Consider the following 144,179-nt stretch of genomic DNA (forward strand, 5'->3'; position numbering starts at 1 on the left):
GTATCGCGGATGCTCGAGTTCCTGCCCTACATGTTTCACGGTTATTAGACACCCCTAGAAAACCATGCGGAGATCGCTCGTGCATGGCAGGCAATCCCTGCGGGTTTTTTTTGTCTGTATAACAGCTGAAAAACATATGGGGTGGAGACTAGAGCATGTCACTCAAGCACCCGCGATACTTGGTGCATGCCCGAGCACCCAATGCAAACTTAAGTAGTGAGCACTTGCGTTCAACACTAGTCGCCATATCGTCGTCATTTTTTTTTCTTTAATTTTTAAAAAAATCCCAACCCTTAAGCCTAACCCTTACCCTAGCCCAACCCTAACCCTAGCACAACCCAAGCCCAACCCTAACCCTAGCTCAACCTTAGGTCAAGCCCAACCCTAACCCTAGCCCAACCCTAACTATAAAGTTTATTTTTTTACACCATTCCTCGTGCGGTATAAGTGATTAGACGACTTTATTCTTCAGGTCAGTGCGATTACAACGATACCAGATTGATATCGGTTTTTTATGATTGACAGCTGTCACACACTAAGACTCTTTTTTTTGCAAAGACTAGTTTTTGCGTTGCCATATTTTGAGAGCTATAATTTTTCCATATTTCAGCCGACAGAGTCTTGTTTTTTGTGGGACAAGTTAACATTTTTATTGGTACCATTTTCGGGCACGTGACATTTTTGATTGCTTTCTATTACAATTTTGGGAGGCAGAATAAACAAAAGCCAACAATTCCGGAATTGGTATTGTTTTTTTGTTTTTTTTTATGCCGCTCCGCGTGTGGTAAAATTGCTAAAGCAGCCTTGTTCTTTGGGTCAATACATTTACAGCGGTACCACATTTATATAGTTTTTATATGTTTTGGCGCTTTTACTAAATAAAAACTATTTTATAGAAAAAATATTTTTTTTTGTATCGCTTTATTCTGAGAGCTATAACTTTTTTATTTTTTGGCTGATGGAGTTGTATGGCAGCTTGTTTTTTGCTGGACAAGATGACATTTTCAGCGGTACCATTTTTATTTATCACAGCATTTCGGAGGTTAATGTGCAGGGAGCTGTGTGGGACCACTCCTTGCACATATCATCGGGTGTCAGCTGTGACAATCAGCTGACACCCAGCGGCGATCGCCCCTTGTGTGCAGGCGCGATCGCAATATGCGTAATAGTACGTCCCTTGCCCAATAGGCCCAGGGCACAAGGACGTACTATTACCACATATATTAGAAAGGGGTTAATGGATTTGGAGCATCTTCTGAATGGCCTCCGCGCGCCACGCCAGAGATGCTACTCCAGTCAGTGTAAAAGCTTTGATGACTCGCTCCATAGACTTCAATGTGTAATTATGATCCATGAATCCAATCAAAATCGGACATGTCTCCATCTTTTTTAATATTGTTGCCCGCAAAAATATGGATATTTTAACACCTCCATAGACTTTAATGGTTATGTATTCTATCCAAGAAAGACATGGAGAGAACATATACGTAAAACACAGATGTCTGAATGAGGCCTTAGATATTAAATGGACCTCCCATTGCAGTAGATGCTGTTAAATATCATAAAAGTATAATAGGAGGTGTGCTATAAGAAATATGGATGTCCGTCTTTCTATCAGTCATTTTATAAACCGCAGAGATATTTACTTATAGGGAACCTGTCACCATGAAAATGCCGTCCAACCTGCACCATTTATAGAGCTGGTGGAGCGGAATAAACTGATATATAGTTTTGTGGGAAAATATTTAGTATAACCTGTGATTTACTAATTTAAACCTCTGCTCTTTCTGGCATTTTGTGTCCTGTGGTCTTATCACTGACAGCCTTCCTTATAGAAGTGTGCATACAGACATAGCTGTCAGTCACTGATGGCCCCGCCCACTGGACCAAAAATCCCAAAAAGAGCAGAGGATTAAATAATTAAAACAAGGGTTATACTGAATCTGTTCTCACAAAACTATATATCAATCACTTTGCTCCCCCTGCTCTATAACATGATGCCTGCAGATTAGACTGCATTTTCATGGTGACAAGTTCCCTTTAAATCCATTTGTGTTTTAATTACAGCAGTCCGGACTGTAGATGAATCAAATGGGTTGAAGCCGCTTTGCCCCATATATCGCCCATTAAATGTGAATGTAATGTGCAGGTTTACTCCTGTAACCACTATATATTTTTCATCCCTCCGGCACCTGTTAATGTCACATCAACCGTTTCCTGAACATTTTAACAATCGCCCAATCTGGACGTCGTCATTTACAAGGTTCTACTTATCAGGTCATAAATCTTAGGCTCTGAATGAGACATTTGTTTGGAAGGAAAGTCTGGGAATGCAAACGTATGACTATGAAATGAAATAAAGCATTGGAACATGTGTTCATATGTGATTTATAATGAATTAAGTATTGTCTGCACATAAAATATGGTTGAGCAGGGAACAGCGGAGTTTTACACTTCATTTAATGCACTGTTGGCAGTGACATTTCCCTGCATGTGGATAGATACAAATCTGCCATGAAGCTGGAGATACCACAGATATTTCCTTATATGATTATGACAGAAATCAAACCAAAGCATAATATTTTTCTTGCTATTACTGTAGTTTCTTAGACCTTCTGCAAACACCTTTTTTCAGCTTTTTTAAATTATTGTTTTTTAATGAATTAAAAAAAAAAAGTGGTTGAAAAAAAACACCATACCCAGAGCATGCAAATAAATCAGAGGTCAAAAGACCATTCTTTTTTTAACAAAAAAAAAAATGTTGTAAAAACTGCTCAAAAATTGCTGACGTACATAACATTACTTTAGGGGGAAACTGAATTACATTAGGGAGAAATGTAACTTTTTAAAAAGTTGCAAATGATGAATCAGGTGAAAATATCTGGAAACCCCAAGCTATGGCCACAGTGGCAAATTTTTAAAAAAAAAAAAAACACAAACAAACAGGAAAACACATAAAATAGACTTAAACAAAGGCTCAAATGGAAAGACGACTTTGACGCAAACAAAAATGGTGCAAAACATCAAACACTCAACAAAAAAAAACAGGCACGACTGCAATAATGAATTGGGCCCATGATGTTTTTACAAGCATTAGAATTGCTGAAAATGTAGTGTGTGTGTGAAGGGGACCTAAAAGTGGTCAGATATTCTAATCCTGTTATTAGAGATTCAAAGTCGTGCATGCTGACTGTTTGCAGCATCCAGTAGAGGGCACTATATAAGATATATTCAGAAATTAATCAGCACCGAATTTTGAACTTATTGAAACAGAAATGATAATAGTAATAATAATAATAATAATAATTGAATGGTACCCATGAGTTCATATTCACTTAAAGTTAAATTCAGCCTTATATACAGTAGAAGCACATTTTTAATTTTTCAACTTTTTATGCCATCATTTTGCACATACACATATTTACTATTCATAGATTAAGTTGTTTTGTTTTTCTTTAGTAAAATGTGGGGCATACACATTAAAGAATTCCTTTGAATGTGTGCCCCAGATGTATGCAACTGTCTTCTATACAATTGTAGAAGTCTACAGGTCTGCAAGATTATCATGAAGGAGCGCTATTTTGACAATAATCTTGCAGTCGGCTCCCAATCACCCCATGAGCGAGCAAAGCTTGTTTGTGGGGTGAAATGATCTTTTTGCTGCATAAAACATTGTCATTCTCGGCAGCACATCATCCTGTGCAAACAGGACTCACACTGCTGAGAACAGTGGCTGCCTGTGTGCACTGAACGATTTATTACCCAACATTCAGTGCACATCTGAAGAGCGGCCTGCCTGTGTTTAAAGGGAACCTGTCACATCTGACAACAATATTAACCAGCGGATATTGGGTAATTATTGAAGGTTTAATATTGTTAGAAACGTTTCTGGCCACTGTACTGAAAGTGCGGCTTATGGGAGAAAATTAACTTTATTCCTCCTGGGTGTCGCTTGCTTTCAGTCATAGAGGCGCGGCCACAGTTATTACTAAGTAAAGAGTGAGCGGCGGTTGTAAGAACTCGGCGGCACTTGAAGTGATAGCTGGCTCTGCAGTGCATCAGTACAGAGCTGGCTGTCAATTGAAATGTTACTGACTTACTGCCGCCGCTCACAGTGCTACAAGCAGTGACTGTAACTGCGTCAGCATGCTTCTATGACTGAATGCTGGCAGCTCCTTAGAGAAATAAAGTTATTTTCTTCCGGGAGCCACACTTTTATCACAACGGCCGAGCACCTTTCTCACACTATTGACTTGCAGATCAACCCTATATCTGCAGGTTAATACCATTGTCAGACACGACAGGTTCCCTTTAATATAGTCGTTTAACGCTGTAAAATCGAGTGGTAATCCAGTCTGTATTGTGCCATAAAAAATCCTTGTGCTTTTGCAGGGTGCCTCCATATGCTCTGCTCCTTATTAATTTCCAGGCATATCCGAGATATATACAAAACAGATTCATGATACGGCCATATGCATGAGGCTTAAACAATTTGTGCCAAGTTTATTAGTCTGCCCTTATCCATATGATAGGAGGTGACTTACTTGTTGCTGAGGCCCCAACCAATCTGGAGAACCAGGCTCTGCAGTGGATGGAGCTGAGGTCTCAATATTCTCTATAGGACTGCTGGAGATAATCGAGCACTGCACTTTGCTATCTCTGACAATCACATAGAGAATAAATTGTAGGAGAAGTGCACATACTCGACGACCACTCCATTCGTGCGGGACTCTGCAAAACCCTGTTATTGAAATTGAAGGAGGTGCCAACAGTCGAACTTGCAGCAATCAATAAGCTATGCTCTATTTTATGGGCCGTTGGAGGGTCCTTATTGATTGTAATAAACTTGAACTTGAAAGAAAAGGTAGTGATCCTGCTCACTCATAATAAAATGGCCAGCAAACCTCAGCTCGGATAAAACCACTCCTGCAAGGTGATAGCAATCAAGTGAAGGATAGGAAGAATCCAGCCGTTTTGTTAGATAAAAAATATGCAAAAACTTTATTGTAGAATTAGAAAACACGACATTCCCAGTACTGTAAAAATAAGATATTATCCTATGCGTTTCAAATGAATACATAGTCCTTACCAAAGTTTTTTTCATTTTTTTATCTGGAAAATCAAGCTGGATTCTCCTTACCTTTCATATGAAAGGTACCTTGAAATATGTTGTCAAAGATATCTCAAGAGAAGTTGTATCAGGAGGGCTAGATTAACTGGATTCTGTCAGCACAGAGTGGCTGTTTAAACCAAGTACAGGCACCCAGTGCACCCTTGGTATGGCCAAATATTTAAGTAAACCTTCCCACCTGAAGCCGGAGCTGTCAATCAAAGAAGAGGGGATGGTGGTGATTAGAGGGAAAGCAAGTAGGTGGGAAGGTGCATGTAAATGTTTGGCCACGCTGCGTGGAAAACCTGTACTTGGTTTGAATAGTCAGTCTGTGCTGACAGAGTTCATTTAAAGTTGGTAGAGACCCCATACAACCTCTGAGACTCATACCCCCATCTCATCCTCTATATTGCAGAGACATCCAAACTAGAAGCTACCTTTGATATGTGTTCACCTCTGCAGCTCTTTTCAGTTGGATAGGATTGTCAACGGCCATCTGTTGACCTTTATTTTCCTCAAAGGTGGTGGTCTTAACTACAAGCAGAACTGGTTTGTAAAAAATAGTAAGTGTCAAGCATACAAGGTGAATGGCACAATAGGGATCTAAAGGTTCTCTTGTATCTGCTTGACACATGGTTTTCCTTAATTCCACAACTGGAACCAAAATATTACCAGGGGAGTTGGGTGTTAAAGGTCCCCTGTCCCCCCATAGTGGTGGAGACTCACGGGGCATTCCCCATGCGCCCTCCCAAAATTCTGTTTCTGTACATCAAGTACTCAACACTCCAGCTACCAATACATGGTAATCTTTTTTTCTTGTTTTATCACTATTAATTACAAGTATTTGGTATTTGGCTTTTCTGATTAATTATTAGACCACTATTGCCAGACTGTGGATGATTTACACTGCATACATCTTCTATATCAGACTCTCGTACACTAATAATCACATTTGTTTATTACACTTATATTAAAATGATATATTAAGGTGTTTTTTTTATCAAAACATGCACAATATTATACAAAATTAAATCATACTATGCAAATTAAGTAATTTGCATAGTTGAATACTTGCAACTTGGAGATTTCTGAAGTGTATTGCACTTGCGAAGTGATGGCGGGAGACTCCATCATAGTAATTAACAACCACTGTGTGAAAGCAGGACTCATTGTGATGGTTATTATATTATTCAATACCTGTCACAATAATACCTGCATCCCCACTAGGTGCTTTTAATGATTTTCATATTAGTCATTGTCTCCTGTGGTAGGTGTAATGCACTGCTGAAATTTGAAAGCTGCAACTTCAGGAAAAGAAATGCAAATGAAGAGCAAGGAAGCATATTTGCTGTGAAAACGCTTTCCCCTAACACCTGCTTTCTGCACATGGGGCATCATAGTCAGAATTTTTTTTGGCAGACAAAAAGATCATGTTTTATTGAACCACTTGGTGTGAACACAGGATGGGATGAGTATGCACATCACAGTGATTTGAAATCAGACTCCTGAAATTCAGATTATTACAGGAAACCCATTATTTCATTAGTGCTGCCAGCATTATGGGCATTATCATGTTCCTGGATTCAAACCCTTGCTTCTGTGTTCTGTGGTTGGCATCTCTCCTGCTCAGCCACAACATATACACATTTTCTTTGAGTGTTTTAGTTCTGCTATCTTTGTTTCTGTTGGTTTTGGGTAACAGTTTTTTTTTTATTTACTCTGTTTGTCTGTCCTATCACCTTTTGGGTGCAGCTTTAAATGCATTCCCCTACTGGTGTTTACTGATGGTGATAGACTTTTTTGGATTCATTCACTTCGCTGTAGTTTGTGTTAGTTGTAGTTGTTCGTTGTTTTGATTCCTTTACTCTTATGGAACTACTTCTCTACTGATCCTAGGAGCTGCTAAAGACATTCAGTGTTGGCCGCCGTCGAGTGGGGGCGCCATTGCATTATCTTGGGGTGCCAAACTTCGTGGTCAGGCAGGGACAGGGTCTGAGAAGGGCATTTCCTAGTCTCAACAGGGACCTGTTAGATTCAGGTGTTTGTCTCCCTGCTTTGTATGTTACCCGTATAAGGCTGCGTGCCCATGATGCATTTTTAAGCGTTTCCGCAGCGGCAAAACGCTGCAGAAATGCTTAAAAAACGCATGGTAGAAGGCCTGCCATGTTCCCCAATGATAATCTGCATGTGCTGTGCACATGCTGCGGAAATTTCCGCTGCGGATTATCATTGCGGAAAAAAACGCAGCACTACCAATTATTTTGCGGAAGTGCTGCGTTTTCGCTGCCATTGACTTGCATTAGACCGCATGGATTACGCATCACTACATATGAAGATGCGCATTCCACGCATTCTAATGTGCGGATGGTACCCAGGTCTAGAGAAGAGGAGACTCTCCTCCGGACCTGGGTACCATAGAAAACAGTAAAAAAAAGAATAAAATAAAAAATAAATATATACTTACCTTTTGGTGGCCCGCGGTGCGCTCCTCCTTGCTTGGCTGCAGTTTGCGATGGAATGAAGGACCTGTGCTGACGTCAGAGTCATGTGACGGGTCACGCGACGCTGACGTCGGCAGGTCCTTCAGTCTACCGCTGCTGGCAGCCGGGACGGTGAAGCAAGCCAGCGCGGGCCATCGGAGGGTAAGTATATATTTATTTTTTTATTTTTTACCATTCTCTCGGGTCACAGTATATAAATCCATGCCAGTTGCATGGATTTATATAGTGTGACCAAGTTGACAAGCACTTTCCAAGTGATGCTAAAATCGCTTGGAAAGCGCTTTTCAACCCCCATGCGGAAATGCATGTGAAGAACGCTTCACTTCCGCATGTCCCTGGCAGGAAAACGCATGTACAATCCGCATGCGTTTTTTTCTGCCAGGGAAATGCAGAAACGCTCAGGAAAAAATCCGGAGCATTTCTGCATCGTGGGCACATAGCCTCAATGTGCTTTGGCAGTCATAACACAACACAAACCAGACACTGGCTGCATTATTGCAGATGTGTATGTGTGACGCCTCTGTACATCCGTTGTAAGCCCTTTTAGTTCATTCACCCTGGCTGTTGGGGGACTCGGTGTCGGGCCCTGTGATGGAGAGATGGGATGCAGCCGTGGCCCGGACCCGACCCGTGCTCAGGGCCGTCACATTAAAAGGAGATGGTGTGGGCTTATCCGGGTTGAGTGGCTAATTAACGACTACGCCACCTGTGGTGCCTGGTGAAGAGTCACCAGCGCCGCTGCAGTCCTCTGAGGCACGGTGTTATGGCGGCCAAAGTTCTTACTACTCCCCACAGGCGGAGCAAGGCCTCAGGGCAGAGGGACAGGATGAAGGGGGTAGTAGTTAAGGAGAAGGGATCCCACGTCCCGTGGTGTGACGCAGAAATAACAATCCGGAGGCCATAGGGGTGAACTTCCAAGGCTTTACTCACTTAGATGGCAAAGGAAGGCGACTCCTTGCTCCCCGCGGAATCCGGCGCTCACCAGAGACGGGGGTCCGACAACCTCCGAGTAAGTCCAGCATTCAGTCGGGACCCTACAGCAGAGTGTTCCTAAACTACAGACCGCATCCTTTCCTGTCCGTGTGTGTGCAAATAGGCCGGGTCTCCCTCTGAACTCCTCTCAGAACAAGGGCACGGGGACAGCTCCGCTCCGTCCGATGCCCAGTGGGATCCTCTGGGCCTAACCGGGCTTTCCCGTCCAGGACGTAGAGTAGCAAGGTCAGGTGTCGGGGGCCGGTACCCCTTTTGCAGCTGGAGTCCCTCTGAATATATCAGGTTGGCGAGGACAGGTGGTGTACACCGCTCCGTCTGCATCCTGCCTGGGATCCATTTGCTATGGAGCCACACTCTTAGGCTCCGGGCCTTCTTGATCATGGTCCTTGGCCGGGTTGAGACATTCCTTGTCTACAACCTACCTCTCGTCCCAAGGCCAGGGTACGAGGGCTATGTCCCTTGCCGGTGCAGGCCCACACAGGATCTGCACTCCCGGAGGGAGGTCACATTACACACAGTAGTTGACAGCAACCAAGACAGCACAAGAACTTGACTAACCAAAGACCAAGATCAAAGATGGCTTTCGATTAAATATGAAATCTAAAGTGTAACTAACTTGTAAGTCCTCCACCCTCACCCACAAACTGGTTCCCCTCTCTCTTGGTTCCCAGTCTCCCTGTAACCAGGGCAGCACCTAGTGCAAAATAGCTCCCTCTGGTGGAGAAGTGTGGTGTTGGATGCAGGGGCTGGGTCACGACTATCACACTGGCCTTACCTCAGAGGAGGAACACTACACTCCATTAAAGAAGTGCAGCATCCCTGTGGCGGTCGAACCCTCAGGTGCGCCACATTTGCGATTCAGAAGAAACATACAGTACTTTAATAAGGTAGCAAGGAATTATGAGTCTCAGATGACTAATTTAATGTAGGTCCCGACTGCTTCTCCCTATCCCCTTCCATATGATTGACATGTCTCTAACTATGTGTGCAAAGGGAGAGACCTGTAAGTCATGGGGAGCTGGGCGGAGAGAAGCCACTGAGGACCTGCCTCAGACTAGTCATCCAAGACATATTGTCCACTGCTTGTTTTTCAAAGTATGATCTCTCTGAAACACCGCAGTGTTTCATTGTAAAACATACTATGCATGGCAGCAATAAGGCAGCCAATGTCTGGTACAAGCTGGCCATGGTTTAGGCAGCTTGAATCAGCTGACAAGTTCCCTTGAAACCACTTAAGAACATTGGGATTTTCTGTTTTTGCATTTTTGTTTTTTACTCCCCTTGTTCCCAGAGCCATAGCGTTTTTATTTTTTGGTCAATATGGCCATGTGAGGGCTTATTTTTTGCGGGACAAGTTTTGGGTGACAGTCATTACTGGTTGGTGACACTTCTAGACCCACGCTACAAGGAGAACTTTATATCTCTTATTCCTGAGGCGGACAGGTCTACAAAAATGGGGCTGTACCAGAAGGCCCTTGTTGCGGAACTATTAAAAAAATTCCCATCTGAAAACGCTGGCGGCAGAGGGCACACTTCGTTGGACAACCAAGGAGTACAAGCGAGAGAGACACAACTTCAAACCAGCAGAGGCAGGGGAACACTGTCAAAATTCTGGGAGCGTTTTCTCAGACCCTCCCATCGCACAGGCCTTGAGGCGCAGGGTACTCTCACTAGGAGTGCAAGGTTTAGGAAGATGCTGAGGGAGTACCTTGCCGAGCGTACCAACGTCCTCACTGATTCCTCTGTGCATTATAATTATTGGATATCCAAGCTGGATATGTGGAATGAACTGTCTCTCTATGCCTTGGAGGTCCTGGCCTGCCCTGCCGCCAGCGTTTTATCAGAGCGGGTTTTTAGTGCCGCTGGTGGAATTATAACTGATAAGTGCATCCGCCTGTCAACTGAAAATGCTGACAGGCTGACTCTTATAAAAATGAACAAGGGCTGGATTGGGCCAGACTTCTCAACACCACTGAATGATAGCAGCGTAACATAAACTCAAATCCAGTGTCTTTTCTTGGGAGGTGTATTCCCATGCGCCTTTTCACACCCATACATGGGTATACGCTTCCTGATTTTGGCTATTTGCTCTTGACATCCTCCTTCTCCTCATCCTCCACCACCATATCACCAGGGTGACCGTGGTCCGTGATGCAACACCCACATAATTTTTTTAAAGGGTGTTTATGATGCCCGTAAAAAAAATTTTTATACACTATGTTCATGTATACCCCCCAGGGGTAAATGTTTGTCAGCCCATACACTTAGTGCGTGGGCATTACAAGTATAGGAGGCCCGCTCCTTTCTAATGGGAACATTTTTTAGGAGGCCCTCCTCCACGTCTCTTCCAAGGGTCATTGAAGTGCCTCCAAATTTTCGGTAGCCCTTGCATTCACTGCATAGGCCAATACTATGGGAGACTCTCTCGTTTCTAATGGGAATTTGTCGTTACTGTGGCCCTGCTCTATGTGTCTTTAAATTCTTAGTGGGCTTTTTCCTAAAATTGGTCAGCCATTGAATTACTGGATACCCTATAACTGTATAGCAAACTCTCTCCTTTCTCCTGGGAACATGTCGTACCTTGTTACTGTGGCCCTGCTCCGTGTGTCTATAAATTCTTAGTGGGGTTTTTCCTTAAATTCGTCAGCCGTTGGACTCACTGCATACCCTATAACTGTATAGCAGACTTTCTCCTTTCTAGTGGGAATTTGTCGTTACTGTGGCCCTGCTCTATGTGTCTTTAATTTCTTAATGGGGTTTTTCCTAAATTTGGTCAGCCGTTGGACTCACTGCATACCCTATAACTGTATAGCAGACCCTCTCCTTTCTAATGGGAACATGTCGTACCTTGTTACTGTGGCTCTGCTCTGTGTGTCTTTAAATTCTTAGTGGGCTTTTTCCTAAAATTGGTCAGCCATTCGACTCACTGTATACCCTATAACTGTATAGCAGACCCTCTCCTATCTAATGGGAACATGTCGTACTCGTTACTGTGGCCCAGCTCTATGTGTCTTTAAATTGTTAGTAGGGTTTTTTCTAAATTTTGGCAGCCGTTGGACTCACTGCATACCCTATAACTGTATAGCAGACCCTCTCCTTTCTAATGGGAACATGTCGTACCTTGTTACTGTGGCCCTGCTCTGTGTGTCTTTAAATTCTTAGTGGGCTTTTTCTTAAAATTGGTCAGCCATTGGACTCACTGCATACATTATAACTGTATAGCAGAACCTCTCCTTTGTAATGGGAAAATGTCGTACTTGTTACTGTGGCCCTGCTCCGTGTGTCTTTAAATTCTTAGTGGGGTTTTTCCTAAAATTGGTCAGCCGTTGGACTCACTTCATACCCTATAACTGTATAGCAGACTCTCTCCTTTCTAAATGGAATTTGTCATTACTGTGGCCCTGCTCTATGTGTCTTTAAATTCTTAGTGGGGTTTTTCCCAAATTTTGGCAGCCCTTGCAGTCACAGCATGGGCATTACCACTATAGGAGACCCGCTCCCTTATAATGGGAACATTTTTTTTACTGAGACCCTCCTCTATGTCTCTTCTAAGGCGTATTGGGTTGCGTCCAAATTTTTGGCAGCCATTGCAGTCACTGGATACGCAATAACAGTATAGGAGACCCACTTGTTAATAATAAGAACCACAAAGCATAGCCGGCTGATGGCTCTCTAACAATAGCGAGGGCCGACTGCTGGCCTTTTAAGAATAGTAAGGGCTGTCTGATGGCCCTATAAAAAAAGGCTTTATGACTTTCAGAGTCCCTTCATCATAAATGAAACAGGATGTGTCTGATGATGTGTCACACACCACATTGCCAGAAAAGGTTGTAAAATGTTAAAATAACATTTCCCGATGAATGCATTTGTCTTAAAAAATAACGTAAAAAAAACAAAACAATAGGATCTTTCTTTAGTATAAAAAACAGCGTCACCAATTTAACCTCAATGTAATCACATTGTTCAGCTAATGCACCTCCTCCTCCATCTCCGAAATGACTACATCAGTCACAAGCTGACAGCACTGCAGCACTGCCTTGGCCAAGCGGCAACAGGCTGTGCTGAAGATAACATGCTTAATACTTAATTGAAAAACCGCCCAGCGCTGCAAAGTTGTTGAAAGCTGTAACACAGCAGCCTGATCTGTGGCATGGTCGTGTGTGACAATGGGCAGAACCTGGTGACGGAGAAATGACAGCTGGGGAAGATACGATTTCCCTCTATGCCAGTCCTTTCACCGAGCTAAAGAATATGGCTGTGGTGAAATACAACTTCCACTGAGAAGCTGTTTCAGATTGAAAAACATTGTGCCCACCAGAGGATTTGATTCTGAGGGATAACCTTTCTCACTCGCTCAAGAGCCCCATAGCAGCTGCAAAGTTAGCGCTATCATGAACTCTCCTGAGGTAGAAGCCAAGGCACACCAGAAGATTCTCTGGTGGGACCGTCCAACCCTGCCGAGAAGCAGTCCTTGCTAAGAAAAGTGTGTGGGAAGGTTCCCGGACACTATTTTTACAGAGGAGGAAACACACACAAACACGGGGAGAACATGCAAAGTTCTTGCAGATGTTGTCCTTGCTGGGATTTGAACCCAGGATTCTGGAGATGCAACGCTTCAGTGCTAACCACTAATCCAATGTGCTGCCGTTCACCCTCTAATATCTAACAGGCTGGAGAAACTTGCACCTACTGCCACTCTATCTTCAGCACCTTTGTGAGAATATGTATTTGGGCAGCCACTCAATCTACCAAATAAAATTCTTGTGAAGGAAATTGGGGATGGCTTCGCTACTGGTACTCGGGGCAGTGCTAATACCATGGCGTCGTACCATAGTTTGCTGGAAATATTCCAGGCTGGTAGGAGACAAGCAGATTCCCACAGAAAAGTGCCAGCAGTAATGTTCAGGCCACATTTCAAGTGCAAGCAGCTTTAGAGGACTTCCTGGGAGAAATGACACGCAGGGTAGATACGGTTTCCCTCTATGCCAGTCCTTTCACCGAGCTAAATACAACTCTCAGCGAAAAAAAGTTGTGGACTGGCTCCGTACCGTTCCTGGCCACATTCACCTGTCCTCGTGTTTGTGGTTAGGCGGTCCTTCCCAGTAAGTGCACTGGGGAGGGAACGGGTAATGTTGTGGGACCCGTGCTTGTGGAAGGCAGAGGCGATACCGGGAAATATAGTGGCGGCTGGGGACCGAGTATGGACACCCGGCCGCCGCCGGCATGAGGATGTGAAAAGCTTCCGCCTCCACAAGCTTAAAAGGCCATATTTTAGTGCAAAGAGCTGCCCAGAAATCTGGCAGTTTAGTGTTGCAGCCCGTGGGTGGGTGGGTGGCTGGGTGCATACTAGCACTTGCATTCCAAGTGACAGAAAACAAAGCAGATGGTAGCCTCTATCATCATCATGGCCTCACCTCGGCACTATGAACTCTCCTGAAGGAGAAGCCAGGGACCGCCGGAGGAGTCTCTGGTTCTCTGGTGAGCCCGTCCAACCCTGCCGAAAAGCAGCCCTGGCTTAGAAAAGTGTGGGGGAAGGTTCCCGGACACTCTTATGCATGTTATTTCTCAAAACACATTACAGATCAGGCCATTGTCCAACTCTGTATTCAAGAAATTAAATGCGCAAAGAAAGATGTGTGTGTGTCAAAGCACCACCAACAAGTGCGAGTTGATGTTGGACGGGCTGCCATTGCTTCTGCAACAAGCTCAATTACAGGACATCCTGGGAGAAATGACACGCAGGGTAGATACGGTTTCCCTCTATGCCAGTCCTTTCACCGAGCTAAATACAACTCTCAGCAAAAAAAGTTGTGCACTGGCTCCGTACCGTCCCTGGCCACATTCACCTGTCCTCGTGCTTGTGGTTAGGCGGTCCTTCCCAGTAAGTGCACTGGGGAGGGCACGGGTAATGTTGTGGGACCCGTGCTTGTGGAAGGTGGAGGTGATACCGGGAAATATAGTGGCGGCTGGGAACCGAGTATGCACACCCGGCCGCCGCCGGCATGAGGTTATGAAAAGCTTCCGCCTCCACGGGCCTAAAAGGCCACATTTCAAGAGCAAGCAGCTGTCAAAAATTTGGAGTATAGTATTGCAGCCTGTGGGTGGGTGGCTGCCTGAATACTTGCGCTTGCATTCCAAGGAATGGGGTAGGGACAACTGAACGCTGCAGTGGGACAAGGACGTGGACGGTGATTGTTGCAAGTCTGCAATGACAGGTGTATGGCGGGAGGCATCTTTGCATGTGCCAAGGATCACTTATGATGGGCACACTTTTAGGCAGTGACCTGGGAGTCAGCGATGCTTCTAGAGGTCTTCCCCATGCTGTTCACTTGTCTTTTCAGCACTGTATGCATGTGTCTGATAATTTGTCACACACTACATGGCCAGATAAGGTTGTAAAATGTTAATATGACATTTCCTGGTGAATGCATTTATCACGGTTGAAGGCAATGCAAAAGTGCAAAAACGCATCAAAAACGCTACGTGTGAACATAGCCCAAGTTGTGGAGGAGTATTTTTGTTTTTGCCTTATATACAAGTCATTACCCTGGAAAGGATGTTCCTTAACATATTTCCCAGGAAAATCCATTTTGGTTTTGTTTTTGTATGTTTTATTGTGAGTCCGTAAAAGTGGCGTAATACTCTGATCATGTTGTTGACAGCAGTGATCTGGGAGTCAGAGATGCTTCCAGGGGTCTTCCCCATGATGTTCCTATGTCATTTGAGCACTGTTCTCATCGATTTGGGCAATTTTTAGGCCCTCTGCAGACCGCCAGGGGGAGCCGCCTGAAAAATGCTCGAGTTTCCTATAGACTTACATTGGGCTCGTTGCTCGGGTTGAGCACCCGAGTATTCCAATTTGCTCAACCTGAGCAACGAGTACCCGAGCATTTTAGTTCTCGCTCATCACTAGTGCCAGGTTCAGTGATGAGCCCCAGGCCAGAAAGGAGTTAAGGTTTCATTTCAACAATACATTATCAAAACAATCTTGATTCCTTTTACATCTAGATTAGTTGACTGCATCTTTTTCCATTTTCCCAACTACACTATTTTGGTAAGAAATGTATGTCTTATTGCCAAGTGACATTACACATAATGTAGCTACATCTTTAAGTCAATGATGCGTTGTCCTGCAAGTAGCTTCTCTTTGCTTCTTCTGGTCAACCGGTCAGCTTGTGTACTCTTCAGGAATCTTTCCTTTAATATTTGTATTTCATGACATCAGTCCTTTAAAGGTTATCCATGACTTTTATTATATTGCATATGTGTCACCCTGGCCTGGATGCCACAAATATAATAAAGCTGTGTCTGAGAGCAAGGGGGAGGTCCTCTAGTCAAGGACCATTAGCATGCAATACCTCCTGTCCCAGACCAGTAGGGGGAGCAGGCTGCCCCTATAAAAGCTGGAGCTGGGGGCAGGGTTAGGCAGAACTGGACAACCTGTCTCTGAATTGAGAGGTGTCCCAGAGCAGGGACAGACAGTTGTGTTGCAGCCTTAGAGGACGTGTGGCAGTAAGAGAGCCACGAGCCAGGGACAAGAGGCGAAGTGAGCCTGTCCTGGCAGACAAAGAAACTAATCTACCAGACTTTAGTGTCTGAGGCTGGGAGGATTCCAAGTCCTATAGCAGATAACCAGTCCGCAGGGGACTGTATGTTCCTTGGCCTAAGAAGCCCAGAGGCTCCGCCACAGCAGAAGGGACCAGCAAAGCCGTACCAGGCCGGGAGTAGAAAGGGACCCAAGTTGCAAGCCATACGGGCGAGAGGACACGGTGAGCTCGGGAACGTGGGCTGTTACACTACAAGGAGGGAAATAGCCAGAAGGAGCACAGGGAGCACGGTAGGCCTACACCCTCACCCTGACCAGGGTCAGCTTCCCACTTGTTCTCAGACCTCCAGGCCCCCTCCTAGCCGGGCCTGTTTCTGGGTCATTTTACCTGTTCTAATAAAGACCCTGAACTGTTTAAGAGGCCTCCGTTTACTGGCTATCACGGTCGGAATCATCCCCTCCATCATCCATTATATATGCTGCCCTGGGGCCATACCCCTCCCATGGGGAGTTGAACTATTCAGTGCTGCACATTTATATCAGCCCCAGCGGTCTGCACCGCAGCGGCGGTTAGCCCTGACCGCAATCCACGGGTGGCGTAGTCAGACATTACCTACAGCACATCGTAGACTACCACTGGACTGACCACCCTGAGCCCCACGGCCCAGGGGGCGAGTCAGTTTTGGCGTAGTCGGCAGGATTGTGACCAACCCGCCACATACGGGTATTGCGCGCCTGAAAAAGACTGTACACGTACCTTAAAAAGGGGTTTCCCGCCATCCGGAGCCGTTTCCCGCCATTTTCAGCCGTCTCCCGCCATCTTCAGCAGCTTCCCGCCATCTTCAGCCGTTTTCCTGCCATCGGACGCCATCTGCAGGACGCCGCGTGGGAAGAAGAGGGGCGTGGACGTCCAAACCGCGCGAGACCTGAAGCTCCGCCCTACGCTACGCAAGGTCCTGGAAGGGAGAGAGAGCGACGCTGACGTCACCAAGACGCGACGCAAGGAAGAGGATCGTCGGATGGTAGGCCACGCCTAACTAGGGGGGAGAAAGATGTCGGACGCGGAGGCGCCCCCTTCCACCAGCGCAGCTGCAGCAGCGGTGATGCCATTCTCCCTGCCTTACATCCCTGGAGCGGCCTGGCAGCCCAAGTATTCAGGGGAGCCCCATGCACTAACTGACTTTAAGGAAAGGCTGTACAGTTTATTCCAAGTTTACCCCCTGACAGAGGAACAGAAGATCAGCATACTGACAGGGCAGTTAACTGGCGCAGCCCAGCGGGAGGTAAAGTCATGGCCCGCTGAGGAAAAAAGAACTGTAAAGGACATTCTGGCCCGGCTGCGGGGTACCTTTGATACACGTACCTCCGCTGAAATGAAAATGCGGTTCTACGGATGTAAGCAGCGGGCACAGGACAGCATCAGAGACTATGCCCTAAATTTGCAGGAAGCTTTGAGAGCCATCAAACAAGCTGACCCTGGCAGCGTGCAGGATACAGATAAGCTATTAACAGAACAGTTCATAGAAGGTCTGCTCTCTAGCGCCCACAGGACCCAGCTGCGCCTCATGTTCTTTCAGAACCCTGATCAGACCTTTGCGCAATTCAAGGACAGGCCCATAAGGGTGCTCCGTGAACCCGCAACCAGTGGCGCTATAAACCCCCGGCGCCCTGTTCTCACCTACCACCAGGAGGTGGCGCCCTCCTCTATGGACTTTGTGGGGGCCGATACACAGGCCCTGAACCAAGCCCCATCGAAAGATCTGCACCACCAAGTCCAGGAGCTGACCAGGAACGTTGCGGCGTTGACCAGGACCGTCCAGGCGTTACAAGTGGACCCATCAAGACCCATCGAGTTGGCTTCAAGTCCGGAGGATGTCCAATGGCGTCGACAGAGGAGGACCCCGTCGTTCCGAGGGAGGCCCACAGACCGCTATGCAGAGGATGGACAGCCCATTTTCCGTCGATGCAACCAGCCCGGACACATTTCCAGGTACTGTAATTTAAACGGGTCCAACCTGGGGCAGAGGGCCAACCCCCAGGCATAAGATCACCAGGCCCTTACAATTGGCGTAATAAGTACGTTGGGGGGCGCCCGGTTTTACCCGTGGTGCTGGACGGTATCCCCATGAGCGCCTTGCTGGATACCGGGTCGCAAGTAACTACTATCCCTTATGTACTTTTTAAGCAGTATTGGACTGATGCTGATATAGCACGGTATCCAGACAGTGACTTGAGCATCATCGCCAGTAATGGCTTGCCCGTGCCGCAGATGGGGTTCAAGGAGATGACCATTAAGATTGGTAAAGTTGAAATGCCGGCACAGGGAGTAATTATTGTGGACATTGACCGTCGTGACAGTCACCCTAAAATAACTGTGGGAACTATCGTGATTGAAAATTGTCTTTCAGAGGTAATTGTAATTCTACAACAGGTGGCGGTGAATGCTAGTTCCAGCCAACAGAGAGTCCTCAACAAAGAGATAAAAGCCCTGATGAGATGGCAGCAGGTAGAACTGTCTGGTGGTGAGATCGGTAGCGTAAGAATGAGTGACCCATTCCCCATTTCCATGCCTCCTAAAAGTGAAATGATGATCTGGTGTCGGACTGCAATCGGGTTGAGAGGTAGAGACTACCAAGCCATGGTAGAACCCGTGTACTCAGACAGCAGGCCCACCATTTTGACAGGCCAAGGGGTGGTTGATGTCCGTCATGGGAGGGTGCCCGTTCGCATTCTCAACATTGGGGAGAGGGAGGTACACTTACCCAGGTACGCTACACTTGCCAAACTGTTTGCTGTCGAACACAAAGCTATCAGGGCCGTGGAGCCTTTGCCTCCATCTCCACAGGCGGAGGGTAATGGCTCCCAGAAACAAAAGGAGGACTGGTGCCAGAAACTCCATGTGGGTGCTGACTCCACTCCCCTGCACCAAAAACAAGGAGTCTACCGGGTGGTTCAGGAGTACGAAAGAATCTTTAGTAAGCACCCGCTAGACTTCGGCCGTGTAAAGGGAGTGGAACATCACATCCCCACGGGGAGCCACCCACCAATAAAGGAGAGGAACAGACCTGCACATTATCAGAACGCAAAGGGCATGCTGAGGGAAATGAAAGAAGCCGGGGTCATTAGCGATAGCTGTAGCCCCTGGGCAGCCCCCTTGGTTCTGGTAAAAAAAAAAAGACGGCACCATGAGAATGTGCGTGGACTATAGACAAATCAACCGTATCACCCACAAAGACGCATATCCGCTGCCTAGAATAGAGAAGTCTTTAGCCTCACTAAAATCAGCTAACTTCTTTTCTACTTTGGACCTTACTAGCGGGTACTGGCAGGTTCCTGTGGCAGAGGCTGACAAGGAGAAGACCACCTTCACCACCCCGATGGGACTGAGCGAGTTCAACTGTATGCCCTTCGGGCTCTGCAACGCACCAGGGACCTTCCAGAGGCTGATGGAATGCTGTCTAGGGCACCAAAACTTCGAGACGGTCCTCCTTTACCTGGACGACGTGATCGTCTATTCGAATACCCACGAGGACCATCTAAAACACCTGGCAGAGGTGTTCGAAGCCCTGGCAGGCTATGGCCTGAAGATGAAACCATCAAAGTGTCATCTGTTGAAACCGAAGGTCCAGTACCTAGGACATGTGGTGAGTGCAGAAGGAGTAGCCCCCGACCCTGACAAGGTCACAGTAATCAAGAGCTGGCCAAGCCCCTCAAGCATCAATGAAGTGAGGCAATTTCTTGGGTTGGTAGGCTACTACCGAAGGTTCATCCCCGGGTTCACTAAGATGGCAGCCCCTATGCAGGACCTCCTGATAGGACAGTCTAAGTCCAGAAGCCAAAAGCCACCCTTCAAGTGGGACAAGCCAGAAGAGGAGACCTTCCGCCAGTTGAATATGGCCCTCACGGGGATGAGATCCTGGCCTACCCCGATTATGGCCAGCCTTTTATTCTCCACACAGACGCCAGTAATGTGGGGCTGGGAGCCGTACTGTTGCAAAATCAACAGGGCAGAGAAAGGGTGATCGCGTATGCCAGCCGGAAGCTGAGGCCCACTGAAAGGAACCCAGAGAATTACAGCTCCTTCAAGCTAGAATTCTTGGCAGTGGTGTGGGCCGTCACCGAACGGTTTAAGCATTACCTGGCCTCCGCAAAGTTCACCTTGTATACGGACAACAACCCGTTGACACACCTGGACAATGCAAGACTAGGTGCCCTAGAGCAGCGGTGGATGGCGAGGCTCTCGAATTATGACTTCGTGATCAAGTACCGGGCAGGCGAAACCAATGCCAACGCTGACGCCCTATCGAGAATGCCTCACTTACCTGAAGGTGACGAAGACCCAGAGGAGCTGGAGGAGGTAGAACTCCCCGCGTTTCACAGGTATGGAGCCGCTCAATACTCCCACCGCGTGAAGGAGGAAGATTTAACAACCGTTGTGATCAATCCCCTACCTCACCACAGCTGGGCCGAGACCCAAGATAGTGACCCTGCAATCCGCATGGTGAAAGACCTGCTGACCCAGGAAGACGCCCGCTTAGATCCGAATGCTCCAGAGGAAGCCAAGCAGCTATGAAAAGAGAAGAGCAAGCTGTTCCTCTATGAAGTTAAGCTGTGCAGAAGGCTCGTCAACCACCGGACACACAAGCTGACCTGGCAAGTCGTGGTCCCAAGGCGAGATGCTGCTATGGTCCTGGAGGCTTACCATGACAGACCGGGGCACTTCGGCTGGAAGAAACTGGAGTTCCTGATAAGAGGCTGGTTCTTTTGGGTCGGCATGAGAGGGGCTGTAGAGAAGTGGTGCAGGGACTGTGGCCCTTGTAACTTAAGGAGAAAAGACTGCACCAGCCAGAAGACACCCTTGAAGCCCATCGTCACCCAGCAGCCTCTTGAGCTGGTAGCTCTGGACCACGTCAAATTGGCTCCAAGCCAGTCAGGATACATCTATGCCCTGACAATCGTGGACCACTATTCCCGTTTTCTAGTGGTGGACCCGGTAAAAGACTTGACAGCCCAAACGGCGGGCAGAGCCTTCCAGCAATACTTCTGCCGTCCACACGGGTATCCGGAACAGGTCCTGACGGACCAGGGTCCAGCGTTCGAGGCTGAAATCTTCCAAGAGTTCTGCAACCTCTATGGCTGTAAGAAGATTCGGACAACGCCTTACCACCCACAAACCAACGGGATGTGTGAGAAAATGAACAATATAGTCATTGATCTCCTGAAGACGTTGCCCCTGGAGGAACGCAGCCTGTGGCCAGAAAAACTGCCGGACCTGATAGACTTATACAACCATATCCCTGTGAATGCTACAAACTGCACCCCGGCTTACCTGATGCGAGCCAGACCAGGTAAGCTGCCCATAGACCTGGAGATGGGAGTCCTAACGCCTGAGGACACCTCCCCGGATGCGGACTGGGATACGGAAAGGCGACTGCAGTACAAGAAGGTACAGGAGAGTGTGGAGAAGAGCCTGGCCCAGGTGAGAGAAAGGCAAGAAAGACTCTTCAACCCCTGCTGGTCCCCTAGAACCTGGTGAGCAGGTCCTGAAGCGAAAGAGAAGGCTACATAAGTTGGACGACCAGTGGGAAAGGGAACCCTACACCGTACTGCAGTCTGATCACGACAACCCGAAGGTGTGCGTGATCACCAAGGATGGAGGAGAAACCACTAGTACCGTCTCCAGAGACCACCTAAAACGGTGCCCCGAGCAACTCCGTGGTGCAGAAGAGGATCAAAGTGACCTTGAACCCGCAGAGGACAAGGAAGAAATGATCATCACCGTTCTCGGAGAGTTCCCTCAGTCCTGGACTCGAATAAACGATGCCATAGTGGTACCCGTCCTGCATTTCCTGCAACCGGCTCAGCAACAACCTACACCAGAGCCGGAAGGTGAAGAAGAGCAAGCAGTTCCAGAGGCAGAAGAGCCAGTACCAGCAGCCCAGGAGAGTCAACCTTCTGCTGACAGTGAGCCTGCCATGCCTGCGGTAAGCCAGAGGATCCGCAGACAGCTGCCTGCCCTGCCTGTAAGTCTAGCCAGTGACTGTACCCTAAATGGTAGTGAAGAAAACCGGGTCGGTCCACCACCAGACAGTGGGTTACGCAGGTCAACCAGGAGCACAAAGGGGCAGATACCCGCTCGCTGGAGAATATAGGGTGCACTAAAACTGTAAATAACCCTGTTGCCAAGTGTTGAAATGTTTGCAAAGTTACATGCATGATTAGTAATTGTGTATTTCAGTTTCTTACAGTTACTGTACGGACTCAAAGGTTATGGACTTTTAATAACCGGGACTTTGTATGGACTGCGTTCGGAGCCTAACCAAGGAATGAACTAAGACTGTAAAGGACTTTGGGCTAGTACAGACCCCCACCTGGTTAAGGCTCCCCGTTGTGTTGGTGAAATGGACACCCGGTCACAGACCACACTGTGACCTTAAGAACTCAACCTATGCGTCGTTTGTCTACTAATGTTTTATGGTCATGCATATTATCTTTGTTTATTGTTTAGTCCCGGAGTACTAAATTTTACTAGGGGGGAATGTGTCACCCTGGCCTGGATGCCACAAATATAATAAAGCTGTGTCTGAGAACAAGGGGGAGGTCCTCTAGTCAAGGACCATTAGCATGCAGCATCTCCTGTCCCAGACCAGTAGGGGGAGCAGGCTGCCCCTATAAAAGCTGGAGCTGGGCGCAGGGTTAGGGAGAACTGGACAACTTGTCTCTGGATTGAGAGGTGTCCCAGAGCAGGGACAGACAGTTGTGTTGCAGCCTAAGAGGACGTGTGGCAGTAGGAGAGCCACGAGCCAGGGACAAGAGGCGAAGTGAGCCTGTCCTGGCAGACAAAGAAACTAATCTACCAGACTTTGGTGTCTGAGGCTGGGAGGATTCCAAGTCCTACAGCAGATAACCAGTCCGCAGGGGACTGTATGTTCTTTGGCCTAAGAAGCCCGGAGGCTCCGCCACAGCAGAAGGGACCAGCAAAGCCGTACCAGGCCGGGAGTAGAAAGGGACCCAAGTTGCAAGCCATACGGGCGAGAGGACACGGTGAGCTCGGGAATGTGGGCTGTTACACTACAAGGAGGGAAATAGCCAGAAGGAGCACAGGGAGCACGGTAGGCCTACACCCTCACCCTGACCAGGGTCAGCTTCCCACTTGTTCTCAGACCTCCAGGCCCCCTCCTAGCCGGGCCTGTTTCTGGGTCATTTTACCTGTTCTAATAAAGACCCTGAACTGTTTAAGAGGCCTCCGTTTACTGGCTATCACGGTTGGAATCATCCCCTCCATCATCCATTATATATGCTGCCCTGGGGCCATACCCCTCCCGTGGGGAGTTGAACTATTCAGTGCTGCACATTTATATCAGCCCCAGCGGTCTGCACCGCAGCGGCGGTTAGCCCTGACCGCAATCCACGGGTGGTGTAGTCGGACATTACCTACAGCACATCGTAGACTACCACTGGACTGACCACCCTGAGCCACGGAACCGGGCCGCCACCACTACTCCCAGTATTGCCCTGAAGCCCGGTTCCGAGTGCCCCACGGCCCAGGGGGCGAGTCACATACGGTGCTAAGAACCAACAGGCTCAGCACGGAGATGATCTTTGCAGGCTCAGAGTGGTCACGGACCACTCCTGCCAGGAAATCTGTGGCTTCTGCTGACGACAAGTCGACAGAGCATCATCTTCCCTTCTGCTCTGCTTTGTTGACAGGGGTTCTCTGCCGAAGTCCTGCTTATTGACAGTCGGCTCACTGCTACTTAGGTGAGGGGAGCTGGCTGTCAGTCAGCATGACTCTGCAGTGAGCCTTGTCAACAGAATGGAGCAGAAGATAAGGTGCTGCTTTGTTGACAAGAGGTGAAATAAAGAAGGGGAATAGCTGGCAGAGCAGCAAAGATCGTCTCCATGCAGAACAGGTAGTTAGCAATTACTTGCGTGTTAGTTCTTAGTCCAATACACAAAAATAATAAAAGCTCTGGATAACCCCTTTAATATAATTGCTGAAAATACATGGGAGAATGGCTCAACGCCTCGATGAGCATGAGCACATAGATGTACAGGCACATTAGAAAGTCTATGGCCCTAATAATCATATTGCAGTTACTTTTCTTTTTTGTCTTAGGATGCTCATTGCCATTTTTTGTATGAAATGTTTTTTGAGCAAAGTAAAAAATGGTTTTCGTTTCTGTGTTTGATTTGTTTTGCAACTTATTAAACACAAAAAAATGCACATTTTCAACATGGCACAAAAATTGCAGAACATTTGTAGCAAATGTAACGACTTTTCCAAAAATTGCAAATGATGAATCAGGTGGAAAACATCTGGAAACCCCAAACTCCACCCCTAGTGATAAACACAAGAAAAGGCCAGAATAATAGATATAAAATAGACTTCAAAAAATGCGCAAAATCGGGCTCTATGAATCCGTGTGCCCACATTCATGCAGGAGCAGAGTGTTTTTTTCCTTTGGTTTCATCAATCGGTGGGGGATTCCAATTCGTCTGCAGTTTCTCTAAGTTACTTTACTTTTTTGTCTTGTGATGTTCCTTTTTTTTTTTTTTTCTTGTGATGTTCCTTGCAGTTTTTACGGCAAATTTGTCAAAATTGAGCATGCGGTTTATGAATTTTGCAAAGAGTAAGACACGGTCTTTATTTTTGTGTTTGACTTGATTTTCACCTTTTTATGCAAAAAGGTGAACAGTTTTCAAACTGGCACAAAAATTGGAGAAAATTTGCAGCGAATTTGCAACTTTTTGAAATGTTGCAAATGAGGAATCAGGCGGAAAACATCTAACCTTAGACCCCACCTACAGTAACAAACAAAATAACCTCATACGAACACATAAAAATAAACTTCAAAAGGCGCAAAACACTAAAAACTCATCAAAAAACAGGCAGAAACGTAATAATGAATCAGGCCCTATGAGTCCATGCCTCATTTTGCCCACATTCATGCAGCAGCTGAGAGTTTCTGCCCGGTGGTTTGAGCAATCGGTAAGGTTCTGCCAATTTATATCTTCAACAAAGAAGGAAGAAGGCCGACCATAAAGTCCCAAATATCAAATATAGTGAATAATTTCATGTTTATTAGCAACAGGTGACAACAATGAAGAACAGATCAGATACATGATTAAAATAGCTAAAAACATCTAAAAGCAGGGGCGAGTGTCCGGGTAGTATATAACAGTTCATGTGGGGAGAAAGGAAATGGAAAAAAAATATATATATATATATATATATATATATATATATATATATATATGTATGAAAAGTGATAATTATATATATTTGAAAGTGTTAGTGCTTTAAGTATTTTAATGTCTACCCCAGGATTGTATGTAAAATATATAGTATATATAGAGATATATAATAAATCAGTAGCAGCATCTATGCATAATCTATGCCTATCAATATATATACAGGGGAAACAGGGCAGAGAGAACCAATGCCATAATCAAAATGCAAAATACAAAAGAAATCATCAGTACAGATGCCTGAAGTAATTAGACCAATGTGCACCTGAAGTAAATATCTATCCTAACATAATAGACATGTAGCGAAGTTGAAAGTTACTTACAGGTATGTAGTGGAAAGCTCCCACAGACCAGACACGCGTCCACCCCGACGCGCGTTTCGGCAAGCGCCTTCGTCAGGGGGTGGAGATACCAAGCAGACAGGAAGTATAAGAGGAGATAGGGACCAATGAAAAGATACCAATCATGTAGGGGGCGTGTGGTAATGGACGAATCATCAGAGAGGAGGCGTGGTGCGACGCAATGTGAGCCCCAGCGTCCGCGCGTCTCCGCAGCAACCACGTCATGTGACCACACCATGGTATCCCTCACATAGGTCAAATCGCATGAGATATGAACTAAAGAAAAATTGAAATAAATATAAATATATGTTCATCAATTAAGGTCCAGAGAAAAATAGAATAATAAATATATATCACGGCCTCCAACAGTACTAAAAAAATCAGTTAAAAACACACTACTCATATCAACACTAAATATAATATAAAAAAAGAGAATAAATAGGTGATCAGAGAAATGGGACAAAACTGTTGTATTCATTGAGCCCAAAAGGATTTATTTTTTTCCATTTCCTTTCTTCCCACATGAACTGTTATATACTACCCGGACACTCGCCCCTGCTTTTAGATGTTTTTAGTTATTTTAATCATGTATCTGATCCGTTATTCATTGTTGTCACCTGTTGCTAATAAACATGAAATTATTCACTATATTTGATATTTGGGACTTTATGGTCGGCCTTCTTCCTTCTTTGTTGTTGTTGTTTTTCCCGATTGTTCCTTCTGCCTATATTGGTCCTTAACTCTGGTTGGTTTAATATTCATCAACTCTGTGTATATATATTTATATCTATCACCACCGGATGTATATCTTGGTTTGGTTTCCTTGTATTACTCTATCAATTTATAACTTGTCGTTTTTTTAAGTTATTTTCTTTTTTTTCAGGTGATGTTAGTTGCTGTTTCTTGCGCAAAACTTTTCTTAAAAAAATTTGCAAAAATTAGAAAGTAGTCCTAATTTTTGTCTTTGACCCGTTTTGGAACTTTTTAACACAAAAAGTTGCACATTTTGCAAAATGGCCCAAAAATTGGAGATTCCAAAATTTGCAAATGATGAATCAGGTGTAAATATCTGGAAATCATAAACTCCTCTCACAGTGACAAACAAAAAAACAAAACATACGAACACATAGAAAATAAGCTTCAAAAAAGGCGAAAACAATAAAGAGCACAAAACCCTAATAAGGCTGCGTGCCCACGATGTGTTTTTCAAGCGTTTTTGCTGCAGAATTTCTGCTGCGGAAATGCTTGAAAAACGCTTGGTAATACGTGCCCCATGGTCCCCATTGACAATCCGCATTGTTCTGTGCCCAAGCAGAACTTTCCGCAGCGGATTTTGGCTAAGTGCACACGATGCGTATTTGAAGCGGAAATTTCCGCTTCATTTCCGCATGTCCTTTTTCCTGGAAAACGCATGCAGAATTTGGCATGCGTTTTTCGCGCGTAATTCGCGCGTTTTGCACATGCGGAATTGCCTTGCGTTTTCTACTGCATTGTAGATGGCAATTCCGCATGCGTAAACGCACAAAGAATTGACATGCTGCGGATTTTTCTCCACAACAAAACGCTGCGGAAAATTCCGCAGCGTGGGCATTACAATTGCGGAATGCCATAGGGGACCATGGCAGAAGGCTAACATGCGTAATTCATGCGTTTACGCTGCGGAATTTTCCACACAAAATACGCATGAAATACGCATCGTGTGCACATAGTCTTTATGTGCGGAAAAATCCGCATCATGTCCATTATTTGTGCGTTTACGCATGCGGAATTGCCTACTCAATGCATTAGAAAAACGCATGGCAATTCCGCATGTACAAAACGCTTCAAAAACGCGTCAAAAACGCGTGTTATATTCCGCATGCGTTTTTACTGGCAAGGACATGCAGAAATGAAGCAGAAATTTTTACTCAACAAAGTACAGGCGCAAATGTAATAATGAACTGGGCTACATGCACTACTATGCCCAAATTCATGCGGGAGCTGAGAGTTTCTGCCTCGTGCTATGAGCAATCGTTGGGGGGTCTCAGGACTGGGAACCCTATGAATTTAGAGGCGGCAATATATTAATAAAATACAAAAGTTTAGTTACACTTTAGATACAACTCTGCTGCCGCTGTCACTTCTAAGGGGAGTTTAGGAGCTTCATGCGTCTCACTTATACATGGACTCAGTAAAGCTTCCTCAGCTGGCGTCTTCAGGCAGCTAGAGACATGAATGGAAGACTATTACGGCACAATATGAGTATCATCATTCTGCTGCAAGGGTGGAAGAAACACAAAAGGGTTTTCCACTTCAACCAGATTGTCATGCGCGTAGCCCAGAAAAGAACATTCATTTTCCAGCACCTGTCTTGCACTACACATCTGCCAGGAGATATAGAGGATTGCACCCACGCTCTTTCGTCAAACCACAGTGAAAAAGAGCTTTATATGATAACTGAGGAGGGTATTGTGCTGGCTTCACATGCACTGCCCGCCGGGCACCTGTTCACATATTAATCCTAAGAGAAGTAATTGTGCCTGAGCATGTCAGGTATGTGAGGACAACAGATGAAATGCCTTGTAAGGGTGCAGCCCGGAAACAGCGTGACATCATGAGCTATTCAGAGCCACGAGAAAACTTACTACATTGCAATGTTTATTCTACGCCAATATTTCTGTCTCAGTTCTTCAATTCTTTTTGGCGATAATACAGGAGATAGTCTATAAAGACAAATGATTTTTGTAAATATTTGGCCCAGTGTTTACCTCAAGTCATAATTTCTCACACTGCATTATTTCATATCTAGCAAGCCAATGGGGCTCTATTCTTAAAGGAAACCTGTCACCCCAAAAAAACGCGATTTACCTACAGGTACAGTAGTAATATGCTAAAAAATAGAATTTTAACCAAGTTCTTCTGTGTTAGGCTAGGGTCACACCAGCATATTTTCTCTCATCCGAGAGAATCTGGCTGATTATGCAAACCACACTCTGATTGTGTGATCCAATTTATTTGGATAAGGAGAAGATGGAATTTTTTTTTCCTATTTTATCCATTTTGTCAGTCAGTGAAAATCAGAATGCACCCAGTTGTCATCCGAGTGCAGTCCAATGTTTTCAAAGGACTCATTGACTTGCATGGGCGAGTGCGATCCAATAATTGGATCCAATTTGGGTATGCTGTGATTTTTTTCCTCGGGCCGACTCTATCCGAGGAAAAAATTGTAGATGTGCACGGCTCCATAGAATAACGTTGGTCCGAGTGTGATCTGATGTTTTGTCGGATCGCACTCGGACTGAGAATACTGTCATGTGTTACTGAAAGAGCGGCTTTTGGGAGAAAGTTATTATTCTCCCAACATCCACTCACTTTCCATCATAGAGATGGCACAGGGGTCTGTAACAGTCATCGCTCTTTGCAGTAAGTGCGCTGTAATCATTCCCCCCGCACCTTGACTGACAGCCTGATCTGCAATATGCATGTATGTTTTTGGGCAGAGCTGGTTGTCAATCAACGAGCCAGGGAGTGATTACAGAGCGATCACAGTATAGTGAGCGGTGACTGTGGCAATTTCCTGACTGGAAGCGAGCGGCTGGTGGGAGAATAAAACTTAATTTTCTCCCTGTAGCCGTTGCTCCAGCAAAACATCAAAACATGATTAAAACGCCATTTCCCTACAGATTTCCCCTATATTTGCAGGTAAATAAAGTTTTGTAGGTGACTGATTCCCCTTATATATTCCGATACACAAGAAACTCATATACAAAACAAATATAAGGTTGTCTAATGCTGGAGGACTCAGCGCCACCATGCAATACATACTGTAGTTACCCTTTTATTTGAATGGTTGTTGCATAATACCACAATCCACCTGGAGTGGCCCTCGCAGAAGAAATTTAGACAGGCCATAGCATCCCCTGATTAGAACAACTAATTTAAGGAAACCCAAGGAAACCATATGATGGGACAAACCCTTTAAATGCCTAGGTGAGAAAATGAGGCATAATGTTTGACATATTCCCTGTAGAATTTTTGGTTAATTCATAGGGATATATTAGTGTAATGATCAGTTACTGGTGCCCTAAAATGTATGAGGAGACCTGTATTATAAAAATGGTGTAATAGTTGAATATTCCAGATTTTATATTGAGGACGTGGAGGTTCAAATATGACACAAACTAACAACAAGTCCTCATAATAAACAAAAATACACAATCAAAAAATGCAAAGAACATGGAAAAAAACTACAAAATGTGCAATTTTTGTAGTTTTTAACGTCAAGTTGTGAATCTGGTAGAATTCCACATGTAATGTAAAGTCATTTCTTTAGGTTCCATCGCATGCATCATATTTTAAAGTATAGCATTTTGTGGATTACGAGGAGAGCTATCATACTGAGTCTTAATCCTTAATGTGATAGATTTCCATTCTTCTCTTCCAACTTCAGATATCTACAGGCTGTATTGTCTGTGAAGCATGAGGTTTATTCGAGGGTTGATAGAATTTCTCCTTTGTCCAGACAGGTCTTTGCCACTGTGATGAGTAAGTGTTGTTTTTATTGAGCGCTGTTGATTTGAGCCAAAATTTGAAGAGAAGGATTAGATTTATATAATACTGAAGAGTATTGATCTATTGTGTGGGTTTGTTGTTTTGTTGGCAGATTGGTCATTTACCACCGACAGCCACATTTTACTGATTCCCATATCTGCTGCTGAGAGATGGAAAGCCAGCAATTTCACAGTTACCCTTTGTTGTGGCTTGTATATTTTTAATTTCCATGAAATTGTTCTTATGTTGTCCCTGGGTAATGACATTTTCTACTTGTTGAAGTTGACGCGCCCCTGGGCCTGTGTCGCGCTGCGTTGCGCACGCGGGAGCTTACCCGGAGCCGGATCTGTTGAGGGTTGTAGTCTCGTGGCGGTGATCCGGTCCGTGCCCAGGGAGTCAGACTAAGTGGCGCTGTTTTAGCGGTAGATGTTGGACGACTACGCCACCCGTTGAGTGCAGCCAGGGAGCTGCTGCTGCAGGGCAGACCGCTGAGGCCGGTGGTAGGATTGTGCAGCGTGATAGTATAACCCCCAACGGGAGGGGTATGGCCTCAGGGCAGCCGACGTGGATGATGGGGGTAGCAGGAACCACTCGGAGACGGTACTGTGTAGTTCAGGGTCTTTACTGGTGACAAAGATAGACCCTCCCGGAGTACTGGCTAGCGATTGGGGCCTGGTCAGTCCTTGAGCAGATGGGATCTCCCCTGGCCAGGCGGAGTTGTAGGCCTCCCAAACTAACGATACTCTTCTGGCTACCTTGCTAGAGGCGGGTATAAGTAGCCCACGTCCCTGAGTGTACCGTGTGGTGCTCACCCGTATGGCCGGTGACTCGGGGCCTTCGGGTTTCTGGGCCAGAGGACCTGCAATCCCCTGCCGGTCGGTTTCTGCTGCTGGATAGGAGTTAGTCCCCACAGCCTCGGACTCCGGGTCCGGTGATAACTTCTCAGTCAGGGCGAGCTCTGCAGCTGCCAGCCCCTGACTCCTTGTAACACTGCTCCCACAGAGCTCCTGTTGTTTCTTCCTATGCTGCTTCTCTTCTCTACTTCTGGCATGGCCCAGGAGCTGGGCCCAGCCGGAGCCACAGCTCCCTGTCAGCCCTCCTGGCTGAACTCTCCCTCTCAACTCTCTAACCCTGCCTCAGCCCCAGGTTTATACAGGGGAAGTTCTTCCCCTCCCAGGACTGGGCAGGAGGTGTGGCATGCATAGGATTCCTGACCAAGAGACCTCCCACCTGCTCTCAGACATAACATTGCCGTTACTGTGGAAACCAGACCCCTGGGGTGCCACACATCTAACTAAACTATATGTCTATTTTGCTTTTTTTCTTACCAATTTTTATATTTTTATTTTTTGCTAATACTTTTATTTATTTATTTTACTCACTTCTAGAACGCCACTGTTTCCACAGCATTTTACAGATGTCATAATATTGCATAAACATTTTTAAAGAGGGTTTCATACCAGAAACATATATGACACATGGACTGGTTATGTTATGTGTTGGTTTTGGCTTACAAATACTGATGTAAAATACTGGCCAAATACTAAACGTGTGAACGTGGCCTGATTGAGAGGTCTGCAAGAATTAGATTTGACAAAATTCATTAGCAGGAGCACGTCACTTAATAAATTTGGCACATCAAACTTGTTAGGGACTGGAGTATCAATTCTGTGTTTCGCCACTTTCAATAAATTTGAAGGGCAAGCGTACCCACACCCTATCCTGCCCCGATTCCTCCCCAGCTCCTCTCATTTTGGAGGAGTTGCTTCAAACTGGCGTGAAAATGGCAAAAGTCACAACATTTTCTGGCCAAATCACTTTGATGAATCGTCCTCTTAGACTTTTACTTTCAGACAGCACCAGGTATTTGTTTTCAAGTACACATTTGTTTTTGTTTTTAAAAATGCTACCTTTAATACAATACAATGGAAATAGAAAGAAAAAGGTGCCGAATTTTTTTGGGCATGTGGCCATCATTTTGCTGTGCCTACCTTAATGAAAGTGTGCCAACTTGTAAAACAAATATGCTAACCAGTTATGAGGAAAGGAGATAGAAAAGAAAACAAGCACTCCATGATCATCAGGATCAAGCGTTCCTGGAACAAGGGCACATTCATTGGGTGAATTTATATTTAGGTTTGCCCAAAAGATCATCATTCTCAGCAGCACATTGACCTGTGCAAACAAGACCTGTGCTTCCCAGAACAATGTCAGTCTATACGGCACACTGAACTATCACTGATCATTCTGGGATCATATTATTATTATTATTATTATTATCTGCTCTGCCTGTCTAAAGAGGTTAGCAAACAACTGACGATTTGCAAATAGGAACCAATCCACGCTTGTTTAATGCTGCAGATTGCTTAATGTAGAAGGATCCAAGATATCAACGGGTTCGGCCAACATTCCAATGTGTATGAACGTGCCAGCCAACTGATTGCCATGTCCAGTTTTGGATTGCCATTCACTTTGTTCTTCCAGAGGCTCTCTCATAGAGAGCGAGAATACAGGAGTGATCGGCCGAATGAGAGCTCCTGTGTAAGGGAAAGACAAACAAGATTACTGTCTGCCGAATAATGCTTCTGACAGCCGTCTAATGTGAATAGGGGCCTTTAGTCCAACAGTCCTATGCTATTGAGGAAGGACCAATTGGACCAATTGAGTTTCAACATTCCAAATTGTTTGCTTTCTGGGATCTAATCTAACCAGAAGTGCCTCCTGGAAAAAAAACATACAAATTACATTTCCTCAGAAGGAAGAAACTTCAAATTCCTTCAGACAGAATGTTAAGACCTAACTAAGGTATCTAGAGAAATCAATCAATGAACTGGCCTATTTCATTATTTTTGGTCCATATTAGCATACAGCAGGGTTCTGGTGAGATGTTGTTTGAACAGTTTTACTGTTAGACTACAGTCAGACGGCTGTATATTCTCTCATGCAAGAGAATTAGCCCGATTATGCGAATGACACTAGTCTCAAACTCTATCAGAGTTTGCACCCAAGAGTCATCATACTCTTATCCGATTCTCTCGCATGCGTGAATTGGAGCATAGGTGTGGAGAAGACGGAGAATTTAATTTCTCCATCTTCTCCATTGTCTGTGTGCGCCTACATCGGACTGCACTTGGAATGCATTCTGATGCTTCACATGCACCCATAGACTTGTATGAGTGTGCGTGATCTATTATCGGATGCACTCGCAGCATGCTGCTATTGTTTTCTCATGCCAAATCAGCATGAGAAAAAAAGTGCTGGTCGGCACTGCCCCATAGTATAACATTGGGCTGAGTGCTCTCCCATAATACATGGCATAACACTCGGCCGAGTTATACGCTCGAGTGAGCGAGCCCTAATACTGACTTTCCGTTGGGAAAACCCCACGAAACGCCTAAAATCTCTCAATCTTTACAATAGTTTCCCTAAGGTTAGTCAATAATCAAGTTACGAACATGGGTACAGTCGTAATGTGAGAAGATAAAACCAGTCCTTCATACAGATCTCCTAAAGGAAAAAGCCTTAGAGGTAGATTTGTTTCCTGTAAAAGCAACCAGTATATATGCCACATAAGTCTGCTTTCTTTCTACCTTTCTTCTCAAGTTTTATGCAGATTACTAACAGCAACAAAATAATTCTGTGAATTGTGTAGGTCGAGATCTACCAGTACAGTCTGTTTTTCGGCTCTGTTCAGTCTCGCAGCTGAGACAATAACTGCAATACAGGTTCATAATTAATATATCTGTGCTCTTCCTAGGTATTGTGAAAAATGTACTGCTAATGACAATACAGGATCCTGTGAAAAAAGAGGCAAGATGGTCATTTTTAAGAATCCATACCCTCCCATATTATTATCCATTTTATCATGTGCATTGTGCAGAATGTAATTCTTATTACTTAACAGGAGTTTGCTCCTCCCACTCTCATGTGACTCTTACTGCTGCAGTCATTGGCTGACTGCCCAGGGTAGTTTGTTCCAGAAACTTTCCAGAAGCTACTCCATACCAAGCAGAGCTAGGTCACATATACAAGCCTCTGTGGGGAAGATTAACCCTTTTTGTGCTGCCTATCAGCAATTCCCACAATATGTTACAACATACAGTTTACACAGAAATCACAATATTTGTATGGAACACACTATACATCCGGTATTCCATGGAGATGGCCAATTTATGGGATACTACACATGGCCTGCAGCATCTCCAAACTTGCCTTCCATTGAGCACATCTGGAACGTTATTCGTCTGCAATTGCAACAAGAGAAGTAAATCTTGATGATTTTCCCAAGTGCATTAAGCGTGGCAGAAGATTCATCAGATGACCATTAATAATCTCATTAATAGCAGCTAAGGCCCGTAAGTGGGTGTATTTCTGCACATGTTGCTCATACTCAATATTGAATAAATCATGATGTTTTGAATATTTAGTTTTAATTTTTCATTTGCATATCATTAACATGTCCACAGATCCTATCATTTCTACTATTCTGTAACTTTTCCTTTTTGGTGTCGCAATGCTGAGGAGTCTTTATAAAATTAAACAAATTCCCCTCCCGGTCTTTGAATCCTGCAGCTGCACTTGAATACTGCAACTTTGGGCATGCACAGCATGACCATAAGCCTCTGACAAATAGGCAGTGATCCACTGAATATGCCTGAAGTCAGGGTATGCACAAGCAGCCACGGGATTCAAAGTTCCGGGAGGAGAATGTAAGAATGACTCGGGGATCTCAGTCACACCTCAGTAAGCGTGCTATCGGCAGGCGAGCAGGACTGGTCAATGTGTAATGCACGACTATGTCACTAGGCTGGCCATTTTTAATATGGGGCAAAAATGGTTTGATAAGTTGAGTATCACAATATACTGTAAACTTGCCCCACATAATGAGAATGTTGGAAAAGACAAATGCAGCCATTTAATTGGATTCCGAGTGTTGATTCTGCTGTCATGTTCTCTTTAGGGAATTAAGAATAGCACACTTTCTATGTTGTTAGACTCAGGTCCGAGCCACTGCTTGTTTCTGCTGCCTCATCCATGTAAACCTGGCTACATCCTAGGAAAGACAATAAGAGCTCCATCTTAACACATAAGAGGGAGCAGATTACTGCTTACTCCGACATAATCCTTTCTACAGTTTTCAGCATTGAAGTTGTTAATATAAATTTAAGCCGAGAGGTCCAATGTCAGATGCAAGAACATTGGAAAAGTTAATGGAAACAGAAGAAATGCTGAAAGACTTGGCTTCTGTGCAGATGGGACTCTGCCAAGACAGACGGAGAACAATGGGTGACTGTTTGATGGAACACATCATCTGGGCAGTTATAATGACATCAGCTCTAGGCAAAGGCCAGATATGTGAGACTCTGGCTCTGCTGCAATGCTGTGGTTTACATTCCTGAAAGACATTTGCCACCAAACCGCAAGAAGTCAACCTCTGCATTTGCATCCAATGTTGTAGAACAAGCTAGCCATTTACAGTGGTTTCAACAGACAATGACAATCAGTTGCCTTTGTACAGAGCATTGCAACTGGCTCCAGGTTCACAGCACAATATAGAATCCATTAGTATGTCTTATTGTCTTTACCAAGAGGCTATTGTGACACCCCAGGGGTCTGGTTGTCACAGTGATAGAGATATTACGTCTGAGAGCAGGTGGGAGGTCCTTTGGTCAGGGATCTGTGCATGCCACACCTCCTGCCCAGCCTTGGGAGGGGAAGAACTTCCCCTGTATAAACCCGGGGCTGAGGCAGGGTGAGTGAGTCCAGGAAGAGTAGAGACAAGAGCAGCATAGGAAGCAGCAGAGTCACAAGGAGTCAGGGGCTGGCAGCTAAAGAGCTCGCCCTGACTAAGAAGATTCTTTACCGGACCCGGAGTCCGAGGCTGTGGGGACTAACTTCTACCCAGCAGCAGAATCCGTCAGGCAGGGGATTTCAGGTCCCCTGGCCCAGAAGCCCGAAGGCCCGGTCACACGCGTGGGACCAGCACCGCCATCGTGGAGCGGAAGCCATTAGAAGGCCCCGAGTCACCGGCCATACGGGTGAGCACCACACGGTACACTCAGGGACGTGGGCTACTTACATCAGCTTCTAGCAAGGTAGCCAGAAGAGTACAGTCAGCTTGGGAGGCCTACAACTACGCCTGGCCAGGGGAGATCCCATCTGCTCAAGGACTGACCAGGCCCCGTTCGCTAGCAAGTACTCCGGGAGGGTCTATCGTTGTTACCAGTAAAGACCCTGAACGCTACCATACCGTCTCTGAGTGGTTCCTGCTACCCCCATCATCCACGTCGGCTGCCCTGAGGCCATACCCCTCCCGTTGGGGGTTATACTATCACGCTGCATCATCCTTCCACCGGCCTCAGCGGTCTGCCCTGCAGCAGCAGCCCCCTGGCTGCATTCAACGGGTGGCGTAGTCATCAACCATTTTCTACCGCTAACAGACTGCCGTCCAGTTTGACTCCCTGGGCACGGACCGGGTCACCGCCACGAGACTACAACCCTAAACAGATCCGGCTCCGGGTAAGCTCCCGCGTGCGCAACGCAGCGCGACACAGGCCCAGGGGCGCGTCAAATTTGGCGTAGTCGGCAGGATCACGTGCCCGCAACCCCCGGGTACTGCGTGCCTGAAAAGCAAAGACTGTTCAAACTTACCAGTGGTGAAGATTCCCGCCATCGGTGAAGATTCCCGCCATCCGGCGCCATCTTCAGCCTTCTTCCCGCCATCGGTGAAGTTTCCCGCCATCCGGCGCCATCTTCAGCCTTCTTCCCGCCAACCGTGGAGTTTTCCCGCCATTGGACGCCATCTTGAGGACGCCGCGCGGGAAGAAGAGGGGCGTGGACTCCGAAAGCGCGCGAGAACTGAAGCCCCGCCTCACGTCCGGACGTTGCGTAAGGTCCTGGAAGGAGCCCAGCAGACGCCGACGTCACAGGAGCGCGACGGAAGGTCCTCAACCCTGACGATCCACTGCGGAGCCGCGGCCTACGGAACAGGATCATCGCAAGGTAGGCCACGGTCCACTAGGGGGGAGGAAGATGTCGGATACGGAGGAGAGCTCCACTGCCTCAACCCCCGCCAGCGCTACCGCTGTTGCAGTTATGCCCTTCACCATGCCCTATATCCCGGGAGCAGCTTGGCTACCCCAGTACTCAGGGGAGTCACATACCCTGCATGACTTTAGAGAAAAGCTGGATAGCCTCTTCCAGGTGTACCCCCTCACAGAAGAGCAAAAAGTGAGCATCCTGGTGGCCCAACTAACTGGGGCAGCCAAAAGGGAAGTAAAATCCTGGCCACCTGGGAGGAAGACTGTCGCAGGGATACTAACCCGGCTGAAGGACACCTTTGATACCCGCACCTCAGCCGAGATTAAACTTAGATTCTACGGGTGCAAGCAGCGAGCGCATGAGAGTATAAGGGACTATGCACTCAACCTACAAGAGGCCCTGAGGGCCATTAAGCAGACCGACCCTAATGGAGTGGGAAACGAGGACAGGCTGTTGACCGAACAATTTATAGAGGGTTTATATTGCAATGCCCACCGCACCCAGTTGCGGGCAATGGCCTTACAGGACCCTCATCTAGAATTTGCACAGTTCAAGGACAGAGCCATCCGGGTGCTCCGAGAACCGGCACCAGGTGGCGTTGTGACCCACAGACGCCCCACTACCACTTACTACCAGGAGGCGGCGCCCTTGTCAGCAGGGCCTGTGGGAGCTGATGCGCAGGCTTTGGACAATGACCCGGCTCCAGACCTACACCATCAGGTCCAAGAGCTAGCTAAAAGCGTTGCTGCGCTAACCCGAACTGTGCAGTCTTTACAGGTTTCCACTCCAGGGAAGATCCAGCTGGCATCCGGACCGGAGGACATCCCGTGGCGTCGACCAAGGAGGACCCCACCGGCCAGAGGAAGACCCAGTGACCGATACAGCGAGGACGGACGACCCATCTGCCGCCGCTGCAATCAACCCGGACATATGGAAAGGTACTGTTCTTTAAACGGGCACAACCTGGGGTAGAGGGCCAACCCCCAGGAAAAAGATCACCAGGCCCATCGAACTGGCGCGACAGATATGTGGGAGGACGTCCAGTCTTGCCTGTGGTACTGGATGGCATTCCCATGAGTGCCCTACTGGACACCGGGTCACAGGTCACCACCATCCCGTACGTGCTCTTCAAGCAGTACTGGAATGACTCGGATATTACCCGCTACCCTGACGACGACTTGAGTATCATCGCCAGCAATGGTCAGCCCGTGCCACAGATCGGATTTAAAGAGGTGACCATCAAAATTGGTAGAGTCGAACTGGCCGCACAGGGACTGATCATTGTAGATATTGACAAACATGAGAGTCACCCAAAAATAACTCTAGGAACTAATGTAATTGAAAATTGTCTTGCAGAGGTGATTTTCCTTTTACAGCAGGTTGCCAAGAATGCCAGCTCCGGCGAGCAGCGGGTGCTCCAGAAAGAGATCCGGGCACTGATGCAACGGCAACAAGTGGAACTCTCCGGCGGTGAGATTGGTAGCGTAAGAATGTGTGACCCTTTTCCTATTGCCATGCCCCCAAAAAGTGAAATGATGATTTGGTGCCGGGCAGCTATTGGTCTGAGAGGTAGAGATTACCAGGCAATGGTAGAACCAGTTTACTCAGACAGTAGGCCCACCATTTTGACAGCACGGGGGGTGGTCAATGTACGCCATGGGAGGGTGCCCGTTCGCATAATAAATATCGGGGAGAGGGAAGTGTACCTGCCCCGGTATGCCACGCTAGCCAAATTATATACCACTAATCAAAATTCTATACAATCTGTGGAACCCTTGCCTCCATCTCACCCGGAGGAAGGTAACGGCTCTAAGAAAGACATGGAGGACTGGTGTCAGCAACTACATCTGGGTACTGACTCCACTCCCTCACACCAGAAACAAGGAGTCTATCGGGTGGTTCAAGAGTATGAGAGAGTGTTTAGTAAACACCCGTTAGACTTCGGGCGAGTCCAGGGGGTAGAACACCGCATCCCCACGGGAGATCATCCTCCCATAAAAGAGAGGTATCGACCCGTACCCCCTGCACATTACCAACACGCCAAGGGGATGCTTAGAGACATGAAGGAGGCTGGGGTAATCCGGGATAGCTGTAGCCCCTGGGCAGCCCCACTAGTTTTAGTCAAAAAGAAAGACAACACCATGAGGATGTGTGTAGATTACCGGAAAATCAACCGTATCACACACAAGGATGCGTACCCCTTACCAAGGATAGAGGAGTCATTGGCTGCTTTAAGATCTGCTAACTTCTTCTCTACCTTGGATCTCACTAGCGGGTACTGGCAGGTTCCTGTAGCAGAGGCGGACCGGGAGAAGACCGCATTCACCACCCCGATGGGACTTAGCGAGTTCACCTGCATGCCGTTCGGACTCTGCAACGCCCCAGGAACCTTCCAACGATTAATGGAGTGCTGTCTGGGCCACAGAAACTTCGAGACGGTCCTGTTGTACCTGGACGATGTCATCGTATACTCCAAAACTTATGAGGACCACCTGAAACACCTGGCGGAGGTGTTCGAAGCTCTGGCGAGTTACGGCCTAAAGGTGAAACCCTCCAAGTGTCACCTCCTGAAACCAAAGGTGCAATACCTGGGACACGTGGTGAGCGCTGACGGAGTGGCTCCCGACCCCGATAAGATCACCGCAATTAAGGGATGGCCAAGCCCCTCCAGCGTAAAAGAAGTGCGGCAGTTCCTAGGGTTGGTAGGCTACTACCGAAGGTTTATTCCCGGTTTCACCAAAAAGGCAGCACCTATGCAGGACCTCCTGATAGGCCAGTCCCGGAAGGCCAAGAACCAGAAGCCGCCCTTCAAATGGGAAAAGCTAGAAGAAGAGTCCTTCCGCCAGCTGAAGATGGCCCTCACGGGGGATGAAATCTTGGCGTACCCGGACTATAGCCAGCCCTTCATCCTCTACACCGACGCCAGTAACATCGGGCTAGGAGCCGTACTGTCCCAGATTCAGCAGGGGAGAGAACGAGTAATCTCCTATGCCAGCCGAAAACTGCGACCCACCGAAAGGAATCCCGAAAATTACAGCTCATTTAAGCTAGAGTTCCTGGCCGTGGTATGGGCAGTCACCGAGCGCTTTAGGCATTACCTCGCTTCTTCCCGGTTCACCGTATACACGGATAACAACCCGCTGACACACCTGGACACGGCAAGACTCGGTGCCCTGGAGCAGAGGTGGATGGCCCGTCTGTCCAACTACGAGTTCACAATTAAATACCGGGCAGGGCGCTCCAATACCAACGCGGACGCCCTGTCCAGGATGCCCAACCTGCCGGACGGAGGAGAAGATCCGGAGGGACTGGAAGAAGTTGAACTCCCTGCGTTCCACCGTCATGGGACTATCCAGTATTCCCACCGGGTAAGGAGTAAGCAGGCTGCTACGTTGAACCCCTTACCTCACTACAACTGGGCGGAAACGCAAGACAGCGACCCTGCCGTCCGACTGGTGAAGGAGATGCTGACTCGCCCGGAGGCTAGCCTGGAATCAGACGCTCCAGAGGAAGCCAAACAACTATGGGCAGAGAAGAGTCGACTGTTCCTTTACAAGGGGAAGTTGTGCCGCAGAATGGTTAACTCCAGGACGCATGAACTACTCTGGCAAGTAGTGGTGCCACGAAGAGACGCAGCCATGGTGATGGAGGCATACCACGACGGAGCTGGACACTTCGGGTGGAAAAAGCTGGAGTTCCTGCTGCGCGAGCGGTTCCACTGGGTAGGCATGAGGGGAACCATTGAGAAGTGGTGCAGAGACTGTGGCCCGTGCAATCTGAGAAGGAAGGACCGGGCCAGCCAGAAGACTCCCCTGCAGTCCATCGTCACCCGGCAACCGTTGGAACTGGTAGCCTTGGATCATGTAAAACTGACCCCCAGCAGAAGTGGCTACGTCTACGCGTTAACCATCGTGGATCATTACTCCCGGTTTCTGGTTGTCGTCCCCGTCAAGGACTTAACGGCTCGAACAGCAGCTAGAGCCTTCCAGCAGCACTTTTGCCGTCCACACGGGTACCCGGACCAAGTGCTGACGGACCAGGGACCTGCCTTTGAAGCGGAGGTCTTCCAGGAATTCTGCAATCTGTATGGCTGCCGGAAGATAAGGACGACACCCTACCATCCGCAAACTAATGGACTTTGTGAGAAAATGAACCAGGTGGTAATGGATCTTCTAAAAACGTTGCCCCTGGAAGAACGCAGTCTGTGGCCTGAGAAGTTGCCCGATCTGGTGGACCTATACAACCACATCCCGGTAGGTTCCACCAACTGTACCCCGGCTTACCTAATGAGGGCAAGACCTGGTAAGTTACCTGTTGACCTGGAAATGGGAGTCCTGACGCCCGAGGACACTTCACCAGAAACGGACTGGGACACAGAGAGGCAGCAGCAGTACCGGAAAGTACAGGAGAGCGTGGAGCGAAGTCTCTGTCAGGCTAGGGAAAGACAAGAGAAGACTTACAACCAGTATGCTCCCGCTGTTCCCCTGGTACCCGGAGAGCAGGTCTTGAAGAGGAAGAGACGGCTCCACAAGTTGGACGACCAGTGGGAGAAGGACCCGTACACCGTACTGCCCTCAAGCCACGAGAACCCGAAGGTCTGTACCATCAGTAAAGACGGAGGGGAAACCACAGCCATTGTATCCCGGGACCACCTGAAGAAGTGCCCCGAACAACTGAGGAACCCTGAGGAGGAACAGGAAGACCATCGACCCGTGGAAGAAAGGGAAGATATGGTTAGTACCGTGCTTGGGGACTTCCCTCGGTCTTGGACTCAAGTCAATGGTGCAGTTGTGGTACCCGTACTCACCTTCCTCCAACCATCATCCCAAGAACCTACGGAGCAACGGGTAGAGCTGGAAGAGCAGCCGGTCCAGGAGGCAGAAGACTCCACCCAAGCGGAACAGGAGAATCCACCCTCTGCTTATAGTGAGCCTGCCGTACCCCTAGTGAGACAAAGAGCCGGTAGACAGCTGCCCAGTTTACCCTTGACAGCTCCTACACCCTGTAGTTCAGGGCCAGACAGTCAGCTCCGTAGGTCCACTAGGGCCACTAGAGGCCAGTTACCCGCACGTTGGAGGATCTAAATGTTTAAGTTGTTTTACAATGTTTACCTGTTTATTGTTGCTTGTGTGTAATTTTGTGTTTCTAGTTGTTTTTAGGAGTCTTCGGTGGATTTACCGGGAATCCTTTGTATATAGTTGGAGCGTAACCCAGGATGGACTAGAGACTGTTAAGGACTCGGGGTAGGACAGACCCCTACCTGGTTACGTCTCCCTGTGTTGGTGAAATGGACACCTTTGCTTTTCTTCAAAGACTGCACCCGGTTGCGGACATCCGTGACCATCTTATTGTGTTTCCTTATTGTATTTTATTGTTCTTTGATATACCTTGTTATATTTTTCTAAAAAGTGTTTAGTCCCGGAGTACTAAATTTCACTAGGGGGGAGTGTGACACCCCAGGGGTCTGGTTGTCACAGTGATAGAGATATTACGTCTGAGAGCAGGTGGGAGGTCCTTTGGTCAGGGATCTGTGCATGCCACACCTCCTGCCCAGCCTTGGGAGGGGAAGAACTTCCCCTGTATAAACCCGGGGCTGAGGCAGGGTGAGTGAGTCCAGGAAGAGTAGAGACAAGAGCAGCATAGGAAGCAGCAGAGTCACAAGGAGTCAGGGGCTGGCAGCTAAAGAGCTCGCCCTGACTAAGAAGATTCTTTACCGGACCCGGAGTCCGAGGCTGTGGGGACTAACTTCTACCCAGCAGCAGAATCCGTCAGGCAGGGGATTTCAGGTCCCCTGGCCCAGAAGCCCGAAGGCCCGGTCACACGCGTGGGACCAGCACCGCCATCGTGGAGCGGAAGCCATTAGAAGGCCCCGAGTCACCGGCCATACGGGTGAGCACCACACGGTACACTCAGGGACGTGGGCTACTTACATCAGCTTCTAGCAAGGTAGCCAGAAGAGTACAGTCAGCTTGGGAGGCCTACAACTACGCCTGGCCAGGGGAGATCCCATCTGCTCAAGGACTGACCAGGCCCCGTTCACTAGCAAGTACTCCGGGAGGGTCTATCGTTGTTACCAGTAAAGACCCTGAACGCTACCATACCGTCTCTGAGTGGTTCCTGCTACCCCCATCATCCACGTCGGCTGCCCTGAGGCCATACCCCTCCCGTTGGGGGTTATACTATCACGCTGCATCATCCTTCCACCGGCCTCAGCGGTCTGCCCTGCAGCAGCAGCCCCCTGGCTGCATTCAACGGGTGGCGTAGTCATCAACCATTTTCTACCGCTAACAGACTGCCGTCCAGTTTGACTCCCTGGGCACGGACCGGGTCACCGCCACGAGACTACAACCCTAAGCGTCACTATCATGTTTCCCTCAACCCAACATTTCATTTCTGTTTGGTCAATTTGAATAAAGTGACCCAATCTTTCCAACTTTACTCACTGATTACCAAGTTACAATACATAGCTTATAAACCAAAGACAAAACCTAAGTAATGAGCAGGAATATGTATTGGTATAAGTGCAATGTGTAGGTGCACGTTCACACTGTGGCCATTGAACAGACAGAATGTAAGATAAAAATAGAACCTTTTTGGGCTTTCCACACTCAGATTTCTGAACAGTTGGGCCTGGATCCTGTCCCCCCCCCCATCTATATTGAGGTCGACTGACACATATTGAGGTGAACTACTAGAGTTAGGGACCGTCCTGATTGGGTACACCTTGTCGCTGTGGCATGGCTTTTATGCTTTTTTGATCAAAATAGTGTCAACTAAGTACCCTATGTTATTTACATGTACATTTATTAGTTATTTATTTACTGCAGGGTATTTGCTCTTATTGTTTTTATCCTAGGTTCTGTCTGTTAATGGCTACAGTATGAATGCGCGCCTACACATTGAACTTATACCAACTCATGTTCCAACTCATTTCTTTGATTTTGCTTTAGTTTTTTGTGTTTTGTACGTATAGAGGCATGGCTCCCCCTTTTTGGGTTGGGCGTTTTGTCTATATAGCTTTCCATAGGCACGGCAGGTGTCTGAACAGTCGGGTCTGGTTCCTCCTCTGTCCCCATCTATGTTTAGATATTCTGAGGGGAACTACAGGAGTTAGGCACTATCCCAAGTGGATACATCTTGTCGTGGTGAGATGGTTTTTTTACACATTTTTTAATCAAAATAGTGTCAACTAAGTTGACCCTTTTGTTCAAATATATTTGTATATCTTTGTTCCAAATTTGCATATACCTCACAATCCTAACATTTCAGTGTCTGAAAACCTTTCTTTTCATCTCACTGAAACTTTTATACTTTTTGAAGTGGATAAAAAATATAGAAAACCTTTTCAAGAAAAGGAATAGTAGTAGTGAACCATAAATTAAATTCCTAAAGAATGGTTGCCACTACAGTAACGCCATGCAAATATATTAATAGAACTAATATCAAAGGGAACCTTCAGCAAAAACTGGAGTTCCCCACCAAAATTATTCATTTGGAAGTCTCCCTGATAAATAATATCTTAGCTGATCTGTTTGTACTGTACTTTCAGCATTAGCCGCTATGGACAAGGAAAGGGCATAAGTGACCAATCATCTTTCTTATTCACTTTACTATGGTCAGAATTTGAGGTAAGCCAACAGGCTGTACCCATGGAACTTTATGCTGTTCCTTTAAATTCGAGATCACCGGTAAAGGGGGCCGGGGAAGCATAAGTTCCATATGCTCTTAGTGTACTTTGTATAAGTGAACAAAAGTTTTAAGGACTCATGCATACTGCCATATCACTATTCTATATGGAGCTGCCTTTAATAGGACCTCTAAAGCATGGGGTCTCTGCTGTATCTCCACATGCATCTGGTTTCATATAAGTACAAAGGATTTTTATTGAAGTTTTGTGGAAAGCTCTATCACATATTATGTGTAGGGAGATATAAGTTTATAGGGTGGGGGGATGGAAAACAAACTATAATACGATGTCTATAGTAATCAAAGGATATCTAAGGTAAGGTTATGTTCACATCTTCATCAGAGACTTTAAAGCCTCTATTAAAGAATCCTTGCTATTTGACAGGAAAAATACCATTGCATGCAGCATTATTTTTCCTGTCAAAATAGATAACTTAGACTTCTAGACTTTGCATCAAACAGATATGTCAACCTGATGGATCCCATTATAAGTCAATAGAGTTCATCCAGTGTCAGTGTTGTCTGTTGTGCAGTAGACCTGCCATAGCGATGTGGCTTCTGTTATGAACAGTAGATGTGTATGTTGGTTTCCTTATTTTAACCCAGACAGATGATCTCATGATCTCACATGCTGAATTTCAAACTCTTTGTTATGCAAATTGCCTTTTCAGAGAGGAAGAGGACTTGAACTCTATAGTGCCACCAGTTGGAAGCAGCGATCCTACAAGTCACAATCGACCCTTTAACGAGTCTTGCAATATGACTTAGAATAGAAGCCAAACCAGAGTCTCAATTTGCAGACACCTTTTTTCGGGGTATTGCCCCTCGTCAGTGCAAAGTATGAGAACTGATTTGGCTGAGAGACTGAAGTCCAAGGGGTAACTTTTCTCCTTGTGGAGAGTGACATACTGGCTCTGGCATGCCAATGTAAGGAGGCATATTCATGGAGCAATGTTCCTCTGGGAAATAGAATATTCAAATTGCCTCTTCAGAGAGGAAGAGGGTTTGAACTCTATAGCCCCACCTGTTGGAAGCAGCAATCCTACAAGTCACTATCGACCCTTTAACCCCTTTACCCCCCCAAGGTGGTTTGCACGTTAATGACCAGGCCAATTTTTACAATTCTGACCACTGTCACTTTATGAGGTAATTACTCTGGAACTCTTTAACGGATCCCCCTGATTCTGAGATAATTTTTTTGGAACATATTGTACTTCATGATAGTGGTAAAATTTCTTCGATATCACTTGCGTTTATTTGTGAAAAAAACAGAAATTTGGCAAAAATTTTGAAAATTTTGCAATTTTCAAAATTAGAATTTTTATGCCTTTAAATCAGAGAAATATGTCACACAAAATTGTTAATAAATAACATTTCCCACATGTCTACTTTACATCAGCACAATTTTGGAACCTAATTTTTTTTTTTATTAGGGAGCTATAAGGGTTAAAAGTTGACCAGCGATTTCTCATTTTTCCAACAAAATTTACAAAACCATTTTTTTAGGGACCACATCCCATTTGAAGTCACTTTGTGGGGTCTTTATGACAGAAGATACCCAAAAGTGACACAATTCTAAAAACTGCACCCTTCAAGGTGCTCAAAACCACATTCAAGAAGTTTATTAACCCTTCAGGTGCTTCACAGGAATTTTTGGAATGTGGAAGAAAAAAATTAACATTTAACTTATTTCACAAAAATGTTACTTTAGACCCAATTTTTTTATTTTCGCAGGGGTAACAGGAAAAAATGGACCCCAAAATTTGTTATGCAATTTCCCCTGAGTAAGCATATAACCCATATGTGGGGGAAAACCACTGTTTGGGTACACAGCAGGGTTCAGAAGGGAAGGAGCGCCATTTGACTTTTTGATTGTAAAATTTGCTTGAATAATTAGCGGGCGCCATGTTGCGTTTGGAAAGCCCCTTATGTGCCTAAACAGTGGAAACCCCCCACAAGTGACACCATTTTGGAAACTAGACCCCTCAGGGAACTTATCTAGATGTGTGGTGAGCACCCTGAAACCCCAAGTGCTTTACAGAAGTTTATAACATGGAGCCGTGAAAATAAAAAAATCAAACTTTTTCCACAAAAATGATGTTTTAGCCCCAATTTTTTTATTTTCACAAGGATAAGAGGAGAAAATGGACCCCAAAAACTTTTCTGCAATTTCTCCTGAGTACGCCAATACCCCATATGTGGGGAAAATACAGTGTTTGGGCGCACGGCAGAGTTCAGAAGGGAAGGAGCACTGTGTGACTTTTTGAACACAAAATTGGCTGGAATCGAGAGCGGACGCCATGTCGCGTTTGGAGAGCCCCTGATGTGCCTAAATAGTGGAAACCCCCCACAAGTGACCCCATTTTGGAAATTACACCCCTCAAGGATTTTATCAAGGGGTATAGTGAACATTTTGAACCCAGAGGTGCGACATAGAATTTGATAATATTAGGTCATCATATTGAATAAGTTGTCATTAGTCTTGAGCGCAAGTGCTCGCTACTTGAGTTTGCATCGGGTACTCGGGTATGCACCATGTATCGCGTGTGCTCAAGTGACATGCTCGAGTCCCCGCCCGCATGTTTTACAGTTATTAGACACCCAAAAAAAACCATGCGGGGATCGCTTGTGTATGGCAGGCAATCCACGCGAGTTTTTTTTGTCCGCGAAGCAGATGGAGCGGAGACTCGATCATGTCACTCAAGCACCCATGATACTCAGTGCATACCCGAGCACCCGATGCAAACTCCAGTAACTAGCAGTTGCGCTCAATACTAGTCGCCATATCGTCATCTTTTTTTTTTTTAACTTTTGAAAAAAATCCCAACCCTAGCCTAAGCCTAACCCTAGCCCAACACTAAGCCTAACCCTAGCCCAACCCTAACCCTAGCCCAACTCTAACCCCAACCCTAACCCTATCCAAACCCTAACCCCAACCCTAGCCCAACCCTAACGCTACCCTAACCCCAACCCTAGCCCAACTCTAACCCTACCCTAACCCCAACCCTAACCTTAGCCCAACCCTAACCCTAGCCCAACCATAACCCTAACCCCAACCCCAACCCTAACCCTAGCCCAACCCTAACCCTAACCCCAACCCTAGCCCAACCCTAACCCTAACCCTAGCACAACCCTAACCCTAGAGTTTATTTTTTACGCCGTTCCTCGTGCGGTATAAGTGATTAGATGACTTTATTCTTCAGGTCGGTGCAATTACAGCGATACCAGATTCATATTGGGTTTTTATGACTGACAGCTGTCACACACTAAAAGACGCATTTTTTTTGTAAAATCTGGTTTTTGCATCGCCATATTTTGAGAGCTATAATTTTTCCATATTTTGGCCGACAGAGTCATGTGATGGCTTGTTTTTTGTGGGATGAGTTGACGTTTTTATTGGTGCCATTTTCAGGCACGTGACATTTTTTGATCGCTGTCTATTCCGATTTTTGGGAGGCAGAATAAACAAAAACCAACAATTCAGGAATTGTGTTTTTTTACATTTATTATGCTGTTCCGCGTGTGGTAAAATTGATAAGGCAGCTTTATTCTTTGGGTCAGTACATTCACAGCGGTACCACATTTATATCGTTTTTCTATGTTTTGGCGCTTTTACACAAAAAGGCTGTGTGCCCACGATGCGTTTTTTAAGCGTTTCCGCAGTGGCAAAAACGCTGCAGAAACGCTTAAAAAACGCATGGTAGAAGGCCTGCCATGTTCCCCAATGATAATCCGCATGCTGTGCACATGCGGTGGAAATTTCCGCTGCGGATTATCATTGCGGGAAAAAAACGCAGCACTACCAATTATTTTGCGGAAGTGCAGCATTTTCGCTGCCATTGACTTGCATTGGAACGCATGGAATCCGCATCACTGCATCTGTACATGCGAAATCCAAGCGTTCCAATGTGCGGGTGGTACCTGGGTGTGGAGGAGAGGAGACTCTCCTCCGGACCTGGGTACCATAGTACCTGTGAAAAAAAGAATAAAATAAAAAATAAATGTTATATTTACCTTCTGACGGCCCCCACTGCGCTCGTCCTCCCTTGCTGGCAGATCGCGGTGGAGTGAAGGACCTGCACTGACGTCATAGTCATGTGACGGCAGGTCCTTCAGTGCAGTGTACCGCGATCTGCCGGCAGCCAGGACGGAGCGAAGCAAGACTGCGGGGGCCATCAGAAGGTAAGTATAGATTTATTTTTTTATTTTTTACCATTCTTTACGGTCACACTATATAAATCCATGCCATTTGCATGGATTTATATAGTGTGACCAAGTTGACTAGCACTTTCCAAATGATGATAAAATCGCTTGGAAAGCGCTTGTCAACCCGCATGCGGAAATGCATGTGAAGAACGCTTCACATCCGCATGTCCCTGGCAGGAAAATCCGCATGCGTTTTTTCTGCCAGGGAGATGCAGAAACGCTCAGGAAAAATACGGAGCATTTCTGCATCGTGGGCACATAGCCTAAAAGCTATTTTATAGAAAAAATATTTTTTTTGCATCGCTTTATTCTGAGAGCTATAACTTTTTTATTTTTTGGCTGATGGAGCTGTATGGTGGCTTGTTTTTGCGGGACAAGATGACATTTTCAGCTGTACTATTTTTATTTATATCCGTCTTTTCGATCGCGTGCTATTCTATTTTTTGTTTGGTGGTATGATGATAAAGCATGGTTTTCTGCTTCATTTTTTTTTTTTTTTTTTTTTTTTCTTTATCGTGTTCGCTAAAGGGGTTATCTAGTGGGACAGTTTTATAGGTCAGGTCGTTCCAGACGCGGCGATACCAAATATATGCACTTATTGTTTTGTTTTTTTCATAATAACATTTATTGATAGGTACATTATATTTTTATTTTTGGTGGATTATTATTATTTTTTTTTTTATATTTTTGCAAAAATTTTTTAATACTTTTTTACTTTTATTCTTTGTCCCACTATGGGACTTTCTCTTTTTTTTATTCTGATCGCCTGTATAGCATAGGGATGGAGCACCATACCTGTGCTTTATAGGCTGTCAGCGCTGCAGCTGCAGAAGATACTTTGGTCATGCCCTGTGCATGACCAAAGTATCTTCCTGCTGTCTGGTGATCCGGATGTTGTCATGACGACATCGGGTCATCATGGCAACATCCGGGAAGCCGTGGCAGACAGAGTTGGACGCCGGCAGGAGAGGTGAGTATCGCGATCACGTCCCCTTGCCACCGCAATGCTGCGATCGACTTCGATCGTAGCATTGTGGGGGTTAATGTGCCGGGAGCAGTGCGGGACAGCTCCCTGCACATAGTACCGGGTGTCAGCTGTGAAAATCAGTTCATGATGGCGGAGATGCAATCAATCAGTGACTGACTAAGGGTGTAAGCCAGAAACGCGTCAAGATTGCATCTCCGCTATCATGGACTTTTAGATATTTCAATATTTTGCACAAATAAAGTGAGAATTATTTTTTATTGGAGACTTTTCCCACTTTCTCAAAATTGATTTCAGTCTGAAAACTTTTGGCCATGACTGTATATTTCTGATCCTTCAGAAACAACCCCATGTACTTCTGCAACCACGCTGTCTTAGTATACGGCTAGGACTGTTGCAATTGTAATACAGACCCTACAATACAGGTATAACATGGAGATGTGAAACTAAGTAATTTTGTTTGTACTAGAGAAATTAGGTTGGAGGAAGCGGGGACAGGGGCTACATACAGCGGTAGAATATTTTGGCTATACATAAATAATGGGTTGTGAATAATAACAGCGATCTTATAGGTTTAGCGCTTGGTTTTATTACTATACAATTTATAGGGAGTATTATAAAGAAAACAGAAATACGTTACTGCAGACTTTCGGTTAGGGGCTGCCAAGTAGTTGGCAGCTCATCTGTTTTGCTAAGAAGATAAAGAGTTGTAATACCCGGCTGAGCAACACGTTTCCAGCACCCTTCAGCATTCATGAGGCTGTAGGATGAAAAATACAACTGCTAGGGACTTCCCATCTGGCGGATCTAAAGACGTTGTTTCGCAGCCCCCAGGTATAAACCTTTAGCATGTGATTATTAAGGCAGTTTGTCAAGAGCTGAAAGGCAACAAATGATTTGAGAGATAATATGGGAGGCAATGAATCATGTAGAAAAATAGTATATAGAATCCTGTGTGTTTAATAAGGAGCTTTGGGCTCCGGGACACATAGTGACAAGCTGCGAGGTATCTTCCACCTTGTAATGGATTTTATAGCCTTGATTATTTCACTCGGTCTTTAATCTTCTTTAAAACAATAATCCGCTTTAACATTTTTACCTCCCAGCATCAAGATAGGATGGCCCAATAGAAAAGGCAGGTTATAAATCGAAAATAATTGAGAAACACAAACGCACATATTAGGAAGGCTCCATAGTTAGAGACATGTAAAAGCAAAATGTTTATACTAGATATATAAATCATTATAATGGTATTACCAGAGTTGTCATTCTACATAACCTTGCTTCAAACTGATGGAGGTACCCCTGAGACAAGCTAATGGAAGGGTACCCACAATTACCTGATCTTTGAGGTGGAGTAGAAATGGAAAGTCTAATTTTCTCTGCAATGATCTAGGTAGGAAAACATAGAATACTTGGAAAATTGTGCATATGGCATCCAAAATTTATATCTAATTTTCATAATTATACATCTCCATTAGTGATGTGTGAGCATGCTCGCTACTGCTCGGTGCTCGCCCGAGCATCTCACTGCTCGAGATGCTCGGCGCTCGCCGAGTATTTCCGGGGTTGCACGACGGGAGCTCGGGTCCCCTCCCTGCATGTTTGGCGATCTTTAGAGCGTCATTCAACATGCAGGGATTGTCTGCCACACACTGTAATGCCGCAGCCATGTTGGTTGTGGCATTACAGTGATTGGCTGGCCGCACAGCGTCATCAGGTCTATATCAGACCTGGAGCCGCCATGCTCGTCACAGTCACTCTGGAATCAGACAGTGTAGGGAGAGCTGCTGCTGAGCTAGGGAGAGATTTGCTTGTTTCTAGCTAGTGTAGGTATACCAGACTATATTAGAGACACATATCCATCTCAACTAACAGTCCTTCTGAGGACTAATCCAGCTGCAGAGATATCAGTGCTAGGCAGGGTATATAGCAGACTGCAGTGCATATAGCAAGAGGTTCCATTCCAGTTCTGTCTGCTGGTGCTTTTACAGATATTTGTAGAAATAGGCCCAGGTTTCAGGGGCCAGGAATATTTTTTTTATCTTAATCCTGATTATTTGCTTAAAAAGCAATCCAGATAACAACGAACAATGCTTATCTGGGCCATTTGCTTGTTGGCACTACAGAATACAGCCAGGTCCTTTCCATATTACAGCACTAAAAATCCAGCTATTTAAAACTGTGGTTTGTCCTTCACACGGATCACATATAATTGGGCTGAAAATATTGCCATTTCTGGCCTCCATTGAAATTTTGTTGCAGTGTGTCAGTGAAGTTATTGGCACGAGGTCGGCGATGTTAAAAATAGTTACCTACAGGCCAGCTATTTAAAACTATGGTTTGTCCGTCACACGGATCACATATAATTGCGATGAAAATTCTGCCATTTCTGGCCTCCATTAAAATTTAGTTTCAGTTTGTTAGTGAAGCTATTGACACCAGTTTGCTGTTAAAAATAGTTACCTACAGGCCAGCTGTTTAAAACTGGTTTGTCCGTCACACGGGTCATATATAATTGCGCTGAAAATATTGCCATTTCTGGCCTTCATTTAAATTTTGTTGCAGTGTGTCAGTGAACTGAATAACACGAGGTCGATGCTGTTAAAAAAAGTTACCTACAGGCTAGCTATTTAAAACTGTGGTTTGTCCGTCACACGGATCACATATAAGTTCGCTCCAAATTCAGCCATTTGTAGTGATCGTGGAAAATATTGTCCTCCATTTAAAATGGTCAAGGCACGTGGCAAGGAACGGGGAATTGGACGTGATGGTGATGGTGCAAGCAGAGGCCGAGGCCATGGGCAAGCTGAAATTGTGCCACAACAAACACCCACATTTTCTCTCTCGACCTTCCTGTCCCAATTAATAGGGGACCGCAGAACACCACTATTGAACACAGAGCAGTTTGAAAAGGTTATTGGTTGGATAGCAGATAATGCTTCCAGTCACTTAGCCACCACCACCACCCTGTTTTCCACATGGTCAAGTCTCAGTAGCCGTGAGTTAGGGCTGCATATTCCTCACCCTGATCCTCCTTCCTCCCACCATGCCGAGTGCCCAGAGACAACTGATCTTACACTTGAAGACTCAAAAGAGCTGTTCACTTTTCCATTTATAGATTCGGGCCTTTTGCCTGGTCCACTTGAAGAGGGGCAAGAGGAGACCGCATGTAGCAATGCCCAAATATTTCATACAAAGGCGACGGTGGGAAGGTGTCACAAGAGGTGGACAATGGTGAGACACAATTGCCAGAAAGTCAGGAGGAGGACCAGGGTGCGAAAGTGGAAGACGAGGTGATGGATGATATAGTAACTGACCCAACCTGGCAGGAAGACATGCAGAGCAAGGACAGCAGCACACACGTGGAGGGAGGCAGAGCACTCCAAAAGGCAGGAAGAAGCAGTGTGGTGGCTACAGACAGAAGGCGGGCAACCGTTCCCAGTAACACCAACACGACGGAAGTTGCCAGTACAACTGTTAGGTCTTCCCGAGTCTGGTTGTTTTTTAAAGGCTCTGCCGATAACACCAAAAAGGCCATTTGCACCACCTGCCAGGCCAGCATCAGCAGGGGAAGCAAAACTACCAGCCTGACCACCACCAGCATGATCAGGCACATGAAAGCAAAGCACCTGACTTTGTGGGCCGAACCCCAGGGTCCAGGAACAGTGTCTGTGGGTGACACCACTGCTTCTTCCGCTGTTGTGAGTGCAAGCTAATTCCCCAGTCCATAGTGCATGCAAAGATGCCTCCTGCCCTGCACCTGTCGTTGCACACTCTCAACTAGCACCATCAGCAAGCACATCCTTGTCCCAGCGCAGCGTTGAGTTGTCCATACCCCAGTCCTTGGAACGCAAGCACAAATACGCAGCCAACGCCCCACAGGCCACACTACTAAATTCCCACATTTCGCGACTGCCTGGCTCGAAATGTTGCCTTTTAGGCTCATGGAGACAGAAGCTTTCCAAAACCTGATGGCGGCGGCCGTCCTTCGGTACTCGTTCCCCAGCCGCCACTATTTCTCCCGGTGTGCCATCCCTGCATTACACAAGCACGTGTCCACAGTTACAGGGAAAGTCCACCTAACCACGGACACGTGGACAAGTGCTTGTGGGCAGGGACGGTACATCTCGCTGAGGCACACTGGGTTAACATAGTAGAAGCCGGGACCCAGTCGGACCTTGGGACAGAACACATCTTCCCGACGTCGAGGATTGCGGGCCCTAGGTCAATCAGGGTTACTCCCACAGTCTACAGCTCCTGCACCTCATCCTCCTCAGCGTCCTCCTCCTCTTCAGCCTCCATCTCCAAAATAACCACATCAGTCACAAGCTGGAAGCACTGCAGCACTGCCTCGGCCAAGCGGCAACAGGCTGTGCTGAAGCTAATATGCTTAGGTGTCAAACCGCACAATGCTGAAGAGTTGTGGACAGCTCTAAAAGAGCAGGCAGATCTGTGACTGACACCGCTGAACCTACAGCCAGGTATGGTCGTGTGTGACAATAGCTGGAACCTGGTGGCGGTTCTGAGGCGAGTGCCTGGTCCATGTGCTTAACCTCGTGGTTAAGCGGTTTCTCAACCAGCCGGATCTGCTGGTTAAAGTACACCGCCTGTGTGCCCATTTTAGAAAGTCAACTACAGCTTCCGCCGCCCTTGCCGTGCTTCAGCAGCCTTTGCAGCTTCCGGCTCACCGACTGGTGTGTGTTGTCACCACGTGTTGGAACTCTGCACTGCAGATGTTGGGAAGGATTTGTGAGTAGAAGAGGGCAGTTGTTAACTACCAGCATCAATAAGGCCATCAGTATTCAGTTCAGACTCCACACATAAGACCTCAGGAGTGGACATGGATGTCAGACATATGTACCATCCTCCAAAACTTTGAGGACTCCATCAAGATGGTGAGCGGCAATGATGCCATAATTAGCATCACCATCCCGCTTCTCTGTCTTCTGAAACGCTCTCTGCTCACAATCAAAGAGGATGCATTGCAGGCGGAGCACGATGAGATGGAGCAAGGAACCATACAGGGTGATTACACACATCCCAGCCTCATCTCATCCCAACGTGGATTGGGTGACAATGAGGAAGAGGAGGAGGAAGAACAGGAGTAAGTTTCATGCTCTATAGATGGTACTACCTGCACAACTGTCATACCGTCTGTTCAGCATGGATGGCCTGAGGACAGGGAGGATAAGGAGAAGGAGGAGAGCATGGTCAGTCGTCCTCTTGGTGAGGACATGGAAGTCTTGCCTGTTAGCAGTCTGGCACGCATGGCTGAGTTTATGTTACGCTGCCTTTCCTGTGACCCTCGTGTTCTCAAAATTTTGAGTGACAGTCACTACTGGTTGGTGACACTTCTAGACCCACGCTGCAAGCAGAACTTTATATCTCTTATTCCTGAGGTGGACAGGTCTACAAAAATGGGGCAGTATCAGAAGGCCCTTGTTGTGGAACTATTAAATAAATTCCCATCTGAAAATGCTGGTGGCAGAGGTCACAGTTCGTTGGACAACCAAGGAGTACAGTCGAGAGAGACACAACTCCAATCCAGCAGAGGCAGGGGAACACTGTCAAAGTTCTAGGAGAGTTTTCTCAGCCCCACCCATCGCACAAGCCCTGAGTCGCGGGGTACTTGTTATGATCTGCAACATGTACTAAGGAAAGATAGGGGAATGCTGTCCCTACAGTAAGACTAAGCTGAATCCCTACGATGTAGCGGGCAGCCTGATCCTAGTGAACAGACCCGCCTTAGTCCTCGGCTAGTCTGAACGAAGACCTATAGAATTAAGAGAGGGGTCCCTAAAAGAACTAAGGACTGGGACAAAAATGGGACACCTCCTAAAGAGAGAAGTTGTTGCAGAACACAAAAAGACAAACTGACAAAAATGTACTAGAGGTCCCAGAGGACCAAGCAAACTGACAGAGAAAGGCACCGAAGCACCAGGCTAGAGAAATAAACACTAAAGTCCGGCACAGCCACAAGGGCGGAGCTGGAATATAAAGGCAGATGGTCACGTGACCGCAAAACACAAGATGGAAAAAACAAATAGGAGGGTTCTAACAATACTTCCTCTTTTATGAGGATCCTCCGGATCCTGCAGGCCCAGGCCTATCCGGAAACCTCCTGTGGAAAGCTTTAACAAGCCTAGGAGCAGAGACATCATCCGTCCTTACCCAGGAGTTGTCTTCGGGACCGAAACCCTTTCAGGAGAAAAGATACTGTAATCTCCCGCTATGCCATCTAGAATTCAAGATACGAGAAATTTCATATTCGCCGTCTTCCACAACAGGAGGAACTGTGATAGTGGTGTCCCTATCAGATATATCAGCCTTTTTCAACAAGGAAACATGAAACACAGGATTAATCTTCCAGGAAGTAGGGACATCCAACCTAACAGCAGACGGGTTAACAACCTGAAGCACTTTAAATGGACCCACAAACTTAGGACCCAGTTTTTTAGAGGGAATCCTCAACCGCAGGTTCTTCGAGGTCAACCAAATCATGTCACCCACAGTAAACAAAACCTCCTTATGTTTCCTGTCAAAATACTTCTTGGACTTCTTGTTAGCCTCTTGAAGGTTGCAACGTACATTAGTCCAAACTCTCTCCAAATCCCCGGAAAAATTCTCCTCCACCGCCACCGCCGACCCCAGTTTGGAGAACGAGACAAAAGACGGATGTCTCCCAGTACAACAAAAAAAAGAACACCCAGCAGAGGAGGTTGTATGATTGTTTAGAGCAAATTATGCGAGAGGCAGAAACTCAGACCACACCTCTTGATTGTCCGCCACAAAACAACGCAAAAACTGTTCAACATCCTGGTTCTTTCTTTCAGTCTGTCCATTAGACTCAGGATGATAACCAGACAAAAATGACAAATGGACTCCCAACGTGTCACAAAAAGCACGCCAAAAGCGAGCCACAAACTGAGGTCCTCTATCAGAAACAATATCCGTGGGAACGCCATGGAGCTTGACAATTCTCCTTAACAAACGCCTTAGCGAGTGTCTTGGCGCAGGGCAACTTAATGAATGGAACCAAATTACACATCTAACTAAAACGGTCCACGACCACCCAGATGACAGTAAAACCCTTGGACACAGGAAGATCAGTAATAAAATCCATTGTGAGATGCGTCCAAGGCGCACTAGGAACCTCCAGAGGACAAAGCAACCCCGCAGCAGGAGTATGTGAAGCCTTTGACCTAGCACACACAGTACACTGACGCACCCTCTTGATGACCTCCTTCTGCTATCCAGGCCACCAAAAACTGCGACTGATAAGTCTCTTAGTCTCTGAAATTCCTGGATGACCTGCCAACCGAGACTCATGACACTCCACAAACAAATATCTCCTAAGGGCTCTAGGCATGAACAACCTTCCATGGGGAGTGTTAGATGGAGCATCATCTTGAGCTTTCAGAATCCCATTCTCCAAAACGGAGTCCAATGCCGCCACCACAACTCCTTTCTGTAAAATGCTCTCCTCCTCCTCGGCACCGACCGTAGGAGAGAAGCTGCAAGATAAAGCATCGGCTTTAACATTCTTAGTACCAGGGATATAGGTAACAGAAAAATGAAACCGAGAAAAAAAAAGTGCCCACCTAGCTTGACGGGCATTCAAGCGCTTGGCAGCATCTAGATAGATCAAATTCTTATGATCTGTGAAAATCTGAATAGGAAATCTAGCGCCTTCCAAAAAATGACAGCAATGTTCAAACGCAAGTTTAATAGCCAGCAACTCCCGATTTCCAACATCATAGTTCAGTTCGGTTTCCAAAAATTTTTTCGAAAAGAAAGCACAAGGATGTACTCCACCCTTGTTCTCCTGAGACAAAACTGCTCCGACAGCCACCGATGAAGCATCAACCTCGACCAAAAAAGGCTTGGTCTCATCAGGCTGCATAAGGATAGGGGCAGAACTGAACCTCTCTTTGAGATACTCAAACGCTTCAATGGCCTCAGTAGTCCACTTGGCCGTATTCGCACCTTTCCTGGTGAGATCGGTTAGAGGTTTAACAATTACAGAAAAATTCTTAATGAATTTCCTGTAATAATTGGCAAAACCCAAAAATCTCTGTATAGATTTCAAACCAATAGGCCTAGGCCATTCCTGCACAGCCTGAACCTTCACGGGGTCCTTCTCAAAGCCCTCGCTGGAGACAATGTAGCCCAAAAAACTAATTTTCTGCACAGCGAACTCACATTTCTCCAGCTTAGCAAAGAGTGAATTATCACTCAATAACTGCAAAACTTCACCTGCCAATGGGACTCTAGATCTGGTGAGTAAATCAAAATGTCATCCAAATACCCAACCACATTCTTACCATTCAAAGGTCTCAGGATGTCATTAATAAGGTTCTGAAAAAATGTAGGTGCATTGGTAAGACCAAAAGGCATCACCAGATTCTCAAAATGACCTACCGGAGTGTTAAAGCAGTTTTCCATTCATCACCCTCCTTCACTCGTAACAAATTGTATGCCCCCCGGAGATCAATTTTTGAGAACCACTTGGCCCCCACTAACTGGTTAAACAAGTCAGGAATTAACGGCAATGGGTAGGAATTGCGTACGGTAATCTTATTAATTTCACGAAAATCCAGACATGGACGTAAACCGCCGTACTTTTTTATAACAAATAAAAATCCAACTGCCACAGGCGACTTAGAAGGTCTAATGTGACCAGCAGCCAGGCTAGTCTGTATGTACTCCTCCAAGGCCTTTCTTTCAGGGATAGTCAGATTAAACAAGTGACTCTTGGGAAGAGTAGCTCCCGGAACAAACTCAATGGCGCAATCATAATCCCTATGAGGAGGTAAAATTTGCAACTCCTCCTCCGAAAAAACCCTCCAAAAATCTTGAATAGGTACCGGTAATTCCCCTTTGTCCACAGCCGCAATGCGACCATTACAACATTTAGCATAGCACTTCGGACTCCAAGACTTAATCACATTACTAGACCAGTCCAATAAAGGATTGTGTAGTTTTAACCAAGGCAATCCTAGAATAACTGGAGAGGGTAAATTATCTAAAACAACCAAGTCCAAAATTTCTTGGTGAACTCCATTGAAAGTCAGGGGAAATGCAGTAGTCTTGTGAGTAATACATTTCAAAGGAGTGTTATCAATTGCAATCACAGAAATAGGTGATGACAAAGGTTTGGATTTCAATTTAAGGTTTTCCAAAAACCCTTTATCAATCACATTAAGTGTTGAACCACAATCCACAAATACCTGAAATTCAATCAAATCTCCCTGCAAAGTAGTACTCCCAGAAAGAAATACTCCTGCAGAGCGTAAACAAGCTATACGGGCGTAACTGACCTTTTTTTTTCTTTACTTAAATGACGCTCACAATACTTAATCAAATGGTCAGCTTTACCACAATAAAGACACAATCCCTCGGTAAACCTCCGGTCTCTTTCCTGAGAGCGGAGTGACATCGCCCCAACCTCCATCGGTTCTCCGCCATCAGAGCAGATTTTCTGGGGACTGGGACCTGGCATTACAGGAGTCTTTACCTCATTGAGCCTGCACCTCAGTCTCCTGTCTATACGAACAGCTAACTGCATAGCATCCTGCAGAGTCTCAGGTGAGGGGAATGCAATTAGAAAATCCTTAACCCTTTCACTAAGGCCAGCAAGAAATAAACATCTCAGCGCAGGATCATTCCACTTAACTGCTGAAGCCCATCTCCTGAAGTGTGTGCAATAATTTTCAACATCATCTGACCCCTGATTCAAACGCCTGAGTTCTGATTCAGCAGATGAGATTCGATCAGGATCATCATATAATAGCCCCATAGCAGAAAAAAATTCTTAAACAGACCTTAAACACGGATTATTAGGCTGGAGAGAAAAGGCCCACCCCTGTGGTTCATTGCACAAAAGTGACATAATAAAACCAATGCGCTGTGATTCATTCCCAGAGGACCTTGGTCTCAAACGAAAATATAACAAACAAGCATTTTTAAAGGAAAAAAAATCTTGCTGTTTACCATAAAAACATCAGGCAGTCCTACCTTGGGTTCGACAAAATGCGCTCCAGAACAGCTACTCAAGTGTTGCTGGAGCTCAGCCGCCTCCAGAGACAATCCCTGCAGGCGTTGAGCCAAATCCTGGACGGAAACCATACTGATCTCCGAATTTCTTTCCTTTTAGTTTTTTGGGCTGGACTTACTGTTATGATTAGTGTTGAGCCACCCCTGTAGTGTTCGGGTTCGGTTCGGTTCGTCGAAAACCCGTGTGTTCGCCGAACTGTTCGTCGAACTGTTCGTCGAACACCTTCGAACACCGTTAAAACCAATGGCAGGCAAACAAAAACACATAGAAACACATAGAAAACACCTTCAAAGGTGTCCAAAAGCTGACAAACTGCTCAGAAGACATAACTAACACATGGAAAAGTGACAAGTACATATAGTCATGCGAAAAGAAAAGAGGTGGAGGAGTAAAAGGAGGGGGAGACACAGATATAGGCATGTCATGCCCTTCTAAAATCCAAAAAGTGAGAAGCCGACACGGCCAGTCCGTTCCTGCCCGTGCCACCTCCGTGTCGCCGGGTTTGTGCCAGAGCCGCGGTGGACCCTGACGGCCAGCCCCCCTCTCCCAATACTGGTACCTGTCCGCTGGTGGGTCGAGCGAGCCCTCCTGTGGTGGAGGCAGCTCTAAGCTTTTTAATTTAAATTGTCTCTCTAATTTGAATGAATACACTTTAAATCCTTTTACAAGGATCTATTGGAGGGCAAGTCTCATGCCAGCAGCCGCGTAATTCCAGCTCCAGTAGCGTCCACTAAAGCTGCTGCAGTTAAAAAGCTTTTATAAGGATCGAGCTCGGCTGTCCACCGCAATGCACCCTACCGCCAGTCCCAGCCCCTATGCCTTGGGGTGCCTCCTGATGCTCTTCATTGAGCATCCCGTGGTCCCGAAGCATTTCCTTTGAAAAAATTAAGCGTCCAAACTACAGGTGGTGTAGCTTGCTTAACAGCCGGGATAATCCGCTGACTAGCAGACACTGCTACTAGGCACAAAGTATTTCCTGGGCTAGATGCAGTTAAAAATTTGTAATTAGATACTCTCGTTGGATGCTGAGAAAGCATTCCATAGAGTCTCCTGGCATGCCATTTATTATTTTCTTAAAAAGCTTGGGGTAGGGGTCTAGGGGACCCTTTTATAGCCAAAATCACGGCCCTGTATCGCAATACGTCACCTAGGCTGAAGATAAATGGAACTGTAGCACCCTGAGGGCTCGGTTGCTACAGAGGTATTGCACCTCACCCAGAGGTGTGATATCTCACTCTCAGGTAAGGATGGAGTGTGGATCAGGACCCGACACCTGCATGCATTACACCACATTGCCGTGGGGCAGGGCGACCAATATGCCCCTGAGATGGGCACGACAGTCCCTGTCCCTGGCTGGAGTGGGGGGAGGGAACACTGAGGAAGGGGAACCCTGTAGTGCAGGAGCAGGGAGGAAGCAGTTCCTGGGTGCATTGAGAAGGGAGTATAAAAGGTGGGCACCATCTTAGTTCAGTGCAGAGAAGTCTGAGCAGAAGTGACAGGGAGCAGGGGCTCTGCATGAGCTCTGCTCCGGAGGCGGGCCTAGTAACAGAGGCCCAGGCCTGGAAGAGGGAGAAGGAAGGAAGAGGAGCGGAGAAGGCTCCAGGAACGAGGAACGAAGGGATCCCAGGGGTGCGGACGGGCGAGTCGCCACCGCATGCCCGAATCCACCTGCGTGGAGGGGTCAGGCCAAAGGGGGAGACCGGTCCCCGAAACTAGTGAAGGCGGGAAACGACCCTCAGCTAGAAACCGGAGGCTGTGACATTTTATGTGGCGCAGCCCCTCGCTACACCAGCTAGGAAAGCACCACATAGGGTCAGGGAAACTGGCGCCAAGTTTACCAAGAGGAGGCCTGAGGCAGCCGGACAGAAGGGTTGGTAAGAAAGGCCAGACAAAGGACACATAAAGGGGGTCCTGTGAAGCGCTCCAAAGTTATCTGGGAGTTGTCTGAGCCCCTCACCTGGTGAGCACAGTACGACGTGGGCAGCTGTTACCTGCAGAAGTGGTCTGGATAATAAGAACTGTGAGTAAAGGCCCTGGACTGCATCACTGACTCCGTGTCGTTACTGCTGCTTACCTGCACCATCACCCCCATCCTCTGCATACACTGCCCTGAGGCTATACTCCTCTCGTGGGTAGTTATGCTACGCTGTGCTGCACCCACAACACCAGCCTCAGCGGTCTGCCCTGCAGCGGCGGTTCACTCTGACCGCAATCCACGGGTGGCGTAGTCGGACATTTAAACATCAAAACCACATAAATAGTTCCGCCGAAGTCTGAGGCCCTCGATGTCTCCCTCCCCAAATCCATACAGGATTCCATCCAGTCCAACTTTCCCTTTGCCTGGCCCTCACAGGGTATCAAATACTTAGGAATTCCCATTCATAGAGACCTCTCCCGTCTATGTTATCTTAATTTTGGGCCCTTTATTGAACAACTCCATACCGACCACGGTTGGCAAGTTAGAACTGTAAGATTCCCCACGTGAACCACTGGTGTTTTGTGGAAAAGCACATGTACACTGTGTTCCAAATTATTATGCAAAAAGTGTTTAGGAGTGATAAGGGAAGAATTTGTTTGTTTGTCGGTTAAACTCATTGATGGTGATGTGTGTCAGGGCTCTTTATATCACTGTAAGCAATTGCAGACACCTGTGCGAATTAGTTTGGCAGGTGTGTCCAATGAAAGGCAAGACTACTTAAGAAGGCTGTCCCACATTATTAAGCAGCCTACATTTTCTGCCAAAATGGGAAAGAAAAAGGATGTGTCGGCTGCTGAGAAGCAACAAATTGTGGAGTGTTTAGGTCAAGGCATGACTACAATCAACATTGTGCGATGATCAGGATGAAGTGTCTTGGCAATCAAGAAGTATGTAGCTGATTCACAGTACACACGTGTGCGTGCTGATAAGGGCAAATTGAGGACTCTTTCCTACAGGCAATTACGTCAGGTTAAAAGAGCAGCGGCAAAAAAGCCTTGTCATAGCAGCAGACAAGTTTTTGAAGCTGCTGGTGCCTCCAACGTCCCCCAAACAACAAGATGCAGGGTCCTTCAGAGGTTTGCAGCTGTGTGTACGCCATCCTGTCGACCTCCTCTATCCACTTCACACAAGCAGAAACGGCTCCAGTGGGCCAAACATTACTTGAAGACTGATTTCAAAACTGTTTTGTTCACGGATGAGTGCCGTGCAACGCTCGATGGTCCAGATGGATGGAGTGGAGGATGGCTGGTTGATGGACACCCCACGCAAACACGGCTACAGCGCCAACAAGGAGGAGGTGGAGTAATGTTTTGGGCTGGAATCATGGGGAGAGAGATTGTCGGCCCCTTTAGGATCCCTGAAGGGGTAAAGATGAACTCCATAATGTATGTGGAGTTTCTCAAACAGCACTTCCTGCCATGGTTCAAGAAGAAGAACCGTGTATTCCACAGCAAGATCATTTTTATGCATGATAATGCACCGTCTCATGCTGCACATAACACATCTGCATCTCTGGCTGATATGGGCACTAGCATTCTCCTCCACCTCCTCTGCTGACCTCATGTTGTATACCTTGACTTCTCCAAAGCGTTTGATACCGTGCCACACAAAAGGTTGGTATATAAAATGAGAATGCTTGGTCTGGGGGATAATGTGTGCAAGTGGGTAAATAGCTGGCTGAGTGATAGAAAGCAGAGGGTGGTTATCAATGGTGTAAGCTCAGGGTGTGTCAGGGTTACTAGCGGGGTGCCTCAAGGGTCTGTCTTGGACCCTATATTATTTAATATATTTATTAATGATCTAGTGGAAGGGTTGCATAGTAAAATAGCAATATTTGCAGATGATACTAAACTTTGTAAAGTAGTTAATACAGATGAGGATAGGGCACAGCTACAGGAGGATTTAGATAAATTGGGGAGTTGGGCCAAAAAATGGCAAATGGGGTTCAATGCCGATAAATGTAAGGTCATGCACATGGGAAAGAAAAACAGCAGTCACTCATACATATTAAATGGGAAACCGTTGGGGAAATCTGACATGGAGAAGGACCTGGGTGTCTTGGTTAATAGCAAATTAAATTGGAGTGCCCAGTGTCAGGCAGCAGCTGCGAAGGCAAATAGAGTCATGGCATGCATCAGAAGAGGAATAGGGGCATATGATGAGAACATTGTTCTTCCTCTGTATAAAGCGCTGGTAAGGCCGCACTTAGAATATTGTGCACAGTTCTGGGCTCCGGTGCTCAGGAAAGACATATTGGAGCTAGAGAGGGTACAAAGGAGGGCGACTAAGGTAATAAAGGGAATGGAGGGACTAGAATACCCAGAGAGGTTGTCAAAATTAGGCCTATTTACGTTGGAAAAGAGAAGGCTTAGGGGAGACCTCATAAACATGTATAAATACATCAGGGGGCAGTACAGAGATCTCTCCCATGACCTGTTTATACCAAGGATGGTGACAAAGACGAGGGGGCACACTATGCGCCTGGAGGAAAGGAGGTTCCTGCACCAGCATAGAAGGGGATTCTTTACGGTCAGAGCCGTGAGACTCTGGAACTCTCTGGGAGTGGAATGGGTGATGTCCAACTCACTTAATGAGTTCAAGAGAGGCCTGGACGCCTTTCTTGAGAACAATAAAATTACATCTTATGCTTAGTGATAGTTAATTAATCCAGGGATTTAATCTGACTGCCAGATTGGAGTCGGGAAGGGAATTTTTCCTCAATGATGTAAATTGGCCTATACCGCATGGGGTTTTTTTTGCCTTCCCCTGGATCAACGCTGCGGAATAGCTGCAGTGCACAAGAAATAGGCTGAACTCGATGGACGCTTGTCTTTTTTCGGCCTTATAAACTATGTAACTATGTAACTATCTCTTGGCTGACTGTGGGTTGACAGTAAGTGGGATCTCCAACCTCATCATCATCACCCTGTGCGTTATCACACCCGTCGTCCTCAGAGCCAACCTGTTCCTGCCCTGATAAAAAAACTAAAGTTGTCGCTCCAATCAGGTATTTGAGTCTCATCATCATCTTCCTCATTGTCTCCACCAACAGGAGTTACAGTTTGGGAATGAGGGTCTACATTATGGTCAGAACCTTCTGCGTCTGGTCCTGGATCCGACTCATAAAGATTCTGGGCATCAGTGCAGATCATTTCCTCGTCTGGATTCACAGAAGCGCTGGAACCAACCTCTGATTCCCAGGCTATAGTATGAGTAAACAGCTCTGCAGACTCAACCATCTGTTCTACCTCATATTCAGACGGGCAGCTGGAGATTTGGGAGCTGGGAGGAAGCAAGTGCGATTGGGGTGACACCTTTGAGGACTGGAGTATTTGTGATGTTGAAGTTGATGTGGAGGAGAGCCCACTTAAAGGAGCACTTGATATCCGTTGAAGCACCTGCTGTTTTTGTGCCTCATCTGGAATTTGTAGCGATTGGCGTGGCCGTAAGAAAGGGATCTTATCACATTGTCCGCTAAAAGAAGTAGACATTTTAGTTTGGCTGGAAGATGGTCTTTCTTCTGCAAATGTTACTGTTGCTTTAACACCTACCCCACGGACACAACCTTTTTTCCCCTTCCCAACACGCCTATTCCCCTTTCCACCAGCAGCAGGCCTTTTTCCACTCATTTTGGTGGTTAACTAATTCACAACTCTGGAGTTGTTTGCACAAAAAAACTATGGATGGGAACCGAGCAGAGATGAGTGGCCAAACTGTGGTATTAGGCCAAAACTATTGGCTTGGTTAGATGCAGAAAAAAATTATATTCAATTTGCAACCTGATGGAGGTCAGTATAGATGGACTAATAGAAAAAGTCCCACACACTGCTAGAAGCCCAAATATTTTTTCAGAGCTAGATGAAGAAAAAAATTATTTTTAATTTGCAACCTGATGGAGGTCAGTATAGATGGACTAATAGACCAAGTCCCACACACTGATAGAAGCCCAAATATTTTTTCAGAGCTAGATGCAGAAAAAAATTATATTCAATTTGCAACCTGATGGAGGTCAGTATAGATGGACTAATAGACCAAGTCCCACACACTGATAGAAGCCCAAATATTTTTTCAGAGCTAGATGCAGAAAAAAATTATATTCAATTTGCAACCTGATGGAGGTCAGTATAGATGGACTAATAGAACAAGTCCCACACACTGCTAGAAGCCCAAATATTTTTTCAGAGCTAGATGAAGAAAAAAATTATTTTTAATTTGCAACCTGATGGAGCTCAGTATAGATGGACTAATAGACCAAGTCCCACACACTGCTAGAAGCCCAAATATTTTTTCAGAGCAAGATGCAAAAAAAATTATATTCAATTTGCAACCTGATGGAGGTCAGTATAGATGGACTAATAGAACAAGTCCCACACACTGCTAGAAGCCCAAATATTTTTCAGAGCTAGATGAAGAAAAAAATTATTTTTAATTTGCAACCTGATGGAGGTCAGTATAGATGGACTAATAGACCAAGTCCCACACACTGCTAGAAGCCCAAATATTTTTTCAGAGCTAGATGCAGAAAAAAATTATATTCAATTTGCAACCTGATGGAGGTCAGTATAGATGGACTAATAGAACAAGTCCCACACACTGATAGAAGCCCAAATATTTTTTCAGAGCTAGATGCAGAAAAAAATTATATTAAATTTGCAACCTGATGGAGGTCAGTATAGATGGACTAATAGAACAAGTCCCACACACTGCTAGAAGCCCAAATAATTTTTCAGAGCTAGATGAAGAAAAAAATTATTTTTAATTTGCAACCTGATGGATGTCAGTATAGATGGACTAATAGACCAAGTCCCACACACTGCTAGAAGCCCAAATAATTTTTCAGAGCTAGATGCAAAAAAAATTATATTCAATTTGCAACCTGATGGACGTCAGTATAGATGGACTAATAGAACAAGTCCCACACACTGCTAGAAGCCCAAATATTTTTTCAGAGATAGATGAAGAAAAAAATTATTTTTAATTTGCAACCTGAATGGAGGTCAGTATAGATGGACTAATAGACCAAGTCCCACACACTGATAGAAGCCCAAATATTTTTTCAGAGCTAGATGCAGAAAAAAATTATATTCAATTTGCAACCTGATGGAGGTCAGTATAGATGGACTAATAGAACAAGTCCCACACACTGCTAGAAGCCCAAATATTTTTTCAGAGCTAGATGAAGAAAAAAATTATTTTTAATTTGCAACCTGATGGAGGTCAGTATAGATGGACTAATAGACCAAGTCCCACACACTGATAGAAGCCCAAATGTTTTTTCAGAGCTAGATGCAGAAAAAAATTATATTCAATTTGCAACCTGATGGAGGTCAGTATAGATGGACTAATAGACCAAGTCCCACACACTGATAGAAGCCCAAATATTTTTTCAGAGCTAGATGCAGAAAAAAATTATATTCAATTTGCAACCTGATGGAGGTCAGTATAGATGGACTAATAGAACAAGTCCCACACACTGCTAGAAGCCCAAATATTTTTTCAGAGCTAGATGAAGAAAAAAATTATTTTTAATTTGCAACCTTGTGGAGGTCAGTATAGATGGACTAATAGACCAAGTCCCACACACTGCTAGAAGCCCAAATATTTTTTCAGAGCTAGATGCAAAAAAAATTATATTCAATTTGCAACCTGATGGAGGTCAGTATAGATGGACTAATAGAAAAAGTCCCACACACTGCTAGAAGCCCAAATATTTTTTCAGAGCTAGATGAAGAAAAAAATTATTTTTAATTTGCAACCTTAATGGAGGTCAGTATAGATGGACTAATAGACCAAGTCCCACACACTGATAGAAGCCCAAATATTTTTTCAGAGCTAGATGCAGAAAAAAATTATATTCAATTTGCAACCTGATGGAGGTCAGTATAGATGGACTAATAGAACAAGTCCCACACACTGCTAGAAGCCCAAATATTTTTTCAGAGCTAGATGAAGAAAAAAATTATTTTTAATTTGCAACCTGATGGAGGTCAGTATAGATGGACTAATAGACCAAGTCCCACACACTGCTAGAAGCCCAAATATTTTTTCAGAGCTAGATGCAGAAAAAAATTATATTCAATTTGCAACCTGATGGAGGTCAGTACAGATGGACTAATAGACCAAGTCCCACACACTGATAGAAGCCCAAATATTTTTTTAGAGCTAGATGCAGAAAAAAATTATATTCAATTTGCAACCTGATGGAGGTCAGTATAGATGGACTAATAGACCAAGTCCCACACACTGCTAGAAGCCCAAATATTTTTTCAGAGCTAGATGCAGAAAAAAATTATATTTAATTTTCAACCTGATGGAGGTCAGTATAGATGGACTAATAGAACAAGTCCCACACACTGCTAGAAGCCCAAATATTTTTTCAGAGCTAGATGAAGAAAAATTTTTTTTTTAATTTACAACCTGATGGAGGTCAGTATAGATGGACTAATAGACCAAGTCCCACACACTGCTAGAAGCCCAAATATTTTTTCAGAGCTAGATGCAAAAAAAATTATATTCAATTTGCAACCTGATGGAGGTCAGTATAGATGGACTAATAGAACAAGTCCCACACACTGCTAGAAGCCCAAATATTTTTTCAGAGCTAGATGAAGAAAAAAATTGTTTTTAATTTGCAACCTGATGGAGGTCAATATAGATGGACTAATAGACCAAGTCCCACACACTGATAGAAGCCCAAATATTTTTTCAGAGCTAGATGCAGAAAAAAATTATATTCAATTTGAAACCTGATGGAGGTCTGTATAGATGGACTAATAGACCAAGTCCCACACACTGCTAGAAGCCCAAATATTTTTTCAGAGCTAGATGCAGAAAAAAATTATATTCAATTTGCAACCTGATGGAGGTCAGTATAGATGGACTAATAGAACAAGTCCCACACACTGCTAGAAGCCCAAATATTTTTTCAGAGCTAGATGAAGAAAAAAATTATTTTTAATTTGCAACCTGAATGGAGGTCAGTATAGATGGACTAATAGACCAAGTCCCACACACTGATAGAAGCCCAAATATTTTTTCAGAGCTAGATGCAGATAAAAATTATATTCAATTTGTAACCTGATGAAGGTCAGTATAGATGGACTAATAGAACAAGTCCCACACACTGATAGAAGCCCAAATATTTTTTCAGAGCTAGATGAAGAAAAAAATTATTTTTAATTTGCAACCTGATGGATGTCAGTATAAATGGACTAATAGACCAAGTCCCACACACTGCTAGAAGCCCAAATATTTTTTCAGAGCTAGATGCAAAAAAAATTATATTCAATTTGCAACCTGATGGACGTCAGTATAGATGGACTAATAGAACAAGTCCCACACACTGCTAGAAGCCCAAATATTTTTTCAGAGATAGATGAAGAAAAAAATTATTTTTAATTTGCAACATGAATGGAGGTCAGTATAGATGGACTAATAGACCAAGTCCCACACACTGATAGAAGCCCAAATATTTTTTCAGAGCTAGATGCAGAAAAAAATTATATTCAATTTGCAACCTGATGGAGGTCAGTATAGATGGACTAATAGAACAAGTCCCACACACTGCTAGAAGCCCAAATATTTTTTCAGAGCTAGATGAAGAAAAAAATTATTTTTAATTTGCAACCTGAATGGAGGTCAGTATAGCTGGACTAATAGACCAAGTCCCACACACTGCTAGAAGCCCAAATATTTTTTCAGAGCTAGATGCAGAAAAAAATTATATTCAATTTGCAACCTGATGGAGGTCAGTATAGATGGACTAATAGACCAAGTCCCACACACTGATAGAAGCCCAAATATTTTTTCAGAGCTAGATGCAGAAAAAAATTATATTCAATTTGCAACCTGATGGAGGTCAGTATAGATGGACTAATAGAACAAGTCCCACACACTGCTAGAAGCCCAAATATTTTTTCAGAGCTAGATGAAGAAAAAAATTATTTTTAATTTGCAACCTTGTGGAGGTCAGTATAGATGGACTAATAGACCAAGTCCCACACACTGCTAGAAGCCCAAATATTTTTTCAGAGCTAGATGCAAAAAAAATTATATTCAATTTGCAACCTGATGGAGGTCCGTATAGATGGACTAATAGAAAAAGTCCCACACACTGCTAGAAGCCCAAATATTTTTTCAGAGCTAGATGAAGAAAAAAATTATTTTTAATTTGCAACCTTAATGGAGGTCAGTATAGATGGACTAATAGACCAAGTCCCACACACTGATAGAAGCCCAAATATTTTTTCAGAGCTAGATGCAGAAAAAAATTATATTCAATTTGCAACCTGATGGAGGTCAGTATAGATGGACTAATAGAACAAGTCCCACACACTGCTAGAAGCCCAAATATTTTTTCAGAGCTAGATGAAGAAAAAAATTATTTTTAATTTGCAACCTGATGGAGGTCAGTATAGATGGACTAATAGACCAAGTCCCACACACTGCTAGAAGCCCAAATATTTTTTCAGAGCTAGATGCAGAAAAAAATTATATTCAATTTGCAACCTGATGGAGGTCAGTACAGATGGACTAATAGACCAAGTCCCACACACTGATAGAAGCCCAAATATTTTTTTAGAGCTCGATGCAGAAAAAAATTATATTCAATTTGCAACCTGATGGAGGTCAGTATAGATGGACTAATAGACCAAGTCCCACACACTGCTAGAAGCCCAAATATTTTTTCAGAGCTAGATGCAGAAAAAAATTATATTTAATTTTCAACCTGATGGAGGTCAGTATAGATGGACTAATAGAACAAGTCCCACACACTGCTAGAAGCCCAAATATTTTTTCAGAGCTAGATGAAGAAAAATTTTTTTTTTAATTTACAACCTGATGGAGGTCAGTATAGATGGACTAATAGACCAAGTCCCACACACTGCTAGAAGCCCAAATATTTTTTCAGAGCTAGATGCAAAAAAAATTATATTCAATTTGCAACCTGATGGAGGTCAGTATAGATGGACTAATAGAACAAGTCCCACACACTGCTAGAAGCCCAAATATTTTTTCAGAGCTAGATGAAGAAAAAAATTATTTTTAATTTGCAACCTGATGGAGGTCAATATAGATGGACTAATAGACCAAGTCCCACACACTGATAGAAGCCCAAATATTTTTTCAGAGCTAGATGCAGAAAAAAATTATATTCAATTTGAAACCTGATGGAGGTCTGTATAGATGGACTAATAGACCAAGTCCCACACACTGCTAGAAGCCCAAATATTTTTTCAGAGCTAGATGCAGAAAAAAATTATATTCAATTTGCAACCTGATGGAGGTCAGTATAGATGGACTAATAGAACAAGTCCCACACACTGCTAGAAGCCCAAATATTTTTTCAGAGCTAGATGAAGAAAAAAATTATTTTTAATTTGCAACCTGAATGGAGGTCAGTATAGATGGACTAATAGACCAAGTCCCACACACTGATAGAAGCCCAAATATTTTTTCAGAGCTAGATGCAGATAAAAATTATATTCAATTTGTAACCTGATGAAGGTCAGTATAGATGGACTAATAGAACAAGTCCCACACACTGATAGAAGCCCAAATATTTTTTCAGAGCTAGATGAAGAAAAAAATTATTTTTAATTTGCAACCTGATGGATGTCAGTATAGATGGACTAATAGACCAAGTCCCACACACTGCTAGAAGCCCAAATATTTTTTCAGAGCTAGATGCAAAAAAAATTATATTCAATTTGCAACCTGATGGACGTCAGTATAGATGGACTAATAGAACAAGTCCCACACACTGCTAGAAGCCCAAATATTTTTTCAGAGATAGATGAAGAAAAAAATTATTTTTAATTTGCAACCTGAATGGAGGTCAGTATAGATGGACTAATAGACCAAGTCCCACACACTGATAGAAGCCCAAATATTTTTTCAGAGCTAGATGCAGAAAAAAATTATATTCAATTTGCAACCTGATGGAGGTCAGTATAGATGGACTAATAGAACAAGTCCCACACACTGCTAGAAGCCCAAATATTTTTTCAGAGCTAGATGAAGAAAAAAATTATTTTTAATTTGCAACCTGAATGGAGGTCAGTATAGCTGGACTAATAGACCAAGTCCCACACACTGATAGAAGCCCAAATATTTTTTCAGAGCTAGATGCAGATAAAAATTATATTCAATTTGCAACCTGATGAAGGTCAGTATAGATGGACTAATAGAACAAGTCCCACACACTGCTAGAAGCCCAAATATTTTTTCAGAGCTAGATGAAGAAAAAAATTATTTTTAATTTGCAACCTGATGGAGGTCAGTATAGATGGACTAATAGACCAAGTCCCACACACTGCTAGAAGCCCAAATATTTTTTCAGAGCTAGATGCAGAAAAAAATTATATTCAATTTGCAACCTGATGGAGGTCAGTACAGATGGACTAATAGAACAAGTCCCACACACTGCTAGAAGCCCAAATATTTTTTCAGAGCTAGATGAAGAAAAAAATTATTTTTAATTTGCAACCTGATGGAGGTCAGTATAGATGGACTAATAGACCAAGTCCCACACACTGATAGAAGCCCAAATATTTTTTCAGAGCTAGATGCAGAAAAAAATTATATTCAATTTGCAACCTGATGGAGGTCAGTATAGATGGACTAATAGAACAAGTCCCACACACTGCTAGAAGCCCAAATATTTTTTCAGAGCTAGATGAAGAAAAAAATTATTTTTAATTTGCAACCTGATGGAGGTCAGTATAGATAGACTAATAGACCAAGTCCCACACACTGCTAGAAGCCCAAATATTTTTTCAGCGCTAGATGCAGAAAAAATTTATATTCAATTTGCAACCTGATGGAGGTCAGTATAGATGGACTTATAGAACAAGTCGCACACACTGCTAGAAGCCCAAATATTTTTTCAGAGCTAGATGCAGAAAAAAATTATTTTTAATTTGCAACTTGATGGAGGTCAGTATAGATGGACTAATAGACCAAGTCCCACACACTGCTAGAAGCCCAAATATTTTTTCAGAGCTAGATGCAGAAAAAAATTATATTCAATTTGCAACCTGATGGAGGTCAGTATAGATGGGCTAATTGAACAAGTCCCACACACTGCTAGAAGCCCAAATATTTTTTCAGAGCTAGATGAAGAAAAAAATTATTTTTAATTTGCAACCTGATGGAGGTCAGTATAGATAGACTAATAGACCAAGTCCCACACACTGCTAGAAGCCGAAAATTTTTTTCAGAGCTAGATGAAGAAAAAAATTATTTTTAATTTGCAACCTGATGGAGGTCAGTATAGATAGACTAATAGACCAAGTCCCACACACTGATAGAAGCCCAAATATTTTTTCAGAGCTAGATGCAGAAAAAAAATTATATTCAATTTGCAACCTGATGGAGGTCAGTATAGATGGACTAATAGAACAAGTCGCACACACTGCTAGAAGCCCAAACATTTTTTCAGAGATAGATGCAGAAAAAAATTATTTTTAATTTGCAACTTGATGGAGGTCAGTATAGATGGACTAATAGACCAAGTCCCACACACTGCTAGAAGCCCAAATATTTTTTCAGAGCTAGATGCAGAAAAAAATTATATTCAATTTGCAACCTGATGGAGGTCAGTATAGATGGGCTAATAGAACAAGTCCCACACACTGCTAGAAGCCCAAATATTTTTTCAGAGCTAGATGAAGAAAAAAATTATTTTTAATTTGCAACCTGATGGAGGTCAGTATAGATAAACTAATAGACCAAGTCCCACACACTGCTAGAAGCCCAAAAATTTTTTCAGAGCTACATGAATAAAAAAATTATTTTTAATTTGCAACCTGATGGAGGTCAGTATAGATAGACTAATAGACCAAGTCCCACACACTGATAGAAGCCCAAATATTTTTTCAGAGCTAGATGCAGAAAAAAATTTATATTCAATTTGCAACCTGATGGAGGTCAGTATAGATGGACTAATAGAACAAGTCGCACACACTGCTAGAAGCCCAAATATTTTTTCAGAGCTAGATGCAGAAAACAATTATTTTTAATTTGCAACCTGATGGAGGTCAGTATAGATGGACTAATAGACCAAGTCCCACACACTGCTAGAAGCCCAAATATTTTTTCCGAGCTAGATGCAGAAAAAAATTATTTTTAATTTGCAACCTGATGGAGGTCAGTATAGATGGACTAATAGACCAAGTCCCACACACTGCTAGAAGCCCAAATATTTTTTCAGAGCTAGATGCAGAAAAAAATTATATTCAATTTGCAACCTGATGGAGGTCAGTATAGATGGACTAATAGAACAAGTCCCACACACTGCTAGAAGCCCAAATATTTTTTCAGAGCTAGATGAAGAAAAAAATTATATTCAATTTGCAACCTGATGGAGATCAGTATAGATGGACTAATAGACCAAGTCCCACCCACTGCTAGAAGCCCAAATATTTTTTCAGAGCTAGATGCAGAAAATAATTATATTCAATTTGCAACCTGATGGAGGTCAGTATAGATGGACTAATAGAACAAGTCCCACACACTGCTAGAAGCCCAAATATTTTTTCAGAGCTAGATGCAGAAAAAAAATATTTTTAATTTGCAACCTGATGGAGGTCAGTATAGATGGACTAATAGACCAAGTCCCACACACTGCTAGAAGCCCAAATATTTTTTCAGAGCTAGATGCAGAAAAAAATTATATTCAATTTGCAACCTGATGGAGGTCAGTATAAATGGACTAATAGATCAAGTCCCACACACTGCTAGAAGCCCAAATATTTTTTCAGAGCTAGATGCAGAAAAAAATTATATTGAATTTGCAACCTGATGTAGGTCAGTATAGATGGACTAATAGACCAAGTCCCACACACTGCTAGAAGCCCAAATATTTTTCAGAGCTAGATGCAGAGAAAAATTATTTTTAATTTGCAACCTGATGGAGGTCAGTATAGATGGACTAATAGAACAAGTCCCACACACTGCTAGAAGCCCAAATATTTTTTCAGAGCTAGATGAAGAAAAAAATTATTTTTAATTTGCAACCTTGTGGAGGTCAGTATAGATGGACTAATAGACCAAGTCCCACACACTGCTAGAAGCCCAAATATTTTTTCAGAGCTAGATGCAAAAAAAATTATATTCAATTTGCAACCTGATGGAGGTCAGTATAGATGGACTAATAGAAAAAGTCCCACACACTGCTAGAAGCCCAAATATTTTTTCAGAGCTAGATGAAGAAAAAAATTATTTTTAATTTGCAACCTTAATGGAGGTCAGTATAGATGGACTAATAGACCAAGTCCCACACACTGATAGAAGCCCAAATATTTTTTCAGAGCTAGATGCAGAAAAAAATTATATTCAATTTGCAACCTGATGGAGGTCAGTATAGATGGACTAATAGAACAAGTCCCACACACTGCTAGAAGCCCAAATATTTTTTCAGAGCTAGATGAAGAAAAAAATTATTTTTAATTTGCAACCTGATGGAGGTCAGTATAGATGGACTAATAGACCAAGTCCCACACACTGCTAGAAGCCCAAATATTTTTTCAGAGCTAGATGCAGAAAAAAATTATATTCAATTTGCAACCTGATGGAGGTCAGTACAGATGGACTAATAGACCAAGTCCCACACACTGATAGAAGCCCAAATATTTTTTTAGAGCTAGATGCAGAAAAAAATTATATTCAATTTGCAACCTGATGGAGGTCAGTATAGATGGACTAATAGACCAAGTCCCACACACTGCTAGAAGCCCAAATATTTTTTCAGAGCTAGATGCAGAAAAAAATTATATTTAATTTTCAACCTGATGGAGGTCAGTATAGATGGACTAATAGAACAAGTCCCACACACTGCTAGAAGCCCAAATATTTTTTCAGAGCTAGATGAAGAAAAATTTTTTTTTTAATTTACAACCTGATGGAGGTCAGTATAGATGGACTAATAGACCAAGTCCCACACACTGCTAGAAGCCCAAATATTTTTTCAGAGCTAGATGCAAAAAAAATTATATTCAATTTGCAACCTGATGGAGGTCAGTATAGATGGACTAATAGAACAAGTCCCACACACTGCTAGAAGCCCAAATATTTTTTCAGAGCTAGATGAAGAAAAAAATTATTTTTAATTTGCAACCTGATGGAGGTCAATATAGATGGACTAATAGACCAAGTCCCACACACTGATAGAAGCCCAAATATTTTTTCAGAGCTAGATGCAGAAAAAAATTATATTCAATTTGAAACCTGATGGAGGTCTGTATAGATGGACTAATAGACCAAGTCCCACACACTGCTAGAAGCCCAAATATTTTTTCAGAGCTAGATGCAGAAAAAAATTATATTCAATTTGTAACCTGATGAAGGTCAGTATAGATGGACTAATAGAACAAGTCCCACACACTGATAGAAGCCCAAATATTTTTTCAGAGCTAGATGAAGAAAAAAATTATTTTTAATTTGCAACCTGATGGATGTCAGTATAGATGGACTAATAGACCAAGTCCCACACACTGCTAGAAGCCCAAATATTTTTTCAGAACTAGATGCAAAAAAAATTATATTCAATTTGCAACCTGATGGACGTCAGTATAGATGGACTAATAGAACAAGTCCCACACACTGCTAGAAGCCCAAATATTTTTTCAGAGATAGATGAAGAAAAAAATTATTTTTAATTTGCAACCTGAATGGAGGTCAGTATAGATGGACTAATAGACCAAGTCCCACACACTGATAGAAGCCCAAATATTTTTTCAGAGCTAGATGCAGAAAAAAATTATATTCAATTTGCAACCTGATGGAGGTCAGTATAGATGGACTAATAGAACAAGTCCCACACACTGCTAGAAGCCCAAATATTTTTTCAGAGCTAGATGAAGAAAAAAATTATTTTTAATTTGCAACCTGAATGGAGGTCAGTATAGCTGGACTAATAGACCAAGTCCCACACACTGATAGAAGCCCAAATATTTTTTCAGAGCTAGATGCAGATAAAAATTATATTCAATTTGCAACCTGATGAAGGTCAGTATAGATGGACTAATAGAACAAGTCCCACACACTGCTAGAAGCCCAAATATTTTTTCAGAGCTAGATGAAGAAAAAAATTATTTTTAATTTGCAACCTGATGGAGGTCAGTATAGATGGACTAATAGACCAAGTCCCACACACTGCTAGAAGCCCAAATATTTTTTCAGAGCTAGATGCAGAAAAAAATTATATTCAATTTGCAACCTTATGGAGGTCAGTACAGATGGACTAATAGAACAAGTCCCACACACTGCTAGAAGCCCAAATATTTTTTCAGAGCTAGATGAAGAAAAAAATTATTTTTAATTTGCAACCTGATGGAGGTCAGTATAGATGGACTAATAGACCAAGTCCCACACACTGATAGAAGCCCAAATATTTTTTCAGAGCTAGATGCAGAAAAAAATTATATTCAATTTGCAACCTGATGGAGGTCAGTATAGATGGACTAATAGAACAAGTCCCACACACTGCTAGAAGCCCAAATATTTTTTCAGAGCTAGATGAAGAAAAAAATTATTTTTAATTTGCAACCTGATGGAGGTCAGTATAGATAGACTAATAGACCAAGTCCCACACACTGCTAGAAGCCCAAATATTTTTTCAGCGCTAGATGCAGAAAAAATTTATATTCAATTTGCAACCTGATGGAGGTCAGTATAGATGGACTAATAGAACAAGTCGCACACACTGCTAGAAGCCCAAATATTTTTTCAGAGCTAGATGCAGAAAAAAATTATTTTTAATTTGCAACTTGATGGAGGTCAGTATAGATGGACTAATAGACCAAGTCCCACACACTGCTAGAAGCCCAAATATTTTTTCAGAGCTAGATGCAGAAAAAAATTATATTCAATTTGCAACCCGATGGAGGTCAGTATAGATGGGCTAATTGAACAAGTCCCACACACTGCTAGAAGCCCAAATATTTTTTCAGAGCTAGATGAAGAAAAAAATTATTTTTAATTTGCAACCTGATGGAGGTCAGTATAGATAGACTAATAGACCAAGTCCCACACACTGCTAGAAGCCCAAAATTTTTTTCAGAGCTAGATGAAGAAAAAAATTATTTTTAATTTGCAACCTGATGGAGGTCAGTATAGATAGACTAATAGACCAAGTCCCACACACTGATAGAAGCCCAAATATTTTTTCAGAGCTAGATGCAGAAAAAAATTTATATTCAATTTGCAACCTGATGGAGGTCAGTATAGATGGACTAATAGAACAAGTCGCACACACTGCTAGAAGCCCAAATATTTTTTCAGAGATAGATGCAGAAAAAAATTATTTTTAATTTGCAACTTGATGGAGGTCAGTATAGATGGACTAATAGACCAAGTCCCACACACTGCTAGAAGCCCAAATATTTTTTCAGAGCTAGATGCAGAAAAAAATTATATTCAATTTGCAACCTGATGGAGGTCAGTATAGATGGGCTAATAGAACAAGTCCCACACACTGCTAGAAGCCCAAATATTTTTTCAGAGCTAGATGAAGAAAAAAATTATTTTTAATTTGCAACCTGATGGAGGTCAGTATAGATAAACTAATAGACCAAGTCCCACACACTGCTAGAAGCCCAAAAATTTTTTCAGAGCTAGATGAATAAAAAAATTATTTTTAATTTGCAACCTGATGGAGGTCAGTATAGATGGACTAATAGACCAAGTCCCACACACTGATAGAAGCCCAAATATTTTTTCAGAGCTAGATGCAGAAAAAAATTTATATTCAATTTGCAACCTGATGGAGGTCAGTATAGATGGACTAATAGAACAAGTCGCACACACTGCTAGAAGCCCAAATATTTTTTCAGAGCTAGATGCAGAAAACAATTATTTTTAATTTGCAACCTGATGGAGGTCAGTATAGATGGACTAATAGACCAAGTCCCACACACTGCTAGAAGCCCAAATATTTTTTCCGAGCTAGATGCAGAAAAAAATTATTTTTAATTTGCAACCTGATGGAGGTCAGTATAGATGGACTAATAGACCAAGTCCCACACACTGCTAGAAGCCCAAATATTTTTTCAGAGCTAGATGCAGAAAAAAATTATATTCAATTTGCAACCTGATGGAGGTCAGTATAGATGGACTAATAGAACAAGTCCCACACACTGCTAGAAGCCCAAATATTTTTTCAGAGCTAGATGAAGAAAAAAATTATATTCAATTTGCAACCTGATGGAGATCAGTATAGATGGACTAATAGACCAAGTCCCACACACTGCTAGAAGCCCAAATATTTTTTCAGAGCTAGATGCAGAAAATAATTATATTCAATTTGCAACCTGATGGAGGTCAGTATAGATGGACTAATAGAACAAGTCCCACACACTGCTAGAAGCCCAAATATTTTTTCAGAGCTAGATGCAGAAAAAAAATATTTTTAATTTGCAACCTGATGGAGGTCAGTATAGATGGACTAATAGACCAAGTCCCACACACTGCTAGAAGCCCAAATATTTTTTCAGAGCTAGATGCAGAAAAAAATTATATTCAATTTGCAACCTGATGGAGGTCAGTATAAATGGACTAATAGATCAAGTCCCACACACTGCTAGAAGCCCAAATATTTTTTCAGAGCTAGATGCAGAAAAAAATTATATTGAATTTGCAACCTGATGTAGGTCAGTATAGATGGACTAATAGACCAAGTCCCACACACTGCTAGAAGCCCAAATATTTTTTCAGAGCTAGATGCAGAGAAAAATTATTTTTAATTTGCAACCTGATGGAGGTCAGTATAGATGGACTAATAGACCAAGTCCCACACACTGCTAGAAGCCCAAATATTTTTTCAGAGCTAGATGCAGACAAAAATTATATTCAATTTGCAACCTGATGGAGGTCAGTATAGATGGACTAATAGACCAAGTCCCACACACTGCTAGAAGCCCAAATATTTTTTCAGAGCTAGATGCAGAAAAAAATTATATTCAATTTGCAACCTGATGGAGGTCAGTATAGATGGACTAATAGAACAAGTCCCATACAGTGCTAGAAGCCCAAATATTTTTTCAGAGCTAGATGCAGAAAACAATTATTTTTAATTTGCAACCTGATGGAGGTCAGTATAGATGGACTAATAGACCAAGTCCCACACACTGCTAGAAGCCCAAATATTTTTTCAGAGCTAGATGCAGAAAAAAATTATATTCAATTTGCAACCTGATGGAGGTCAGTATAGATGGGCTAATTGAACAAGTCCCACACACTGCTAGAAGCCCAAATATTTTTTCAGAGCTAGATGAAGAAAAAAATTATTTTTAATTTGCAACCTGATGGAGGTCAGTATAGATAGACTAATAGACCAAGTCCCACACACTGCTAGAAGCCCAAAATTTTTTTCAGAGCTAGATGAAGAAAAAAATTATTTTTAATTTGCAACCTGATGGAGGTCAGTATAGATAGACTAATAGACCAAGTCCCACACACTGATAGAAGCCCAAATATTTTTTCAGAGCTAGATGCAGAAAAAAATTTATATTCAATTTGCAACCTGATGGAGGTCAGTATAGATGGACTAATAGAACAAGTCGCACACACTGCTAGAAGCCCAAATATTTTTTCAGAGATAGATGCAGAAAAAAATTATTTTTAATTTGCAACTTGATGGAGGTCAGTATAGATGGACTAATAGACCAAGTCCCACACACTGCTAGAAGCCCAAATATTTTTTCAGAGCTAGATGCAGAAAAAAATTATATTCAATTTGCAACCTGATGGAGGTCAGTATAGATGGGCTAATAGAACAAGTCCCACACACTGCTAGAAGCCCAAATATTTTTTCAGAGCTAGATGAAGAAAAAAATTATTTTTAATTTGCAACCTGATGGAGGTCAGTATAGATAAACTAATAGACCAAGTCCCACACACTGCTAGAAGCCCAAAAATTTTTTCAGAGCTAGATGAATAAAAAAATTATTTTTAATTTGCAACCTGATGGAGGTCAGTATAGATGGACTAATAGACCAAGTCCCACACACTGATAGAAGCCCAAATATTTTTTCAGAGCTAGATGCAGAAAAAAATTTATATTCAATTTGCAACCTGATGGAGGTCAGTATAGATGGACTAATAGAACAAGTCGCACACACTGCTAGAAGCCCAAATATTTTTTCAGAGCTAGATGAAGAAAAAAATTATTTTTAATTTGCAACCTGATGGAGGTCAGTATAGATAGACTAATAGACCAAGTCCCACACACTGCTAGAAGCCCAAAATTTTTTTCAGAGCTAGATGAAGAAAAAAATTATTTTTAATTTGCAACCTGATGGAGGTCAGTATAGATAGACTAATAGACCAAGTCCCACACACTGATAGAAGCCCAAATATTTTTTCAGAGCTAGATGCAGAAAAAAAATATTTTTAATCTGCAACCTGATGGAGGTCAGTATAGATGGACTAATAGACCAAGTCCCACACACTGCTAGAAGCCCAAATATTTTTTCAGAGCTAGATGCAGAAAAAAATTATATTCAATTTGCAACCTGATGGAGGTCAGTATAGATGGACTAATAGACCAAGTCCCACACACTGCTAGAAGCCCAAATATTTTTTCAGAGCTAGATGCAGAAAAAAATTATATTGAATTTGCAACCTGATGGAGGTCAGTATAGATGGACTAATAGACCAAGTCCCACACACTGCTAGAAGCCCAAATATTTTTTCAGAGCTAGATGCAGAGAAAAATTATTTTTAATTTGCAACCTGATGGAGGTCAGTATAGATGGACTAATAGACCAAGTCCCACACACTGCTAGAAGCCCAAATATTTTTTCAGAGCTAGATGCAGAAAAAAATTATATTCAATTTGCAACCTGATGGAGATCAGTATAGATGGACTAGTAGACCAAGTCCCACACACTGCTAGAAGCCCAAATATTTTTTCAGAGCTAGATGCAGAAAAAAATTATATTCAATTTGCAGCCTGATGGAGGTCAGTATAGATGGACTAATAGAACAAGTCCCACACACTGCTAGAAGCCCAAATATTTTTTCAGAGCTAGATGCAGAAAAAAAATATTTTTAATTTGCAACCTGATGGAGGTCAGTATAGATGGACTAATAGACCAAGTCCCACACACTGCTAGAAGCCCAAATATTTTTTCAGAGCTAGATGCAGAAAAAAATTATATTCAATTTGCAACCTGATGGAGGTCAGTATAGATGGACTAATAGACCAAGTCCCACACACTGCTAGAAGCCCAAATATTTTTTCAGAGCTAGATGCAGAAAAAAATTATATTGAATTTGCAACCTGATGGAGGTCAGTATAGATGGACTAATAGACCAAGTCCCACACACTGCTAGAAGCCCAAATATTTTTTCAGAGCTAGATGCAGAGAAAAATTATTTTTAATTTGCAACCTGATGGAGGTCAGTATAGATGGACTAATAGACCAAGTCCCACACACTGCTAGAAGCCCAAATATTTTTTCAGAGCTAGATGCAGAAAAAAATTATATTCAATTTGCAACCTGATGGAGGTCAGTATAGATGGACTAATAGACCAAGTCCCACACACTGCTAGAAGCCCAAATATTTTTTCAGAGCTAGATGCAGAAAAAAATTATATTCAATTTGCAACCTGATGGAGGTCAGTATAGATGGACTAATAGAACAAGTCCCATACACTGCTAGAAGCCCAAATATTTTTTCAGAGCTAGATGCAGAAAAAAATTATATTCAATTTGCAACCTGATGGAGGTCAGTATAGATGGACTAATAGACCAAGTCCCACACACTGCTAGAAGCCCAAATATTTTTTCAGAGCTAGATGTATAAAAAAATTATATTGAATTTGCAACCTGATGGAGGTCAGTATAGATGGACTAATAGACCAAGTCCCACACACTGCTAGAAGCCCAAATCTTTTTTCAGAGCTAGATGCAGAAAAAAATTATTTTTAATTTGCAACCTGATGGAGGTCAGTATAGATGGACTAATAGATCAAGTCCCACACACTGCTAGAAGCCCAAATATTTCTTCAGAGCTAGATGCAGAAAAAAATTATATTCAATTTGAAACCTGATGGAGGTCAGTATAGATGGACTAATAGAACAAGTCCCACACACTGCTAGAAGCCCAAATATTTTTTCAGAGCTAGATGCAGAAAAAAATTTATATTCAATTTGCAACCTGATGGAGGTCAGTATAGATGGACTAATAGAACAAGTCGCACACACTGCTAGAAGCCCAAATATTTTTTCAGAGCTAGATGCAGAAAACAATTATTTTTAATTTGCAACCTGATGGAGGTCAGTATAGATGGACTAATAGACCAAGTCCCACACACTGCTAGAAGCCCAAATATTTTTTCCGAGCTAGATGCAGAAAAAAATTATTTTTAATTTGCAACCTGATGGAGGTCAGTATAGATGGACTAATAGACCAAGTCCCACACACTGCTAGAAGCCCAAATATTTTTTCAGAGCTAGATGCAGAAAAAAATTATATTCAATTTGCAACCTGATGGAGGTCAGTATAGATGGACTAATAGAACAAGTCCCACACACTGCTAGAAGCCCAAATATTTTTTCAGAGCTAGATGAAGAAAAAAATTATATTCAATTTGCAACCTGATGGAGATCAGTATAGATGGACTAATAGACCAAGTCCCACACACTGCTAGAAGCCCAAATATTTTTTCAGAGCTAGATGCAGAAAAAAATTATATTCAATTTGCAACCTGATGGAGGTCAGTATAGATGGACTAATAGACCAAGTCCCACACACTGCTAGAAGCCCAAATATTTTTTCAGAGCTAGATGCAGAAAAAAATTATATTCAATTTGCAACCTGATGGAGGTCAGTATAAATGGACTAATAGACCAAGTCCCACACACTGCTAGAAGCCCAAATATTTTTTCAGAGCTAGATGCAGAAAAAAATTATATTGAATTTGCAACCTGATGGAGGTCAGTATAGATGGACTAATAGACCAAGTCCCACACACTGCTAGAAGCCCAAATATTTTTTCAGAGCTAGATGCAGAAAAATTATTTTTAATTTGCAACCTGATGGAGGTCAGTATAGATGGACTAATAGACCAAGTCCCACACACTGCTAGAAGCCCAAATATTTTTTCAGAGCTAGATGCAGAAAAAAATTATATTCAATTTGCAACCTGATGGAGGTCAGTATAGATGGACTAATAGACCAAGTCCCACACACTGCTAGAAGCCCAAATATTTTTTCAGAGCTAGATGCAGAAAAAAATTATATTCAATTTGCAACCTGATGGAGGTCAGTATAGATGGACTAATAGAACAAGTCCCATACACTGCTAGAAGCCCAAATATTTTTTCAGAGCTAGATGCAGAAAACAATTATTTTTAATTTGCAACCTGATGGAGGTCAGTATAGATGGACTAATAGACCAAGTCCCACACACTGCTAGAAGCCCAAATATTTTTTCCGAGCTAGATGCAGAAAAAAATTATTTTTAATTTGCAACCTGATGGAGGTCAGTATAGATGGACTAATAGACCAAGTCCCACACACTGCTAGAAGCCCAAATATTTTTTCAGAGCTAGATGCAGAAAAAAATTATATTCAATTTGCAACCTGATGGAGGTCAGTATAGATGGACTAATAGAACAAGTCCCACACACTGCTAGAAGCCCAAATATTTTTTCAGAGCTAGATGAAGAAAAAAATTATATTCAATTTGCAACCTGATGGAGATCAGTATAGATGGACTAATAGACCAAGTCCCACACACTGCTAGAAGCCCAAATATTTTTTCAGAGCTAGATGCAGAAAAAAATTATATTCAATTTGCAACCTGATGGAGGTCAGTATAGATGGACTAATAGAACAAGTCCCACACACTGCTAGAAGCCCAAATATTTTTTCAGAGCTAGATGCAGAAAAAAAATATTTTTAATTTGCAACCTGATGGAGGTCAGTATAGATGGACTAATAGACCAAGTCCCACACACTGCTAGAAGCCCAAATATTTTTTCAGAGCTAGATGCAGAAAAAAATTATATTCAATTTGCAACCTGATGGAGGTCAGTATAGATGGACTAATAGACCAAGTCCCACACACTGCTAGAAGCCCAAATATTTTTTCAGAGCTAGATGCAGAAAAAAATTATATTGAATTTGCAACCTGATGGAGGTCAGTATAGATGGACTAATAGACCAAGTCCCACACACTGCTAGAAGCCCAAATATTTTTTCAGAGCTAGATGCAGAGAAAAATTATTTTTAATTTGCAACCTGATGGAGGTCAGTATAGATGGACTAATAGACCAAGTCCCACACACTGCTAGAAGCCCAAATATTTTTTCAGAGCTAGATGCAGAAAAAAATTATATTCAATTTGCAACCTGATGGAGGTCAGTATAGATGGACTAATAGACCAAGTCCCACACACTGCTAGAAGCCCAAATATTTTTTCAGAGCTAGATGCAGAAAAAAAATATATTCAATTTGCAACCTGATGGAGGTCAGTATAGATGGACTAATAGAACAAGTCCCATACACTGCTAGAAGCCCAAATATTTTTTCAGAGCTAGATGCAGAAAAAAATTATATTCAATTTGCAACCTGATGGAGGTCAGTATAGATGGACTAATAGACCAAGTCCCACACACTGCTAGAAGCCCAAATATTTTTTCAGAGCTAGATGCAGAAAAAAATTATATTCAATTTGCAACCTGATGGAGGTCAGTATAGATGGACTAATAGAATGATGCTATGCCCAAAAGGTTTTACTTCACTAGGTGCAGTAAAAAAATTGGTATTCTATACACAGGTGGTGTAGCTTGCAACACAGATAGGCTACTCCACTGACTAACACACTCTGCAATAGACCAAAAAGGATTAGCTTTGCTAGATTTAGCCAAATGCTGTGAAAAAAACTTGCACAGCACTGGCACAGACCTGCCTGGCAAAAACTGATAGGAACTGATGTAACTTAGTCCTGAAAAGGACTGCAATTACAATTAGTCTTTACTCCCAACCTATCTATTTAAGAGCACAGACCTGCCTGATAAAAGTCGTAGGAAATGCTGTAACCTTGTCCTTAACCCCTTAATAACATCTGACGTACTAATACGCGTCTGTGCCCTGGGACTTAAGAGCCAGACCCGTATTAGTACGTCATGGCGATCGCGCGCGCACACAGGCTGTGCGGGCGCGATCGCCGCCGGGTGTCAGCTGATTGTCACAGCTGACACCCGATACTATGTGCAGGGAGCAGTCCTGCACCGCTCTCAGCACATTAACCCCCACGATGCTGCGATCGAAGTCGATCGAAGTCGATCGCAGCATTGCGGGGGAAAGGGGAGGTGATCGCAGATACTCACCTCCTCTTCCGGCTTCCAGCGCTGTCTCACGCGGCTTCCCGGGTGTTGCCAACATCCGGGTCACCAGACAAGCAGGAAGATTGTTTGGACATGCGCAGTGCATCTCCAAACAATCTTCTCCCTGTCCAGCGCTGATAGCCTGCATGGCACAGGTATGGTGCTGCATTCCTGTGCCATGCAGGCGATCAGAGAAAAAAAAGTGAAAGTCCCATAGTGGTACAAAGTAATAAAGCATATAAACTTTCAGAAAGTGAAAAAAAAATTTAAAAAAATTGCAAAAATATAAAAAAAAAAAAAAAAATAATCCATCAAAAATAAAAATATAATGTACCCATCAATAAATATTATTCAAAAAAAAAAACAAAAAAAAAAACAATAAAAGTACACATATTTGGTATCGCCGCGTCCGGAACAACCTGACCTATAAAACTGTCCCACTAGTTAACCCCTTCAGTGAACACGGTAAAAAAAAAAAAAAAAAAACGAAGCAAAAAACAATGCTTTATCATCATACCGCCAAACAAAAAATGGAATAACACGCGATCAAAAAGACAAATATAAATAAAAATGGTACCGCTGAAAACGTCATCTCGTCCCGCAAAAAACAAGCTGACATACAGCTCCATCAGCCAAAAAATAAAAAAGTTATAGCTCTCAGAATAAAACTATGCTAAAAATATTTTTTTCTATAAAATTGCTTTTATTATGTAAAAGTGCAAAACATAGAAAAAAGATATAAATGTGGTACTGCTGTTAACGTACTGATCGGAAGAATAAAGCTGCCTTATCAATTTTACCACACGCGGAACAGAATTAAAAAAAAAAAAAAAAAACAATTCCTGAATTGTTGCTTTTTGTTTATTCTGCCTCCCAAAAATCGGAATAGAAAGCGATCAAAAAATGTCACGTGCCTGAAAATGGCACCAATAACTACGTCAACTCATCCCGCAAAAAACAAGCCATCACATGACTGTCTGCCAAAATCTGGAAAAATTATAGCTCTCAAAATATGGCGATGCAAAAACTAGATTTTACAAAAAATGCGTCTTTTAGTGTGTGACAGCTGTCAGTCATAAAAACCCCATATGATTCTGGTTTTGCTGTAATCACACCGACCCGATGAATAAAGTCGTCTAATCACTTATACCGCACGAGGAACGGCGTCAAAAATAAACTCTCGGGTTAGGGGTTAGGGTTGGGCTAGGGTAAGGGCTGGGTTTGGGGTTAGGGTTGTGATGGGGTTGGGATTTTTTTCAAAAGTAAGAAAAAAAGATGACGATATGGCGACTAGTGTTGAGCGCAAGTGCTCGCTACTTGAGTTTGCATCGGGTGCTCTGGTATGCATTGAGTATCGTGGGTATTTGAGTGACATGCTCGAGTCTCCGCCCCATATGCTTCGCGGCCAAAAAAACTTTACGGGGATTGCCTGCCATGCACGAGCGATCCCCGCATGTTTTTTTTTGGGTGTCTAATAACCGTGAAACATGCGGAGCAGGGACTCGAGCATGTCACTCGAGCACACGCTGTACATGGTGCATACCTGAGTACCTGATGCAAACTCAAGTAGCGAGCACTTGCGCTCAAGACTAATGACAACTTATTCAATATGATGACCTAATGTTATCAAATTCTGTGTCGTACCTCTGGGTTCAAAATGTTCACTATACACCTTAATAAAATCCTTGAGGGGTATAGTTTCCAAAATGGGGTCACTTGTGGGGGAGCTCCACTGTTTAGGCACATCACGGGCTCTCCAAATGCGACATGGTGTCCGCTAGCAAATTGAATGGAAAATCGGCTCAAATTGTTAGCGGACGCCATGTTGCGTTTGGAGAGGCCCTGTGTGCCCAATCATTGGAGCTCCCCAAAAAGTGACCCCATTTTGGAAACTAGACCCCCCAAGGCACCTATCTAGATGCATAGTGAGCACTTGGAACCCCCAGGTGCTTCACAAATTGATTCATAAAAATGAAAAAGTGTTTTTTTCCCACTTTTTCATTTTTATGAATCAATTTGAGCCGACAATTTGTTAGCGGACACCATGTTGCATTTGAAGAGTCCCTGTGTGCCCAAACATTGGAGCTCACCCACAAGTGACCTCATTTTGGAAACTAGACCCCCCAAGGCACCTATCTAGATGCATAGTGAGCACTTGGAAACCCCAGGTGCTTCACAAATTGATTCATAAAAATGAAAAAGTGTTTTTTTTTTCACTTTTTCATTTTTACGAATCAATTTGTGAAGCACCTGGGGGTTCCACGTGCTCACTATGCATCTAGATAGGTGCCTTGGGGGGTCTAGTTTCCAAAATGGGGTCAATTGTGGGGGAGCTCCAATTTTTGGGCACACAGGGGCTCTCCAAACGCTACATGGCGTCCGCTAACAATTTGAGCCGACAATTTGTTAGCGGATACCATGTTGCATTTGGAAAGTCCCTGTGTGCCCAAACATTAGAGCTCCCCCATAAATGACACCATTTTGGAAACTAGACCCCCCAAGGCACCTATCTAGATGCATAGTGAGCACTTGGAACCCCCAGGTGCTTCACGAATTGATTCGTAAAAATGAAAAAGTGAAAAAAAAAACACTTTTTCATTTTTATGAATCAATTTGTGAAGCACCTGGGGGTTCCAAGTGCTCACTATGCATCTAGATAGGTGCCTTGGGGAGTCTAGTTTCCAAAATGGGGTCACTTGTGGGGGAGCTCCAATGTTTGGGCACACAAGGTCTCTCCAAACGCAACATGGTGTCCGCTAACAATTTGAGCCGATTTTCCATTCAATTTGTTAGCGGATACCATGTTGCATTTGGAGAGTCCCTGTGTGCCCAAACATTGGAGCTCCCCCACAAGTGACCCCATTTTGGAAACTAGACCCCCCCAAGGCACCTATCTAGATGCATAGTGAGCACTTGGAACCCCCAGGTGCTTCACAAATTGATTCATAAAAATGAAAAAATGAAAAAAAAAACACTTTTTCATTTTTACGAATCAATTTGTGAAGCACCTAGGGGTTCCAAGTGCTCACTATGCATCTAGATAGGTGCCTTGGGGGGTCTAATTTCCAAAATGGGGTCACTTGTTGGGGAGCTCCAATTTTTGGGCACACAGGGGCTCTCCAAACGCAACATGGCGTCCGCTAATTATTCAAGCAAATTTTACAATCAAAAAGTCAAATGGCGCTCCTTCCCTTCCGAGCCCTGCCGTGCGCCCAAACAGTGTTTTTTCCCCACATATTGGGTATCTGCGTGCCCAGGGGAAATTGCACAACAAATTTTGGGGTCAATTTTTTCTTGTTACCCCTGTGAAAATAAAAAAAATTGGGTCTAAAGTAACATTTTTGTGAAAAAAGTTAAATGTTCATTTTTTTCTTCCACATTCCAAAAATTCCTGTGAAGCACCTGAAGGGTTAATAAAGTTCTTGAATGTGGTTTTGAGCACCTTGAGGAGTGCAGTTTTTAGAATGGTGTCATTTTTGGATATTTTCTGTCATAAAGACCTCTCAAAGTGACTTCAAATGTGATGTGGTCCCTAAAAAAATGGTTTTGTAAATTTTGTTGGAAAAATGAGAAATCGCTGGTCAACTTTTAACCCTTATAGCTCCCTAACAAAAAAAAATGTTGGTTCCAAAATTGTGCTGATATAAAGTAGACATGTGGGAAATGTTATTTATCAACTCTTTTGTGTAACATATCTCTCTGATTTAAGGGCATAAAAATTAAAATTTTGAAAATTGCAAAATTTTCAAAATTTTTGCCAAATTTCCATTTTTTTCACAAATAAACGCAAGTGATATCGAAGACATTTTACCACTATCATGAAGTACAATATGTCACGAAAAAACAGTCTCAGAATCAGGGGGATCCGTTGAAGCGTTCTAGAGTAATTACCTCATAAATTAACACTGATCAGAATTGTAAAAATTGGCCTGGTTATTAACGTGCAAACCACCCTTGGGGCTTAAGGGGTTAAAAGGACTGCAATCACAACTATTCCCTACTCCAAAGCTATCTGTAGATTTGTGCAAAAATTGGCTTGAAATTAACAAGGTATAGCGCACACAGCAACAGCGGTGCCGTCTAACACGCAGCTGCAGCAGTGAGAAAATGGTGGCGACGGGGAAAATGGCTGGGTCTTATAGGGCAAGGACATGTGACATACACTGCCAATGACACATGCCCTTGCTTGTGTGAAAAAAAGCACTTCGCTCCGTGTGTGCGCTGCTGATAGGCTGACAGATTGCACCACCCCACTGTAAATGCGGGAAAGAGAAAAAAAATGGAGATCTTCATTATTCCTGCAGAGATCCATCCCCTGCCCCTCCCCCCACCCCGCTGTACACTCAAACTGTGTATTAACATTAATTTTCATCATTACTGAGAAAAAATCTAGTTATGATTTTGGTACACGAACAGTTATCGAACATAACCTCGAACAGCCGAATTTTTTTCAAATCGTTCGTGTTCGCCGAACGGCTCGAACACCGCCCAAAACAGCTCGAATTTGAGATTGGCGAACAGTTCGAGTCGAACAACGCTCATCTCTAGTTATGATCTGCAACATGTACTAAGGAAAGATAGGGGAAAGCTGTCCCTACAGTAAGACTAAGCTGAATCCCTACGATGTAGCGGGCTGCCTGATCCTAGTGAACAGACCCGCCTTAGTCCTCGGCTAGTCTGAACGAAGACCTATAGAATTAAGGGAGGGGTCCCTAAAAGAACTAAGGACTGGGACAAATATGGGACACCTCCTAAACAGAGAAGTTGTTGCAGAACACAAAAAGACAAACTGACAAAAATGTACTAGAGGTCCCAGAGGACCAAGCGAACTGACAGAGAAAGGCACCGAAGCACCAGGCTAGAGAAACAGTCAAACACTGAAGTCCAGCACAGCCACAAGGGCGGAGCTGGAATATAAAGGCAGATGGTCACGTGACCGCAAAACACAAGATGGAAAAAACAAACAGGAGGGTTCTAACAGTACTCTCACAAGGAGTGCAAAGTTTGGGAAGATGCTGAGGGAGTACCTTGTCGACTGTATCAACGTCCTCCGTAATTCCTCTGTGACTTATAATTACTGGGTATCCAAGCTGGATACGTGGAATGAACTGGCTCTCTACGCCTTGGAGGTCCTGGCCTGCCCTGCCGCTAGCGTTTTATCAGAGCGGGTTTTTAGTGCTGCTGGTGGAATTATAACTGATAAGTGCATCCGTTTGTCAACTGAAAATGCTGACAGGCTGACTTTTATAAAAATGAACAAGGGCTGGATTGGGCCAGACTTATCAACCCCACCGAATGATAGCAGCATAACATAAACTCAAATCCAGTGTCTTTTTTTGGGAGGTGAATTCCCATGCACCTTTTCACACCCACACATTGGTATATGCTTTCTGATTTTGGCTATTTTCTCTTGTCCCCCTCCTTCTCCTCATCCTCATTTTCCACCACCATATCACCAGGGTGACCGTGGTCCGTGATGCAACACCCACATAATTTTTTTAAAGGGTGTTTATGAAGCCCGTAAAAAAATTTTTTTATACAGTATGTTCATGTATAACCCCCAGGGGTAAATGTTTGTCAGCCCATACACTTAGTGCATGGGCATTACATGTATAGGAGACCCGCTCCTTTCTAATGGGAACATTTTTTTATGAGGTCCTCCTCCACATCTTTTCCAAGGTGCATTGGAGTGCCTGCCAATTTTTGCCAGCCCTTGCATTCACTGCATAGGCCAACACTATGGGAGACCCACTTCCTAATAATGGAAACATTTTTTCATGAGGCCCTCTAAGTCTCTTCCAAGGGGCATTGAAGTGCCTCCCAATTTTTGGCAGCCCTTGCATTCACTGCATAGGCCAACATTATGGGAGACCCACTTACTAATATTGGGAACATTGTTTTAAGGAGGCCCTCTGACTTCCACGTCTCTTCCAAGGGGCATTGGAGTGCCTCCAAATTTTTGGCAACCCTTGCATTCACTGCATAGGCCAACACTATGGGAGACCCACTTCCTAATAATGGGAACATTGTTTTCAGGAGGCCCTCTGACCTCCACGTCTCTTCCAAGGGGCATTGGAGTGCCTCCAAATTTTTGGCAACTCTTGCATTCACTACATAGGCAAACACAATGGGAGACCCATTTCCTAATAATGGGAACATTTTTTTTCAGGAGGCCCTCCTCTACGTCTTTTCCAAGGGGCACTGGAGTAGTTCCAAATTTTTGGTAGCCCTTGCATTCACTGCTTAGGCAAACAGTATGGAATACCCACTTCCTAATAATAGGAACATTATTTTCAGGAGGCCCGCCTCTAAGTCTCTTCAAAGGGGTATTGGGGTGCATCCAAATTTTCAAAGGAGTATTGGGGTGCATCCAAATTTTGGGCAGAACTGCCACTCACTGCCTACGCAATAACAATATAGGAGACCCACTCTTTAGTAATGGGAACAACAAAGCATAGCTGGCTGATGGCTTTCTAATAATAGCAAGGGTCGACTGCTGGCCCTTTAAGAATAATAAAGGCCGCTTGATGGCCCTATAAAAATAGGCTTTGTGACTTTCAGAGTCCCTCCTTCATAAATGAAACAGGATGTGTCTGATCATGTCTCACACACCACATGGCCAGATGAGGTAGTAAAATGTTAAAATTACATTTCCCGGTGAATGCATTTGTCACGGTTGAAAGCAATGCAAAAGTGCAAAAACGCATCAAAAATGCTTCGTGTGAACATAGCCCAAGGTGTGGAGGAGTATTTTTGTTTTTGGTTATTTATTTTGCCTTATATACAAGTCATTACCCTGGAAAGGATGTTCCTTAACATATTTCCCAGGAAAATTCATTTTGGTTTCGTTTTTGTATGTTTTATTGTGAGTCCGTAAAAGTGCAGCCGAGGGTCACGTGCTGCCTGTGAGCGGCCAGTGATAGCGCCGCTCACAGGCAGAAACAGCAGCTGGAGGTAATTAGAAAGAAGCTTCTTTTCATCATAAAAACACATTGGGCTATTTTGAATAGTAGTGGACAACCCTTTTAATAGCTGTTAAAATACGATTTGGGTAGTTTTAATATACAGCAGCAATAAGGGCCCCACTACTCCTTAAAACTCTCTCCAATTTACTTATTTTGTAATTTTCAAAGAATATTTAATATTATTAATATTAGTTTATATTTCCTTTTTCAAAGTAAACTTGCCAGATTACAGACAACATTCAGTATTATTCACTTTTTATTAGGTAAATCTAATCTCTGAATATTTACGCAGCAGCCTACACCACTCCCATGTGTCTCTTACTGTCTAATTAAATTTTTGCCTGAAATTCACTTACTTTAATTTATAATAGTAATTTGCAAGTGTTGATGAGCGATATTAGGGTGATTTGCAGCAACTAGGGATGAACGAATCACTGTGTATTCGACCTTGGCCGCTGTCCAGCCGCTCCATTCACTGTCCCGGCTTCCATCCTGGACAATAAAGTTTATTGAAAGGCTGAGTACAGGGCAGCCAATCAACAAACTTTGCAGCTGTAGCCCCTCCTTCAGGCATTAGCATAGGTTGCTAATGGCAAAGGATGCACAGTCGAATACACAGGGATTCGCTCATCCCTAGCAGCAACATATCAAAGTTTAATGAAATGTGGTTTAATGTTTGCTATTTAGGCTCCCACAGGTTTAGTAACTGTTGTCAGAAAAAAAGGCGTCTTCAAATTGCAATGTTAGAGAAATGTGGTTAATTGGAAGGACAGCAGGCAGTATTACCAGTTCTAAGTTGAATCAGCAGGTGTTTGCCAGGTTTTATTTCCTGCACTGTACAGAATCGCAACCAACATGTACCAGTGCTACCATTGCAGCCAATGAAGTACTTCAGTTCTGGGTAATAGCGAGAATCCTGACAAAGCAACAATATCACGTGATTAGTAAGGTGAAGAGTCTATTTGGTCAATGGAAGATTCTCAAGAAGAATGCTAAACAGGTGACCAAAACACAAGAATCCAAGAAGAAGGAATAATGTTAATAAACTTGATGATTTGTTTGATGTCGCTCATGCTGATGCCATGAAACTTATAAAACTTCAGGAAGACCGTGACTTCTTGCTTGCTCAAAGAGAAAAAGGTCGTCGTGGAAGTTTGGGACCATTAGACAGAAAGCTGGACAAAAGTCGAGGAAAGAAGATTTATGGGAGAATTACAGGCAGCGAAATGAAGAAAAAAGGAAATTCAGTGAGTTCAGCAGTCGACAGCATCTGCTGAACTTTGCAGTTGTAGTAGCAGTTGCGGCGACAATGGCACTTCCAACAATAGTGATGAGGGTGGAGTGCTTTTTAGTCCTAAGAAACGTAAGTCGGTAAGACCTGTCAACATTTTGACTCCAGAAGTTGCTACAGCTATAGACAGAACTAATACCAATGATAGAAAAGCGATCTACTTGCTTGCTGCTGCTTCTCAGTCTCTTGGCCATGATCCAGACAGTCTCACGTTGGGCATTGAGAGAAGCTTCCTTTGATAGCACTGGTCCACTGACTGTAGACTGGGACAGGAGAAGGTTTGCAAGCCATACCCGCAATGAAACTGCTGAGCTACCGGCAGTACTAGTGTCAGAAGGAGGAACTGAGAAGTTATTGTCGGTCCCAGAGATACCTAACAGCACAGGAGCATCACAAGCTAAGGCTGTATTCAAGGTTCTGCAGGAATGGCAGCTCTTGGATAGAGTGAGGTTTATGTCATTCGACACGACCAGTAGTAACACTGGTACAAAGACTGGTGCATGCGTCCTCTTGCAACAGAAACTGCAGAAAGAAATACTAAGTTTGCCATGTAGGCACCACAATCACAAGCTAATTATTGCAAGCGTGTTTGATAAATTGTGGCCGGCATCAACAGGCTCAAATATAAAGTTGTTTGAGATATTTTTGGCTGCCTGGAATCAGCTGGATAAAACCAAGTTTTCGGCTGGAATGGAAGATGACATAGTTTCAAGCTAGGTCCACTTAAGGAGTGTCTGTTGAATTTTGCAATAATCAGCTTGCACAATGCCATCCAAGAGATGATTACAAGGAATTGTTAACACTGGCACTCCTGTTCCTTGGTTCGCTGGCCAACCCAGAAGTACACATCAACACTCGAGGCACCTACCATCGGGCCCAATGGATGGTCAAAGTGATATACGCTCTGAAAATCTTCATGTTTCGTCACCATTTTCGTTTAACTTTGACAGAGTTAAAAAATCTCCGTCAATTTTGCACTTTTATTATCCGTTTATACTTTAAGGCTTGGTACCTCTGTCAGATCCCAGCCACTTCGCCACAAAATGACTTGACATTACTGCAAGAACTTGTAGCAAACAAAGGAATCAACGTGCCTGTTGCTGAGGTATCAATAAATATTTCAACAGACACATATGAGACTCAGTGAGAATATGGTGGGTCTGGATTTTTTCGACAGTGAGGTTCCAACCACAGAAATAAGCTTTATCACTTCATGTTGTCCAACACAAAATGGAAATAAACCAAGATTTTCTTCATCAAGATCCTTGTCTGTGGCACACTAATGCAAGGTACATCAATGCATCCTCAAAAGTCGCCAGTTTGAAAATCGTGAATGATGCTACCAAACTCTCCATTGCACTCATGAGTACATTCAATTTGTCACTGAGCACTCAAGAAGACCAGAAACAGTTTATTCAAAAGTGTGTGGAGAAGCATCGCCATGACTATCGAGAACTAAATTAAGCATGTTCCGTTAAAAATAGAAAAAAGTTAAACCATGAAACTACTGTAAAATTGTACATTTACTTTACTCGAAGACATTTATTGCAAATAATTGTTTTGTGGTGACTGAGCCACCAGTAAACAATGTTACGAAATGTTGTGTATGCGACAATCACATTAAAGGGAATTATTCCCAGGAGTGAGACCTAAAAATTTTCACTAAAATTTTTTGACTGTCACCCTAGTGTGGGGATGTGCAGCACAAGACTGGAGACGATGGAAGTCTGCAGTGATGAGCTGTGGCTGTGAAAAGTTATTATGGCGTCTGGACAAGACAAAGAAAAGAGAACAACTCCAATCAGAGACAACGTCATCTATAAGATACCTAGATGTAAATGTTTATTTGTGATACTGACTAATTCTCATCAGTATTGTGGTTACTGTATGGTCCTCAGTCTGATGATGACTGATAGCAACAACTCCCAGTATCTCCTTACCATTGTTAAGAACGTACTGGAAGTTGTAGGTTCATGGATACAAATGTATATGGATCTGCCTGACATTACAATTGATGTACCATGTACTGATGGTGGTTCTGGTACTGAATTCATGTACTGATGGTCGGCCTAGTGATGTTTTCATGTACTGATAAGTTAATGGTTACTGTTTTTATTTATGTTAGGAGCATTAAAGTGTTTGTCCAAGTTTGTGATGAGTATGCAGTCATTCTATGTGACGTCAGACTTCTAAATTCTCACAGCGTGCACTGCACGCTGTCAGGATTCTCTGGTGCCAGCGGTGAGAGTGAGAAGTCACAAAACAGCAAGTATGTGATTTGCACACATGCGGTCACGTGCCGATTAGATATGCGTGGACTTACTCAATGAAAATGAATTGAGCGAAGCCGGACACGTCTAGTTGGAATGTGGGCTGAAGTATACAAATTGCATACTTGTGCTCACATGACCGTCCAATCTTGCTACCAGCAAGGGAGAATCCTAAGAGAGTGCAGTGCTTATGCTGTGAGAATTCAGAAGCCTGCAGTCATTTAGAGTGACTGCAGACTTTCATCTCAAACCTGGACAATCTTTTTATTTATGAAATGAAGAACTGTAGCATACCAAACCTAACAGTGTGTGATATACTCGCTGTCAGAATTCAGCTCTGCTTGCTGGTTACAGCAGTCATTACATGGCCACTTCACTTATATGTGATTTTCATACTTACAGTCTCATGACAACTAGCTTTTCTTCCTGCTTCTCTTAGCGTTTCACTGAACATTGAGAAAATTAGGAAGGACAGCTAGTCGGCACATGACTGTAAGTATGTAAATCGCATATGAGTGATTGGTCACATAACGACTACACAAACCACTTGAGGGGGGGGCGCCATACTGAATTCTTGCCCGGGGCTGGAAAACCTAGATACACCTCTGAAGAATATTATATAAAGCAATTCTGATAAATTTCTGCAACACAGACATCCACTTTAGCACTCTCTCTTCTGTTTCATGGTTAGACAGACTTAGTGCTAAGCCATTTGTTCCCCTAGGACACATGGGAGAAGATTGGGACTGCAGGATGAATTGTGCTGTAGGATGGTTTTGTGGTCTGGTATACACAGGTAGATCTCTGTATGGGAAGAAGGGACCCAGTTAGATTTACTGCTTTCTTCACAATCCTTTTAGCACATTTTTAAACCACATTCAGCAATAATTTGCATGACATTGTGTTTTGACTCTTTATTTTATCAGGTAGAAGAATACTAGCAAAAATGTAAAAATACATTTGCTGCTGTTTTCTTTTAGATTGTGACAGTACTGCAGTCACTTCTCGCACCATCCTTGATTATCAATGAATGCCAATGATAATGCCATGTAGTTATTATTATTCAAGCATAATGTGTTTTGGAAAGGGTAATCTGTGTTACTGAAAACCTGAGAGGCGATGTTGCTGGACTCATGAAAACAAATTTTCACATATTTTCCTAGCTAAAAAAACAAGGCTTGTAAAAATGTAAACTTAGGTTTATTGGTTATGTTAAAAACGGTTGTTTGGTTTGGACAAGCCCATTTTTTTTAAACAGGTGCCCTAAGGATAACTGGATTACAAGGTATCCCATTGACAGGACCTCCTGCACTTCACTGTATTCCGTGGCAAACCACAGTAGCAACTATTCTTTTTTCCTTGAAGTATTACTCAGTTCTCACAGGAATCTGTGGATATCCCATGCCAAGTCCTTCAGAATGAGAGCTACTCTTTGTAGCCATTCTATGCTCTAGTCAATAAATAGGGGTTGCTGTTTCAGGACCCTCATCTGCTATCCAGTAATCGCTAGTGGCATATTGGAAATTGGTTTTATAAATCAGACAACCCTTTTACGTAAGGTTATGACTTCTGCTACATCCAGCACAGTGGAGGACAGCTCTTTAGCCTAAGCCTCAGTACAGAATCTATAAATTGGCCCACCATCTAATAACATCTGCAGTACAAGGAGAACCTCCTTGTTAAATCATCCTGCATATCTAGCAGATAATAGTCATTTCAATCATTTCGGGTGTGTTTGACAATCCGGCCATCTTCTGATCTCATGATCTTGATACACTAGAGTAAGCTGCAGGATAAGCTTCAGTGGTGAAATATATTGATTGTATGTAGATCAATCAAATCGGGAGCTGTCTAGCTGGGTTGCCAACCGTCCAGAAATTCCAGGACAGTCTGTAAAAATAATGCACTTTTTTGCCCTGTCCGTAAAAAATTTGAAGCTAAAGAAACTTATACAGCTAATTTTGACTGTAATTATCATCATTTTACAGTTAACAGTGAAGGCAGCTAATGTCTCATATCAGAATTATGGGCTGTAGACATGGATCAATGATAATCATACTAATTTATTATGGTCCGTAAAAAATGTTGTCTATCCGTGATTTTTAGACCCCAGTCAGAAGTCTCTCGCCTAGACAAATCAGATCTCATACTTTGCAATGAGAAGTGGCAACACCCCGAAACACGTTTCTTCAAATTGAGATTCTGGTTTTGCTTTTATCCCATGTCATGTGGCAAGGCTCGTTAAAGGGTTGATATTGACTTTTAAGATTGCTACTTCCTTTTGGTGGCACTAGAGTTCAGGCCTTCTTCCTCTCTGAAGAGAGAATTTGCATGTCCCAATTAACATACACAGGAACCATTGGCTGCTATCAAATTCTTTTGCCTACTGATCACAAGAATCAGCCATTACATTTCCAATAACTGAATCCTTCTTTTCCCATCATTTTTTGGGGGATATTTGGGAGGTCCTTATACACATTAAATGGTGGGGTTTGGACGAATTTAGTGTGTATAAGGGTCTTAAGTCACATCTAAGCATGTCCCAAAATGCTACTAGAAACATTAACACATTTATAAAAGCTTATCCCTAAAGACAACGCTATATTACTTCTAAAATCCTTGTTTTATACTTTGTACGATAGCAACTAAGGGAAAGATTTTGTTTCAGGCAGATCTGGACCACCATTAAGAAAATGGATGGCTCACTTCATTTTTGCTTGACGTATTAATATTGAATAGATATTTTTTACAACGTGGTGGCATTAAGGTCACCCTCCAGCTAACCAGGTTCATCTGTTTCCCATTGCTAAATGCAATTCAGCACTACTGTGTAAAATGTATTATCCACTAGTAATGTTGATGGGCCCTCTATGGCTGCTGTGGTGCTAAAAGTTTAATAAATCCACAACTTGGGAAAACTTTTGTCATTAACAGTGTATTAAAGAAATGCATTTCCCACAATACTTTGCTGTGCTCTAAATGGAAAGTTTTCATTAGCAGCATATACTTTTAATCTATTCTTTTCTATTCCACTTCTCCAGCAGGTTGTGTTCGTGAGGAGAGGTTAGAAATGAAGTGATGTGTAAACTCCAGGGCCGGTGCTTTTCTCCAAAGTTAAGTAAGTCCATAGACATTGTGCTCATATCTATTATTTAAGTCACTATTACGACTGTCACTTACAGGGTTGGTAGAGAATTAATAGCGTAAAGTCAATTACATATCTGCCTCTATTAAAAAACAGCCTTCATTATCACTCATTAATTAATTTAATGAATTTCTGTGTAATCCTTTTAACAATGGCCTCAAAAGTTAAGAACGGCATTGTACTATATATTAACCTTGTAGGGTTTGTTCATCTGTGGTCGATTTGTTAGATTTGTTATATAAATTTCTGTGACTTTGCTATGTTTAAATGGGGCTGGTAAAAATCCATGTACATCGTTCAGATGGATTGCCAGTTGCTGAGATTTCTGGAATAGATTTGCTGCTTGTGAACAAAGTCTTATGGTTATGTAAGAGATTCATATCCGAGAGATCAAAATAACGATTGGGGTTACATTGGAAATTGTAGTTGTGCAGTATAGGAAACGCAATAGGAATGATATAGAATATGGATATGACAACCATGCCCCAACAATCGCCAAGAATCCAAGCCTGACGAACTTCTGCATGACCAAATTTACTAGAATTAGTTATAATTATACACATTTTTTTATCTTAAGGTTGGGCCTACTTATAAGTGGCTGTGAAGCCCTAACCTAAAAAAAAAATATTTTATTTATTTTTATAGACATGGTAAAAGACCAGAACTGTGGGACCATCCAAAAAGTTGTAATAGAGATCTACAAATAGTATATACAGTATGTCATTATATTGATGGGATCAATCAAACAAGCAATTAACCTCCTCTGCGATCAAAAGTGTGCCCCTAAGTGGTAGGAATATGGGCAGGATTTCTTTTTCTACATGGACTCCATTATAAGCAAACAAGGGAGTAGGGAATTTGTCCAAGGGTCATTGACAGGGTGAGGAGGCAGACACATAAACTATGTTCTTCTATCCTGGGTGGTAAAACCTAGCACTATAATGAATGTCCATTTTAATATTTGCTATGTGGCTTACTCTTAGAGTTGGTTTTTAGGGCTAGGCAAACTGGGCAATTGACTAGTGCCTCAGGCCCTTACTTCAAGATAGAACTCCTTTGAGCAATTGTTGACCCCTCCACTGCCCTACATAATTATCTACTATATAATTGTCTTATCCCGTCTGTCTGTCTGTCTGTCTGTCTATCTGTCTGTCTGTCTGTCTGTCCAGGAAATCCCGCGTCTCTCATTGGTCCGGCAGCGGCCAATCAGCGCCGCGGGATTTCAGAAAAAAGATGGCGGCCGTTAGCGGCTCATCTGCGGGACGGAGCTCAGCGGCGTTGCAGCCGGGAGATGAGCGCCGCGAGGCGCTCATCTCCCAGCCGGTACCTGCAGAAGGACCCCGACCGCCGGACCCATCTGCGGGACGGAGATGCAGCCGGGAGATGAGCGGACATCCATGCGGAAGGGAGGACCAGGGAGCGGCGCTGTGGGTCGGGATACTTCTGCTGCGAGCAGTCGCTCATGTCCCGGGTTCTCGCAGCGGAAGTAGCCGCACAGGCAGCGGCGCTCCCCGATCCTCACTAATACGATTCCGCTCCCCGCTCCTCACCAATACGATTCGCTGATTGGTCGTGCTCTCCGCACGTGACCAATCAGTGATCTTGGCGCTAAAGTTAAACACCGCTCTGCTGATTGGTCGCGGCCGCTGCCCGCGACCAATCACCGATTTGGCCGCCACATTTAAATAGCGGCCGTGACCAATCACCGATCTTGCCGCCACATTTAAACACTGCTGTGCTAATTGGTCGCGGACGCCAGCCGCGACCAATCAGCGAGCTTGGCGCCAAATTTAAACAACGCTCTGCTGATTGGTCGCGGACGCCAGACGTGTCCAATCAGCGAGATTGGCGCCAAATTTAAACAACGCTCTGCTGATTGATCGCGGTCGCTGGCCGAGATCAATCAGCAGTATTAGCGCAAAATTGAAACAACGCTCTGCTGATTGGTCGCGGCTGTCAGCCGCGACTAATCAGCGATTTTGGCGCCAAATTTAAACACCGCTCTGCTGATTGTTCGCGGCCGGCGACCAATCAGCGATTTTGGCGCCAAATTTAAACCCCGCTCTGCATCGCTCTGCTGATTGGTCGCGGTCGCCGGCCGCGACCAATCAGCAGTATTGTCGCCAAATTTAAACACCTCTTTGCTGATTGGTCGCGGTCGCGACTAATCAGCGATTTTGGTGCCAAATTTAAACACGCTCTCCATTCCTCACTAACACGGTTCGCTGATTGGTCGCGGCCGCATCCCGCGACCAATCAGCGATTTTGCTGATTGGTCGCGACTAATCAGCGATTTTGGTGCCAAATTTAAACACGCTCTCCAGCCCTCACTAACACGGTTCGCAGATTGGTCGCGGCCGCCGCCCGCGACCAATCACCGATATTGCCGCCAAATTTAAACACCACTTTGCTGATTGGTCGCGGTTGCCTAACGCGACCAATCAGCGATTTGGGCGTCAAATTTAAACGCCGCTCTGCTAATTGCGCCCCGTCGGCCGCATACCTATTCTAGAATACCCGATGCGTTCGAATCGGGCCACCATCTAGTATTGAATATTTTACTAATAGAAACAGCTTGTTCTATAGATCTTCTCCTCCTAATCTACTTTGAACATGGGTATTTCAACCAAGGCCTGCCAGTTCAACCAGTAGTCTTTGGCTACACCCATCTGAATAAAAGTTTACACAAGGACCATCTTCCTCCTTTATCCCTCCGAGACCTTCAGTCTTGTGTATGTTACTTTTCACCCAAGTGCCTGCGCTTCTTGCGCCTACTTGATTTTTGGACAATCTACTCTAAGGGCTTTTTTAAACTTGCCAGCCAGTCGGTTACATAAAAGCCGAACAATAGTTATTTAATAGCCTGCTTAGATAGGCTGACTGTGCTTCTGATACACACAGAACGATCGTCAAAGATTGCTTAGTGTGCACATACTGTCATTATTCTCGGATGCACACTTCATATTTACACACAATGCTGCCGAGCGTGATGATTTTTACGCAGGCTTAGGAATCATTTCATCTGACAAAATAACATTTTGCTTATTAGTTGGGAGACCGGCAAACTGTTTCTAATGGCAGATTATTGGGAAATGAGCGTTTCTAGGAACATTATTCCTGATAATAGTGCAGCGTAAATGTAGCCTAAGTCTCAGAAACATGATCCAAAGAATATCAAAAATATCCACTAATAACATAATGTCAAGAAAAAAATAACCCATTGCTCTCTTGAAACATCTTTTTATGGTGTCAGTTAGCTTTTATCATAACATTTCTCAAGTTTTCACTAGATAAGGAGTCAGTGGAAAGTAACCTACACTATAATAGCCGTCCACCCACTCAAACGTTGACTGGCCAATTGTAAAATGACATTTTGTGTCTCCGTGTCAGTTGACCCTTTGCGCCTTGCCTGACACAAAAGCTTTTACTTATTGAGACAAACAAGAGGCTAATAGTTATAATCTGATGCTGTCATCTATTTGTGTCAAAGTAACGTTTAGTTTTGGGCAAAAGCTTAAATCAACTAATGGCAGGTTAAAATGGTGGTTAATCTGCAGTGGAGGGTTCTGGGTAATAATTCTGTAACGGGTCATGGTGCAATTTTATGTGTCTATGTATCCCAGTAGATTATTTTTGATATTGCATTTTATGATGTGTTTGGAAATTGTATTTTAACTGAACATTTATCATATTCCTATAAATTGGATACAATGCGTTACTCTAGTGGCTGCTTTATGATCCACCATACGCCATTGGGATATGTTAAAGTGAATCTGTCAGCAGGTTTTTGCTACTTCATCTGAGAGGAGCATACTGTAGGAAAAGAGACCCTGATTCCAATGATGTATCACATAGTTTACTGGGAGGAGCAGTTGTAGCACAATCAGAGTTTTTAGATGTAGCATGTAGCAGAGCTGAGAAAGCTAACCTCGCCCACACCAGTGTTACGCTCATGCCCGGACAGACTGGCGTGAGCGTGATTAGTGATCCCACTGTACCATGAACCGAGGAGTGCCAGGAGAGACGTAACTAAGTATCAACCCGATCCGACCAAGGTCGCACGGCGGCTTAGTCGACTCCGTGGACCAAGGAGGAACCGAGCAGAGGGACCAGGTGCGACTCCAGGTCAGACCCCGGTCACAGTTGTTGACCCACACCGGGGAATGCAGGAGACGAATTAGGGGTGTGCCCACAGCAGCTATAAGAATCAGGAAGTAACCGGGCCCCCGCCCTAAACAGTCAGTCAAGAGACATGCACATAGCATGAACTGGAGCAAGGTTTGTAGGCTGGACTGACAGGTAAGATTGCGGTCTTGCATAGTGGGAGGTGGTGCACTATGCAAGCACGCCGCCAGGGATGTTACAACCAGACTCTTTATGTACATAGTTTATTGACAGTGAGCTGCTTATCACAGGAGGGGGTGGAGTCAGACCAGGAGGTATGTGCCAGCTAGTCACAGCAATGATAATGTCCTAGTGATAATACCTTCATTGTAAGTACAACAGCACACAGCCTGATAAGTGACACATCATTGAATTCAGTGTTTTAGCCCCTACATCATGCTGTCCTCAGATTACATAGCAAAAATCTACTCACAGATTCCCTTTAAACTTGTATTATTTATAGAAGGCCTTTAGATTGTGTCAGTTGGCTTTTCCGGACACACATTTTTGCACATACAGTATGTCATGAAACAGTAAAGTCTCAATCACAATAGATCCATTTTAACAATATCTACCTCTCTGAAGAGACAATTCCTCTATCTTCCTCTCTGAGCAGACAATTTGCATATTTAATTTCCCAGAGGACCATCCATGGCTTTTAAGTCTCCTCACTCTGACATGCCAGGCTTGACATGTCACTCTGCACAAGGAGAAAGATTGCCCCTTAGATGCCAGTCTAGAGCCTCTCACCTTGCCAAATCAGATCTTATACTTTGTACTGATGAGTAGTGTTGAGCCACCCCCGTAGTGTTCGAGTTCGGTTCGGTTCGTCGAACACCCGTGTGTTCGCCGAACTGTTCGTCGAACTGTTCGTCGAACACCTTCGAACACCGTTAAAACCAATGGCAGGCAAACAAAAACACATAGAAACACATAGAAAACACCTTCAAAGGTGTCCAAAAGCTGACAAACTGCTCAGAAGACATAACTAACACATGGAAAAGTGACAAGTACATATAGTCATGCGAAAATAAAAGAGGTGGAGGAGTAAAAGGAGGAGGAGACACAGATATAGGCATGTCATGCCCTTCTAAAATCCAAAAAGTGAGAAGCCGACACGGCCAGTCCGCTCCTGCCCGTGCCACCTCCGTGTCGCCGGGTTTGTGCCAGAGCCGCGGTGAACCCTGACGGCCAGCCCCCCTCTCCCAATACTGGTGCCTGTCCGCTGGTGGGTCGAGCGAGCCCCCCTGTGGTGGAGGCAGCTCTAAGCTTTTTAATTTAAATTGTCTCTCTAATTTGAATGAATACACTTTAAATCCATTTACAAGGATCTATTGGAGGGCAAGTCTCATGCCAGCAGCCGCGGTAATTCCAGCTCCAGTAGCGTCCACTAAAGCTGCTGCAGTTAAAAAGCTTTTATAAGGATCGAGCTCGGCTGTCCACCGCAAGGCATCCTACTGCCAGTCCCAGCCCCTATGCCTTGGGGTGCCTCCTGATGCTCTTCACTAAGTATCCCATGGTCCCGAAGCATTTCCTTTGAAAAAATTAAGTGTCTAAACTACAGGTGGTGTAGCTTGCTTAACAGCCGGGATAATCCGCTGACTAGCAGACACTGCTACTAGGCACAAAGTATTTCCTGGGCTAGATGCAGTTAAAAATTTGTAATTAGATACTCTCGTTGGATGCTGAGAAAGCATTCCATAGAGTCTCCTGGCACGCCATATATGATTCTCTTAAAGAGCTTGGGGTAGGGGTCTAGGGGACCCTTTTATAGCCAAAATCACGGCCCTGTATCGCAATACGTCACCTAGGCTGAAGATAAATGGAACTGTAGCACCCTGAGGGCTCGGTTGCTACAGACGTATTGCACCTCACCCAGAGGTGTGATATCTCACTCTCAGGTAAGGATGGAGTGTGGATCAGGACCCGACACCTGCATGCATTACACCACATTGCCGTGGGGCAGGGCGACCAATATGCCCCTGAGATGGGCACGACAGTCCCTGTTCCTGGCTGGAGTGGGGGGAGGGAACACTGAGGAAGGGGAACCCTGTAGTGCAGGAGCAGGGAGGAAGCAGTTCCTGGGTGCATTGAGAAGGGAGTATAAAAGGTGGGCACCATCTTAGTTCAGTGCAGAGAAGTCTGAGCAGAAGTGGCAGGGAGCAGGGGCTCTGCATGAGCTCTGCTCCGGAGGCGGGCCTAGTAACAGAGGCCCAGGCCTGCAAGAGGGAGAAGGAAGGAAGAGGAGCGGAGAAGGCTCCAGGAACGAGGAATGACGGGATCCCAGGGGTGCGGACGGGCGAGTCGCCACCGCACGCCCGAATCCACCTGCGTGGAGGGGTCAGGCCAAAGGGGGAGACCGGTCCCCGAACTAGTGGAGGCAGGAAACGACCCTCAGCTAGAAACCGGAGGCTCTGACATTTTATGTGGCGCAGCCCCTTGCTCCACCCGCTAGGAAGGCACCACATAGGGTCAGGGAAACTGGCGCCAAGTTTACCAAGAGGAGGCCCGAGGCAGCCGGACAGAAGTGTTGGTAAGAAAGGCCAGACAAAGGACACACAAAGGGGGTCCTGTGAAGCGCTCCAAAGTTATCTGGGAGTTGTCTGAGCCCCTCACCTGGTGAGCACAGTACGACGTGGGCAGCCGTTACCTGCAGACGTGGTCTGGATAATAAGAACTGTGAGTAAAGGCCCTGAACTGCATCACTGACTCCGTGTCGTTACTGCTGCTGCCCTGCACCATCACCCCCATCCTCCGCATACACTGCCCTGAGGCTATACTCCTCCCGTGGGGAGTTATGCTACGCTCTGCTGCACCCACAACACCAGCCTTAGCGGTCTGCCCTGTAGCGGCGGTTCACTCTGACCGCAATCCACGGGTGGCGTAGTCGGACATTTAAACATCAAAACCACATAAATAGTTCCGCCACTGGTTTGACCGCCCTGAGCCACGGAACCGGATCGCCGCCACGAAGACTACAACCACCAGCATCCACCAAAAAGGGTCCGGCTCCGGGTGTCCCAAGGCCCAGGGGGTGCGTCAGAACATTTTCATCACCTTTCACAATCACCAATGGGACAAGGCAGGGATGTCCTCTGTCCCCTCTCTTATACATCCTAGTGACGGAGCACCTGCTCTCATCAATTCGCCATAACCCCAATATTAGGTGGATTGAGGTGGGAGGCACCGAGTACAAGTGCTCTCTATTTGCTGATGATGTCCTAGTATATATCACTCAATCACATATATCCATCCCTGCTGTTATGGCTGAAATAGATCACTTTGTTACATGGTCAAATTTTAAAATCAATGCAGCGAAGTCTGAGGCCCTCGATGTCTCCCTCCCTAAATCCATATAGGATTCCATCCAGTCCAACTTTCCCTTTGCCTGGCCCTCACAGGGTATCAAATACTTAGGAATTCCTATTCATAGAGACCTCTCCCATCTATGTTATCTTAATTTTGGGCCCTTTATTGAACAATTCCATACAGACCACGGTTGGCAAGTTAGAACTGTAAGATTCACTACGTGAACCACTGGTGTTTTGTGGAAAAGCACATGTACACCGCGTTCCAAATTATTATGCAAAAAGTGTTTAGGAGTGATAAGGGAAGAATTTGTTTGTTTGTCAGTTAAACTCATTGATGGTGATTAGTGTTGAGCATTCCGATACTGAAATATCGGGTATCGGCCGATATTCGCGGTATCGGAATTCCGATACTTAATTCCGATACTATTGCAATATCGTATACCGGAATCGGAAGTTCCCATAATGCAATGAGACATTTTCATTTTATTCAGCCAATGAGGATCCTAAGAAGTGTGGGCACATCCTGTTAGGCATGTAGGCATCTTAACTAATGGCATGGCTGTGATTGGCTGCTGAAATGATGTCATGATGCACTATAAAAGCCACCGCCGCCATTTTGAGCTCACTCTGCTGTGAATTCAGTTAGGGATAGGACGCTGTTGTTCTGAGGGACAGTTTTAGCTACCTATTTGCTCTATACTGCTTTACCCAAGCTACTTTCTAAATCACTGTGCCTTGCAGTGCTAGTGCACAGTTCCCTGTGCTGTTCACCGCTATCTGCAAGGTCTGTGTGTGTGAGTGCAGCTCACCCTGTAGTGTGTGCTTCAGCCAAGTCTGGTTGTAGTGCACTCAGTGTGTGTCACTGCCTCATACATTGTCCTTTTTTGCCAATTCATAATTTTTCCTGATATCTCCTATTAGTGTGGTGGTTCCATCTGTATTCAGCTAAATTGGTTCCAAACACACTATATAGGAGTAGATAGAGAAATTTTTTTCCGTCTTGCAGCACTAGTGCACAGTGCTCTGCATCTGTACTGTTCACCGCTGTCTGCAAGGTCTGGTGTGTGAGTGCAGCTCACCCTGTAGTGTGTGCTTCAACCCCGTCTGGTTGTAGTGCACTCAGTGTGTGTCACTGCCTCATACATTGTCCTTTATTGCCAATTCATAATTTTTCCTGATATCTCCTATTAGTGTGGTGGTTCCATCTGTATTCAGCTAAATTGGTTCCAAACACACTATATAGGAGTAGATAGAGAAATTTTTTTCCGTCTTGCAGCACTAGTGCACAGTGCTCTGCATCTGTACTGTTCACCGCTGTCTGCAAGGTCTGGTGTGTGAGTGCAGCTCACCCTGTAGTGTGTGCTTCAACCCCGTCTGGTTGTAGTGCACTCAGTGTGTGTCACTGCCTCATACATTGTCCTTTATTGCCAATTCATAATTTTTCCTGATATCTCCTATTAGTGTGGTGGTTCCATCTGTATTCAGCTAAATTGGTTCCAAACACACTATATAGGAGTAGATAGAGAATTTTTTTTCCGTCTTGCAGCACTAGTGCACAGTGCTCTGCATCTGTACTGTTCACCGCTGTCTGCAAGGTCTGGTGTGTGAGTGCAGCTCACCCTGTAGTGTGTGCTTCAACCCCGTCTGGTTGTAGTGCACTCAGTGTGTGTCACTGCCTCATACATTGTCCTTTATTGCCAATTCATAATTTTTCCTGATATCTCCTATTAGTGTGGTGGTTCCATCCATATTCAGCTAAATTGATTCCAAACACACTATATAGGAGTAGATAGAGGAGCCTTTCTGCAGCATTGGGCCCTGCAGCCCCAGCCAGATTAGTATTAGCCTATTTTTTGCAGCCTCATCTATTGCATTGTAGGTTACCTTCCTACATTGTAATAGCTACAAAAAGTTTGTGATACTATCGTTATTACATCTTTAGGCACATCCAGTGTCTTTTTGTGACAAAAAAAACCTAAATAAAGTTCACCAAACACTCCACTTTACAGTTGTGTAGGCCACATTAGCTCATATTAAAGTCTAGTCCACACTTTATAAAATTAGTGTTTCTTATACCTGTTAGCAGCTGTTCAGGAATAAGCACACTAAGCCCTTAGTACTTTTCTGCCTATCTTTATCAGTCTACCAAGATGAAGAAGGCAGGGAGTAAGGCATGTGGTCGTGGTCGTGGGCGTGGGCGTGGAGTTTCTGCAGGGAGAGGACGTGAGGATTCTGTGCCTGCAGGGAGAGGACGTGGGGATTCTGTGCCTGCTGCGGGCACCAGTGACTCAGCATCCCCCAGTTTTACCAGGGAACAGTCCTTTATGCGCAGCTTTGTAGGAGCTAGCCGTACCCCACTGCTGCGCGAGGACCAAATTGAAGCCGTTGTCGGATGGATGGCAGCTAACGCATCAACTTCAATTAGTTCCAGATCCTCTCAGGTCCTGAGCACTGAAGAGCACCCATCTGTCTCTTCACCACCTGCCAAATTGCCCAGGCAGTCAGAGAGCCCTGGACAGGAGCCATCTCTACTTCTGTTCTCTGAATCTCTTGGCTTGGAAAGAGGGGGCCAGCCAAGCAGAATTCGAGAATTTGAAGAAGAGGTAGTATGCAGTGATGCGCAACCGTTTTGTCTCTCTGAATCTGAAGAGGCGGGTGGGCCAGTGCCTATGGTCAGCAGCACACCTCAGTACGCATCTGATGATGAGACTCAGGTGCCACTTTCTGGTGCGTACTGTGCTGTCGAGACTACCCAGGAGAAGCAGTTGTTTGAAGAGGGTGGTGTAGATGATGAGGTCCTTGACCCATCATGGCGTGAGGGACAGGAAGGTGGTGGGAGCAGCTCTGAGGAAGAGATTCCCCGAAAGGCCCAAAAAGGAGGGAGAGGGAGGGGGCAGACTTGGTTGCCTGTAGCCTCCACTTCGGCACCCATTAGGAGCATGGCTCTTCCAAAATCCAAAGCGGGCGCTCCCAAGACTTGCAGTGCCTGGTCCTTTTTTGACACAGTTGCAGATGACATTTGCTTTGTCAAATGCAAGCTGTGTAATCAGAAGGTGAAAAGAGGGAAAAGTGTCAGCAACCTCAATACCACAAATATGTGGAAACATGTGCGGACCAAGCACGTGGTGGAGTTACACAAACACACTGAAGACCTAGGCCAACCTACAGCGCCACCTACCACCTCTTCAGCTCGTGTTGTAGCCTCTTCCTCCAGCTCACACACAGCTGGTTCGGCTTCCTCACAGGATCGCCATGGAAGAATCTCTGGCACTGTTGTACAGAGACACAGTGTAATTCCACCCACAGCACCACTTTCCCAGTCATCCTCACACTCCCAGGCCAGTCTACAGCCATCGTTAGCACAGGCATGGGAGAAAAGGCGCCCATACTCGGCAAACCACCCCCGAGCACAGGCTCTGAATGCTGGCATTGCTAAACTACTGGCCCTTGAAATGCTATCATTCAGGCTGGTGGAGACTGACACATTCCGTAACTTTATGGCATTGGCAGTCCCACAATACAACGTGCCCAGCCGCTTTTATTTCAGCAGGCAAGCCGTCCCTGCCCTGCAACATCATGTGGAGGGAAAAATTAAACATGCGCTACAAAACGCCGTCAGTAGCAAGGTCCACCTGACCACTGATGCGTGGACCAGTAAGCATGGACAGGGACGATACCTTTCCCTCACTGCCCATTGGGTAAATGTTGTGGAGCCGGGTACAGATCTTGAGAGTGGCGCTGTACGTGTTCTGCCAACTCCAAGGATTGCAGGAATCCAGTCTGTACACATTGACTCCTCCTCATACTCCAGTTCCTCTGAATCAGCGCTGCAGGAGCCGTCACGGTCTACCTCCACATCGACCCGTGAACGGTTACCTGTTATGATGACCGATATGAGCACAGCCGTGGCCAAACGTCAACAGGCCGTATTAAAATTAATTTCTTTGGGGAATCGAAGCCACACAGCGCAGGAGCTCTGGAATGCCATCAAGCAGCAGAGTGACGTGTGGTTTGTGCCAGCGAATCTCCAGCCAGGCATGGTAGTGTGTGACAATGGCCGAAATCTGGTGGCAGCTCTGGGCCTAGGCAACCTCACTCACATCCCATGTCTGGCACATGTGCTCAACTTGGTCGTGCAGAGTTTTTTGAGGGACTATCCGGAGCTTGATGCACTGCTTCACAAGGTCCGCATAGAGTGCGCTCACTTGCGGCGTTCCAGCAATGCAAGATCACGCATTGCAGCTCTGCAGCGCCGATTATGTCTTCCGGAACATCGCATCATATGTGACCTACCCACCAGGTGGAATTCAACGTTACATATGTTGGAGAGGTTGTGTGAGCAGCAGGCAGCAGTAATGGAGTACCAGCTGCAGCAGGCGCAAACAAGTCGCAGTGCGCGCCGTTCACACTTCACCACCACTGAGTGGGCCTCTATGAAGGACATTTGCCACGTTTTGCGTGCCTTCGATTATTCCACGCGGATGGCGAGTGCAGATGATGCACTAGTCAGCATGACTATCCCCCTTATCTGCCTGCTTGAAAAAACACTGCAAGCACTAAGGGACGAGGTTTTGGAAGAGGTGGAGGATGAGGAGTCACAAATGCCATCTGCTTCTCTACAGTCTGCGCAACGTGGTTCCTCACAAAGGCCTAGGCAGGGGACACTTTGTGAGGAGGATGAGGAGGAGTCAATGGATGAGGAAGACATCTGTCCAGAGGAGGGAGGTACACAATGCTCTAGTAGTCAGTATCTAGAGCGAGGGTGGGGTGATGCAGAGCAGGCAGAGATCACGCCTCAAGCAGGGGACAGCGTTTCTTGGCCAGTTGGCAGTCTGCAGCACATGGTTGATTTCATGCTGCAGTGCCTCAGAAACGACCGCCGCATCGCCCACATTCTCAACACGGCTGATTATTGGGTGTCCACCCTCCTAGATCCTCGCTACCGGGACAACTTACAAAGCCTCATAACACCATTGAACCGGGAGCGTAAAATGCGGGAGTACCAAGACGCACTGGTGCATTCCATCATGTTCTCCATTCCAACCGAGAGCAGTGCTGCTAGTGCTTTACAAAGCAGCTCAGTGCGTCGAGGCAGTGGAGGAAGCTCTGCACAAAGAGGGAGCAGAAGCAGCGCCTCAGCACAAGGCAAGACCAGTATGGCCGAAATGTGGCAAAGTTTTGTGTCCCCGCCGCCACAAATGTCTACACCATCACAGACAGCTCCAGTCAGCAGGAGGCAACGTTTCCGTCAGATGGTGACAGACTACATGTCTTGCCCTCTTAGTGTACTCCCAGACGGCTCTTCTCCCTTCAAGTTTTGGGTCTGTAAGCTGGATACATGGCCAGAGCTTAGTCAGTATGCACTGGAGGTGCTAGCTTGCCCTGCTGCTAGTGTATTATCGGAACGCGTCTTTAGTGCCGCAGGTGGTGTACTAACAGACCGTCGCATGCGACTATCCTCCGATAACGTTGACCGGCTTACTTTTCTCAAAATGAACAAGGCCTGGATCTCTCATGAATTTGCCAGTCCTCTTCCAGAATAAATAATTGGTTGGCAACAGTATCCAGGTCTCCTGTTCTGTTCATGTTTCTACCACCTGAACTGTAATCCCTGAGCTCCAACACCGCCAGTTGGCGCTCGGAAGTGCCGTCTGCACAGTCAACACTTGCTGCCGTGTTATTGGGGTTCAGTAACGTCAGCTGTTCTCCTGCTGTGCGGACGGCAATTTCTCCTGATTTGTCCACATCCACTGTACTACACATTTTAAAGTTGCTCCAATTACTCCTCTGGCTCCTCTGTTTTCATTCTTATCCCTGGGCTCCAGCACCGCCAGTTGGCGCTCGGAAGTGCTGTCTGCACAGTCAACACTTGCTACCATGTTATTGGGGTTCAGTAACGTCAGCTGTTCCCCTGCTGTGCGGACGGCAATTTCTCCTGCTCTGTCCACATTCTCACTACTACAGATTTTAAAGTTGCTCCAATTACACCTCTGGCTCCTCTGTTTTCAGTATTATCCCTGAGCTCCAACACCGCCAGTTGGCGCACGGAAGTGCCGTCTGCACAGTCAACACTTGCTGCCGTGTTATTGGGGTTCAGTAACGTCAGCTGTTCTCCTGCTGTGCGGACGGCAATTTCTCCTGCTTTGTCCAAATCCACTGTACTACACATTTTAAAGTTGCTCGAATTACACCTCTGGCTCCTCTGTTTTCATTCTTATCCCTGGGCTCCAGCACCGCCAGTTGGCGCTCGGAAGTGCCGTCTGCACAGTCAACACTTGCTGCCGTGTTATTGGGGTTCAGTAACGTCAGCTGTTCTCCTGCTGTGCGGACGGCAATTTCTCCTGCTTTGTCCACATCCACTGTACTACACATTTTAAAGTTGCTCGAATTACACCTCTGGCTCCTCTGTTTTCATTCTTATCCCTGGGCTCCAGCACCGCCAGTTGGCGCTCGGAAGTGCCGTCTGCACAGTCAACACTTGCTACCATGTTATTGGGGTTCAGTAACGTCAGCTGTTCCCCTGCTGTGTTCACGGCAATTTCTCCTGCTCTGTCCATATTCACTGTGCTACTTATTTAAAACTTGCTCCAATTACACCTCTGGCTCCTCCGTTTTTAGTATTTACCCTGGGCTCCAACACCGCCAGTTGGCGCTCGGAAGTGCTGTCTGCACAGTCAACACTTGCTGCCGTGTTATTGGGGTTCAGTAACGTCAGCTGTTCCCCTGCTGTGCGGACGGCAATTTCTCCTGCTCTGTCCACATTCTCACTACTACAGATTTTAAAGTTGCTCGAATTACACCTCTGGCTCCTCTGTTTTCATTCTTATCCCTGGGCTCCAGCACCGCCAGTTGGCGCTCGGAAGTGCTGTCTGCACAGTCAACACTTGCTACCATGTTATTGGGGTTCAGTAACGTCAGCTGTTCCCCTGCTGTGCGGACGGCAATTTCTCCTGCTCTGTCCACATTCTCACTACTACAGATTTTAAAGTTGCTCCAATTACACCTCTGGCTCCTCTGTTTTCATTCTTATCCCTGGGCTCCAGCACCGCCAGTTGGCGCTCGGAAGTGCCGTCTGCACAGTCAACACTTGCTGCCGTGTTATTGGGGTTCGGTAACGTCAGCTGTTCCCCTGCTGTGTTCACGGCAATTTCTCCTGCTCTGTCCATATTCACTGTGCTACTTATTTAAAACTTGCTCCAATTACACCTCTGGCTCCTCCGTTTTTAGTATTTACCCTGGGCTCCAACACCGCCAGTTGGCGCTCGGAAGTGCTGTCTGCACAGTCAACACTTGCTGCCGTGTTATTGGGGTTCAGTAACGTCAGCTGTTCTCCTGCTGTGCGGACGGCAATTTCTCCTGCTTTGTCCACATCCACTGTACTACACATTTTAAAGTTGCTCGAATTACACCTCTGGCTCCTCTGTTTTCATTCTTATCCCTGGGCTCCAGCACCGCCAGTTGGCGCTCGGAAGTGCCGTCTGCACAGTCAACACTTGCTGCGGTGTTATTGGGGTTCGGTAACGTCAGCTGTTCCCCTGCTGTGCGGACGGCAATTTCTCCTGCTCTGTCCACATTCTCACTACTACAGATTTTAAAGTTGCTCCAATTACACCTCTGGCTCCTCTGTTTTCATTCTTATCCCTGGGCTCCAGCACCGCCAGTTGGCGCTCGGAAGTGCCGTCTGCACAGTCAACACTTGCTGCCGTGTTATTGGGGTTCAGTAACGTCAGCTGTTCTCCTGCTGTGCGGACGGCAATTTCTCCTGATTTGTCCACATCCACTGTACTACACATTTTAAAGTTGCTCCAATTACTCCTCTGGCTCCTCTGTTTTCATTCTTATCCCTGGGCTCCAGCACCGCCAGTTGGCGCTCGGAAGTGCCGTCTGCACAGTCAACACTTGCTGCCGTGTTATTGGGGTTCAGTAACGTCAGCTGTTCTCCTGCTGTGCGGACGGCAATTTCTCCTGATTTGTCCACATCCACTGTACTACACATTTTAAAGTTGCTCCAATTACTCCTCTGGCTCCTCTGTTTTCATTCTTATCCCTGGGCTCCAGCACCGCCAGTTGGCGCTCGGAAGTGCTGTCTGCACAGTCAACACTTGCTACCATGTTATTGGGGTTCAGTAACGTCAGCTGTTCCCCTGCTGTGCGGACGGCAATTTCTCCTGCTCTGTCCACATTCTCACTACTACAGATTTTAAAGTTGCTCCAATTACACCTCTGGCTCCTCTGTTTTCATTCTTATCCCTGGGCTCCAGCACCGCCAGTTGGCGCTCGGAAGTGCCGTCTGCACAGTCAACACTTGCTGCGGTGTAATTGGGGTTCGGTAACGTCAGCTGTTCCCCTGCTGTGTTCACGGCAATTTCTCCTGCTCTGTCCATATTCACTGTGCTACTTATTTAAAACTTGCTCCAATTACACCTCTGGCTCCTCCGTTTTTAGTATTTACCCTGGGCTCCAACACCGCCAGTTGGCGCTCGGAAGTGCTGTCTGCACAGTCAACACTTGCTGCCGTGTTATTGGGGTTCAGTAACGTCAGCTGTTCTCCTGCTGTGCGGACGGCAATTTCTCCTGCTTTGTCCACATCCACTGTACTACACATTTTAAAGTTGCTCGAATTACACCTCTGGCTCCTCTGTTTTCATTCTTATCCCTGGGCTCCAGCACCGCCAGTTGGCGCTCGGAAGTGCCGTCTGCACAGTCAACACTTGCTGCGGTGTTATTGGGGTTCGGTAACGTCAGCTGTTCCCCTGCTGTGTTCACGGCAATTTCTCCTGCTCTGTCCATATTCACTGTGCTACTTATTTAAAACTTGCTCCAATTACACCTCTGGCTCCTCCGTTTTTAGTATTTACCCTGGGCTCCAATACCGCTAGTTGCTGCTCAGAAGTGCCGTCTGCACAGTCAACGCTTGCTCCAGTGTTATTGGGATTCAGTAACGTCAGCTGATCCCCAGCTGTGTGTCCGGCAAATTCTCCTGCTTTGTCCACATCCACTGTAGTACGGATTTAAAACCTCCTCCAAATACACCTCTGGCTCTTCTGTTTTTAGTATTTACCCTGGGCTCCAGCACCGCCAGCTGGTTCTCGGCAGTTCCATTGGCTCTTGTACCTTCTGCTACCCATCCGGGTTCCAGTACCGTCAGCTGGTTCTCGGCAGTGTCTTTGGCACGGGTACTCCCTCCTGCCCAGCCTGGTTCCAGCACGCCAGCTGTTTCCGGGTAGTGTCAACGTCACTTTGCCTCCAATGCGTTGTCCTGTCGTGTTGCGGTCGGGTTAGCCGACTCTATGGTGCCTGCAGTTTAGGTGACTCCTATGTGGGCTGCGGGATCTGGCAATGAAGGCTGGTTCCATAGTGCCAATAGGACAAGCACCCTCTGTAGGACTGTGGGTTTTGGTAACTGCGGCCGGCTCGCGGCCTTGAACTTTTTTTTTACATGGGTACCTTCTGCTACCCATCCGGGTTCCAGTACCGTCAGCTGGTTCTCGGCAGTGCCTTTGGATTAGGTGCCTCCTTCTCGGTATCCAAGTTCCACCAACGTCTGCTGGTCCTTGGTAGTGCTTTCTGGCACAGGTACCTCCTGCTTAGTAACCGAGTTCCAGTAACATCAGCTGGTCCTCGGTAGTTCCATTGGCTCTTGTACCTTCTGCTACCCATCCGGGTTCCAGTACCGTCAGCTGGTCCTCGGTAGTTCCATTTGCTCTTGTATCTTCTGCTACCCATCCGGGTTCCAGTACCGTCAGCTGGTTCTCGGCAGTGTCTTTGGCACGGGTACTCCCTCCTGCCCAGCCTGGTTCCAGCACGCCAGCTGTTTCCGGGTAGTGTCAACGTCACTTTGCCTCCAATGCGTTGTCCTGTCGTGTTGCGGTCGGGTTAGCCGACTCTATGGTGCCTGCAGTTTAGGTGACTCCTATGTGGGCTGCGGGATCTGGCAATGAAGGCTGGTTCCATAGTGCCAATAGGACAAGCACCCTCTGTAGGACTGTGGGTTTTGGTAACTGCGGCCGGCTCGCGGCCTTGAACTTTTTTTTTACATGGGTACCTTCTGCTACCCATCCGGGTTCCAGTACCGTCAGCTGGTTCTCGGCAGTGCCTTTGGATTAGGTGCCTCCTTCTCGGTATCCAAGTTCCACCAACGTCTGCTGGTCCTTGGTAGTGCTTTCTGGCACAGGTACCTCCTGCTTAGTAACCGAGTTCCAGTAACATCAGCTGGTCCTCGGTAGTTCCATTGGCTCTTGTACCTTCTGCTACCCATCCGGGTTCCAGTACCGTCAGCTGGTCCTCGGTAGTTCCATTTGCTCTTGTATCTTCTGCTACCCATCCGGGTTCCAGTACCGTCAGCTGGTTCTCGGCAGTGTCTTTGGCACGGGTACTCCCTCCTGCCCAGCCTGGTTCCAGCACGCCAGCTGTTTCCGGGTAGTGTCAACGTCACTTTGCCTCCAATGCGTTGTCCTGTCGTGTTGCGGTCGGGTTAGCCGACTCTATGGTGCCTGCAGTTTAGGTGACTCCTATGTGGGCTGCGGGATCTGGCAATGAAGGCTGGTTCCATAGTGCCAATAGGACAAGCACCCTCTGTAGGACTGTGGGTTTTGGTAACTGCGGCCGGCTCGCGGCCTTGAACTTTTTTTTTACATGGGTACCTTCTGCTACCCATCCGGGTTCCAGTACCGTCAGCTGGTTCTCGGCAGTGCCTTTGGATTAGGTGCCTCCTTCTCGGTATCCAAGTTCCACCAACGTCTGCTGGTCCTTGGTAGTGCTTTCTGGCACAGGTACCTCCTGCTTAGTAACCGAGTTCCAGTAACATCAGCTGGTCCTCGGTAGTTCCATTGGCTCTTGTACCTTCTGCTACCCATCCGGGTTCCAGTACCGTCAGCTGGTCCTCGGTAGTTCCATTTGCTCTTGTATCTTCTGCTACCCATCCGGGTTCCAGTACCGTCAGCTGGTCCTCGGTAGTTCCATTTGCTCTTGTATCTTCTGCTACCCATCCGGGTTCCAGTACCGTCAGCTGGTTCTCGGCAGTGCCTTTGGATTAGGTGCCTCCTTCTCGGTATCCAAGTTCCACCAACGTCTGCTGGTCCTTGGTAGTGCTTTCTGGCACAGGTACCTCCTGCTTAGTAACCGAGTTCCAGTAACATCAGCTGGTCCTCGGTAGTTCCATTGGCTCTTGTACCTTCTGCTACCCATCCGGGTTCCAGTACCGTCAGCTGGTCCTCGGTAGTTCCATTTGCTCTTGTATCTTCTGCTACCCATCCGGGTTCCAGTACCGTCAGCTGGTTCTCGGCAGTGCCTTTGGATTAGGTGCCTCCTTCTCGGTATCCAAGTTCCACCAACGTCTGCTGGTCCTTGGTAGTGCTTTCTGGCACAGGTACCTCCTGCTTAGTAACCGAGTTCCAGTAACATCAGCTGGTCCTCGGTAGTTCCATTGGCTCTTGTACCTTCTGCTACCCATCCGGGTTCCAGTACCGTCAGCTGGTCCTCGGTAGTTCCATTTGCTCTTGTATCTTCTGCTACCCATCCGGGTTCCAGTACCGTCAGCTGGTTCTCGGCAGTGTCTTTGGCACGGGTACTCCCTCCTGCCCAGCCTGGTTCCAGCACGCCAGCTGTTTCCGGGTAGTGTCAACGTCACTTTGCCTCCAATGCGTTGTCCTGTCGTGTTGCGGTCGGGTTAGCCGACTCTATGGTGCCTGCAGTTTAGGTGACTCCTATGTGGGCTGCGGGATCTGGCAATGAAGGCTGGTTCCATAGTGCCAATAGGACAAGCACCCTCTGTAGGACTGTGGGTTTTGGTAACTGCGGCCGGCTCGCGGCCTTGAACTTTTTTTTTACATGGGTACCTTCTGCTACCCATCCGGGTTCCAGTACCGTCAGCTGGTTCTCGGCAGTGCCTTTGGATTAGGTGCCTCCTTCTCGGTATCCAAGTTCCACCAACGTCTGCTGGTCCTTGGTAGTGCTTTCTGGCACAGGTACCTCCTGCTTAGTAACCGAGTTCCAGTAACATCAGCTGGTCCTCGATAGTTCCATTGGCTCTTGTACCTTCTGCTACCCATCCGGGTTCCAGTAACATCAGCTGGTCCTCGGTAGTTCCATTGGCTCTTGTACCTTCTGCTACCCATCCGGGTTCCAGTACCGTCAGCTGGTTCTCGGCAGTGCCTTTGGATTAGGTGCCTCCTTCTCGGTATCCAAGTTCCACCAACGTCTGCTGGTCCTTGGTAGTGCTTTCTGGCACAGGTACCTCCTGCTTAGTAACCGAGTTCCAGTAACATCAGCTGGTCCTCGGTAGTTCCATTGGCTCTTGTACCTTCTGCTATCCATCCGGGTTCCAGTACCGTCAGCTGGTCCTCGGTAGTTCCTCAGCTTTCTTGTACCTTCTGCTACATTTCCAAGTTCAAGCTTTTTGAAATGGTTCTTGGTAATCACTCTGGATCTCCCTGACGAGGACCCTGAAGACGAGGACCCTGAAGACCAACCCTAAGAAGACGAGGACCCCGAAGACAATGACCCTGAAGACGAGGACCCTGAAGACCACCCCGAAGAAGACGAGGACCCTGAAGACCACCCCGAAGAAGACGAGGACCCTGAAGACCACCCCGAAGAAGACGAGGACCCCGAAGACGAGGACCCAGAAGACCAACCCGAAGAAGACGAGGACCCCGAAGACGAGGACCCCCGAAGACGACGACCCTGAAGACCACCCCGAAGAAGACCAAGAAGATGACCCTGAAGAAGTTGACCAAGAAGACAAAGAAGAGAAGACAAGCACCAAGATACAGAAAAACAAGAGACAGAAAACCAAGAAGCAGAAATACAAGAAGCTGCAGAACAAAAAGCGGAAGAACATTAAGCATAAGACTAAAAATCAGAGCAAAAGATAATATCTAAATTATAAGCAGAAGATGACTAAGCAGTGTATGGGGGTGAGTCCGTTCCTCCTCGTGGTGCCCCTGGAAAAGACCTGCTGCTGCAGGCCAAACTGAACGCGGACAAATCCTGTTGTAAATCTTTTGTGACGGGCAGAACGAAAGGTGTAATGTCCAACCTTTTATAGATAACAACTACAGGAATGCCTGTCACAAATAAGAATATGATGAAGAAGAAGAATATGAAGAAGATGAAGAAGTAGAATATGAAGAATGTAAAAAAAAGAATAATACGAAGAAGGTGAAGAAGAAGAAGGTGAAGAAGAAGTGGATGAAAAAGATGCTGAGGATGATGAAGGAGAAAGTGTGGGAGAAGTAAAAAAGAAGGTGAAGAGCATGGAAGTAGTGAAACATAAATATCTGACAAAATATAAAAATACTTAACATAGTTAATATTTCCGTAACTCAGAACATAATAAAAAAATATTAATTCCTGCTATTCCATTTGACTGGGCTAAACCTCTATGCCTTTATTGTCTCCCCCACCTCCCCCAATACATTCTACATTATTCTTAGTTGTTTTCCTTCATGTAGAAATAACCTACAAGGAAAGAAAGGGTTTATTTTAATTCCGATATTTATGTCCCATTGACTTGCATTGGTTTCCGGTATCGGAATCGGCGATATCCGATACTTTTTCGGTATCGGTCCGATCCAATCCGATCCGATATTTCCCGATATCGGAAGGTATCGCTCAACACTAATGGTGATGTGTGTCAGGGCTCTTTATATCACTGTAAGCAATTGCAGACACCTGTGCTAATTAGTTTGGCAGGTGTGTCCAATGAAAGGCAAGACTACTTAAGAAGGCTCTCTCACATTATTAAGCAGCCTACATTTTCTGCCAAAATGGGAAAGAAAAAGGATGTGTCGGCTGCTGAGAAGCAACAAATTGTGGAGTGTTTAGGTCAAGGCATGACTACAATCAACATTGTGCGATGATCAGGATGAAGTGTCTTGGCAATCAAGAAGTATGTAGCTGATTCACAGTACACACGTGTGCGTGCTGATAAGGGCAAATTGAGGACTCTTTCCTACAGGCAATTACGTCAGGTTGAAAGAGCAGCGGCAAAAAAGCCTTGTCATAGCAGCAGACAAGTTTTTGAAGCTGCTTGTGCCTCCAACGTCCCCCGAACAACAAGATGCAGGGTCCTTCAGAGGTTTGCAGCTGTGCATACGCCATCCTGTCAACCTCCTCTATCCACTTCACACAAGCAGAAACGGCTCCAGTGGGCCAAACATTACATGAAGACTGATTTCAAAACTGTTTTGTTCACGGATGAGTGCCGTGCAGCGCTCGATGGTCCAGATGAATGGAGTGGAGGATGGCTGGTTGATGGACACCCCACGCAAACACGGCTACAGCGCCAACAAGGAGGAGGTGGAGTAATGTTTTGGGCTGGAATCATGGGGAGAGAGATTGTCGGCCCCTTTAGGATCCCTGAAGGCGCTAAAGATGAACTCCATAATGTATGTGGATTTTCTCAAACAGCACTTCCTGCCATGGTTCAAGAAGAAGAACCGTGTATTTCACAGCAAGATCATTTTTCTGCATGATAATGCACCATCTCATGCTGCACATAAAACATCTGCATCTCTGGCTGATATGGGCATAAAAGGGGACAAACTTATGGTGTGACCCCCATGCTCCCCTGACCTCTACCCCATTCAGAACCTTTGGAGCATCATTAAAAGGAGTGTCTATGATGGCGGGAGGCAGTTCACATCTAAGCAACAGCTCTGGGAGGGTATTCTGTCCTCATGCAAAACAATTGAAGCAGAAACCATCCAAAACCTGACAAATTCAATGGACGAGAGAGTTCAGAAGCTCCTTTCGAACAAGGGGTCCTATGTGAAAATGTAACATCACCTAGAATAAAGTTTTGAGTTGAAAACTGTTTGATTTCAGTTTCTAACAACCTGCTAATGCTTATAATTTCAAAAATGACCATTTTTTTGGTCTTTATTAAAATGAAAAGGTTGATCGAAAAGTTTGGGGGATCTAAGAGTGTGGCAACCCAGTAGTCATGATTACTTCGAATTCTGACAATATGAGGGTCATGCTGCAGGTAGTGCAGCAAGAAGGCACTTATGTGTCTTGCGCATCTCGGAGCCCCAAAATTTTTTTCCGGGCTAGATGCAGCTAAAAATTATTTTTAATTTTAAATCTGGTGAAGCTTATTATAGATGGCCTAATAGGATCAGTGCTGCACACTGCTACAAAGCCCAAATTATTTTCCAGTCAAGATACAGATAAACATGATTAGTAATTTGAAAGCTTAAAACGGTTGGTAGGGTGATTTTAACCAATCATCAAGCTTTTACTCTCCCCAGGATGACACAGGGGTAGAAAAGTCGTTTCGGATCCATGATTTGTTCATCTTTATGAACGTGAGTCTGTCTACATTATCAGTGGAGAGCCGCGTGCGCTTATCTGTCAGCACACCACCAGCAGCGCTGAACACACGTTCAGACAGAACGCTGGCTGCGGGGCATGACAAGATCTCCAAGGCGTAAGTGGCTAGCTCCGGCCATTTATCCAGATTGGAAGCCCAAAAAGAGCAAGGGTCCAGTGACACAGTCGTGGCTTCAATGTTTACTTGGAGATACTCCTGTACCATCGTCTCTAGGCGTTGACTATGTGTCAGACTTCTTGTCTCCTGTGGCCTTGCAAAGGATGGGCTAAAAAAGTGGTGAAATGATTCCGCAAAATTGATGTTACCAGCAGATACTGTGGTTCTGTTACGGTTTGAGTGCTGAACACTTGACGGTCCCACGGTTGGCAAGTTGGAACTGTGAGATTCACTACGTGCACCACTGGTATTTTGTGGAAAAGCACATGTAAGATTCTGCAACAGTCTCTGCTGATACTCCTGCATGCGTGCATCCCTTTCTATGGCAGGAATAATTTCTGCAAATTTACTTTTGTACCGGGGATCTAACAGTGTGGCAACCCAGTAGTCAGGATTATTTCTAATTCTCACAATTCGAGGGTCATGTTGCAGGTAGTGCAGCAAGAAGGCACTCATGTGTGTTGCGCATCCAGGAGCACCAAGTCCCTGTTGTGTTGGTGGCGAGGTAACAATCATGCTTCCTTCCTCTGTCCTCTCCCCCCAACCTCGCACAACAGAAATGTGATCAAGGTCTCCCTCATCTGATGAGTCTTCCATCAGTTCGTCCTCCACTTCTTCCTGGGCTCCTGCACCTTCCTCACTAGTTTGGCTGCTACCATGCGCCCTGGTAAAATCATCTCCCCCACCCTCACATGCCTGCCGCCTTGGTGCTGCCGACCGTCTGGACCTTGCAGATGTTAGCCCTTCTGCATACAACTCCTCCTCCTCTACTTCCTCCACCTCCTCTTGTGCCACCACCTGACTCCGAATTCTGTTTAACATGTGCTCCAGCATGTAAATCACCGGAATAGTCATGCTGATAATGGCATCGTCAGCACTAAACATCTTCGTCGCCATTTCAAAACTGTGCAGAAGGGTGCATAGGTCCCTGATCTGAGACCACTCCTCCAGCGTGATTTGCCCCACCTCTGAATCTCGTTGGCCCAGGCTATACGTCAGAACGTATTGCACCAGGGCTTATCGGTGCTGCCACAGTCGCTGCAACATGTGCAGAGTTGAATTCCACCGGGTAGGCACATCGCATTTTAGCCGGTGAAGTGGCAGGCCCAACGACTTCTGTAGAGATGTAAGTCGCTGAGCTGCGGGATGCGAACGGCGGAAGTGAGCACACAGCGACCGTGCCCTCTGCAGAAGGCCATCTAGTCTGGGATAGTGGGCTAAAAATTGCTGGACAACCAGGTTCAACACGTGAGCCATACAAGGCACATGTGTGACATTGCCCCGGCGAAGGGCCGCACCTAGGTTTGCAGCATTGTCGCACACGGCCTTCCCTGGTTTCAGGTCCAGTGGAGACAACCATTCATGAAATTGGTTCTCCAGAGCTGACCACAACTCCTCAGCTGTGTGACTCACATTTCCCAGACATTTCATTGTAAAAACCGCCTGATGACGTTGAGCCCTACTGCCAGCATAGTAAGGAGGTGTGCAGGATCCCTTCTGCGCAGTTAGAAAGCTTGTGGCATGACCAGACAGGCTTTGGGTGCAGGTGGAAGACCGAGAGGAGGTTGAGGAGGCAGAAGCAGTGGAGGAACTTTGACATAAAGAGGATTGACGCACAACTCGTGGGGACGGCAAGACTTGGACAGCAGCCCCTTGTCCTGCTGTCACCATAGTTACCCAGTGCCCAGTCAGCGACATGTAACGCCCCTGTCCATGCCTACTCGTCCAAGTGTCTGTGGTGAAATGCACCCTGTCACACACAGAGTTTCTCAAAGAAGCGGTGATGTTGTGTGCGACATGCTGGTGGAGCGCAGGCACACCTTTCTTTGAGAAGTAGTGCCGACTGGGCATCTGGTACTGGGGCACTGCGACGGACATAAGGTCTTGAAAATCCTCTGTGTCCACCAGGCGGAAAGGCAGCATTTCTGTAGCCAAGAGCTTGCAGATGGTGAAATTCAACCTCTTAGCTTTCTCATGGCTAGGAGGAAATGGTCTTTTACTTGTCCACATCTGAGGGACCGAGGGCTGGCTATTGTGCTTAGACGGGGTTGATAAGGGTGTCCCCGGCAAACTGCCGGTCTGTGAGGAAGATGCAGGCGGACATGTTAGGTTGCCTTGATCCAAAGGTGGTGCTATCGATGTCGGACAGCGCTCAAGACCAGCTGGTGTTACCACCTCCAAAGAAAATGATGACCTGCCAATCACGCTGGCTGTTGCGGGTAAAGAGGTGGCAGGTCTGCGCCCCAAAACAGGTGTGACTGCTGTCCCCCCAGTCACAGAGGATGAAGAGGCCGCGGATGCACAAGATATGGTGGTTGGCCCGGCCGGCTAGGCCGCATTGTAGCACACTGAGCTTCCCACTGCAACTTATGCTTCATGTCCATGTGCCGGTTCATGCATGAAGTACTCAAACTATGTATTTTTTGGCCTCTACTTAGCTTTTGCTGACAAATGTTACAGATAACACGAGTTGGGTCATCTTTATCGATCTGAAAAAATGCCCAGGCTATGCAAGGCTTAGCACCCATGCGACCTGAAGAGCCACCACGACTTGTGGTGAGAGGCAGAGTTGTGTTTGAGGATGCAGTTGTTGACGTGCTTCCAGTACTACGTCTCTGTCCAGGAAGGCGCAACCTGACCTCGTCGTCACTAGCATCTTCCTCCACCTCCTCTGCTGACCTCATCTCTTGGCTGACTGTGGGTTGACAGTAAGTGGGATCTCCGACCTCATCATCATCACCCTGTGCGTTATCACACCCGTCGTCCTCAGAGCCAACCTGTTCCTGCCCTGACAAAAAACTAAAGTTGTCGCTCCAATCAGGTATTTGAGTCTTATCATCGTCTTCCTCATTGTCTCCACCAACAGGAGTTACAGTTTGGGAATGAGGGTCTACATTATGGTCAGAACCTTCTGCGTCTGGTCCTGGATCCGACTCATAAAGATTCTGGGCATCAGTGCAGATCATTTCCTCGTCTGGATTCACAGAAGCGCTGGAGTCGACCTCTGATTCCAAGGCTATAGTATGAGTAAACAGCTCTGCAGACTCAACCATCTGTTCTACCTCATACTCAGACGGGCAGCTGGAGATTTGGGAGCTGTGAGGAAGCAAGTGCGATTTGGGTGACACCTTTGAGGACTGGAGTATTTGTGATGTTGAAGTTGATGTGGAGGAGAGCCCACTTAAAGGAGCACTTGATATCCGTTGAAGCACCTGCTGTTTTTGTGCCTCATCTGGAATTTGTAGCTATTGGCGTGGCCGTAAGAAAGGGATCTTATCACATTGTCCGCTAAAAGAAGTAGACATTTTAGTTTGGCTGGAAGATGGTCTTTCTTCTGCACCTACCCCACGGACACAACCTTTTTTCCCCTTCCCCACACGCCTATTCCCCTTTCCACCAGCAGCAGGCCTTTTTCCACTCATTTTGGTGGTTAACTAATTCACAACTCTGGAGTTGTTTGCACAAAAAAACAATGGATGGTAACCGAGCAGAGCTGAGTGGCCAAACTGTGGTATTAGGCCAAAACTATTGGCTGGGTTAGATGCAGAAAAAAATTATTTTTAATTTGCAACCTGATGGAGGTCAGTATAGATGGACTAATAGACCAAGTCCCACACACCGCTAGAAGCCCAAATATTTTTTCAGAGCTAGATGCAGAAAATTTTTTTATTCAATTTGCAACCTGATGGAGGTCAGTATAGATGGACTAATAGACCAAGTCCCACACACTGCTAGAAGCCCAAATATTTTTTCAGAGCTACATGCAGAAAAAAATTATTTTTAATTTGCAACCTGATGGAGGTCAGTATAGATGGACTAATAGACCAAGTCCCACACACTGCTAGAAGCCCAAATATTTTTTCAGAGCTAGATGCAGAAAAAAATTATTTTTAATTTGCAACCTGATGGAGGTCAGTATAGATGGACTAATAGACCAAGTCCCACACACCGCTAGAAGCCCAAATATTTTTTCAAAGCTAGATGCAGAAAAAAATTATATTCAATTTGCAACCTGCTGGAGGTCAGTATAGAAGGACTAATAGAACAAGTCCCACACACTGCTAGAAGCCCAAATATTTTTTCAGAGCTAAATGAAGAAAAAAATTATTTTTATTTTGCAACCTGATGGAGGTCAGTATAGATGGACTAATAGACCAAGTCCCACACACTGCTAGAAGCCCAAATATTTTTTCAGAGCTAGATGCAGAAAAAAATTATTTTTAATTTGCAACCTGATGGAGGTCAGTATAGATGGACTAATAGAACAAGTCCCACACGCTGCTAGAAGCCCAAATATTTTTTCAGAGATAAATGAAGAAAAAAATTATTTTTAATTTGCAACCTGATGGAGGTCAGTATAGATGGACTAATAGACCAAGTCCCACACACTGCTAGAAGCCCAAATATTTTTTCAGAGCTAGATGCAGAAAAAAATTATTTTTAATTTGCAACCTGATGGAGGTCAGTATAGATGGACTAATAGACCAAGTCCCACACACCGCTAGAAGCCCAAATATTTTTTCAGAGCTAGATGCAGAAAAAAATTATATTCAATTTGCAACCTGCTGGAGGTCAGTATAGAAGGACTAATAGAACAAGTCCCACACACTGCTAGAAGCCCAAATATTTTTTCAGAGCTAAATGAAGAAAAAAATTATTTTTAATTTGCAACCTGATGGAGGTCAGTATAGATGGACTAATAGACCAAGTCCCACACACTGCTAGAAGCCCAAATATTTTTTCAGAGCTAGATGCAGAAAAAAATTATATTCAGTTTGCAACCTGATGGAGGTCAGTATAGATGGACTAATAGAATGATGCTATGCCCAAAAGATTTTACTTCACTAGGTGCAGTAAAAAAATTGGTATTCTATACACAGGTGGTATATCTTGCAACACAGATAGGCTACTCCACTGACTAACACACTCTGCAATAGGCCAAAAAGGATTAGCTTTGCTAGATTCAGCCAAATGCTGTGAAAAAAACTTGCACAGCAGTGGCACAGACCTGCCTGGCAAAAAATGATGGGAACTGATGTAACCTAGTCCTGAAAAGGACTCCAATTACAATTAGTCTTTACTCCCACAATCTATCTATTTAAGAGCACAGACCTGCTTGATAAAAGTCGTAGGAAATGCTGTAACCTAGTCCTTAAAAGGACTGCAATCACAACTATTCCCTACTCCCAAGCTATCTGTATATTTGTGCGAAAATTGGCTTGAAATTAACAAGGTATAGCGCACACAGCAACAGCGGTGCCGTCTAACACGCAGCTGCAGCAGTGAGAAAATGGTGGCGACGGGGAAAATGGCTTGGTCTTATAGGGCAAGGACATGTGACATACACTGCCAATCACACATGCCCTTGCTTGTGTGAAAAAAAGCACTTCGCTCCGTGTGTGCGCTGCTCATAGGCTGACAGATTGCACCTCCCCACTGCAAATGCGGGAAAGAGAAAAAAAAATGGAGATCTTCATTGTTCCTGCAGAGATCCATCCCCTGCCCCTCCCCCCGCCCCGCTGTACACTCAAACTGCGTATTAACATTAATTTTCATCATTACTGAGAAAAAATCCAGTTATGATTTTGGTGCACGAACAGTTATCGAACATAACCTCGAACAGCCGAATTTTTCTCAAATTGTTCGTGTTCGCCGACCGGCTCGAACACCGCCCAAAACAGCTCGAATTTGAGATTGGCGAACAGTTCGAGTAGAACAACGCTCATCTCTACTGATGAGGGCCAACACCCAGAAGCACTGTGGCTGCAAATTAAGACTCTGGCTTGGCTTTCATACTAAGTTACATTGGAAAGCTCATTGAAGGGACGATATTGACTTTTACACTCATGTCACTCTCTACAAGTAAAAACTAGTGTTGAGCCACCCCCGTAGTGTTCGAGTTCGGTTCGGTTCGTCGAACACCCGTGTGTTCGCCGAACTGTTCGTCGAACTGTTCGTCGAACACCTTCGAACACCGTTAAAACCAATGGCAGGCAAACAAAAACACATAGAAACACATAGAAAACACCTTCAAAGGTGTCCAAAAGCTGACAAACTGCTCAGAAGACACAACTAACACATGGAAAAGTGACAAGTACATATAGTCATGCGAAAAGAAAAGAGGTGGAGGAGTAAAAGGAGGGGGAGACACAGATATAGGCATGTCATGCCCTTCTAAAATCCAAAAAGTGAGAAGCCGACACGGCCAGTCCGTTCCTGCCTGTGCCACCTCTGTGTCGCCGGGTTTGTGCCAGAGCCGCGGTGGACCCTGACGGCCAGCCCCCCTATCCCAAAACTGGTGCCTGTCCGCCGGTGGGTCGAGGCCCCCCACGGTGGGGGGGGGGAGTAACATCTGCAGAAGAAAGACCATCTTCCAGCCAAACTAAGATGTCGACTTCTTTTCGTGGACAATGTGATACGATCCCATTCTTACGGACACGCCCATCGCTACAAATTCTAGATGAGGCACAAAAACAGCAGGTGCTTTAACGGATATCAAGTGCTCCTTCAAGTGGGCTCTCCATCACCTCAATTTCAACATCACAAATACTCCAGTCCTCAGAGGTGTCACCCCAATCGCACTTGCTTCCTCACAGCTCCCAAGTCTCCAGCTGCCCGTCTGAGTATGGGGTAACACAGATGGCTGAGTCTGCCCAGCTGTTTACTCATACTATAGCCTGGGAAACGGAGGTCTGCTCCAGAGCTTCTGTTAATCCAGATGAGGAAATGATCTGATCCGATGCCCAGAATCTTTATAAGTTGGATCCAGGACCAGATGAAGAAGGTTCTGAGCATAATGTAGACCCTTGTTCCCAAACTGTAACTCCTGTTGGTGGAGACAATGATGAAGACGATGATGAGACTCAAATACCTGATTGGAGCGACAACTTGACTTTTCGGTCAGGGCAGGAAGAGGTTGGCTCTGAGGGCGACGGGTGTGATAACACACAGGGTGATGATGACGAGGTTGGGGATCCCACTTACTGTCAACCCACAGTCAGACAGTCGATGAGGTCAGCAGAGGAGGTGGAGGAGGATGTGACTAGCCCTGGGGATGGGGATGACTCGGTACCCGGGCATTTGCCTGGCCTTGGGGATGTCGCGGTGGTCGGCTCCCTGGCCCGTACCCTGGGGTCTCTCTTTAAAAGGGTGGATAATTGTTAATTTTATAAGAGTTCATGACGCCACCTGTGGTATCTGGTGACAAGCACCAGCGCTGCAGCAGTCCACTGAGGCCGGTGATAAGGCAGCTCGATGGTATAGCTCCCCACAGGTGGAGCTAGGTCTCAGGGCAGCGTATGCAGGGGGAATGCAGGACAGGCGAGACCCAGCTGGGTCAGAGCAAGAACGGGAACGGACACGGTAGTCACTTCAGTACCTTTTACTGGTGGAAATTCAGGCACATCCCGGAGCACTGTAGGGTGAAGGGTGCATATCAGGATCCTCCCCAATGAGCGGGTGTAGGGCCTCCTGTTTCTTGCCTCTGCGTAGTAAGTTTCTGACCTGCCTGGAGCTAGGCCTAACTTTGTCTCTGTCCTGCGCTGGCTGACCTTGTGGTAGGGCCTTCTCTTGGAGTTCACGCTCCCAGTATGCGGGGCCTAAGCGTCTCCTGGCTCTGTTACATATCAGCACCTTAGCGATCCTGGGACTTGTAGTTCTCCAGGGATTCCGGTTATGCCTTACTGGGTCATAGACATACCAGTAAGCTCGGATCCTGTGTCCGGTAAATGCTTCGGGGTGAGCTGGTTAAGCTCCTCTGCCCCTTATGTACTAACTCGCCACTCGCCTTCGGCCTACTCGGGCCCTCACTAGGCTATACACACTAACGGCAGCTTGCCGCGCTTCACTGATCTTACGGCACCGGCACACCTTAAGCTCTATCTGGGCTTCCTGAATCTAGCAAGCAGGAGCCTCGTGCTCCACTGCTGAACTATTAACTGCGTTCTCTAGACTAGACTGAGCTCCACTGCAGACTGACCTCTCTTAGGCTTCTCTACTGCAGGAACTCTTCAGAGGAACTGAACTGCCTAGCTCCACCTTCCCTATTTATATCCCTAACGGGCTCCCTCTGCTGGTCTGGGGTGGAAGGTGGAGATGTGTGAATGTTTATGGGGGCCTCTTGTGGAGGATTCCATCAATGCACTCTTGTAGGATCTGTGATACCAAGTGCAGCGGGGCATCACAGATGCTATTGACGACGAGGTTAGGTTGCGCCTTCCTGAACAGAGACGGAGTACTGGAAGCACGTCAACAACTGCATCCTCAACCACAACTCTGCCTCTGACCACAAGTCGTAGTGGCTCTTCAGGTCACATGGGCTCTAAGCCTTGCATAGCCTGGGCATTTATTCAGATCGATAAGGATGACCCAACTCGTGTTATCTGTAATATTTGTCAGCAAAAGCTAAGTAGAGGCCAAAAAATACATAGTTTGAGTACTTCATGCATGTACCGTCACATGGATATGAAGCATAAGTTGCAGTGGGAAGCTCACTGTGCTACAATGCGGCCTAGCCGGCTGGGCCAACCACCGTCTGCCCCATCTTGTGCATCCGCAGCCTCTTCATCCTCTGTGACTGGGGGGACAGCAGTCACACATGTTTTTGGACGCAGACCTGCCACCTCTTTACCCGCAACAGCCAGTGTGATTGGCAGGTCGTCAGTTCATTGGGAAGTGGAAACACCTGCTAGTGTTGAGCGCTCTCCGACATCGAGAGCACCACCTTTGGATCAAGGCAACCTAACATGTCCGCCTGCATCTTCCTCACAGACCGGCAGTTGCCGGGGACACCCTACTCAACACCGTCTAAGCACAACAGCCAGCCCTCGGTCCCTCAGATGTGGAAAAGTAAAAGACCATTTCCTCCTAGCCATGAGAAAGCTAAGAGGTTGAATTTCACCATCTGCAAGCTGTTGGCTACAGAAATGCTGCCTTTCCACCTGGAGGACACAGAGGATTTTCAAGACCTTATGTCCGTCACAGTGCCCCAGTACCAGATGCCCAGTCGGCACTACTTCTCAAAGAAAGGTGTGCCTGCGCTCCACTAGCATGTCGCACACAACATCACCGCTTCTTTGAGAAACTCTGTGTGTGACAGGGTGCACTTCACCACAGACACTTGGACGAGAAGGCATGGACAGGGGCGTTACATGTCGCTGACTGGGCACTGGGTAACTATGGTGACAGCAGGACAAGGGGCTGCTGTCCAAGTCTTACCGTCCCCACGAGTTGTGTGTTAATCCTCTTTATCTCGAACTTCCTCCACTGCTTCTGCCTCCTCAACCTCCTCTCGGTCCTCCACCTGCACCCAAAGCCTGTCTGGTAATGCCACCTGCTTTCTAACTGCGCAGAAGGAATCCTGCACACCTCCTTACTATGCTGGCAGCAGAGCTCAACGCATCAGTGTTTACTTTGAAATGTCTGGGAAATGTGAGTCACACAGCTGAGGAGTTTTGGTCAGCTCTGGAGACCCAGTTTCATGAAAGGTTGTCTCCACTGGACCTGCAACCAGGGAAGGCCATGTGCGACAATGCTGCAAACCTGGGTGCGGCACTTCGCCGGGGCAATGTCACACACGTGCCTTGTATGGCTCACGTGTTGAACCTGGTTGTCCAGCAATTTTTAGCCCACTATCCCGGACTAGATGGCCTTCTGCAGAGTGCACGGTCGCTGTGTGCTCACTTCCGCCGTTCGCATCCCGCAGTTCAACGACTTACATCTCTACAGAAGTCGTTGGGCCTGCCAGTTCACCGGCTGAAATGCGATGTGCCGACACGGTGGAATTCAACTCTGCACATATTGCAGCGACTGTGGCAGCACCAACAAGCCCTGGTGCAATACGTTCTGACGTATAGCCTGGGCCAACGAGATCCAGAGGTGGGGCAAATCACGCTGGAGGAGTGGTCTCAGATCAGGGACCTATGCACCCTCCTGCACAGTCTTGAAATGGCGACGAAGATGTTTAGTGCTGACGATGCCATTATCAGCATGACTATTACGGTGATTTACATGCTGGAGCACATGTTAAACAGAATTCGGAGTCAGGTGGTGGGACAAGAGGAGGTGGAGGAAGTAGAGGAGGAGTCGTATGCGGAAGGGATAACATCTCCAAGGTCCAGACAGTTGGCAGCACCAAGGCGGCAGGCATGGGAGGGTGGGGGAGAAGGATTAACCAGGGCGCATGGTAGCAGCCAAACTGTTGAGGAAGGTGCAGGAGCCGAGGAAGAAGTGGAGGACGAACTGGCAATGGGCATGGAAGACTCATCAGATGAGGGAGACCTTGATCACATTTCTGTTGTGCGAGGTTGGAGGGAGAGGGCAGAGGAAGGAAGCATGATTCTTACCTCGCTACCAACACAACAAGGACTTGGTCCTTCTGGATGCGCAAGACACATGAGTGCCTTCTTGCTGCACTATCTGCAACATGACCCCCGGATTGTCAGAATTCGAAGTAATCCCGACTACTGGGTTGCCACACTCTTAGATCCCCGGTACAAAAGTATATTTGCCGAAATAATTCCTGCCATAAAAAGGTATTGACGAAATCAGGAGTATCTGTTGCAGAATCTTACATGTGCTTTTCCACAAAACACCAGTGGTGCACGTAGTTAATCTCACAGTTCTAACTTGCCAACGGTGGGACTGTCGAGTCTTCATCACTCAAACAGTAACAGTAACACAGTATCTGCTGGTAACAGCAATTTTGTGGAATCGTTTCACCACTTTTTTAGACCATCCTTTGCAAGGCCACAGGAGACAAGAAGTCTGACACATAGTCAATGCCTAGAGAGGATGGTACAGGAGAATCTCCAAGTGAACATCGAAGCCATGACTGTGTCACTGGACCCTTGCTCATTTTGGTATTCCAATCTTGAAAAATCGCCGGAGCTCGCCACTCACGCCTTGGAGATCTTGTCATGCCATGCAGCCAGCGTTCTCTCTGAACGTGTGTTCAGCGCTGCTGGTGGTTTGCTGACAGATAAGCGCACACGGCTGTCCACTGAGAATGTAGACAGACTCACGTTCATAAAGATGATCAAATCATGGATTCGCAAGGACATTTCTACCCCTGTGTCATCCTTGGGAGACTAAAAGCTTGGGGATTTGGTAAAATCACCTCACCAACCATTTTAAGCAACAGTGGGGCAATTGATGCCACTTAACCCTAGAACGCATGACCATAAAAATCTACACTTTCACATACCTGGGGCCCTTTAGGCCCGTGTGCAAATAACATGGAATAACTCAAACTCAAATGACAAACAACTATATACATGAAGAATACCTAGAGTTTCAAAATTCTAACTAAGGCAATCTTGCAGAAAATAGAAAACAGGTATGCGTTCTAGGGTTAAGTGGTGTCTGTGCCACAATTTTGGGAGTCCCCTTGCTGTGTCTTACGTGACGTTGGCATCGTCAATTCCAGGTGGGTTGGGTCGCACCCCCCCCTTTTAACTGTAAGAAACTACATACACTATGGCTTGGGGTAACACAGATGGTTGAGTCTGAAGAGCTGTTTACTCAGAGGTCTGCTCCAAATCTTCAGTGTCTGCTAGTCAGCGTAGAATTGTTAACTGCATCTAGCCTAGGCAATACTTTGGTCGTAGTAGCCCAGCTGTGAAGCAAGCTGCACCGCCTGTGTATCTAATAAGAATTTTTAAATTAATCTAGCCTAGGCAGACTGTGGGGACCCCCAACCAAACCCAGATGCTCAGCCCCCCTACCGCCCCCCTTTCATGGACAACCCAATAATGTAACTCTTACAACTGGATGGGTGAGGATCGGTCACAGCTTTATTAACTCTTTATACTCATTCCATTAGAAAGGCATTTTATTTCTAAAATAATTCAGCTTGTTGCAGCATGCCCTGGGTCCCCACTCCGGCAAGTTGGCCAACAAGTGTAACTCTCCAACATGTCCTTTCTATTTCCAGGCCACGGAGGATCCAGCGTACTCGTATGCAGGACTCTGACCCCCACCCATCACTCTTAACGCTTGTTCCACTCCGTCCTGGAGTCCTGACAGGAATATGTCCAGTCCAATATCTATTAAGTGAACACCGTCGGGCCGTATGAGGCCTGCTTTATCTCCTTCCAGTTGTCGGTGTCGTATCACTACACCGCCTCTGTCTCTTCTAAATTTTGCCATCCGAATATTTATTACCCGCCTTGTCCATTCGATGGCCGTGATGTCTCGCGCACCTTGCCATACCGCTATCGGCACAATCTCTGACCATACTATAGCTAATTTTGTGAAAAATTCTCTGAAGCGCTCAGTGTCTAGTTTCATTATTGCCATTAGTTATGCGCTCTTGTGATGACCTAGGTTGTTTCCCCCGGCCTGTATAACTAAGATGACCGGACCTCTTGCCTCTCTCCCTACCTTGATTACCTCCATTAGTACCTGTGGCCATAGCAGGCCTCTAATACCTCTCCAGTTGAAATATGTGTTATGAAACTCTAATTTCCTCCCGCCTGGGTGGACTTTCGCCCTTTTTTGTGCCCAATATATATACGAGTGGCCTATCACTCACACTGTTGGCTTAGCGTCACCTGTAAAAGAAGCAAACCACGTTAGGATAACAAGTCCGGTCTTATGTATCTCGCCAAACACGTGGATCGCCATCTCCCTATCCTCTGAACTTCTGTTTCTGACAGTCCTGCTCTTGCTGCTTCCGTGGCCGCACCTATGCGTAATGAGTGTGTCCCGTAATCTTTGGGGTGTTTCCCTGTCGATGTTATGCATTTATTAAATATAGCTTGGAACAGGTATCTTGAAAATGGCATTCCATCAATGTGTGATACGAAGAAATTACTTTGTGATCTGATGGTTAGATATGTTTTTACTATTGTTACCCGACTCAGTGTACCGTTTGTGGGTTGTAGAAGTACCCAAGTACCCCTGCCCGCTGGAACCGTTTTCGATTGGTGTATGCGTACACGTATTGCATTATTGGCTATGACTACTTCCTGGTGTAATAAGCGTCCACTGGTGGTAATTTTGGATTGAGGGACTAATTCGCTTATACATAGCGCCCCGAAGAAGGCGATCACAAATGCAGTAGACATTAGTGTTGCTTCAAATTGTGAGTGTCATGTTAATGGTGTTAGGGATAAGATGTGAGAAATCAGTTTTAGTGACACGGGACGGGACGTCTACATTCCTGACTTGGCTGACCCCTTTTCCACCCTTTTATGGATTGTCTGATGATGAATCTTTGTCACATCTCCCCAATTCAGTAGTTGGAATTGAAATGCTACTCCGGTCAGACACCGCTGCGCTGACGCCCCTGATATGCCCCTCATCATTAGCTGGTGGAGAAATTCTATGGTGACTTGTGATCTGGCTTGTTCACATTGGTCAACCCATCTGCCTGCTACTAGTCGTGTCCACTCTTCCCATGCCTTACCGTATGCTTGCCACGTTGACGGGGCAACTGACGCTCTGATTAATGGCATCAACTATTCGCCACTAGATCCCATAGGGAGGGTGGGCAACTGTTGCCCGATGGGTGGGCGTTGTGGAAGAGCTCTGTGAAAATCTGCCAATTGAATTGTTATAAAGCGTTAGCAGCAGCTTTATACCCCTCAGCATAGTGGCTAGCGCGGACCCATACATTGTGTTTTAGGCACAGGAATACTAGCCTGCGTAGTAGGCCTAGCACTGGGAGAGACGATGATGCCATCTTATTAATGCAGTGTGCTAGGCTGGAGTTTTGTGTTATGAAGCGTATATTTTTGTTAGCCGGGCGCGCGCCCCATATTTCTATTGCTACCACTATTGGGAAAAATTATTTTCAGGGCTAGATGCAGCTAAAAATTATTATTAATTTCAAAACTGTTGGAGCTTGGTATAGATGGCCTAATACAATGAGTCCCACACACTGCTAGAAGCCCAAATATTTTTTCAGAGGTAGATGCAGATAAAAATTATTTTTAATTTGCAACCTGATGGAGGTCAGTATAGATGGACTAATAGAGAAAGTCCCACACACTGCTAGAAGGCCAAATATTTTTTCAGAGCTAGATGCAGATAAAAATTATATTCAATTTGCAACCTGATGGAGGTCAGTATAGAAGGACTAATAGAACAAGTCCCACACACAGCTAGAAGCCCAAATATTTTTTCAGAGGTAGATGCAGATAAAAATTATATTCAATTTGCAACCTGATGGAGGTCAGTATAGATGGACTAATAGAACAAGTCCCACACACAGCTAGAAGCCCAAATATTTTTTCAGAGGTAGATGCAGATAAAAATTATTTTTAATTTGCAACCTGATGGAGGTCAGTATAGATGGACTAATAGAGAAAGTCCCACACACTGCTAGAAGGCCAAATATTTTTTCAGAGCTAGATGCAGATAAAAATTATATTCAATTTGCAACCTGATGGAGGTCAGTATAGATGGACTAATAGAACAAGTCCCACACACAGCTAGAAGCCCAAATATTTTTTCAGAAGTAGATGCAGATAAAAATTATTTTTAATTTGCAACCTGATGGAGGTCAGTATAGATGGACTAATAGAGAAAGTCCCACACACTGCTAGAAGGCCAAAGATTTTTTCAGAGCTAGATGCAGATAAAAATTATATTCAATTTGCAACCTGATGGAGGTCAGTATAGATGGACTAATAGAACAAGTCCCACACACAGCTAGAAGCCCAAATATTTTTTCAGAGGTAGATGCAGATAAAAATTATTTTTAATTTGCAACCTGATGGAGGTCAGTATAGATGGACTAATAGAGAAAGTCCCACACACTGCTAGAAGGCCAAATATTTTTTCAGAGCTAGATGCAGATAAAAATTATATTCAATTTGCAACCTGATGGAGGTCAGTATAGATGGACTAATAGAACAAGTCCCACACACAGCTAGAAGCCCAAATATTTTTTCAGAGATACTGTAGATGCAGATAAAAATTATTTTTAATTTGCAACCTGATGGAGGTCAGTATAGATGGACTAATACATCAAGTCCCACACACAGCTAGAAGCCCAATATTTTTTCAGAGCTAGATGCAGACAAAAAATTATTTTGAATTTGCAACCTGATGGAGGTCAGTATAGATGGACTAATAGAGAAAGTCCCACACACTGCTAGAAGGCCAAATATTTTTTCAGAGCTAGATGCAGAAAAAATTTTTATTCAGTTTGCAACCTGATGGAGGTCAGTATAGATGGACTAACAGAGAAAGTCCCACACACTGCTAGAAGGCCACATATTTTTTCAGAGGTAGATGCAGAAAAAAATATATTCAGTTTGCAACCTGATGGAGGTCTGTATAGATGGATTAATAGAACAAGTCCCACACACAGCTAGAAGCCCAATATTTTTTCAGAGGTAGATGCAGAAAAAAATATATTCAGTTTGCAACCTGATGGAGGTCAGTATAGATGGACTAATACAACAAGTCCCACACACAGCTAGAAGCCCAATATTTTTTCAGAGGTAGATGCAGAAAAAAATATATTCAGTTTGCAACCTGATGGAGGTCTGTATAGATGGATTAATAGAACAAGTCCCACACACAGCTAGAAGCCCAAATATTTTTTCAGAGGTAGATGCAGATAAAAATTATTTTTAATTTGCAACCTGATGGAGTTCAGTATAGATGGACTAATAGAGAAAGTCCCACACACTGCTAGAAGGCCAAATATTTTTTCAGAGCTAGATGCAGATAAAAATTATATTCAATTTGCAACCTGATGGAGGTCAGTATAGATGGACTAATAGAACAAGTCCCACACACAGCTAGAAGCCCAAATATTTTTTCAGAGGTACTGTAGATGCAGATAAAAATTATTTTTAATTTGCAACCTGATGGAGGTCAGTATAGATGGACTAATACAACAAGTCCCACACACAGCTAGAAGCCCAATATTTTTTCAGAGGTAGATGCAGAAAAAAATATATTCAGTTTGCAACCTGATGGAGGTCTGTATAGATGGATTAATAGAACAAGTCCCACACACAGCTAGAAGCCCAATATTTTTTCAGAGGTAGATGCAGAAAAAAATATATTCAGTTTGCAACCTGATGGAGGTCAGTATAGATGGACTAATACAACAAGTCCCACACACAGCTAGAAGCCCAATATTTTTTCAGAGCTAGATGCAGAAAAAAATTATATTCAATTTGCAACCTGATGGAGGTCAGTATAGATGGACTAATAGAATGATGCTATGCCCAAAAGATTTTACTTCACTAGGTGCAGTAAAAAAATTGGTATTCTATACACAGGTGGTATATCTTGCAACACAGATAGGCTACTCCACTGACTAACACACTCTGCAATAGGCCAAAAAGGATTAGCTTTGCTAGATTCAGCCAAATGCTGTGAAAAAAACTTGCACAGCACTGGCACAGACCTGCCTGGCAAAAACTGATAGGAACTGATGTAACCTAGTCCTGAAAAGGACTCCAATTACAATTAGTCTTTACTCCCACAGCCTATCTATTTAAGAGCACAGACCTGCCTGATAAAAGTCATAGGAAATGCTGTAACCTAGTCCTTAAAAGGACTGCAATCACAACTATTCCCTACTCCCAAGCTATCTGTAGATTTGTGCGAAAATTGGCTTGAAATTAACAAGGTATAGCGCACACAGCAACAGCGGTGCCGTCTAACACGCAGCTGCAGCAGTGAGAAAATGGTGGCGACGGGGAAAATGGCTTGGTCTTATAGGGCAAGGACATGTGACATACACTGCCAATGACACATGCCCTTGCTTGTGTGAAAAAAAGCACTTCGCTCCGTGTGTGCGCTGCTGATAGGCTGACAGATTGCACCTCCCCACTGTAAATGCGGGAAAGAGAAAAAAAATGGAGATCTTCATTGTTCCTGCAGAGATCCATCCCCTGCCCCTCCCCCCACCCCGCTGTACACTCAAACTGCGTATTAACATTAATTTTCATCATTACTGAGAAAAAATCCAGTTATGATTTTGGTGCACGAACAGTTATCGAACATAACCTCGAACAGCCGAATTTTTCTCAAATTGTTCGTGTTCGCCGAACGGCTCGAACACCGCCCAAAACAGCTCGAATTTGAGATTGGCGAACAGTTCGAGTAGAACAACGCTCATCTCTAGTGCTGATGTTGAACCATCATACTAACCTTCTAAGGGCTAATCCTGTGCTTTACTGTTTGTATCAGATACATTCTGCATTTAGCCTAGGGACAGCTGCAGGAGCAGGGAGAATGGTAGAATACAACCTCTAGGCAGGGCTTAGGGCTTTGTAGTCCATTGCTAAATATCTAGCTGCTGCACGTGACAAGTACATTTTTCTTATTAAAAATGTATTGTAATCCATAGAGATTAACGTGCTCTGTGTGAAATTAGCGTTGTATTAAACGCCAAAAAAACCTTCAAAACAGTTTACTGCATTGTGATCCATAGAGATTAACATGCTCTGTGTGAAATTAGCATGGTATTAACCACAAAAAATCTTCAAAACACTTTACTGCATTGTGATCCTTACAGATTACCATGCTCTGTATAAAATTAGGGTGGTTTAAAAATTTTAAAAACCGCTTGGCCTGCTAGAGTTGACCAAATTTTTTTGTTCCAAAAATTGACTATTGTCATCCATACAGTTTAACATGGTTTGTGTAAAATTATGGTGGTTTGAATTGATTAAAAAACGCTCGTCCTACTAGAGTTGACAACATGTTTTTTGTTCCAAAAATTTACTATTGTCATCCATACAGTTTAACGTGGTTTGTGTAAACTTACAGTGATTTAAAATTTTTAAAAACCGCTTAGCCTGCTACAGTTGACCAAATTTTTTTTTTTTTAAAAAAAATTAGTTTCCATTAACTAAGGAAACTTGGTTTCCAGAGACCTATCAAATACAAAATGCATGAGGGGTGTGGAAAGGGACGGGAAGTGGAAGTGCTGATGATGATGCACACAGACACCGAGGACATGGGGCAGGTGCGACTACATCTGTTGCTGGAGCACAAGAAACACACCCATCCAGGACACATAGCTTCCTGTCTTACTTTTCAGGGAGGCACAGTACACAATTTCTGAAGCCACAGCAGTGCAAACAGTTGGTCGGTTAGATAGCAGATAATGCTTCCAGCATGCTTGCAAGCACCACCCAGTCTTCCACATGGTCCTGTCTCACCAGCCAACCGTCTGGATCACTTAATCCTCACCCTGATCCTCCTTCCTCCCACCATGTTGAGTCACAGGAGACCAGTGATCCCACACTATGACACTCCAAGGAGCTCTTTACAACATAATTTCTTGATTTTGGCCTTTTACCCTGCATGTTCCAATAGGGACAGTAGGACATGCTGTTTAAGTGATGCACAAAACTTACAACAGCCACAGTCACAAGACCATTATGGTGGAGAATGGCATATTTAGTCTAATAAAGTAGATGTTTTGTCTAAGGAGGTAATTATGATGAAACACAGTTGCCGATAAGTCAGGTTGTTGTTGGAGGACCAGGATGCAGAGGTGGAAGACAAGATGGTGGATCATGACGTTATCGACCCAACCTGGGAAGCTGGCATGCAGAGCGAGGCCAGCAATGCTGAGAGAGATGAATCGGCAGAACCAAAACAGGCAGGAAGGGGCAGTGGGATGACCAGAGGGAGAAGGCAGGCAACTGGCAGTGCTCCCTTCATCATGATTGGTCTTGATGAATAAGGGCCATGGTGCCTAAGTTTCGAGAGAATAGTTGAAGCAAGCAGCTCACTGATTCTATGTGCAGCGAGTGGGTCCTGTAGAAAGGAGAGAGGGATGAGAGCCCACTTGTACTGACACTGTGTATGTGCTCTTGGCTCCTGCAGTGTCAGGACCAGGGATTCAATTCAAGCAGTGCATGCTTTTTCAATAAAGGTAAGGAGAGGTGCGTGGCATGTTAATTGAGGTTGCTGAACAGTGCACTGAGCCCTTGGCCACTCCAAGGGTGCACCGAGAAACCTTCATTTAAATATGAAATAAAACCATTTTTTTCTGTCGAACAAATAAAGAATCTGTTCTGCAGAGTTTTATAGGTGCTGAGACCACTATAGGACTGTGCGACTAGTTTAAATCACATTTTGGGAGTGACAGACTCTCTTTAAGCATTGCCAATCTCAAACTTATACCTTTATTTTCATCAACTGAAAAATGGAGAACCTCTTTATGGAAAATTGATCAAGTTTTATAAGAAAATCAGAAACGTCTGTATCAGATATTTTTGGAGAATTTCCATGAGTGTAACAATTGTGGTTGCAGAAGATGCAACTGCGACTGGGCCTGTGAAGTCAGGGGGCCCGCCAGCTTTCTGCATAACAATAGCTATAATGACAGTCGCACAATCAGAGGCTGGCAGATGACATTGGCGTGCCTGTTGTGGGCGGTGCATGACATCACTGCCATATGCCGCCCACTCCCTTGTACCGGTTATGAAGTATGAAGAGGACACTGCGCTATGTGGGAGTGAGGAGAGGTGAGAGGAATTGTTTATTTTGTTTTAATGGGTTGAAGTAGAGGATGGGGTTTATTATTACAAATAAAGGCCAGGATGGGGGACATTGTTATAGGATGGGGACATTATTATGGATGGAGGCCAAGAAGGGGGACCTTATTATTGGATGGAGACAAGGATGGGAGACATTATTATAGCATGGAGGCCAGGATGAGGGATATTATTATAGGACGAAGGCCTGGATGGAGGACGCTATTATAGGATGCAGACCAGGATGGGATACATTATGACAGGATGGGGGACATTATTATAGGATAGGGTCCAGGCTATTGGACATTATTAATGGATGGGGGACATTATTACAGGAAGGGGTCAGGACAAACAACATTATTACAGGATGAGAGACATTCCTACAGGATGGGAGACATTATTACAGGAGAAGGGACATTATTACAGGAAGGAGCCAGGACGAGGAACATTAATTCAGGACAGGAAACATTATTACGGGTTGGGGGCCATTTTTTGCAGGATGAAGTCAAGATGATGGACATTATTACAGGACAGGGATATTATTATAGGAGGTTGTACATCTTACCAACATGCTGGTGGGGGCCCAAGTCAAAATTTTACATAGGGGCCTGTTAACCTCTAGTTATGCCTCTGAGAATACCATCTTTTTTAATAAGAAAGAGTGGCATTATAGCAATCTGAAGCCTGCTATTTGTTTATAACTAGGAAAATCACACAAATACTACTATTTCCCACTTATGTAATACATACAACATTTAATACAATCAATATAATTTTTTTTGCAGTTGTGGATTTTTTTATTTGCCAGTAGCAACTGTGTTTAAAGCATACCATTTTCTACTCGATATTTCTTGCAAAACTAAAATCCGTTTTCATGTCATGGAGTACCTGAAGACACAGGCAAAATTCCTTTCATAAAAAGAACACTTATGAAAAGAAACCATAAAAAAACAGGTTAAATCTTCCAGCTTGCTGAGGATTGCATTATCAGTCTGAGGCCAAAGCTGCTTTTTATAAGTTAGGTAAAGCAAGAGAAAACTGCATCAATTTGGAGATAAGTCAGGTATAATGAAAGATCTCCTTTTAGGGATGGAAAAGATTTTTCATGCATCACCTGGAGGTTGATGACATTGCATGTTTAACAATTTTGCACATAAAGCCCAAGAGGTACTGAAAAAGGGTAACCCAATTTGGATGCATTTGGATGTGCAGAAATAAATTCCAAGATAGATTATTGGCAAAAGCTATTCAATTGTAATAACTAGAGATGAGCGTTGTTCGACTCGAACTGTTCGCCAATCTCAAATTCGAGCTGTTTTGGGCGGTGTTCGAGCCGTTCGGCGAACACGAACGATTTGAGAAAAATTCGGCTGTTCGAGGTTATGTTCGATAACTGTTCGTGCACCAAAATCATAACTGGATTTTTTCTCAGTAATGATGAAAATTAATGTTAATACGCAGTTTGAGTGTACAGCGGGTTGGGGGGAGGGGCAGGGGATGGATCTCT

The sequence above is a fragment of the Phyllobates terribilis genome, unplaced genomic scaffold (genome assembly GCF_046119375.1).
Source record: "Phyllobates terribilis strain yellow unplaced genomic scaffold, ASM4611937v1 Scaffold_5__5_contigs__length_657084704, whole genome shotgun sequence".
Classification (NCBI taxonomy): Eukaryota; Metazoa; Chordata; class Amphibia; order Anura; family Dendrobatidae; genus Phyllobates; species Phyllobates terribilis.